General features: G+C 51.5%; 1 protein-coding gene across 2 annotated transcripts; it reads right to left on the bottom strand.

Moving 5' to 3' along the window:
- Nucleotides 1-66,959: 66,959 nt before the first annotated feature.
- SMAD6 (SMAD family member 6) lies at nucleotides 66,960-142,755 on the bottom strand. Of its 2 annotated transcripts, XM_004421730.3 has the most exons (4): nucleotides 140,062-142,753; nucleotides 132,312-132,368; nucleotides 128,530-128,607; nucleotides 66,960-67,932 (listed from the first exon to the last, which is right to left on the bottom strand). In XM_004421730.3, exons 1-4 carry the CDS (start codon nucleotides 140,882-140,884, stop codon nucleotides 67,391-67,393), a joined length of 1,500 nt encoding a protein of 499 aa, XP_004421787.1. In that variant the 5' UTR covers nucleotides 140,885-142,753; the 3' UTR covers nucleotides 66,960-67,390. The 2 variants fall into 2 exon arrangements, with proteins under 2 accessions (XP_004421787.1, XP_087284712.1); XM_087428586.1 differs by lacking the exon at nucleotides 128,530-128,607 and having other exon boundaries at nucleotides 140,062-142,755.
- Between the last annotated feature and the right edge of the window lie 238 nt (nucleotides 142,756-142,993).

Genomic DNA, 142,993 nt, shown 5'->3' with positions numbered 1-142,993 from the left:
TTAAGATCCAGCCCCAGGCAGAAGGGGCCTTAGAGACCAGCAAGCCCACCTGCCTCATTTTACACGTGGAGAATCTGAGGCTCACAGAGTGGAATAACTAGTCAAAGTGAGGGAGGAGAGCGTGGCCATCCCACCAGCTGGACGTGAGCAGATGGCTCTTAAACTGCGGTTTACAAGTCAACAGAATTAAGACTGAGAAAGAGACAGCCCCGCATCAGCAGACCCCGCGTTCCCACCACTGCTCCAGGAAGGACTCCCCTCACCATCTGTCACAAGCCTGCCTTCCACCACGAGAGGGTCATTCTTTCAGATTAAAACACACCGTGTCCCACCAATCTCTGTATTCATGCACATGCCCCATAAGGGTTGCAGATTGCATCCTTGGGCCCTGAGGAGGGAGGTCTGCCCTGGACACCAGGGGTCCTGGTTACAGCCTCCTGGGAGCCCACTCATCCCAGGAGCGGGAGAAATCCGCTTCCTTCTCCCATGAGGCAGCCCCTGCTCTTCCCCATTCCTGGGAGGCCCTTCTCTCCGTCCCCTGGTAACGAGATCCTGTTCATCCTTCAGCCTCCTGTGTAACTCCCTCTGGAGACTTCCTGACGTCTCTCTCCACCCTGTTCTCCACAGCTCTCTGGACCCACCCCTGCCGGCCCTCCACCTACCCCGATTTAGATGAGTCTCTGTTCCCTTGTCCTCGTCCTCAGCCTCTGGGAGCCCCTCAAGGGTAGGGTCTGTGACCCCTGGGTTGGCTCAGAGCTTGGCCCCCTCCAGCTGCTGCTGAACGTGTCCTCACTGCTCTTTGATGGAGGGAGACAACACGGACCCAGAGCTGGGGCTGAAATCAGGAGACCTGTGTTCCAGCTCCTGCTCTGCCACTGCCCAGTGTGAGTCCTTCCCCCTCTCCAAGGTCTCCCCACACCTCCTCCGCCCTACGAGAAGAATGGCCTAGACACCCTGAGACCCCTTCCCACTCATACGTCCTGAATCTGAGGTTTAACTCACAACGGTCCTTCAGAAAAATGTCAGGTCCTGTGAGTAGAAAATTCCCCAGGCCTAGAGTGAGGAGCTTCCACCATTGTGGGACTGCTGTCTCCCCTTCCTGGACTATCTTCTAGAAACAGCAGGGGGCAGGAGCTCCTCAGGATGTGGAAGAGACAATTACACAGAAGTGTTTGGACTAGTGCAGCAATGAGGCTGCTATTGCATACAATGCTCTCAAATTCAGACCATAAAGGGTAGAAATGTTTTTTTTCCAAAACGATTAATTTGCATTTTTTTGATGCTTAGAAATCCTTCGAGATAGAATCAGTCTCACGGTGAATCTTGAGACAGGCAGTAGGGAGGGTTTTGGAGAATTTTCAGGAATCCTCCAACTCCGCTTCTCAGTGCCTGTGCCTCAGGCTGGGTTGGCCTTTAAGGCCCTAAACCCCCATGCTGCCCAAGCCCCCAACTCTTTCTGGGCCCTCTCAGGCTCCTCCCTCTTGGCAGAAGCACTGAGTGTCATGGTCACACTCTTTTTTAAAAATAAACACAGGGCAGCCCACAGCCTCACTATGTCCTCTGCACGGTAAATTGAAACAAGCCCCCAGCTTTCCAGCCTTCGTCTGCAGGGGGCTGCAATGAAGGGGTGGGAGGTGAGGGTGGGGCCTCTGAGACCTGCCAGCCTGAGGGCCTGCATGTGGGAGCCTAAGGGAGAACAGAGCTGAGTCTCCTCTTCTTCACTCCCTCCCCCTCCCATCTAGCACACATATGCTTTTCAAGAGGGTGGGACGGCCAGTGCGCCTGTGCGGAGCACTGGCCTGGGAGTCAGGGGGTGCAAAGCTGGTTCCCACTCATATGGTCAGACAAGTTGCTTCTCTTTCCCGGGCCTCAATCACCCCATTGGTAAAACAGGGACAAGAATCACTGCCCTACCAAGCACATCAGAGCCTCCCTGCTCCTTCAAGCCTCTGAGCCTTGACGGATGCTGTTCCCTGCCTAGACCACCGTCTCCCCAGGCTTCCAGGGGCAAACACCTGCCATCCTAACTTTCAGCCAAGGGGTCTCCCCAGCAAACCTTGCTCACTCCATCACTGTTGTGCTTAGTTTGGGGGTGGGAGTGGAACACCCTCTCTGATGCCCCCACAGAACTCCCACGAACAGAGAGGTTCAGTACAGCATTATTTGCAATAGAATAAAACTAGAATTTAAATGTCCACGGTTAGGAAATACAGTAATAATAATAATAATAATAATGACAATGTTAACACTCACTGAGTGCTCACCATGCACAGAATCACAGCTAACCCTCCCCAGGAACTCACAAGGAGGCCCTTCCTGTGTCCATTCTACAGAGGGGGACACTGAGGTGCAGAGAGGGTGAGGAGTGGGGCTGGCATATGATGCATTCATTTCATGGCACATTATACGTTCATTTAAAATTATGATGATGTGCTGACATTTAATGCCATGAGGAAATATGTATATTATAATGTTAAGGGTGTGTGTGTATGTATAAAACAGAATATATAAAAATAAAATATGTAAAAAAAAAAGAAAAGAAAATTGAGTGAAAATACACCAAAATGTCCACAGTGGTTTACTCTGGGTAATGGGTTTATTTCTGTTTTCTTCTTTGTAGCTCTCTGTATTTTCCACAATAAGTAGATAGTCCTTTAAATTATGAAATGAAGCTGTCATCATACATTGTCTGCCAGCAATTTGAGGGTAGGAATTCTGACTGAGTTAGGTCTGAAGAGATGCAAGAGGTGAAGAAACCTTGATCCTGAAGGTGCTTTTCCAAGCACCCCTCTGACTTGGCTTCCAGGGCTGAGAGGCTGTTTTATCTTCACAAGATTCATTCATTCATTCATTCATTCATTCACTCGCTCTTTCTTCTCTCCCTCACTCATCAGGTGCCAGGCTTGTGGGGGAGACAGAGAGACCCTCAGGCCCATTTCTGGCCCTCATTGAGCTCAGTCGGGGAGACGCTAAGGGTCTGAGCAGGGCAGGACTTGGGAAGGGGGGTCACTGGGCAGCAGGAGAGGGGTCAGGGGCAGAAAGGAGAGCCGGGGAGGGCTTGGGGCGGGGAGTGTCCAGCAGGGTCCAAGGCTCTGGCTTGGGCATTACATGGTGATGGAGCCCCGCAGGGCCACCCTGTGCACGGCTGTATCCCCAGCGTCCAGTGGCTTCAGACTGATGAATGAATGAATGAATGAACAAAGAAGGAAAGAAGACAAATGACCACGTGGGGAAAATACCTGAACTTTTATCATAGACAAGGGATTAATGTCTCTAATTTATAAAGAACTCTCCTAAAAGTCAAGAAGGAAAAAACCAACAACGTCCTAGAAAAATGGGCTAAAAATATTACCAGACAGTTTACAGAAAAAGAAAAGCAAATGGCCCATAACCATATGAAAAGAGGATCAACACTGCTCAAATAAAAGAAATGCAAATTGAAACTACTGAAGATGCCATTTCCTACCTATCAGATTGGCAAAAACCCAAAAGTTTGGCAACACGTTCTGCTGGGAGGCTGTGGGGAAGCGAGCGCTCTCCTATGCAGCTGATGGGAATGCAAAACGGTGCAATCCCTGTGCCGGGGAATTTGGCCGAAGCCAGCAAGACTACACGTGTATTCACCCCGTGACTCAGGAGTCCCCTTGCTGGGAGTCTACTCCAGCTGGTGTGTCAAAAGATGTAAGCACAGGCTCGTCATTGCAACTCTGTTTGTAATAGCAGAAGACTGGAAACAACAGGGAAAACGTCCATCAGCAGGGACTGTGGTCGTCGGCACGGTGGAGGACGCTCGCTCTAAAGAACAGAGAACAGGGAAGATCTTGAGGGACTGCTGGGGGCGAGATGGCGGGCGAGATGTCCCATGAACGGAGCGAGGTAGAGGGAAGTGTGATCGTGTGTTAACACTTATCTAAGAAAAGGAGGGAGGGATACGAATATATACATACATATGTCTGTCTGTAATATACATACACACGCTTATATATGTATACATATATATAAATCAATGTAAGGATAAAGCGTAATTTTTTTAAATTAATAGTCATGGGGTGGGGGAATTGGACGAGGAGGACCCAAATAAAAGTTAGACCTTTCTAAACATGCTTTATTTTGTATGATAGACTTCGGAACAATAAATAAAATTTTAAATTTTTAAATAAATTCATAAAACCCAAAAGCAAAATGAAGTAAATAGATCTCTGCCTTGAATTGGTGCTAGAACCACAAAGAGAAGAACTGTTCCAAATGACTTGCAGCGAAGTAACGTGAAGACACATAAACCAATGCACTGCGCGCACCTTATTTGCACCCTGATTCAAACAAACAAGTTGTAAAAAAAAATTACGACATCCATGACACAGTCGGGGAAATGTGAGTGCTGACATTGGTGATGTTATCTGTGACGATGGCACACATTTTAGGTGTGACAGACAAGGTAGTGTGGCTTTTTGGGGGAAAGAATCCTTACCTTTTAGAGATAATACTGAATATTTCTGAACGAAATTATATGACATCTGGGATTTGCTTCAAAAATAATTTGATGGTTGTGGAGGAGGGCGTGATGACACGAGACAAGGCTTGAGGCCGTAATTGCTGAGGCCTGCTCGTGGGGGGCAGAGCCGAGAGCCGCCTCTCCCCCACTCACTGCCAAGTCATTGCTCTGAAGGGCCTCGTCCCAGTGTGGGGGGGTCATGCGGGCACACAGTTCCTTCCCTGGAAGACCCTTAGTCTAATCTGGTGGGGGAACACAGACTTGACCCCAAAGGTCCCCAGCCTGGCAGAAATCCAGACTCATGCCTGTGGTTCCCCAGCTTGACAACCTCCCCAATTTGTTGAGCCTTTAAAATAGTATCCTAGTGTCTTGAAGACGAAGTTACAGAGGCAAACGTGTTGTAACTATTGCTATATATGTGGAACAAGGAGGGACAAGGTGGGTCCAAACTCGTGAGGGGAAGGCCCAGATGTGGCAACCGAGGGAGGGATTGGGTTAAAAAGGGAAAGAAAACTGTTCAAGAAAAACTTGCTGAATGACCCAGCAGAGTGATTCGACGTCGTTGAAGGGCTGTAGGGGGTGCTAGAAGAACATAAGCATCCGTGGGCCACTCAAGGGAGCAACTCAAACCTGGGGGAAGATTCAGGAAGTTTCCAAACACAGTCTCCCCAGGGGCATGTGTGGTCCTTCACCTGTAAAAGCCGAACAGTTGTGGGGCCGGCCCAGCGGCGTAGTGGTTAAGTTCCTGTGCTCCGCTCGGGCGGCCAGGGGTTCACAGGTTGGGATCCCGGGCGCAGACATACGCACCGCTTATCAAGCCATCCTGTGGCAGCGTCCCACATATAAAGTGGCAGAAGATGGGTGCATATGTTAGCCCAGGGCCAATCTTCCTCAGCAAAAAGAGGAGGATTGGCAACAGATGTTAGACCAGGGCTCATCTTCTTCACAAAAAAAAAAAAAAAAAAAACTGCCAAACAGTCGTCATACCTGCCTCCCATGGTTATTAGTAAGATCAAGTGTGATCACATAGGTAAAATAACACAGAGGAGTTATTTGCAAAGAAAGGATGCCTGAGCCCAGACAACCAAATGGCGTTGGGTCATTAGACATGTTACTGTTCTAAGCCAGTTCTTGCAATGTAGTGGGAGGAGCACCTGGAGTCAGAGATCTCTGGTTTCAACCCTGTCTTCACCGCTGCAGAGCTGTGTGGCCTTGGGCAGGTCAATGCACCTCTCTGAGCGTCAGTTTCCACATCTGTAAAATGGCTGCAGCACCTCACTCAGTTGCTGTGAGGATTAAATGAGGAGATGTGTTGGCGTGTCTGGTGTCCCCTGAGCCCAGTGACTGAAAGCGAACAGAGTAGGAAGGCGAGGAGGCTGCAAGAAGCCCCAGGCTTCAGGACGCTCTGAGGCGGCAGAGCAGCTGGAATCTGGACTGCACTGGCAGGACTGGGCCTGCTGAGGAGGACCCTGCCCGGGCCGGGGCCTCAAAAGCCAGGGAGGCACCTAGGCACCAACGCTAAGCATTTTGCCTGGGACTCAAGTCCTGGTTGTGCTGCCTACAAACCAGGGGACCTTAGTCAAGTGTCTTTACTTCTCCACACCTCGCCTTCCTCTTCTGTGAAGTGGGGTTACTATGCCTGCATCACGGGGTTCAGTGTGTGTGTGTGTGGCTGGGTCAGAATGTTCCCAGCTGCCCCCTCAAGTCCAGCTTTGCCCCTCAGCTCCTCCCACCCCACAGACTTTGGGGGTGCAGGATCTGGGGCGAGGAGAGACGGTGGAAGCCCCGCACGGCCAGGCCCAGAGAGGAGACGGCACCTATCCAAAGGCTCCCAGTACATTAGAAGCAGAGCCAGGCTGCTTCCTGGAGGGGGTGGCCTTCTGGAAAGCAAAGAGCCTCCCTGCATTTATTAGGGTTTTTATGTGTGAATCTGTGTCCTTATACGTCATTCTGTGACTTCCCACGTGCTTCCCTCACCCTCACCAGCGTCGCCTGAATTTCCTGAGATCCCAGGGAAAGATTGTCCTTAGGGCCTAAGGAGCCACTGCGGCTGGCCGACACACCGACAGTCCTGTTATCAGGAGACAGGACAGAGGAGAGGCTTCGGGACACTGTGAGGTCTGGGGAGAAGGCAGGTGCTTCCGACAGGGAGTCGATGCCAGTGTCCCCAGACCCCAGCCCGAGGAGCATCGTGCCAGGAGAGTGTGCAGATAGGAGGGTGTGGGAGGAGGCCTGAGGAGGAAGGTACCAGAAAGCTTCAGGAGGGATGGTCCTAAGACTGGAGAACTAACTGCACAGTGATGGGCTTTGCAGGGTCAGGGGCCCCCTCTCTCCTAATAGCTGCTCGAGGTCTTTGGGCAAACTCCTGGTGGCTCCTGCTTCAACATATATGCAGGGCTTATCTTTTAGTGATATACTCTGACATATTTATGGATGAAATAATATGATATCTGGGATTTGCTTCAAAATACTGCAGTTGCCAGGAGGGGTGAAAGATTTCCTTGAAACAAAATTGGCCATGAGCTGATGATTGTTGAAGTGGATGATGGGGACATGGGAGCTCCTTGTACTATTCTATTTTTGTACATGTTTGGCATTTTCCATAATACAAAGGTCATACGTCTGGAATCAGCTGTTTGTCTCCAGCTCCCTGCTCACTGCCCTGGTCCTCTGGCCTCCATGGCTGCAAAAAACCTCACAGGTCAGCCTGCTTGGGCTGTGTCCCTCCAGCCTATTCTCAACACGGCCACCAGAGGGAGCTTGTTACACCATGAGAGTCCCCTGCTCAAACCCTCCAGTGGCCCCAAATCACTCAGAGTACCCCGGCCCCCAAGTCCACATGCCATCTCACCCCTGTTACCTCTAGGGCTCCTCTCCAGCCATGCCGGCCTGCCTCTTCAGCCTCCTAAAGTCTCCTCCGTGACCCGTAGGCCCCTATTTGCTGGTATGGGGGGAAGGTCTGATTTGACCAGACTTATCCACCCCACGTGACACTCTGACATTGCAATATTGCAATATTGGGACATAATTATACTTTCAAAAAATTTTGTCGGGGCCGGCCCGGTGGCGTGGTGGTTAAGTCTGAGCGCTCTGCTTCACCTGCCCGGGGGTCACAGGTTCAGATCCCGGGCACAGACCTACACATCACTTATCAGGCCATGCTGTGGCAGGCGTCCCACATATAAAGTAGAAGAAAAGATGGGCGTGTATGTTAGCCCAGGCCCAATCTTCCTCGGCAAAAAGAGGATTGGCAACAGCTGTTAGCTTAGGGCTCATCTTCCTCACCAAAAAAAAAAAAAAAATTTTGTCATTGTTTATCTGAAGTCAAATTCAGCTGGGCATCCTGTATCATATCTGGCAACCTACCCTTTAAAGACTATGAGCTCCTATCAAAAGGACCATGTTGTCATCTTAATGTTCCTAGTGCCCAGCACACAAAAAGTTGCCCCCTCCTAGCAGAGAGTTGCAGAAATCATCCTTTGGGCTGATGCAGCTCCTTGCCCAGGTGCAAGGATTTCAGGCCCACTCACTTCGGGGGAAGGTGCCTTTTGTAGTGCATAACCTGCCCAACCGTTCATGGCAGCCCTGCAGGAAGCCAGAGAAGCAGGTGCTTCCAGAATGAGACCAAAACAGCCCTCCCAGCTCCTTCTCTCCCTAACAGTGGGCAGGGACTGGGAGAGAGTGACCATGCCAAGGCCTTGACTGGCAGTCCCCTCTGGGTGCTTTTGGATTTGGGCCCATCTGGGATGGGTCCGAATCCTTGCAGTGCCCGTGGTGGTGGGTGGAGGGGCCCCGTGCCAGGCGCCAGCTGCCCCCGTGGCCTGAGGGTGCCCACTCGAGCCATTCCAAGTAAACATTTGACCAGCCTGGCCCCAGCCCTCATCCCACACTGACACTTGGCCCTTGTTCCTGGACAGGCCCCTCTGTGTCCCGTCCCTTGTGGCTGACATTTCAGCCGGGCCCTGGAGGGGCTGGAGTGACCTCGTGCCTCGTCCCCATTCTGCAGACAGGCCTCAGGGAGGTGGTCCCTTCGGTGGCAGGCACTTGGCGGGGGAGTCCCAGCAGACGGGCCGTCGCCAGCCTGGGCCAGCCACCCCCCTGAACACTCCACGTGGGCTAGGGGCTGTGGAGCCTATGGGTCAGACGGTAGAGCCACGGGGCCGCCAGCTGACTCGGCTGCTTTGTTCCAGGCCTGGAGTGGTCTGAGCACGGCTGAGGACTGTGACTCCTTCTTTGCTGAGAAGCCACAGATAACGCCGGCGACAGGGCCTGATAAAGCGTCTGTCAGAGGCTCCCTCCCAGACAGGCCCCACTGTTCCCGCCGGCCCCAAGGGTCCCTGCAGCCCCAGCCTGTCTCCAGAGGTCAGCCCCTCCCTGGAGTCTCAGCCCTTCTCTGCCAGAGGCTGAGGACAGGCTGGCAGACCACCCCCACCCCGCCCCCCACCACCCATATCTTCTGTCTGACGCTCCAAAGTTCCTAAGGCCTCTGGGCCCGGGAGCGAAATAAACTAATCCTGTGATTTATTCCCATGAAGAGAATGTCAGGAAATGTGCCTCTCTCAATGGAATTCCAGACCACGGCTCCTGGAGAGTCGGGGGGATGGGGATTGGAGGGCCTGGAATCTTTTCCTAGAGCCCCTCCGATGACATCCCAAGTCACCTCTTTTGTGTCACAAGAGCTCACTCTGTGCCAGGCTCTATGATAGGTGAGGGGACCCAGGAACAAATAAGACACGGTCCACAATCACAGGAGCTTCCAGGAAGAGGGTGCTGGAAGATCCCCCCACCCTGACCTGACCCAGGCCTCTGTCCCAGGCCTTCCGAGGGGCCTGGCCTGGAGGAGGAGGTGTACGAGGCGACACCTGGCCAGCCTGGGGGCTCCTGGGGTGAGACTCAGCGCCCACGGACTGGAGAGCAGAGACCTGAGGCGCCCCCGAGCAAGGCGTCTGCAGTGTGAGGGAGGAGGCACAGCCCCGCCCCAGGAAGACCCAGTCTGCGGGGGGAGCTGGAAGACATCTCTGCCAAGGCCCGGGGAACAGGCATTTCTGGAGCCAGGCCTCGCAGGGTCCTGAGCAGTTCCGGTGAGCAGGTGTGGGCTGCAGGCATGGCCGGGGAAGATGCCCCCCACGGCAGTGGCCCTGCTCCCCGGAATGCATGGGGACACTGGGCTCCCAGTTTAACCGCAGGGAGAGTGTGGGACCCAGGGTGGGGGCTGCCTGCCCTGTGACAACCAACTTGTACGAGGCTCTTACCCTCCAGAGATGGTGGGAAGTGGAGGCCCCGGCCCGTGAGTCCCAGCTCTGCCTCTCCCCTGCTGTGTGACCCAGGGCAGGTCGCTGAGCTCTCTGAGGGCTGGGCTAGGGGCTCCCTAGGGCCTCCTAGGGATAGAAGCCCCAAGGGAGAGCCCAGTCCAGGGCCAGTGGGCCTGGAGAAGGCCTGGGCGGCCTCCCCCACCCACGGAGGGGGAAAGTCTCCCGGCTCCGCCTGGAGTCCTGTGGAGAGTGGGCCCAGGTTTCTTGCGTCTGTGGACCCCAGAGCTGCCTTTCCCCGAAGCAGGGACCCCACACAGTGTCACAGGCAAGCCTTCAGCTCATAGAGGAAGGGCTGAGTTCCCAGGTGTCCAGGCTTCAATAGAGGCCTCCTGCCCTCCCCCGTCCTCCAGCCAGCTCCCTCTGAAACTTCTGCAACCACACAGCCTCAGCCCAAGTGGTCCTCCCCAACACACACACGCATGCACACACACACACGCGCACACAAGGCACCAGAACTAACCCTTCCTTCTCTGGCCCTCTCACCTGGAGCCTACATCCCTGCCACAGCAGTTCTCACTCATTCGTTTGTTCTTGTTATGACCATGTGCCAGGCCCCAGGGGCCCAGTGGTGAATAAAACAGACACAGCTCCCGCCCTCAAGGAGCTTACAGTCTTGTGGGGAAAGGCAGACTGTAGCCAACGCCACCAACGGAAAGATAAGTGCGAGTGAGCCACAAGGGTGGAGAAGAGACAGAACAGGCTAGGAGAGAGGATCCCAGGGAGGGGACATAAGGTAAGCCAGGGGAGGTCTTTCTGGGGAGGTGACGTTGACACTGACACCTGCAGGCAGGTGAGAAGGGAGAGGCCAGCTCCTGTACTGGTCCTGGGCTGGGTCCCATTCACCTCTGGAATCTCACACCCAACACGGTGCCGGGCGGATTCAAACCAAGGTCACGCAGGTTGAAACAGAGACAGTCTGTGATATTTCTGTGGGAGCAAGAGAAGGATTGGCTCAAAGGGGAGGTGGGTCCTAGATTGTGACCCCGAGATAGGCAGTGATGAGGTTCACCCTGTACGTACCTGCCAGAGAAGCCCACCCCCCATGCTGAGTTGATAATAAAAGTACTTGCCCCATTGGTACTATAGCTGTCCCCCCTCTTAAGAGCAGGAGGGAACACACCCCCCGGCCTTTGCCCAGGAGGGGCCTTGCCCCCAAGGGCTTGAGGGGGAAGCTTGGCTGGTGGCCCAGGCAGACCAGGCCTTCAGCCTCTCACCCTCCCCTCTAACCACGGCCTTGCCCGGCTCTGTGGCAGACTTCCTGTGTGGCCTTAGGGAAGTCACTCCCCTCTCTGGGCTTGGGACAATGACTTCAGAAGAGGGTGGAAAGGTGGAAGTGGCACAGCTGTCCCCAGCCACTTGATCCCCGGGGCATTTTGGGTATGGACCAATGTTGGGGGGGCGGTCCTCAAGCATCTCTCTGGGGAATCTTGCCCATCTGTGAAGGGAAGGGGCTACTCTCAATGGGTGGCACTGGGGAAGCAGGGAATGTCCCCAAGTCCTATCCTGAGACAGGCACAACTACGTTCTCCATCTCATTTACTCTCCACCAGCTTTCAAGGCAGCACACGTTTTTTTCCTTTTTACCTTTTTTATTACGATATACATAGCATGACATGCACGAATCTCAAATTATCCATGGAACTCAAGTTCAATGAACTTTTACATGCATATAAACCTGTGTGACACCAACTAGATCAAGGCATACAACACTTCCAACGTGCCAGAAGTTTCCCTCAAGCCCCCTCCCAGTCAGCACCCCCCAAGGGTAAGTGCTATCCCAGCCTCTCTCACTGTAGATGAGCTTCACCTGTTCTCGCACTTCATTTTAAGGGGATAACATGTACCTGTTCTTCGTGCCTGGCTGCTTTCCCTCAACAGCACGTCAGAGTCACCCACGTTGGTGCGTCCATCCATCAGCATTCTTTAGTTATGTTGTGGTCGGTATCACTCCATGGCACCACGATGCCATACCTTATTCAGCCGTTCTTCTGCTGATGGACATCAGCGTTGATTCCGTCTGGGGGCTATTGTGACCAACCCCCAGGAGCACATTGTCAGTGCCTTTTGGACATGAGCATTCACTTCCCTTGGGTATGGACCTAGGAGGGCCCCTGCTGGGGCAGAGGGTGGACACTTAGCTTTCACAGCTATTTAGGCAGTAGGTATGTTTAGCCCATTGTACAGATATGGAGACTGAGGTTCAAAGAGTTTAAGTAGCTCAGCCAAGTAGCTGAGTTTAAGTTTAAGGAGTTTAAGTAGCTCCGTTACTATGTAGCGGAGCCTGGTCTGGAATCCAGAGATTTCCGACACCCAAGTCTTTTCAGGGAAGGCCAGCTTCCTCGTCCATCTTTTTTTTTTTTTTTTTTTCTTGAGGAAGATTAGCCCTGAGCTAACATCTATGCCAGTCTTCCTCTACTTTATATATGGGTCGCTGCCACAGTGTGGCTGACGAGTGGTGTAGGTCTGCGCCTGGGATTCAAACCCGTGAACCTGGGCTACTGAAGCAGAACGTGCTGAACTTAACCACTAAGCCACAGGGCTGGCCTCTTGTCCATCTTTTTAATCCTGCTTTTTAGAACAGATGAAGGGGGCGCAAGGGTGGGGGGAGCCTCTTCTTCCTTGAGAGGAGCAAAGGGGTAACCCTGACAGCCTGCTTTGTAATTGGCTCTTTGGAATGCCCAGGCCACCTTGGGAGGGCACAGCTCTACCCCGAGGCAGACGCAGAATAGGTGGGGCACTCAGAGTCACAGAGGGCACTCACGGCCCAGCCCCTCCACTCTCCAGTCTTATTTCCTCCTCTCTCCTCACTCACTCCAGTCCCATTGTCTCCCTTGCCATCCCCCAGAGATGCCAAGCATGTTCCTTGTCCCGGCCTTTCCACCTTCAGCTCCCTCTCTCAGAACTTCTCCTGCCCCAGACATCCACACGGCACATCCCCACTTTGCTGTGGCCTCTGCTCAATTACCCAATCTAAAAGAGCACCCGCATCATGCGCTGTCCCCTCACCTTTTTGTGTGTGTGTGTGTGAGGAAGATCAGCCCTGAGCTAACATCCGTGCTAATCCCCCTCTTTTTGCTGAGGAAGACCAGCGCTGAGCTAACATCTATTGCCAATCCTCCTCCTTTTTTCCCCCCCAAAGCCCCAGTAGATAGTTGTATGTCATAGCTGCACATCCTTCTAGTTGCTGTATGTAGGACGCGGCCTCAGCATGGCCGGAGAAGCGGTGCGTTGGTGCGCGCCCGGGATCTGAACCCGGGCCGCCAGTAGCAGAGCGCACGTGCTTAACCACTAAGCCACGGGGCCGGCCCCCCTCACCTTTTTTACCTCCATCTGACCTCATATTTTATGTGTATTTGTTTACTGCCTGTCCCCCACCTAGAATGTGAGCTCCAGAGGGCCAGGCCTCGCCTTCTTGTTTGCTGCTCCACCTTCAATGTGTGGAACAGTGCCTGGCAGCTGATAGGCTCTCCAGAAATACTCATTGAATGAATGAATGAATGAAAAGCAACGCCTTGGAGCAGCTAGTGGCAAAAGTCACAGGCCAGGAGGGGCTTTTGGTGCCAGACTGGCTGCTGATGTTCAAGTTCTGAGATAAAGCTCCCTCCAGGGCACTGGTCTAGAGCCTTGGGCAGGTGTGGCACTTCCCAGCCTGACCCTGGTGGCCTCCCGGCACTGCCACAGCTCAGCCATCACAGCCAGCTCTCAGGGGAGCCAGATGGATAAGGGCACCAGTGTGGATGCCCACTGGGCTGGCCCTTCAGGGTGGGGGGATTTAGGATTCCCGAGTGAGGAGGGGGAGCCAACGGCCACAGACCTCCCCAAATGCCTTTGCCCTTGTGGGGGCTTAGAGATCATCTTCGAAACAGGTAGGGCTGGGAACGATTTAAGGGGTCTAGGAAGTTTCCGCCTCCCCTCTACCCCTGCCTAGAATACATTCTTCATTCCCCACTGCTACTTGCTGGCCTGGGAAGCCTTTGCTGATTCACGTTACAGCTCTGGGCCTCAGTTTCTCCCTACTGTAAAATAGGTGGCACTCGGCTATGAAGTACATGAAGAAACAGCCCTAGTTCAAAGGTCTGCTGGCGTGAATTCTTATACCGCAGAACAACTGTGTGTTCTCTGAGAAAGTCCTGCCCTCTCTGGGCTTCAGATTCCCCAGATGCCAAATGAGGGAGAGTGGCAGAACCATCTCCAAGGACTGAGATCCTCCCTTGGGTGAAGTGACTGACCTCTTGTCCTTTCCCAAGGAAGAGCAAGTTTAGCAGGGGAGGCAGCAGAGGGAGCCCAAGGAAGAGGGTGGGGACGGGAGATACGAGCTCCGTCAATGTCACACCTTTGCCCTGACCTGGGCCTGCTGGAGGGTCCTCTCTGAACCCCACTGAGTGCCTGGCTGAGACTTGGACAGTCGGGGGGCAGGGGCGGGGGGCGGAGCGGGGGGTGGCTGTCTGTTCTACTGCTTCTCTCTCTTTCTGTAAGCAGAGCTCTGAGTTCCAGAGGGTGACCAACACCAGACCACAGCGGGGACCCGTCTCCCAGAGTTTGTCCAAGCTGCTCACAGTTCTACACTTGTCTCCCCACCACCACCAAGACGGGGGAATTAAGTCCGCTTTCCACTCCAAGTCAGAGAGAGACCCCATTTTCAGATGTGGAAACTGAGGTCATCCTAGGGATCGCACAGACCATTCATTTGAGCACATAAGTGTGCCCAAGTCTGGGCTTGCAACGTGTCAGCGTTACCTCATTGAAGCCTCACACAAACCTGTAAGGAACATACCATTATTCTCCCCATCTGACAGACGGAAGAACTACCACCCAGAGAGGTCAAGTGACTCGTGCAAGGTCACACAGCTAGTGAGTAGCTGGGCCAGGATCTGACTCCGGATCTGCTCTTCAGACTTCCTTCCTGTAGATTGGTGGAGAAAGGGGAGCAATCTTGTGCTTCCGCAACCCAGGAGCCTTGGAGAGTAATTCCGCCAGCAAGAGGTGGGGAGGGGGAGCCAGGGCCTTTGCACCTGCTGTTTGCTGCATCTGGAAGCCTTCCCCTAGTTAATTGCCCTGTTCACTCCCATGCTTCACTCAGGTCTCAGCTCACAGGGCACTTCACCATGAAGACTTTCCTTCCAGGACCACATGAGTCTAAAATAGAACTTCTCCCACTCCCCTTATCCCTTTATTTTTCTCTAGCACCTATCACCATCTAAAGCACCCTCCGAGCGTATTTATTAGTTTACGGTTTGCTTACTGTTTGTCTCCCCTGAGAATGTACGATTGGATCTGTCTTATTCATCACTGTAAGCCCAAGGCCTAACACAGTGCCTAACACAGTAGGTGTCCAATCACCATTTGCTGGGGGAAGGCAGGAATGACTGAGGGCCTTTTCCCCTAATAAGTGAAAGAAGACGGAGCATCTATTATCTGCTAGGCACGGAGGAGAGGGGTGACGCATGCACGCCTCATGTCCACAGCTGCTGTTAACCCATTTCACGGTCGGGGACCTGAGGCTCCTCTAGCATCAAGGCCCACGGACGGTCGTGGCCGATTCCACGGTCCATCAGGGTTGGGACCCGTGACCCCGGAGCGGTCTGGCTCCAGGCCCAGTGCTCCTTCTCGGAGCGGGCGCAGGGCCCAGAAAGGGGCAGGGATGCCCGGGCCCCGGCGCCCCCGCCGCGCTCGGCTGTGCGGCCGCACCCTGGGCCGAGCCGCCCGGACCCCCCCGCCCCGCCCGCGCCTGGCGCCTCCGGCCCCTCCGCCCGCGCGGCCTCCGCGGCCCACCGCTCCTTCCCCGGCCACGGGCGCGCGTGACCCCCCGGGCTCCCCCGGGCCCCGGCCCGCCCCCGGCCCCCAGACTCGGGGCGCCCGCAGGCCCGCGGGTCCGCGGGACCCGGCAATTTCCCGGCCGCCGGCCGCCGCCCGCCCTGTACTTAGCCTGGTGACGGGCCCGGGCCCCGCTGGCGGGCGGGCGCGGGGCAGGGCGGACGCAGCCGGCCCAGCCGGTCCCGTGCTCGGCTCTCAGGCGGCCGCCGGGCCTGTGTCATCCACCAGGAATTTCTGTTTTCCCCTCCGCGGGGCTGGAAGAAAAAACAATAATTAGGTCACTGGGCAGGCGGCAGAGAGGGTGTGGCACAGGCCAGTGGCGCCCTGTTGGGCAGGGAAAGGGTCTGGGAGGACGCTGGGGAAGGAGAGGCCCCCACGGCGCTCGCTGTCCCCCTCCTGCCCTCTCCGGGACGCCAGCCGACGGAAGCGAAGGCATCCCTGACCGTTCAGTCATGGTCCATTCTTTCCAGGCACTTACTGGTCACCTCTTCTGCTCCAGATTCTGTGCTAGGTGCTGGGGACTGAGCACTGAACAAAAGAGATGGAAGGACTCGGTAGAAAAGACAGACAAGCAGCCACAGATGATGCACAGCGGGAGGACTCTGCAGGGGGTGGAGGAGGCTCAGGGGACTATGCTGGCCCGCAGAAGGAAGGTGGGAGGTAGTGAGGGAAGGCTTCCTCCAGGAAGTGGCACCTGCACAGAAGCCTGAAAGATGAATGAGGGTTGGCCACGCCAAGTGGAGGGGGAGGCAGGAAGAGTATCCGAGGTGGAATGAACAACATGTGCAAAGGCTTGGAGATAAGAGGACAGCACGTGTTACCAGGACTGAAAGTACAGTAGAGAAGCATCGCATGAACTTTTAATTCTGAATGTGATTCCACCGATTAAAGACATATTTTTGGTTCCAGGAGGTCCCTAAACACAAGCCAGCTACTTTGGTGCTCAACTGAAGATATAGCCACCTGCTTCTACCCTGCAGGAAAACTGTCTTGGACTGACTGAGAGGTACTAGGTCTGGGTGCCGTACCTACGGGCAGTTTGGGGGATTTTCAAGGGTGTTTGGACTCAGAAGCACATATCTTACCTTTCACTCTGACCTCAGGACAACTCCCTGGGAAAGATGGGAGGGCAGAGCAACTCCATCTGGCTGCATTGTTCAAAGTATAAGAGATAAGATCAGGGATGGGCAGGATGGGGGCATAAACGGTCTTACGGGTCAAGGTAGGGAGTTTAGACTTTAGCTTAAGGGAACTAGGGAGCAGGGTTGGGAGGGGACAGGACCAGGTTTCCAAAAACTCAGAGCTGATAATAGGCACCATTTCTTTGGCGCCTGTTATGTGCCCGCACAGGGCTGGGGGTTTTACACACAACATCTCTAGGCTTGACAACTGTCTTATGAGAATGTTTCTTAGTCTCACTTTATAGAAAAGGAAATAGGCCGGGGAGGTCATTTGCCCCAGGTCACCTGCCAATAAAGGGCAGAACCAGATCTGAAACATGCTAGGTTTCTGGGTGGTCTGGTGAGAAAGAAGGTGGCTCTGTCCCTACCCTCAAGGAGCATGTTGTCTGCTGGGGGACATGTGTGTGATATATTAGATGCACGTCAGAGAGCAGTTTGCTTTTCTCTGCTGTGACGACCCGGGGTAGGTTGTCCAGGACGGGAACAGTGATCCTGCTCCACGAGGTTGTCCAGGCACCCAGGCCCCTTCCACCTTGTTGCTCTGGCATCCTGATGTGTCCATGTTGGTTCCCCTCCCCATCCACATGCTAGGCCCAGGGAAGGGGAGGGAGGAAGCATGTCCTTTTCCTCAGAGAACATCACTTCTACATCTCCATCTATGTCTGTATCTGCAGCTGTATCTCTATCTGAATCCACATCCACATATGAATCTGTGTCTATATCGATAGATCCACCAATTACCCAGTACCCAAAGCACCAGCTTTAAGGATAGAAGCTTTAGTGCCAAAAAGGTAAAATACAGTGATGGATGAAACCAGCCCCTAGTGGCGAAGCATGGAAACACAAAACATGACAGCAGGGAGAATCATTTCACTTCCCATTGATACCCTATTGGTGGTTTTCTTAACAAAAATATTCCTGCCTATAATACTTGATTTACCTGAACAAAAGAAAATACTTTGGATATGGTTATGATAAAAAGAAATTAATTTTTTTCAAAAATATTTCCTTATAAAATCGAGGTATGTCATTTATCTGTGGGTTTTGGGGGTCAGCAAATATGGAAGCTGCTTGGCAAATAGCTGAAAGATGAACGAGACAGGGCACTGCCCTTCGTGGTTCTTTCAACCGCACCCCACTCCCTCAAAGGAGACGATGCCTAGACAGGGACTCTGGGACTCTGCAAATTGCCCTTGGTCTGTGCTTTGGGGAACCATCAGGAGAGCGATTTGGGAGACAGATAGTCTAGACAGATAGAGTCTCAAGGTGTGGTCGTCCGCCAGCAGCATCAGCGCCTGGAACTGGTCAGCAATGCAGATTCTCAGGCCCTACCCAGGTCTACAGAATCAGAAACCCTGGGGGCGGGGCCCAGCTACCTGTGTTTCCACAAGCCCTCCAGATGATTCTGATACAAGCTGAAGCTTGAGAAGCACTGCACCCTGGGCTGAGTGCCAGAAAACCTTGGTTCTAGTCCTGGACCTGGCAGTCCAGGCTCTGTGACATTGGGCAAGTCAGGCGCTCTCCCCGGGGCCTCTGAGTCTTTAGGTGTATGCTGACAGGGCTGGCCCTGGGAGCTAGAGGTGAGCCAAATGGTCCTTAACGTCCTCCCTGGCTCGGACAGTCCATGATCTCCTGACATGACTGCTGGGAGTGGGGCCATCTCTGGAGGGAGTTGCTCTCACTTTAAGGCATTCTGGTGACAAGAATGTGAAAGTGGAGTCACATCAGACTCCCTCTAGTGTCCCAGCCGGGGGGTGAGGCCCCAGCAGGAACCGTGCAGTCCTGTCTGTACACAGGCTTTCTGAGAAGAAGGAGGAGGGTTCTCAGTGCACATCCGGGCCAGCCGTGCATCTGGATGTGGATCTGGTGAGTACTCTGTGAGGTCGTTTATGTTGCCCATCTTTCTGCCTGGGCCCAGACCCCCCACATCTGGCAGTCCCAGGTCCCAACTAGAAGTGGAAACAGCAGGGCACCAGACTTGCCCTGGCCACCACATGGGGGAGACCCTTTGCCCATCTTGTTCTGGCCGGGACTCCTGGCTCCTCCATGTGGGGTGTCTGAGAACATAAGGCTGTGGCCTCCTGGGGTCTGAGGATGAGCTCTCTCTTGACCCCAAGACCATTTAGGCTTCTGTAGGGGCTGGGCCTAGACTCAAGGTCTCAGGCCCCAAAGAATAGGCATTAGACGGCAAAGGTGCCCTCCCAGTGGGTGCGTCCACAGATCCGAGCCCTGAGGAACCCAGGCTGAGAATCACTAATGTCTGCCTGCTTTTGATCCCCATTCCACGGATTCTGCCTGAGCAGGAGTGGGTTGGGGGGGCAGCCTGGAGTGTGGTAAATGAAGATCTGGAGCCCAACTCAGGAGCTGGATTCCAACCGTGCCTTCGCAACTAACACTCTGTATGCCTTTAAACAAGTCAGTCTCCCCTCTGGGCCTCAGTTTCCTCATCTGGACAATGGAGTCATAATATCTACCCGACTTTGATGCTCATGGAGAATGAGGCAGGTGAAAATGCCTTGTCAAGTCTGAGGTAGGATGCCCCTGTCTTCCAAGGAGGTCGTGGTTAAAGAGCCTGGACTTGGACTTGCGTTCTGGCTTCACAGCTCTCCAGCTATACAACCTTACGCTAGTCACAGGACCTCCTGAGTCTCACCTTCCAAGTCTGTGAAATGGGCTGACCTCCCAGGCGCGGCAGGGGAGAGAATGATGGGAAAGGGGCCAGGCACACTGTAGGCCTTTTCGACATGTATTGAATTAGTTATCTGCAGCTGCATAACAAATTGTCCCCAAAGTTAGCGATTTAAAACAACACATATTCATTATCTTCCAGCTTCTGTGGGTCAGGAGTCTGGGTACGGCCTGGCTGGCCCTCTGCCTCTTGGGCTCTCACAGGCTGCAATCAAGCTGTCAGCCAGGACTGCAGTCATCTGAGCTCGACGGGGGATGGATCTGCGTCCAAGCTCACTCACGTGCTTGTTGGCAGGAGTTGGTGCCTCGTGGGTTGCTGGACGGCCGACCTCACTTCCTCACTGGCCTTGCTGGCCTTGCTGGCTGTTGGCCGGAGGCCTCCCTCAGGTCCTTGCCGCATGGGCCTCTCTACTGGGCAGCGCACAGCATGGCAGCTGGCTTCGCTCAGAGAGCAAAAGCGTGCCCGAGATGAAATCTGTGGTGTTTTTGTAACCTAGTGTCAGAAGTGACATTCCGTCACTTTTGCTGTCTTCTCTTTGTTAGAAGCAGTCTCTAAATCTAGCCCACGCTGAAGGAGAGGGCATTGCACAAGGGCATTCATACCAGGAGGCAGAGATAACTGGGGGTCGTCTTAGGAGCTCCCAACCACACCGGCAAAGCCTTGTTCCAGCAAAGCCCTAAGATTCAGGGAGCTCTAAACGGAGAGGCAGATCCCGGGAGAGGCCAGAGAAACGTGTTGCCTGGTAGGGGGGCTCCTGAGACAGGGTCCTCAGAGCCTGCCCACCCTGATTTTTATCTTCACTGCAGGGCCTGTCTGATGGTGGGGGGTGACTTGCAGCCAGCAGGAGCTGCATTCCAGGGCTGGGTACTTAACATTCCATTGGAGCTCTCAGCTAATTATTGCCTTGCCATCCCAGGCCTGGACCACCCAGCTCCCCTGAGCCCCCATGGCTTTGTTCCTGGGTCATGTCAAGAGGCCCAGAGATGGGCTAGACTTAACCAGGGTCACACAGCCATGAGTTAGTGGCAACGTTGGGGCTGGAGCCTAGGTCCTTTCACCCATACTTGTGGGCAAGGGGCAGAGAGATGTAGCAGGAGCCTTGGGCCTGAGCCTCCTGGGGGAGAGGTGGACTAAAGCAGACCTCAGGCAAATGACTACTTCTCTGAGCCTCCATCTCCTTACTTGTAAAAAGGGGAATTTTCCCAAGATCCGGTAACATGTAACAAAGACTCTCTCCTTGACCAAACTTCAGATGGGCCCCTCTGAGCCCTCTTTTCGACTAGGCTTCGTCCTTGGGCCTTGTCTCGGGGCTGCCTTGCCCAGTTTTAGCGGGAATCCTGCTAAGTCAGTTTAGCAAGAATCCCCTACCCTTGATGTCTGACCACCCTGGCCTGCCCTCAGCAAGAATCCGGTTAAGTCGGTTTAGTAAGAATCTCCCCTACCCTTGATGTCTCCTCGTAGTTATTTTCCATCCGCTGAGCCCTCCTTCTGCTTGTTGGCTGTAAATCCCCAGCTGTCTTTGCTGTGTCCAGAGCCCAGCCCCATCTCTCCCCCTATGGCAACAGTCTTGACACCTATCGCAATAGTCCTGAATCAAGTCTTCCTTAGTTACCGTTTTAACCGTTTTAACAAGTGTCAGGATAATTTTTTCTTTAACACATGCATCCTATTATATATGTTCCAGTCCCTTCCCCATGCAGAGGGGTCCCAAGGTACACAACATTCTCACAGGTCCTTGGGTGGTGGGAAGGGAGTGGCTTGGGGCAGCAGCCCTCTGTCCCAACACCAGGAACAGGCAAAGGACTTGGGCAGCAGGAGGCCTTGGGCCTGAGAAAGGCTAGTGGGGCCAGAATTCTCTGGATGACCTTCCTGCCTTTTCCTGCTCTCACAGTTGGGCCCGCTCAGCTCTGAGGCTTTGGGAGCAAACGCTGAGGGCTGAGGGAGCAATATGGTGTGATGGGGTCAGGGGAACACCGGGGCAGAGGCAGGAGCTGAGTGGGGCCTTGAAAACCGAGTAGGACTCAGCACATGAAAATGGAGGCGGGGCATTTCCAGTGAAGGCACAAGCCTGGCAGAGGCATGGAAGTGGGTGGTATGAGGAGCTGCCGGGCCCAGAGGATGGGCCATCACATGAGTGGCGCTGAGGATTCTGGGAGGCTGCTGCCCCCTCCACTGCCAGGAGCTCCATGTCAGGGTCCTGCAGCGAGAGCCGCGGGCAGGCAGCCCAGGCTTCTCCTCCACCCAGGGTGATACCCGCCCGCTTTGTCCCTCTTCCATCGGCACCCAACTCCTGGGGTTCCCTCAACCTCCCCCAAAGAGCGGGTGCTCTACTATCAATATAAATCACGTAATTTGTTAAATAGGTTCACATACACAGGGCACAAACTCAAAAAGTCTCACTTCCTCTCCGTCCCCTCAGCCCCTCCATTCTACTCCCGAGGCAACCTTCACCAGTAAGAGTATATATACTTTTTTTCTTACACAAATAGTAGTTTACTGCATTCACAGTAGTGCACTTTTGTTTCTTTCAGTTATTATGTCTTAGATTATTCCATACCAATCCATGTCATTCTTTTGACACCTGCATAGTATTCCATTATATAAATATACCAACATGTATTTAACTCGTCTCCAAAATAGCAGCAAATTGGTACTGGCACCTAAACTTTTGTCAATAAACACGTGTAGAGTATCTACTACAGCTTAGGCACTCAGCGCATCCTAGAGATACAGGGGTGGTTGCACCCTGGTCCATGCAAATTGGAGCTTCCAGGCTCATGGAAGCAGCAGAATGACTAGGGCACTGCAGAGTGGAATAACAGCACAGGGTCATTCAAGGAGAGGATGCTTCTTCCTTGGGCTGGGAAAGAGGTAGGTCTTTGAGCACTTAAGTGGGCTTTCTTTGAAGGGTAAGTTAGATTTTCCTGACAGGAAAGGGAAGCGTGGCATTCTAGGCCAAGGGAACTGTGTGAGCAAATTGGAGGAGCGGGGACAGCCCGTGGCATGTTTGTGTAACGAATGAGGATCCAGGGCGTGTGGATGGAGGTGGGAATGAGGCTGTTTGGAGCGTGAGTCTGGGGAAGCCTTGAATTTCAGGGAGGTGGCTGTCGCCTGATTCCTGCTGTTCTTCCAGAGCCTTCCCTGCAGCCATCTCCTCTGGGAAAGGGGGCTCGGGGAGAGTTTGGAAGGAAAAGGGGCCCTCTGGGGAGGAGGCAGGGCAGAGGCAGCTCTAGCCTGGATGGAGCAGTGGCTCGCGATTATTGAGGTCTGCCCTGTGCTGGGCATTTAATTTAATTCAATTTAATTTAGCTATATTTACTTTACCTCTGAACCACTGGAGAGTTAGCTGCAGACATAATGATATTTTCCCCTAAGTATTTCAGCAACTATCTCTTAAGAATGAGGACATTTTCCTACACAATCCCTCTACAGTGATGACACTCAGGAAATTTAACATCGCCATACTATTATCTAATGTACTGTCCATATGCAAATTTGCCCAGTGTCTCAATAATGTCCTTTATAGCTTCCCCATCCTACCAGGAGCCGATCAAGGATCACCCTTTGCATCTCCTTTAATCTAGAAACATTCTCTAGACTTTCTCTTTCTCTATTCCTTTCATACCGTTGACATTTTTGACAAGTCCAGCCGGTTGCTTTGCAGAATGTCACTCTATTGATTTCTCTGACGTTTCCTCATGAATAGATGCAGGTTCAATGTTTTCAGCAGGAACCTTGGGGCTGGGTGCTTCTCCAGTGGGTTTGCCCCGTTACTAGTGATATTAAATGCAATCAATGGGTGGGGTCCACCAGGTTTTTCCGTTTTAATCTGTTAGGCTTTTAATGTTCCCCTCCTCTTCATTTTGTAGAGGAATAGCCTGAAGCTCAGAGAGGTCAAGTGATCTGCCCCACTACACACACACACACACACACACACACACACACACGCACACACGCACGCGCACACACACGCACACACGCACACAGGCACAGAGCTAGAATGAGGGATGGCTAGGATGCTAACCCCATCCTGACTCTTAAACACTGCACTGTGCTGCCTCTCCACAAGTAATACATAATAATTATAGAAAAATTAGAAAATACAGCCAAGCTAAAAGAAAAAAAAAAGAAATCCACCAGGATTCCATCACCTAGAGATCACTTTTGTTAACTTTTTTAGTGTATATCTTTCTAGATTTTCCCCCACGTGAACACACACATATAAATACGTATTTATTTTTACAAAAATGGGATCACCTTGTGGTCCAAGCTGCTGTTTTCATTGAGTACGATACAGCCCGAGTGGGGAGGGCACAGGGCCATGTTTATCACCTGTTGTCCTTGTCACTCCCCCCTCAAGCCTGCCCCAAAGTGTCAGAAACTCAACATGCGCTCGAAGGATCCAGGGAGGGAGAGGACTGGAGCGAGTGGGCCTGTCTCTGGGGTGGCTCCCAGGCCACTTGGCTACAGGGACCCTAGGGGTCAGCAGGTGGAGGCTCAGGAACACAAGCTCTGCCTCCACCGCCTCTACGCCTCCACGGCCCTGAGGCCCCATGCACTGGGCCGCCTGGGTATCCTCCCTCATTGGGCTCTCTCTCCAGTTACCCAAGGTCACAACTCAACCTACTTCATGCTTCCAGAACCTGCTGGAAGTCATGAGGGCAAAACCCAGGCCAAGCTGTGGCCTGAGGAGTTGGGCAGGGCCTCACACAAAGTGGATAGAGACCCGGGCTCTGGTCTCAGCTCTGCCACCGACCACAGAGTGACCTTGAACAAGTCACAGTCCTCTGCTTTCCTCATTCCTCCACTCCACAATCTGTTCTGCACACCTGGCCAGGCCCAGGCTGGTGCTGGGGCTTCAAGGTGGTGCAGGGATTAAAATCCAGGGTATCAGGGCTGGCCCAGTGGCATAGTGGTTAAGTTCACACGCTCCACTTTGGTGGTCTGGGGTTCACAGGTTTGGATCCCAGGCATGGACTTATGCACGGCTCATCAAGCCATGCTGTGGCGGCGTCCCACATACAAAATAGAGGAAGATTGGCATGGAGGTTAGCTCAGAGACCATCTTCCTCACCCAAAAAATAAATAAATAAAATAAAATAAAATCCAGGGGGAAAGTGCTGAGCTGGAGTCAGGGGAGGGCCCAGGTACAGGGGCCCAAATCTTATACAACTCAAGGGCTGTTTGTAAGAAAAAGAATACCAAATTATGGACATAGAATTGGTTACAGAGTCTTAGAGGAAGCTGCTGCAAGTGAGGGGCCCTGAGGTTTAAACTTCTTCAGCTTCAGGGTAAAGTCACCTCTGGCGGGAGGGACTCCAGAGAGAGGAAAGACTTTCTGCAGAGGCCGCTGGGCACCAGCTCCTCCCCACCACTGCCTGTGACCCCCGCCACACCTTCACTCTGCCCGGGCCTCTAGTTGGGACAACATGGAATAATCCTCATGGTGCTGCACCCTGGAGCCTTGTCTGCTCTGGACGTGAACGAGACGCCTTTAATCTCTCTCCCCCTCTGTTTGTTGTTGGAGTTTGGTAAATACTTCTGACCATGTTTAGGATTCCTTCTTACGACTTTATCAGGAAGGGCTGCCAATCAGCCTGCAACTCTTCTATATCTATTGAGAGAATTACATGCTTTGCCTCCTCTAGCTGCCAGAGTAATGAGCACTGTTGGTGGAGTTCCCAATATGGACCACCCCTGCATTCCTGAAATAAACTCCTATTGGGTCATGAGGTATTATTCTTTTAATTTGGTGTAATGTTAGATTTCTTTTGCTAATATTTTACTTAGAATTCTTGTATCTTCACTCACAATGAAACCAGTCCTGAGTTTTCTTTGAGCTGTCTGTTCTGCAGACTATTAGGCAACTATTAACAAGAATGACCTAGATCTGTCTGTTCATTTGGAAGGATGTCCATAATCTATTTAGTGGAAAAACAAGTTATATATATTATATCATATAGTATGATTCCATTTCTTTTGAAAACTGTATATTCATAGAACTCAAATGAGCGAATTTTATAGATTTTCAAAGGGTGGGGGCAGCTGGTCTCTGTCTCTGGAGAGCCCACCTATGTGCACACAGCTACGCCTATACCTGAGCATCTTCCCTGAGCCTCCTGGAGCTGCCAGGTCCCCTGCTATTTCCTCTGGGACCCCACGGCTTCCCATGGCCCAGCCAGTGTCGGGTCTCTCCATCTGACCCTCCAAGGACAATCGCCCAGCCCTCAGGGGTCAGGGGACAAGCTTATCCCAGGTGTCAGCTTTGTCCTGCATGGCTATTCAGCAGGAGAACCCAGCCAAGGGCTCCCGAGTCCTGAGATGGGGCATGGCAAAGTGAGTGTCAGGGAGCAGAGGAAAGAAGGTCACAGCCACCTGGGCCCTGAAAGGCCTCCTGCAGCGGGTGGCTTAGGTTTCGGGTTTGGGGGAGGACCCCAGGCTCTCCATGACTCACAGGCAGGTCTCAAAGCTTCCACAGGATGTGATGTCAGCCTCCTCGGCCATCCGGCAGGCCTGGTCTGGGGGCTCGGCCAGGCCCTGCCTGGGCTCCCCAAAGAGATCACCTCCAGCCCAGTACTGAAAACTTAAAGCCCAACCAGCTTGGCTCTTTCTCAAGATGTATAAACTTATTTAATAGAACAGAATCAAACAAGCCCAGACAGTCACAGGCTCTGCAGGAGGCCCAACAGGACCCCCAGGCCAGTGACTTGCACATGCAGCCGCCTCCAGCAGGTGGGTAAGTGCACAGGAAGACTTCTACTCGGTCTCCAATCTGCCAACCCAGACTCAAGTTCCCGTCAGCTGGGCGGCTCTGGGCAAGGTGCTTAGCCTCTCTGGGCCTCCATTTTCTCATCTGTCAAATGGGAATAATAATAATAGCTTCCTCACAGAGTCAGCGTAAGGGTTTAATGAAATAATGCAGGTGAAGCAGCTGGCTCAGTGAGCGGCAGTCATACAAAAATAGATCTCACTGAGCGTCTCTTTATGTTAGGTGGGATTGTTTTAGCTGCAACAGAAACTCACCTAAACTAGCTCTAGCAAGAAAAAGAAAATGTTGGGGGAGGGGCGTGGAAGTTATTGAAAGGAGCCTGAGCTGTGTCCCAAAATCCCAGACCAGGACCCAGGTGGCCTTAGGAAAGGGTGCAGGCAGGGCTGAGGCTCCGTGGGTGCCCAGTGGGCCCCCCCTTCTCTCACCTCACTGCTCCCTGCTGTCCCTTCATCCTGCTCTCACAGCCCCCGCTCTGTCCCCTCTCCTGTCAGCAGTGGAAAGCATGGCTGTCAACAGCTCCTGGGTTGACGTGGCCTCTAGATGTGCAGACAGCCAGCTATGGCTGAAGTCTTGTGGTTCTAATTCCAGGTTCCCTGCAGAAGACACCGACTGGCTCAGCTGGGGTCAGGCGCTCACCACTTGGGGAGAGTAAACGTGGCAAATCCCACTGGACACCTGGGGCTGGTGGTGGTGGGGAGCAGTTCCCACAAAGGGGCAACACTAAGCAAAGGAAACAATGGGCGTCTCTTGTGTGCTCCGGGTCTACCCACCCACTCAGACCCTGGACTCCCACCCCACCTCCCATCACAGAAGCAAAGCAGACAGGCACCTCTCTCTTCCAGGCCGGCTGATGTTACTGGTTTATAAAAAAGCATACCCTTCCTCCCCTCTAACACATAGAGAGCAGGCATTCGTGATTGGAAAACCAAATTACAAAGCCCCTGACTTGCAGTTGCACGGGTGCTTTGACTACAGTGTCTGAAAACACTTCGTCTGTATTGGGTGGGCACATACTTTCCGGTTAGGCACAGGCTGCCTGCCCAGAAGCTGTCACCCCCTGAGCCACTTTCCACATCAGTTGCCTGCCTAGTCCCTGTGGGCGTGTGAGCAGCGAGTCCTACCTGGGGAGTATTCACTCCAGCACTTGGGATTTCTGCCACCCAGGCCACCTCGGCCCAAGTCTCCCAGCTCATGGAACACTGGCCTGGTAGCAGGGGCCGGCCTGCTGGCTGGGGTCTGCCTCAGGAGCTCTGACCTGATGGCTGCACCTACTGAGGCCCACTTTCCAGACCCAGGGGACATAAAAGTCTGGGAGGTGCGGGAGGGGGTGCACTGGTGGTCAAGGCCAGCCCTCTGAGAAGTTGAGGCCCCAGCAGGGCCGTGTAGGCCAGGCAATACTGCCCTTGTTGAAAGCCAGGCCTATGAGGATTCTGAAGAGATGTCACCCCATAGGAGGCCCTTCTTCTAGAAGTCTCTACAGCAACAGGCATGTGCACATTGCACCTGAGCTCTTGCAAAGGCCTTTCCCATCCCTCGTCTGGAACCTCATTATGCCCTTGAGAAGCAGGCCACCACTTTCCAGGAGGGAAAACTGGGGTTTCAAGTCGCCCAGCATGCCCAAGGCAGAACTGGAGTTCCACGCCAAGACTTTGTGCCAGGCGAATCCCACTCTTCCGCCTCCAAGCCCAGAGTAGGGGCTCAGAGTGCGGTCTGTGCTTCCCATTGCTCACTCCAAGAGCCCATCTTCCCAGGGCTTTCATTCTTCTCAAACAGTATTGACTCCACGGTTCCAGCCCGCCACAACCAGTGTATCCGTGTGATGCGATCTGTAGGTAGGTGGGCTCTTGTCCCTCAAGCGTCCGGCCTGTCAGGACAGCCTCCTCAAGGGCCTGCTAAGGGCCTTAGGAGCCACCTTCTAGCTTTCGTTTACAGCATGCTCCCAGCCGGGGGATCCTCTCAGCCACCGGCTCCAGCTGTCCAGGCCAGGTCAGAAGCCTGGTGAGAGCTCTGGCCTGTCTCTCTGCGGCCCCCACTCAGCAGCTCCATCTCGCCAGTGACCACAAGCCCCTCAAGGCATCTCAGTTTCTCCCATGGGGGCGCTGGGCAGGAGGGAGCCTCCAGGGCAATGGGAGAGCTGGGAATGGGATATGTCTGCCCAGCAAGAGGCTGGCCTACCAGCGAGTCTGTGGAAGTAGCCACACTGGACCAGTGAGTGCCTCAGAAGAGAAGGCGTGGAGAGCCTTGGAGGCCCTGTGGAGACAGAACCCGCCACGTGCTTCAAGTACTCAGGCCTCTGTACATGCTGTTCCTTCTGGTGGGAATACCTTCCCTATCATCTGTCGTCAGCATGGCAAACTTGGCCAGTTACGACCTCCAGTCTCTGTTCCCCAAGTCCTCCTCAGTAATGGAACCCCCACTTCTTAGCTAGCTGGGCACACGGCCACCCAGAATAAAGAATAGGTTTCTCAGTCTCCCTTGCAGTTAGATTGGCCATGGGATGAAGCCTTGACAGTGGCTTATAAGAGCAGTATACGACTTCCAGGAGTGTCCTTAAAGAGACAGAGTTGCTGGAGCTCTGGCAGCCACCTTGTGCCAGGAGGAGAGTGTGGCATGGAGACCATGCATGGTGGAGCAACAAGATAGGAAGAGCCTGGGTATCTCTCACTGTCAAGCACCCTACAAGCCCCAGGTCTCCCACCACCAGATTTCCACTTGAGTCAGACAAAAGCTTCTCTCTTGTTTAAGCTGCTGGTATTTTTGTGTTTACGTTTTTTGCTTTGTGGTGGTGGTGGTTGTTGCTTTTACTCAGAGCCAAGAGTAAACCTAACTGTTAAAGCCAGCAGACTCCTTATCAGTCTTCAAAACCCAGCTCAATTGTCACCTCCCTCAGGAAGCCTTCCTAATTCCCAGGTAGAATAAGCTACTCCCAGACTTGGCCATTCTCCTATTTTTATTTTTATCCCCTGTATTGCAACTGACCTGTTTAGGTGTCAGCTATACTTCTAGTTTGTGAGACTATGAGCTCCTTCAGCTCAAAAACACTGAAATATCCAGCTCAGAATCCCTGGAACCTGGTAAGAGGAGCAGCAGCAGCAGTAGTGAAACAATAGATAATATTTATTGAGGGCTTCCAGTGAGTCAGGCACTATTTTAAGAGTTTGTGTATATTATCTCATTTAATCCTCATAAGAACTCTATCAGATAGGCACGAACATTAACCTCATTTTGCAGATGAGAAAACTGCAGCACAGAAAGATTAAGTAAATTGCCCAAGGTCACACAGCTAGAAATTGGCAGAGCTGGGACTTAAATCCCAGGAGTCTGACCCCAGAGTCCAAGCTCTTAGTTTGTCATTCTCGTCATAGGAGCTCCATTAGCTTGTCACAGAAGTGCCTTCAAAATGGGGTATTGGGGAACCACACAACTCCCCTCGCCCTCCCTAGCAAGAATAAAACAGGAGCAAAGCCCCTGCTATTTGTCTGGGAACCATGGGAACCAGGCTCAGGGCTCTGGAGGAAGTTAGAGGTCCCAGGGACTCAGAGAACCTGCGCATCTGCCAGGCCACATCTGTGCTGTGTAACAAACCACCCCACAACGGAGTGGCTTGAAATAACAGTGATTTACTACTTCTCACAGTTCTGGGGGTCAGCTGGGTGGATCACGTGGCTGTGTCCAGCTGAGAGCTCAGCTGGGCTGAAAGGTCCAAGAGGCCTCCCTCACGTGCCCGTGCTGGGGCTCCCAGCTCTCCTCCACGTGGCCTTTCCTTCCACACAGTTCCTCATCACTCTCCAGTCTGCCCAAGCTTCTTTCATGGCAGCTGGCTTCTGAGAAAGAGAGAAAGCGGCCATTTAAGGCTAGAGCTGGAACCAGCACAGTCACTTCCACCATATTCTCTTTGTCAAAGAAAGTCACAAGGCCAGGCGAGATGCAGGGGAGAGCAAAAAGGCTCTCCTCTTGCTGGGAGGAGCACCATATGTGTTCAGGTCAGGAGAAATTGTTGGCAACCACATTTGGAGAAAACTTACCACCCTACCTCACAGGATTTTAGGAAGGGTCCCAGAAGGACGTGGCGCCTGGACAGGTTGGGTGTAGGACAGACAAGACCACCCCGTGTCAGACAGGCTGGGTCCCATCCCACCTGGGCCACACTCTGGCTGTGTGACCCTGGGGGGTCGCCCCACCTCTCTGAGCCGAGGACCAAGGTGTCCCTGCCTCACAGGGCAGAGTGAGGTTCAAGGCCGTGAGGGATAGAGAGCTCTGGGAGGGGCTGTGGCTCCCCGAGGTCACACCCTCAGTACACGGTGACACGGCTTTGGAACCTGGGTAGTCTTGGGCTCCAAAGGTCCCGGCCTCCCCTGCAAAGCTGTGTCCTGAAGGAGCTTCAGAAACGGGTTCCTTGACCTTGATGCCAGGAAAGGCTCCGGTGAGACACGAGTTCTAATCATCCTTATTCTAGGGGAGGGCTGTTGGGGTTGGTGTGGGGTTCCACGTGGAAGATGAGCCAGAGCCCCACTGAGAGGGTGAGAACAGGCCAGGGAGGTGGGGCTGTGGCACAAAGCATGCTCCAAACGTGCAGGGTTTGGCACCTGAGTAGACGGGCAGAATAAAAGAACAAGGTCAACCCTCCTGTCTCGGTAGGTCCGAGCTGCTATAACAAAGTGTCATAGCCTGGGTGAGTTGAACAACAGCAATTTATTTCTCACAGTTCTGGAGGCTGGAAGTCTGAGATCAGGGTGCCAGCACGGTCGGGCTCTGCTGAGAACCTTCTTCAAAGTTGCAGTCAGCCAACTTCTCACTGTGTCCTCACACGGTGGAAAGAGAGTGAGAGAGCTCTCTGGGGCCCCTTTTATAAGGGCACTAATCTCATTCATGAGGGCTCCACCCTTGTAACCTAATCACCTCCCAAAGACCCCACCCCTAATACTACCATATTGGGGGTTAGGATTTCAACATAGGAATTTTGAGGGGACACAAATATTCTGTCCATTGCACTCCCTCACAGCTTATCAACCTTCAATGGCTCCCTATTGCCCACTCGGAGACCCCAAGCTCCTGAGCCTGGTATTCAGGGCTCGCGATGATCAGGCTCCTTGATGGAGCAGTCTAGTCTCATTTCCCACATTGCCCTCCATGTACCGGCCATACTGGGTGACTTGCCATTCCCCAAAGACGCCTTGTGGTTGTATACCTCCGTGCCTGTGTCTGCAACACCTTCTTCTCCTTCAAGACTCAGCTCTGGGTTACTGTTCTATGACACATTCCATGACGTCTCAGATCAGAAGTCACAGCTCCCCCCTGCTTTATGCAGACCTCCAGCAGAGCCCTGCAATCTACAGTCACATTGGCTGCAGACACATCTGTATCTGTCATCTATGGCCATGGTAATGCTGCATAACAACAACCCAAAACCTCAGTGGCAAACACTCATTTAGCTCAGGGGTTTGTGCTGTTCTGCTGACCTGGGCTGGGGTCCCTCACATGTAGGTAGCTAGCTGACCTACGATGGCCTCAGCTAGGATGACAGGGGTGACTTTGCTCAGGGCCACACATCTAGTCCTCCAGCAAGCTGGCCAGCATGTTCTCATGACAGTGGCAGAAGAGAAAAAGCAAAAAGGGAAATGTGTGAGTGTTTCGCGAAGCCTCTGCTTGCACCAAGTCTGCTGACAGCCCATCAGCCAAAGCAAATCATGCTGCTGAGCCCAGAGACAAGGACCGGGCAGAACATTCTACCCCGGGTATGAGGGCATTGCATAGTTATTGGGCAAAGGATGTGGATATAGGGAGGGGTGAAGAATTGTGGAGCCGTGAATGCAACTGATCTTCCACAATGTTCTCCACTGGACCATGTGTTCCTTCCTCAGGGCCGATTTATCTCTACTGGGCTGAAAATTCTGTCCTAGGTTGGTTGGAGTTTGGAAGGAGAAGAACCAGAGAGCTCGGCCATTCCTATCTCTATGCCCTTGAGAAAAACACTTGACTTCCACTCAAAGTCTCCGTTTCCTCATTTATGAAAAAACGAAGAGGGAAGTCTGCCCTCCTATGGCGCAGAATGAGGGGTAACAATCGAGATCCGGGTTTTGCCCAGTTTCCTCATCTGTAAAATGGAGATGACAACGGCTCCCAGCCCATAGGGATGTGGCGAGGATCCAACATCAGGCTTAGGACACCGCTGGGCACAAAGCAAGTACTGGGCTTTGGGAGGAGCTGCCCTTGTTGTGGACTCATGATACCCCGTTCTCTCCCTTCCCAGCACTATTAAATGTTGTCATTTTGTGCTGATGTGCGGCTATTTGTTTAGAGTCTTTCTCCCCGCCGTGGAGCATAAGCTCTGCCAGGGCAGGCACCAGGCTCCGCACCGTGTCCCTAGTGCCAAACACAAAGACGGTGCTGGTAAAGCATTTGTGGCATGAGTGGCTGCATGGATGAGAGGAAGGATGAGGGAGGGAGTGGATGGAGACCCAGCTGGGGGTCTGGAAGGGGTAGAAAGGCTTCATTATCTTTGCCATGATGCCCTGACTACTTCAAGGTCCGTTACCCAGTCCAATCTCTTTCCATCCACAAATCTTAAATTTACAGGGAACCTGCCTCACCCACTCCCAGACCCTGTGCCAGAGCATGGACCCTGCTCCTGGGGGTTGGTCACTGAGGGCTGCAACCGCTCTGCACCCCATTCCTTGGTGCCCCGAAGCCTGAGGTCTTTTCCCCCACAGTGGGAAGGCTCGCATAACCAAACCCACTAGCCACCCTCCCTACCCTTCACAACACCCCGCCAGGGAACTAATGTGGCTGCTGTTCCTATTTCACAGAGGAGGAAACTGAGGTTGCTGGTGATTCAGCCAAGCAACCAGCCAAGAGCACCCCAGGTGAATGGACGCCGAGCAGAACCAAAGCTTGGGGATCCACCGCCCTGCCTGAGCCTTCGCCTCAGGCTGGAAGGCCGGCAGAGGTGGTCTCGGCCCAGGTTCCTGCCCTTAGCAGTCATGACAGGGCCCGAGTATCAGTTAAAGTGCCCGCCCCGACCGTCACTCAAGCCTGGAGTTGCTAGACTCACAAAGCTGGTGGACTGGCCGCCTTAGCCCGGACCGCCACCGCCCCCATTTTTGCCGACCACAGTGCTGATGGGCAGTTGTGATGGTCTTGGATTATTCAGAAATGGGAAATGAGGATTTAATCAATGTCATTTGGGAGCAACAGTGACTTGCCTCTACTGAGCCTCTGCTAGGCCTTTTATGCACATCTTATAGCCCCCTGAGGTGAGGCTCATTACTTCCACTGGAGTGGAATTCCAAGTGGGAATTGGAGGCTAGAGATATTAAATTATTGGCCCAAAGTTACCCAACCAGGCAGTGATAGAAGCTGGAGTATCTTAACTGGCAGTGACTTTGGAATCCTTTCCCAATCGTTTGTGCAAACTTAGTTGCTTGGTCTGCCCTGGGGAGGGAGAGGGGGACAGGGGTCATTGTCTTTCAATGGAATTTTTCTTCTTCAATGATTTGTCTGGCAAACATAAAGCTTTCAAAATCTGTGATTTCGTTGGGGCGGGGGGTAGAATGGTTTCTTGGTGGATGTCCAGCTCTTATATGGGGCTCAAGTCTCCTCTCTCAAGGCCCTGACATTTGCTCCCATCTTCTGGTCTTAGAGAGCCCACCATCTCTAAGGTCACTCCCTCCATTCTGACCGAGCACACAGGACTTGCCTCCTTGGGGCTCCCAGAACCCCTCCTAAGTGGGGAGGCAAAAGTCTTCTCCACAGAGCCAGCGGCCTCCAACTCCCCTCTCATTTTCTGAGGCCTGTGGCCTCTCTCCTCCCGGGGAGAGCATATGTGCTCATGTAATGGAGCTGTGGTTTCCACTCTGGGCTCTGAAGGCAAACTCCATGGAGTTTCAAGTATCCCCAAGGCCTCGGAGGAGGAAGGCCGCTGAGCATGTCCAGGGAAAGGACTGCGTCTGGTCTGCGTTAACCAGTAGCTGCCACTGCCTCAAACCCTGTCGGAGAGCAGGGCCAGATCCAGGGGCAACCTCAAAGGAGAGGCTCAGCTCCCTGCGAGCCTTCCTCCAGCCATCCCAGCCCGTCTTAGGACCACGAAGCTCACAAGGCCCTTCGTGACATCTAGGCCAGATGTTCCATTTCTTAGGGTGGGAGCTGAAGTCTGAGGTGGCACAGGCAGTTTCACGGCAGGACCACCAGGCATTCAGGTCTTCTGATATCAACCAAGACTTCTTTCCGCTGCCCCGTGCCAGATGCTTAAAACCTGGGGAATCCAGGGCAGAGCCTTCTCCCAGGATGGGCGTCGCTCCCCCGCAGCCTCCTTGTCTGTCCCTCCGTCTGCTTGAAGACGCACAGACGGGCAGCTGCTGGCGGCCAGCCCAGCAGGAAGCAGAAACGGGCACTAGGGGTTCACATGACTTCAAGATGAGGTAGAGAAAACACCAGTGCTGCAAGAAGTGATTCACAGAAGGAGTGAGATTCCCAAGCCAAGAGCAGGAGGAGGGTTTCTCAAAACACATGCTTTTTGACCTGCAAAAGCTTCCCCACTCCAGGCCCATCTTCACAGATTGGGTTCAGCCCACACTGACTGGGCCCCTGGCCCGAGCTTGGTCCTCCCTCCCACTGGGCCCATGTGTCATCCCAGTGGGCTCTCACAACAGCCGCATTTCACAGAGGAGGGAACGGGGCCTCCCCTCTCTGAGCACAGGCCCTATGCTGCGTTGGAGGGGGGGTCTGGCTGCTCCCTCCTATCGCTTCTCTCCACTTCTGAGCCAGAGCCAGGCACGCGGAGCCTCCCTCCTGGGGTGCGCTGGCCCTGCTTCCTTGTGCCCCCAGCCCTTGTCCTGGGCTCCACCCAGGGTCCAGCTGGGCGAGGGGCAGAGACCAGAATGGTTACGACCTGACTTTGTTTGCCTGCTTGTTCTGAGCCCCTGAGGAGCCTTGGAAACAACGTCTTACATAAACAAGAAAGAAGGGGGGTGTATTTTGGGAGCTGAGTCTTCTCCCACCTCCCCAACCACACCCCAACAACCTCATGATTTATCCTTTTTTAAGTACAAAAAATCTAAGCAGTGCTGAAAAAATTTAAACAATGCTCATTCTTTATCCTCACTTTTTGGCAAAAAGAAAGCGAGTAAGAGGGAGGAAGAAAGAAAAAGAGAGAATAAGAGAAAGGAAGAAAAGAAGGAAGGGAGGAAAAAACAAATGAAAACTTCCCAGACTCGTGAGATCACAGAATAGTGAAGAAGGGGACCAGGAAACCTCTACGTCACGCCGTGCAGACTGCATCCCGGGAGTTCAGAGGTCGTGGGCTCCCTGCCCCACTGCAGGATCCGTAAAGAAAATGAAGTCCTCAGGGCACATGAGGACACAGCCTAACGTTCATTCTCTAAACCTTTGGCTATGTACATTTTATTTTTCCCCATTATGCTTCTAGAACAAAATTAGAAATATTGAGAAAATTGGAAAAGTAATTTGCCAATAATCCTACCATCAGGTTGCAAACACATACACGCATGTGTGCATGCACACACACACACACACGACCATATATATGTACAATTTAGTATATTTCTTTTTTTACTTTGCAACAGACCAACAGACCTGCGTTTAAATCCCAGCTCTGAGCAAGTCGCTTCATCCCTCTGTGCCTCAGTTTCCTCACCTCTAAAATGAGGAGACTAGTCATAGCGTGGAAAGAGTGGGAGATAGTGTGTGGGGAGCGTCTGGCCACAGTGAGGGGGTGGTGCATTAATGTTTGCTGTCATCATTGCGGACGTCCTGGATGCTGCCTCCCCAGTCCTCCTTGTGAGCCCCAGGGACCCAGAGGGCTCCCACACCTTTATTCATCCCACAACCACTTAGGGGGTATGTGCTCTGTGCTGGGTGACAAGGGCATAGGCCCGAATGTGACCAGGTGTCGCCCTCAGTCCAGAACTCAGTCCAGGGAAGAAGGCAGATGTATAAACTGACAAGTGAGAATTTGGGTCACGAGAGCGATGGTGGCCACACAGACAGTGCCACAGACTCTGCAGAGAAGGTGATGGAGCAGCCGGCTCAGGTAATACCTGGACACACGGGAGGGCACTTCAGGCAGAGGAAACAGCAAGTGCGGAGGCCAGGAGGCCCCAGAGAACACGGCCCATCCTGGGATCAGCAAGTCGTGGACTCTGGCTGGAGCAGACGAGAAGCAGGGCTGTGGGGATCTGGCTTTGAATGACATGTGGAGAGGTTTGGGGTTCATCCTGACACCAACAAGAATGCTTTCATCTGCAAGGAGCAGAACACTCGGATGCAATTGGCTTAACAAATAAGAGACGTAAGATCTCATGTGTCGAGGAGACCAGAGGAAGGGCATCCTGGGTTGGTTATTCAGCAGCTCAACCACATCTACGAGGACCCCGTTAATTCCTGCCTCCACTCTGCCACCTTCAGTGTGGCAGGCTACTCGCAGATTTGCCCCCTCATGGACCTAAGGTGGCTGCCATAGTTCCAACATCACATACAGACAACACAATGTCTAGAGGTTGGGGAGGGTCTGTTCTATGGTTCTCTCTCTCTCTTTTACATTCAAGGAACTCCTTCCAGAATTCCCCTAACTTCCCTCCCCTTTGACAGGCCAGGAGGCATCACATGTCTGTCCCTGAAGCAGTCTCTGGCAAGAGGAGTGGACCATGATGATGGGCTGAGACAGTGAAGAGCGTCCCTGGAGCTGGCCTCTCCGAAAGCTCCCCTGTGGGATAAGGGGGATGGAGGAACAGCATCGCTGTTCTTGCAGCAAGGAAGGACAGGAGTGGGTGTGGAAGAGGCAGTGAGCAGTGTCTGCTAAAATCCTCAAAGCACTGGGGAATCATTGCTTAACCTCCCTGTACCTCAGTTTCCTCAACTCTAAAATGGGAATAATCGTTTCAACCTCATAGGGCTACTTTTGAGGATAAAATCACAAATCCCCCATAGAGCCCTTGGAGTAGTGCCTAACACATATTAATCAGTCAATAAATATCAGTCATTATCACCCTCATCACTGACTTACCCTTCTCTCTAGTCAAAACTCCCATCCTGCAAGTTCAATTAGGTCCCAGGATGAAAACAAATCTGGCAGTGTGACAATTAGGAGGTTTTTTCTTCCCTCTCTGGGCCTCAGTTTCCTCCTCTGTAAAGCCAGATGATGGGACCAGGTGACCTCCACACCCTGACCCTTTCAGCCGTGAACCTCTCTGGGGTCCATGATCCACACGAGTCTGCTCACCAGTCCTGGAACGCATCGTGCTTTGGCCCCCCTCCCAGCTGTGCTCAGGCTGTGTTCTCAGCTTGAAATGGACCCATGTCTTTTGGGATCTATCTCAAATGCCCCATCTCGGGCATCCTTCACCCCGGAAATCAGCTGAGCTCAGCCTGCCTCACGTTACACTCCCACCTGCCCCAGCCAGTGGCACCTTCTTCCCAAAGTTGGTAAGTGTGACACATCTTCTGGACGGTGAGCCCTGAAGGGGAACCTGTGTTTGAGCAGCTGAGTCTCCCATGACCAGCATGGGGGTGGGGCACAGCAGGGGCTCAGTATTTTGTTCCTTCTTTCTTACTAACAACAGGAGCAGGGAATGTTTATTGACACCTTACCTTGAGCAAGGAAGAATTTAAATCACTTTCCATGGAATGTCTTATTTCATCCTTGTAACATCCTACCCATGAGGTAGTTACTATTAATGTCCCCACTCTACAGATGAAGGACCTGGGGCTCAGAGAGGTTAAGTGACTGGCCTAAGGTCACACAGCAGGTAGGTGATGGAGTGAAGATTTTACCCCATGTCTGTCAGGCTCCAGAGGCCCTGTTCCCTAAACAATGACTTGATCTCTTGGGAAACAGACACCAAATTCCCATCCCCCCAGATGTGGCCCAGATGCCAAGTGTGGCACCGTCTAAGGCTGCTGAGCTCTGAAGAGCTGCCCTGCTGTTAGTTGTTGTTTTTTTTTTAATTAATAGACTTTATTCTTTTAAAACAGGTTTAGATTTAGAGAAAAATTGAGTAAATAATACAGAGAGTTCCCACATACGCCATCCCCGAGTTTCCCTGATATTGACATCTTGCGTTAGTGTGGTACATTAGTTACAATTAATAAACCAACGTTGATACATTATTGTTAACTGAAGTCCACAGGTTACATTAGGGCTCCCTCCGCATTGTTCGGTTCTATGGGTTTTGACAAATGTGTGATGACATGTATCCACTATTACAGTATCATACAGAACAGTGTCACCACCCTAAACACCCCTGTGCTTTACCTTTTGTCCTCCCTCCCTCCCCCTAAGCCCCTGGCAGCCACCAATCTTGCTATCTCCATAGTTTTGCCTTTTCCAGAATATCATGTAGTTGGAATCATGCAGGGCATAGCCTTTTGGGCCTGGCCTCTTTCACTTAGCAATATGCATTTAAGCCTCCTGTGTGTTTGTCCGTGGTTTGATAGCTGATTTCTTTTTATCACTGAATAATATTCCATTGTCTGGGTGTACCACAGTTTGTTTATCCATTCACCTATAGGAGGGCATCTTGACTGCTTCCACTTTGTGGCAATTATGGACAAAGCCGCTGTAAACATTCGTGTGTGAAGGTTTTTGTGTGGATGTAAGTTTTCAACTCAACTGGGTAAATACCTAGGAGTATGATTGCTGGATTGAATGGTAAGACTGTGTTTAGTTTTGTAAGAAACTGCCAGCCTGTCTTCCAAAGCGGCTGTACCATTTTACATTCCTAACAGCAATGAAGAGAGTTCCTGTTGCTCCACATCCTCGCCAGCATTTGTGGTGACAGTTGTTTGGATCTCAGCCATTCTAACAGGTGTGGAGTGGTATCTCATTGCTGTTTTAATTTGCAATTCCCTAATGAGAAATTATATTGAGCAACTTTTCATATGTATATTTGCCATCTATATATCTTCTTTGGTGAGGCGTCTGCTCAGATCTTTTGCCCATTTTTAAATTGGGTAGTTCGTTTGCTTATTGCTGAGTTTAAAGACCTCTTGGTATAGTTGAATACAAGTCTTTTATCAGATATGCCTCATGCAAATATTTTCTCCCAGTCTGTGACTTGTCTTTTCAATCTCTTAACAGTGTGTTTTGCAGAGCAGAAGTTTTTAATTTTAATGAAGTCCAACTTATCGGTTTTTTTTTTTTTTTTCATGGATTGTGCTTTTGGTGTTGTATTTAAAAGCTCATTGCCAAACCCAAGACTACCTACATTTTCTCCTATGTTACCTTCTGGAAATGTTATAGTTGTGTGTTTTACATTTAGATCTATGATCTATTTTAAGTTAATCTTTGTGAAAAGTAAAGGTCTGTGTCTAGATTCATTTTCTTTGCACATGGATGTCCAGTTGTTCCAGCACCGTTTGTTGAAAGGACCGTCCTTTCTCCATTGAATTGCTTTTGCTCCTTTGTCAAAGATCGGTTAACTATATTTGTGTGGGTCTATTTCTGGGCTCTCTATTCAGTTCCATTTGTATGTTTGTCTATTCTTTCACCAATACCACACTGTCTTGATTATTGTAGCTTTATTGTAAGTCTTCAAGTTGAGTAGCATCAGTACGACTTTGTTCTTTTCCAGTAATTGTGTTGGTATTCTGTCAATATTCCACAAATAACTTGCTGAGATTTTAATTGGGATTGTGTTGACTCCATAGATCAAATTGGGAAGAAATGACATCTTAACAATATTGAACCTTCCTATCCTTGAACATGGAATATCTCTCCATTTCTTTAGATCTTCTTTGATATCTTTCATCACAGTTTTATGGTTTCCCCATACAGATCCTGTATATATTTTGTTAGATTTATACCTAAATATTTCTTTCCTTTTCTTTCTTTCTTTTTGATAAATGGCATTACATTTTTAATTTCAAATTTTAATTGTTCATTGCTGGTATATTGAAAGCATTTAACTTTTGTATATTAATCTTGTATCCTGCAACCATGCTATAATTTCTTATTCTTTCCAGGAGCATTTTGTCCATTCTTTGGGATTTTCTCTATATACAATCACGTTATCTGTGAACAAAGACAGTTTCATGTCTTCCTTCCCAATCTATATACCTTCTCTTTTCTTATCTTATTATATTAGTTAGGACTTCCAGCACAGTGTTGAATAGGAGTGGCAAGAGGGGATATCCTTGTTTTGTTTCTGCCCTTAGCAGGAGAGTATCTAGTTTCTCACTATTAATTATGATGTTAGCTGTAAGTTTTTGTAGATACTCTTTACCAAGTTATGGAAACTCCTCTCTGTTCGTACTTTGCTGAGAGTTTTTATTACGAATGGGTGTTAGATTTTGTCAAATCCTTTTTTCTATATCTATTGATATGATCATATGATTTTTCTTCTTTAGCCTGTTGGTGTGGATTACATTGATTGATTTTGGTATGTTGAACCAGTCTTGAATATCTAGAATAAATCCTGTTTGGTTGTGTTGTATAATTTATTTTATACATTGCTTGATTTGACTTGCTAAATTTTGTGAGGATTTTTGCATCTATGTTCATGAATGATATTGATCTGTAGTTTTCCTTTCTTGTAATGCCTTTATCTGATTTTTGTATTAGGGTAATGCTGGCCTCATAGAACAAATTAGGAGGTGTTCCCTCTGCTCTGATTTTCTGGAAAGAATTGTAGAGAATTGGTATCAGTTTTTCCTTGAATGTGTGGTAAAATTCATCAAGGAAATCATCTGGGCCTGGTGTTTTCTTTTTTGGAAGGTTTTTAATTATTAATTCAATTTCTTTAATGAATATAGGCCTACTCATATTATCTATTTCTTCTTTTGTGAATTTTGGTAGTTTGCATATTTTAAGAATTAGTCCATTTCATCTAAGCTATCAAATTTGTGAACATAGAGTTGTTCATAATATTCCATTATTATCCTTTTAATGTCCATGGGATTAGTGGTGATGACCCCTCTTTTGTTTCTGATATTAGTAATTTATATCTTCTCTTTTTTTTTCTTGATTAGCTTGGCTACAGCTTTATCAATTTTATTGATCTTTTCAAAGAATAAGCTTTTGATTTTGTTGATTTTCTCTATTGATTTCCTATTATCAATTTCATTGATTTTTGCTCTAATTTTATTTCTTCTCTTCTGCTTGCTTTAGTCTTACATTGCTCTGCTTTCTCTAGTTTTCCAAAGTAAAAGCCTAGATTATTGATTTTAGATGTTTCTTCTTTTCTAATATATGCATTCCTTGCTATAACTTTCCCTCTAAGCACTATTTTTGCTGTATCCCACAATTTTTGATAAGTTCTACTTTCATTTTCATTTAGTTCAAAGTACTTAAAAATTTCTCTTGAGATTTCTTCTTTGACTCATGTGTTATTTAGAAGTATATCATTTAGTGTCCAAATATTTTGGTATTTTCCAGCTATCTTTCTGTTATTGATTTCTAGTTTTATTTTATTGTGATCTGAGAGCATACTCTGTATGACTTCTGTTCTTTTCAATTGTTAAGGTGTATGGGCCAGTATGCGGTCTATTTTGGTGAATGTTCCATGTGAACTTGAGAAGAATGTGTATTTTGCTGTTGTTGGACGATGTATTCTATAAATTAGATCCAGTTGATTGATAGTACTGTTTAGTTCAACTATGTCCTTACTGATTTTCTGCCGGCTAGATCTGTCAATTACTGGTAGATAGGTGCTGAAGTCTCCAAATATAATACAATCATGCACTGCATAATAACGTTTCGGTCAGCAACAGACCACGTATACATTGGTGGTCCCATAAGATTAGTTACTATATAGCCTAGGTGTGTAGTATGCTATGCCATCTAGGTTTGTGTAAGCACACTCTATGATGTTTGCACAATATGAAATTGCCTAGTGGCGCATTTCTCAGAACATAACCCCATCATTAAGCAACATGTGACAATAGTGGTTTTGTCTATTTCTCCTTGCATTTCTATCAGTGTTTGGCCCCATGTGCTTTGATGTTCTCTTGTTAGGTGCATACACATTAAGGATTGTTAGGTCTTCTTGGAGTATTCATCCCTTTATCATTATGTAATGTCCCACTTTATCCCTGAGAATTTTCCTTGTTTTGAAGTCTGCTTTGTCTGAAATTAGTGTAGCTACTCCAGCTTTCTCTGATTACTGTTAGCATTATATCTTTTTGTATTCCTTTACTTTTAGTCTATCTGTATCTTTGTTTTTAAAATGGGCTTCTTGTAGATAACAGATAGTTGAGTCTTGTTTTTTTAGCCCTCTGATAGTCTCTGTTTTTTAACTGGTGTATTTACACCATTCATAGATAAGGTGATACTAACATAGTCGGATTAATATCTACCATGTTTGTAACTGTTTTCTATTCATTGCAATTATTTCTTTTTTTAATCTTCCCTCTTTTCCTGTCTTATTTGGTTTTATATGATTCCATGTCTTCCCTCTCTTAGCATATCAATTAAACTTCTCTAAAAATTTTTTTTTAGCTGTTGCCCTAGAGTTTGCAATATACACTTACAGCTAATCTACGTCCACTTTCAATAACACTATATCACTTCATGGCACCTTATAGCTGAGTAGTCCCTATTCCTCCCTCCCATCCCTGATAATATTGCTGGTATTCATTACACTTATCCATATGCTATAATCACCCAATACATTTTTTGCTATTATTTTTGCTATTATTACTATGAACAAAAAGACTTCTGTTAGATCAATTAAGAATAAAAAAATAAAAGATTTTATTTTATCTTCATTATTCCTTCTCTGAGACTCTTCCTTTCTTTATAAAGATCTGAGTTTCTGACTTATACCATTTTTCTTCTGTCCAAAGAACTTCTTTTAACATTTCTTGGGAGGCAGGCTTACTGGTGACAAATTCCCTAAATTTTTGTTTGAGAAAGTCTTTGTTCCTCTTTCACTTTGAAGCATAATTTTTCTGGATTCAGAATTCTAGGTTGATGGGTTTTTTTCTTTCAATACAATTCTCTTATTGATTGCATGGTTTCTGATGAGAAGTCGAACATAATTCTTATTCTTCTGTAGGTAAAGTGTATTTTTCCTCTGGCTTCTTTTGAGATTTTCTCTGTCTTTGATTTTCTGCAGTTTGAACATGATACACTTAGGTGTAGATATTTTGGTATTTATCCTGCTCAGTTGATTCTGAGTTTACTAGATCTATAGTTTAGCATCCATTCTGGAAAATTCGTAGCCATCATTAATGCAAATATTTCTTCTGTTGCTTCCTCTCTTTCTTCTTCTTCTGGTAGTCCCGTTACACTTATGTTACACTTTTGTAATTGTCCCACAGTTCTTGGATATTCTGTCTCTTTCTCTTTTTTTCTCTTTGCATTTCAGTTTGGAGAGTTTCTATTGACATATCTCCACGCTCACTGATTGTTTCCTTGGCCATGTCCAGTCTACTGATGAGGCCTTCAAAGACATTCTTCATTTTTGTCACAGTGATTTTGATTTCTCACATTTCCTTTTATTTTTTTTCTTAGATTTTCCATCTCTCTGCTGCTATTACCCCTGTGTTATTGCATGTTATCTACTTTTTCCATTCTAGCCCCCAGAATATTAATCATAGTTATTTTAAATCCCCTATCTGTTTAATTCCAAAAATCTTTGTGATATCTGAGTCTGGTTCTAATACTTGCTTTGTCTCTTCGGACTGTTTTTTTCTTATCTTTTAGCATTGCTTTTAATTTTTTATTGAAAGCTGGACGTGATATATTGAGTTATAGGAACTGAGGTAAACAGGCTTTTAGTGTGAGATTTTATGTTGATCTGGCTAGGAGCTGGCCTGTGTTTAAGGTTTACTGTAGCTGTAGATGCCAGAGGCTTCAGTTTCCTAGAATTTCCTTGCTTGTCTGTCCTCCTCTGTTATCTTTGGGTTTCCCTAAGAACTCCTTCTTAAAAAGAGCCCGTGTGGGGGCCAGCCTGGTGGTGCAGTGGTTAAGTGCGCACCCTCCGCTTCAGTGGCCTGGGGTTCACAGGTTCGGATCCCAGGCACACACCAACGCACTGCTTGTCAAGCCATGCTGTGGTGGCGTCCCATATAAAGTAGAGGAGGATGGGTATGGATGTTAGCCCAGGGCCAGTCTTCCTCAGCGAAAAAAAAGGAGCCTGTGTCTCGTAACTCTTCCAGCTGTAATCCACTGTTATTATACTGAAGAACTGCTGTGTTTGGCAGTAAGATGTTGGGGAGGGGATGTATTCTATACTCTTATCATTAAATCTCAGATTTTTCGTTGGCCCGAGTCCCTGGGCTGTGACCTTCAGAGGTATATGTTAGCTTTTTTTTTTTTTTTAACTCCCCTTAAATGAGACAGGAAGGCTTGAGAGGGCTGGAGTTGTCTAATTGCATTTCCTCAGGTTAGACAAATCTCTGGTAAAGTAGTTTCTCCTGAATGATAGGCCTTTGTTATGGAGAAAGCTCTGGGCATGTTTCAAAATGGATTTTTCCCCTCTTCCTGCTCAAATCAGAGGGAGTTTTTCTCTGATCTTTACCACGTGAACCTGGTGGAGTTCCTAGGGTAAAACCCACACAAGTATGGGGGCGCCTAATACTGGGCCCCCAATTTTTAACTTTCAAGCTAGTCCACCCTAAACTTCCAATAGTTCATCAAAATTACCATTTAATAATAATAATAAATAAAGAGGGAGGGAGGAAATTTTGGAGGTGATGGATATGTTTATGGCATAGATTGCAGTGATCGTTTCACAGATGTATACTTATGTCCAAACTCATCAAGTTGTATACATTAAAAATGCACAGTTTTTTGTCTGTCAATTATACCTCAATAACATCGTTTTAAAAATTACCATCTAGGTGTTGGGAAAACCGGACAGCCTCATGCAAAGGAATGAAAGTAGACCATTATCTTACACCATACACAAAAATTAACTCAAATGGATTAAAGACTTGAACGTAACACCTGAAACCATAAAACTTCTAGAAGAAAACATAGGCAGTATGATTTTCGACATCGATCTTAGCAGTATCTTTTTGAATATCATGTCTAACCAGGCAAGGAAAACAAAAGAAAAAACAAAAAAATGGGACTACATCAAACTAAAAAGCTTCTGCACGGTGAAGGAAACCATCAACAAAACAAAAAGACAACTTAACGATTGGGGGAAGATATTTGAAAATCATATATCCAATAAGGGGTTAATATCCAAAATATATAAAGAAGTCATACAACTCAACAACAAAAACAAACACCCCAATTAAAAAATGGGCAAAGGATCTGAACAGACATTTTTCCAAAGAAGATACACAGATGTCCAATAGGCACATGAAAAGATGTTCAACATCACTAATATTAGGGAAATGCAAATAAAAACTACAATAAGATACCACCTCACACCTGTCAGAATGGCTATAATTAACAAGACAAGAAATAATAAGTGTTGGAGAGGATGTAGAGAAAAGGGAACCCTCATACACTGCTGGTGGGAATGCAAAATGGTGCAGCCACTATGGAAAACAGTATGGAGATTCCTCAAAAAATTAAGAATAGAACTACCATATGATCCAGCTATTCCACTACTGGGTATTTATCCAAAGAACACAAAACATAAATGCAAAAAGATATTTGCACCCCTATGTTCATTGCTGCATAATTCACAATAGCCAAGACTTGGGAACAACCTAAGTGCCCATCAATGGATGAATGAATAAAGAAGATGTGGTATAGGGGCTGGCCCAGTGGCGTAGTGGTTAAGTTCACATCCTCTGCTTTGGCGGCCCAGGGTTCGCAGGTTCGAATCCCAGACGTGGACCGATGCACCGCTCATCAAGCCATGCTGTGGCGGTGTTCCACATACAAAGTGGAGGAAGAAGGGCACAGATGTTAGCTCAGGGCCAATCTTCCTCAGCAAAAAGAGGAGGATTGGCAAGAGATGTTAGCTCAGGGCCAGTCTTCCTTGCCAAAAAAAAAAGAAGATGTGGTGTATATATATACAGTGGAATACTACTCAGCCATAAAAAAGATGAAATCTTGCCATTTGTGACAACATGGATGGACCTTGAGGGTATTATGCTAAACGAAATAAGTTAGACAGAGAAAGTCAAATACAGTATGATTTCACTCATAAGTGGAAGATAAAAACAACAACAACAACAAACAAACACATAGATACAGAGATTAGTTTGGTGGTTACCAGAGGGGAAGGGGGAGGAGGGAAGGCAAAAGGAGTAAAAGGGCACATGTGTACAGTGGTGGGTGGCAATGAGTCTTTGGGTGGTGAACATGATATAGTCTACACAGAAATTGAAACATAATGATGTACACCTGAAATTTATATAATGTTATGAGCCAATGTTACCTCAACAAAATAAATAAAAGAAACAAATGACCATTTAAGTGTTCTTAACAGTTACTGGCTCCGGTGGCTCCTGCTTCAGGTAAGCTGATCTTGGCTCTGACTCTGTATTCACCCATCTCTCCAGATTTCGGAGTGGCAGTTTGCCCTGTGACCTTAATTCTCTGATAGATCTAAGAAAAGTTGTTGACTTTCAGTTTGTTCAGCTGTGTCTTGTTGTGAGGATAGGAGTGACAACTTCCAAGCTCTTTATGCATCAGAGCTGAAACCAGAAATCCCCGCTGGCTGGGGTTTGAACACACCTGCCAAAGGCCTGCCTTCCAGTCTTCAGACAGAGGGACGGACAAACCGTGTTGGATAAGCAAAGCCAGGAGCAGCTAAACCCACTACAGGTCCATTCAGAGGACTTGCATTGCAACCTACTAGGAGGAGGCATCACTCAGGGGAAACTGAGGCCCTAGGAAAAGAGCAATGCACCGTATCTCCGGGACCTATCAGCATCCCCACTCCTCTGCAGCTCTGGCCTTCTGAATCCTCCTAACTCCTCAAGGAACCACGCTGGGCTATAGTGCAGGCTGGGGTCATGTGAAGTGGGTGTGGGACTAAAATCAGGCTGGCCAGGCAGACCCACCACACTCCACTAGATCCACCCTTCACTCACTGTGACCTTGGGCTGGTCACTGCATTTTCTGGAGCCTCAGTCCTCATCTGCAAGCTTGGAAAATAATAGCACTTTCCTGGTATGACTGTGGAGAGGAGGAAAATGCCTGGCCCTGAGCCTGGCGTATCACAGGTATCATACAAACATGTTTCCTTCTTTCCCCACCGGAGCCTCCATCACCTCCGGAATCCAGTCCAGTAGCCCCGCCTTGGCACTGACTCTCACAGGGTAGTGTGGCCTTTCCTCCATCCCACCCCAGCCCCGGGGCCACCCGGAGGAGGGGAGGAAGGAAGGCCGAAAGCAAGTAGCTAATGTTCATGGAGTTACGTGCCAAGCACTGTTCTAAGTACTTTCTGTGTACTTTTTCGCTGATTTCATCTGCACAAAAAAATGTATGATCTAGGAAATATTGTTACCCCTATCTTACAGAAAAGGAAAATCGAGGCACTGAGACGTTGACAACAAGAATCACAGTCAGTAAGTGCAAGAGCCTGTGTTTGAACCCAGAGCCCACATTCTAAGAAGAGAGGGTAAAGGAAGTAAAGATCTTCAACTTTGGGAAGAGAAGACCGGGCAGAGGGAGAGTCCCATTCCACTATGGTTGTTTGGCTGTGGGTTTTAAGGGCTGCAGGGTTTGCTGAGGGGATGTTTGTGTTAGCATGGGAGTTGGAGCCCCAAGGGAGCCGGGCTGAGGCTGCTGCAGATCCCAAATCCCCTGATCCTGTCCCCTCTGCAGCAGGAAGGGGCTCGGGGATGTGCCCCTGGGGCTCGCCCCTTGCTTCTCACCTTGAATGTGCGTACAAACCACTAGGGATCTTGTTCAAACGCAGATTCGAATGCAGTAGGTCTGGGGTGGCGCCCAAGATTCTGAATTTCTCCAGACTCCTGGGTAATGTTGATGCTGCTGGTCCAGGGACCACATTTGGAGAAACAAGACTCTATAGGACCCTGCATCTCTCAGGCCCAGCTTCTTCCAGCCTCTTGTCATTTCTCTCACCCCATCTGCCTGATTCCGTCTATACTCCCCAGTTCTGGAGAAAGAGTTCTCTCTACCGCCACCTTTTAGGAGGCCGGGCAGTCTCTGAAGGGCATTTAAGAAAAGCTACCCTGGGGGAAGTCAGACATTAACCAGTTAACCAGCACAGGCCAAATCTATGAGTTGGGCCCAGCATCTCCCTTCCCCTCCAAGGTCCCAGAAGGCTGGCTTCTGGCCAAAAAGCAGCATTTATGCCCCCTGTAAAATGGAGAGATGGTCACAGAACCTGGACGCCCGGGGTTGAGGTAAAGATTAAATGAGTTAGCATGTGTAGAGCAGTTAGCCTGGGATCTGGCACACCGTAAGCACTACTTAAGCATTATCTCTTAATTTTTAATTTTTTTTTTTTTTTTGCTGAGGAAGATTAGCCCTGAGCTAACATCTATGCCAATCTTCCTCTACATTTTTTTTTAATATGTGGGTCACCGCCACGGCCTGGCTGCCAAGTGGTGTAGGTCCACGCCCAGGATCTGAAACCCAGGGCAAACCCCGGGCCACAGAAGCAGAATGCACCGAACTTATCCGCTACACCACGGGCCAGCCCCTATCTCTTAACTTTGTGAATGAATAACCAGCAGATGTGGGTTTGAAGTTGAGTTACAGATCATTAAGTGCAGTGGTCCTTGAATTTGAGTGTGCATCAGAATCACCTGAAAGGCTTGTTAAGACCCAGGTCTCCGGACTCTACCCACAGCTTCTGATTCAGGAGGTCTGGGGTGGAGCCTGAGAATCTGCATTTCTGACCAGTTCCAGGTAGTGCTGATGCAGCTCATCCAGGGACCAATTTTGAGACTCTCTGATCTAGGGAATCTCCTGCCTCTGCCCCACAAGGAGGAGCCTAGAGGCCAGGCCAGTGCTGGCAGTGCTAGACCAGGTCACACCGGGAGGTAGGAGCCTTCCCAGCAGCCTGCGCTCCCAAGCACCAGAGAGGGGCTCGTCTGAGGCCTGAGGCCCCTCCACAGGCCTCTCCTTCAGGCCTGCTCCCTCCTGCTTGGCACGGTGCCCAGCCCTCAGAAGGCCCCTCCACCCAGCTTTGTTTGCATTCCTGGAGCCTGCGTCAGCCTGGGCAGCAGGCGTGTCTATGCGGGCAGGCCTGGCGCAGTCCTGATGGCTGGCCCTGTGCTCCAGGCCTCCTGGGCCAGGGCTCTGCAGTGGCCATGCAGGGCTCCCTGAGCAGGCCCGGTGACTCACACTTCCTCCCGGATTCCGGGAACTGCTTTCCTCCTGCTGCTCTCTTCTTGTTTAATAAGAAGTTCTCTGCAGACTTCCACGGCAACCTCAGGATGGGGAGGCAGGGGGAGAAGATGGACAAATCCATTCCCAGGAGGAGCCCCAAGAATTCCCATCTCACACACACACACACACACTCACTCTCACCCTCTTGCCAGCCCCGGCCTGAGCCCCAAGCCCACCACGGAGCTTGGTCCACGAGGGCCAGCCCCAGAAATGCTTGCTTTTATTAAAAAGGAATGGCCTCACAAAGGCACGACTGTAGGAAAGGTTGTAATTTGCCCAAATAAAACTTAATTTGATCCATGAAATAGCTGTGGTTTATTGTGTAATAGATGTGCTATGTGTTTCAATTTAATAGAAGCCAATATAATAGGGGGCCAGCTGGGGCCTCCAGAGGCCGGCCTCTTTCCCACCACGCACAGTAGGGCCACACAGCCCGCCCTGATGGCGAGACCCTCCACCAGGAGAGGACGGAGAAGGGCTGGCCACAGACTCCCGGCCCAGACCATGGAGGCCCGTGGGAGAGACAGCCCAGGGACAGGCAAGTAAGAGTGCTTAAAGGAATAAAAAAAGAAAAAAAAAAGGAAAGAAATGAAAACCACCCTTTTTCCAAAGCAAGGCTGTGAGTGTGTGAGTCTGAGGAGGGGGTTGTGGGGGCTGAGTCACTTTCCTGTCCCCTGCTGGAGTGGGAGGGCCCGCTCCAGGGGCTGTGGGAGAAAGAAGGATGGGTCTGTCACCTGGAATGTGTTGGTGGGGGACCCTCTGGAGAAGCCTCAGGGATGGTCCCCGGGGCAGTGGGCAGCCGCCTCGGCCCCCAGAGCCTTGGCGTGCAAGGCTCAGCATGAAGGTGGTACAGGACGGGGGAGAGAGAGCCCAGAGCAGGGGCTCACTCGGCTATGGCGAGGCCCTCAGAGATGGTCCAGTCAGCACCCCCTGCCCTCAGCCCGCCCTGGCAGTCCAGACTGAGGCCCAGAGAGGGTATGTGAGCTGCATAAGGTCCAACAGCCAGGGAGCAGTTCAGCTGGCTCTCATTCCATAAACCCTTACCACACACTGATGCCGGGTCAGGGATGGGGAGGGCAAGGGTGGGATGCCAGGCTGGTTTTACAGACCCCCCAGGAGTGCTGACTGACCGACAGAGACCAGTAGGGAAGGGAAAGTGGGCCGGAGTAGAGGGACCTCACATTTGTCAGGGTATCCCGTGAGCTTGGTATTGCTCAAAGTGTATCATGTGCATGATCTCATTTAATCCTCATGACAACTCTGCACAGTAGGTATTGGTGGCCCCATCTTTCAGATGAGGACATTGAGGCTGGGGTGGTGGCTTGTCTGAAATCCTAGTTACCCCTGGACCCTCTGCTGCCTCCTGTGGGTGGAGACAGTATCCACTCAGCAGCTCCACCCTTTCCCTAGGCCTGTCTGCCTCTGGGGCTCTGATCCTGGGTCCGGGTTGCTCCTGATTCATTCTCCCCATTAATGCTTCCCTACAAAGGCCTTTAATTGGCCCAGTGTGACCTTGGACATACCTCTGAGCCTCAGTTCTCTCATTTGCATAGGGAGAATCATCACACATACACTACCAAGGCTATGCTGAGGATGAAATGAGATGCCATATGGAAAGCACCTCCGCCAGGCTTGCCGTTCAGGAGGTCCTCATTAAATCCATCTATTCCAAACCACCCACACTGAGAATACTAGGCCAGGAGAGTTCTGGACATTAGTTTGGGAGGGAGAACCACCTGTTTTTTTTTTTTTTTTAAAGAATGGTCAGTGAACACTGGAATAGTCTTTTTTTTTTTTTTAACTTTATTTATTTATTTTTCCCCCAAAGCCCCAGTAGATAGTTGTATGTAATAGTTGCACATCCTTCTAGTTGCTGTATGTGGGACTTGGCCTCAGCATGGCCGGAGAAGCGGTGCGTCGGTGCGCACCCGGGATCCGAACCCGGGCCGCCAGTAGCGGAGCACGCACACTTAACCGCTAAGCCACGGGGCCGGCCCGAACCACCTGGTTTTGAATTCCAGCTGCCATTTCATTGCCGAGTGTCTGGACAGCTTATTTCCTCTCTGAGTCTCAGTTTTCTCATCTGTAAAATGGCCATCACGTTACCTAGTTCACAGGGATGATGGGATAATTAAATGAGATAATAGATGGCACATAACAGGTGCTCACTAAATGATAGTTATTTCATTATTATTAATTCTCTTTCTAAACTCTCCTCTACGGCCTGTCCTCCATATGTATGAGGACATATCTAGTGCAGTGCTGTCCCTCCTTCCCCCTAAGGACTTCTTAGTCTGGGAACTGGGGTTTCTGCACTGAGGCTCAGAGAACCTGCTGGAAACAAATTGCACATGAACCCAGTGACTAAAAGAGCAGAGAGCAGTTACCCTGCAGGCACTTGCAGGGCATGGTCTTCTCTTCTGTTCTTCCAAGATAATGTCGCCTCTCTGCAAAACCCACTGTTGGGCTTGGAAGGGCAGGTCTGTGGGGTGTCAGGAGAGGCAGGAGCCTCACTGGTCAGGGCGGGGGCTTCTAGAGACAGCAGCCGGGAGGTCTGCTCTGAAAGCCAAACGAGAGATGAGACGCACGCCATCACCTCATGGGGACTGGGGCGTGCTCCTCTCCCCCATCCTGCCTGGCCGACTCCCACCTGTGCCTGCTGGACCATGGCAAGGCCAGAAGCCCAGTTAGAGAGCCATGCCGCGGCCGGGTCATCTAAAGCCACAACGTGCGGCTTATATGAGATTGGAGCCGTCTAGGACTGAGACTCGCCCAACGTCACAGCAGGTGTGTGTGTGTGTACATTTTTTCCATTATGTCTTCTTAATCTTAATCTCAGCGTCTCGAAGGCGTGCTACAGGGGTCAAGGGAGGCCATCAAGCGTGGAAGTGCACTATTAAATGATACAAACGTGAGGATTCATTTACTGTCATTTAATACAGCCAAACTTCAGTTAAGCGGAACACTGGCAGTTATAAATGTTTAATTGAGATTTAACGCCAAATCCCTTTTGGTTCAACATTTATTGTGGAGAATCTGTTTCTATAATTATAATTTATAACAAAGTTTAATATAATATAATAAAGATAATCCATGCTCGTTGTAGAAAATTTGAAAAATGTGGAGAAGGATAAAAAAAGAATGCAAAAATCATCCCTAACTCCACAACCCAGAAATACTCACTGGTTATATTTTACATCCATATATATGCATTCATATCATAATATCATATGTATGTATAAATTCAGCTCTTTATATGTGCCAGGGACTGAATTCAGTGCTTACTGCATTATATATGTATATATGTAAACGAAGTATCCTCTTATGTATATGGAAGTTTATCACCTGTTTTTTCCATTCGGCATTATATCATAACTTTTTCATATAATTAAAAATATTCTAAACATATTTCTCTTTATGAGAATCTCACATGCTTAGGTAAGGTAAGGTAAATAGTCCAGAAAAATAAAAAAAAACAGTTGCACCTTGGTCTCCTCTCCCACTCTCCCAGGCCCAATTGCCATTCACAATTAAAGATGATTTTTAAAGACTGCATAGTATTTTGTCACATAGATGTGCCATCATTTCTGTAATTCCCTATTATTGGACATTTAGACTGTTTCAGAATTTTGACGTTGGAAAAAAAAATGACTGTTTCTCAGAAAAGATCCCCAGAGGCAGAATTGCTGGAACAAAGGGCATAAACATTTTTAAGGTTTTGATCCATATTTTGAGAAACCGATTTCCTGAAAGCTGTCCCAATTTATAGAACCATCCACATAGAAGGAGAACATTATCCTGCTCATCTCACTCCATCTCAGCCCCATTGTGCACTACTTTTTTTTTTTTAATAGTTTGGCCAAAGTGACAAGTGAAAAATAACATCTCACTATTTTATTTTTTATTTTTTTTAAGATTTTATTTATTCATTTTTTTCCCCCCAAAGCCCCAGCAGATAGTTGTATGTCATAGGTTCACATCCTTCTAGTTGCTGTACGTGGGACTCGGCCTCGCGCTGGACGGAGAAGTGGTGCCTTGGGGCGCGCCCGGGATCCGAACCCAGGCCGCCAGCATCAGAGCGCGCGCACTTAACCGCTAAGCCACAGAGCCGGCCCACATCTCACTATTTTAATTGAATCTTTTGTTTTCTAATGAGGTTAAACATATTTTCATATACTTAGTCACTTACATTTTCTCTTTAGTTCATTTTCTCTTCATGTCCACTGCCCATTTTTTTCTATTGAGGTTTTTAGATTTTTTTTCTTTTTGATTTGTAAGTGCTCTTTACATATTTGTTTTTATTTTAATTCTACTTCTGGTATGTTTTGATGTACAGAAATTTCCAATTTTAAGTATACAAATATATACATATTTTCCTTTATAATTTCTTCCATTACTGCAGTGCTTAGAGAGGCCCTTCCCACCCAGAGATCAAAATCATGAACATTTTATTCGAGTTATTTCATGGTTTCATTGTTTTTACATTTTGCAGTCTCATCCATCTGGAATTTATTCTGCTCCATAGTGGGAGGTGAAGATGTAGCTATTCTCTCCCCTCCCCACCCCCTCCACCATCTCCTCCAGTTCACCACACCATTTATGAAGCAAACCTCCCTTTCTAGCAGATTTTGTGAACGCAGCAGCCCCAGGCACTGTGCCGTCTCCATGTGAAGACACCCCTGGTCCTCCAGCGATAACTTTAACTCCAATTCACATGCTCCGAGGCCCCCGCCTCCCAATGCGGACACAGAAACAAACACGACACAGTTACCACCCTCAAGCAGCTCCTAAGCTAGAGAGAAAATAGGCCAGTCAAGAGACAATTGCAGTAAAATGTGCCGAGGGCTTGAACAAGGAAAGTCGTCTGGGTGCTGTGTGGGACTCAGTGGGCAGGGTTTCCCTGGGCCAGGTGAGGGGCTAGCCGTCAGGGGATGGGTCCTGGAGGAGAGGACAGGTGAGCTGGAACATTGAGAAGTAAACATATTAAAAGATACAAAGGCATCCAACAAACAGGTAACCCAGGGGGTCTGCGTGGCTGGGGCATGGATGGCAGGAGACGACTCTCACTGTATGCCATTTTGTGCCACGTGCATCTCCTAATAGTGTGTATCTCCTAATAGGAAATTTTCATAAGGATTACTACTTTGAATGAATAGAAAGGAGTTTGATAATTAAGCAATGGAAGGCATCTAGGAAGAGAGAACGGCATAAGAAGAGGCTTGGTGGAGTCACAAATCAGCTCAGCCTATTTAGGGAACACTGCTGGTTCCGCCTAGGGAGGGTGAGGTGCTGCAGACTAAGGAGGCCATGTATGTCCCAAAGGGGCTTGGACTTCCATGGCAGCCAACAGGTGGCTGTATACAGGGGAATAACTTGGCCAGGGCTGCATTTTAGGAAGATCCACCTGGCTGCAGCACAGAGCGGGGAACCAAGGAGCTCCTGGAGGCAGGTGAAGGGACCTATTAGGAGGCAGCTGTGGCAAAGTCACAGAAAGATTATGATGTACCCAGAGCCATGGTGGTCTGGGGCTGCCCCTTCCAGTCCAGAAGCCCCTCCTTGAAGGTCAGCCTGTGGACACCTGACCTTCAGTCAGTTTGGGATCCCACCCACGGGGGAAGATTCCGGGCCCCCTCTGGCCAGGCCCCTCAGCATGCTCATCCTCTCTGGGGGTGAAAGGCAAGGGTGTAAAAAGCCAAGGAGCCTGAAGGCAGCCAGACTCTGAAGCAAGACCAATCTCATCCCAAACCCTGGCTCTGCCCCTTACCTCCCATGGGAACTTGGGCAAATTACTGAGCTCCTCTGAGCCTCATTTTCCCTTATCTGTAAAATGGGACCAAAAGGATTAGTGTGAGTGTCCATGGGAGTATTCCATTAGACAATGTATGTCAGGTTCCTGGCAAGCGGGAAGGCCTCAGTATATGTAAAGTGCAATACCACTGCTCTGAAGAGGAGCAGTGTTTTAAAAGAAGAGTCTAGAAAAGGTACTCCTTAACCCAAAGGAATGTCCAGGATTTCAGGAAGGCAGGTAACATCACAGCTGACAAAGAGCTCATAAGGGAACCCTGGCCCGGCCCGGGCTCTGTGTCCATTGGCCCTTTCCACTCTGCTGTCTTTCCACCCCAGGCCCTCTCTCAAGCCCTTCGTTCTTGCCTCCTGGGCCATTTCTCAGACCACGTCAATGTTCACGTCAGTACCTCTAGTTTTCCAAAGCACTTTCCTGCTCCTGAGTTCATTTCTTCCTTGTAACCGCTCTGTTGAAGTAGGTCTTAGACCCATTTTACAGATGAAGAAACTGAGACCCCCCTCCCCTGCATACAGGGAGAAGGTGGTAGGGAGCCCACTGGTTGCTCCATGCTCCTCCAGCCTTCTAAGCCTCCCACCCACAGTGAGACCCAGGGCACAGGCTGAGAGGCATGAAACGCTACGGGTCAGCATCTGTGAGGCACAGGAAGGAATTCCAGCCCCTCGGGTGAGGGAAAGCTAGGGAGACGGGACTTAGAGAGCACTGGGACAAGGGTCAGGCAGGCCTGATTGCAACTCAGCACCACCCCTGGCCTGTGTGACCTTGGGCAATACCCCTGGCCTGTGTGACCTTGGGCAATACCCCTGGCCTGTGTGACCTTGGGCAATTGCTTGACTTCTCTGAGCTTTTGCTTCTCACCTGTAAAGCAGGCATCACTCACAGATGCTGAAGCATTGCAGTGAGCATGAAACGAGAGCACTGATGGTGTATGTTATCTATCACTGCACAACAAATGAGGCCAATCTGTCTTGTTTGTCGACACCACCAGTCAGGTGGCATTTGTCAGCCCCATGGGATGCCTGAGCGATGGGAGTGGGGTGGGGCAGACGTCCAGCGGTGCTGACAGCAGTTTTGCACTGGAGGTGCAGGAGTTGGGGCTATCCCATGCTGTTTCTCATAACTTCTCAGTTTGGGGGAAGGTTAAGGGAAACGGCGATCAAATCATGATCAGAGCTGTCTGGCAGGGGAGGCTAAGCCGGCAGTCGGCTCTCTGTAAGGCGCTCACACCAGGGAGGGAGAGCTGCATGGGGCACTGGCCGGTGCCAGGAAGGCCTGCCGTCTGAGGCATTCCCTTCCCAGGCGTGAGTTGTCGCTCTTCCTCCACCACCACAAAAGCCATGGATTCTGTTCCAGTGGCTGTCTCTTCGTCTTTTTCCCAGTCACCTCCTACTTGCACCCAGACCTTTCTTCCAGAAGGGCTGGGTACAAGAGTGACAGAGCATTTTTATAAAATTTAACCAGAATTCAGTTTGAACCCCCTTTTGGCCAGACTACCAAACATAGGTTGCAGGAATGAGGCTGGCTGTACAGGGAAAGTAAGAAGTAGCATGTCCAGCAATGGTTAGGGCAGAATCTCAAATTTTCAAAATAGGTCTATAGAGCCCCACATCCCTTTCATCCTGCATGACCCAGGAGGCGACGCAGAGGAGATGATGCCTTCCTGGGGACAGCCACAACCAATGACCAAACCGCCTTACTCAGGTACATGGACCAAGAGGAGGTGAGGGAGATGGAGGTGGGAACTGACTCGACAAGACCATCCCTGTGGATGGCAGGGAGCAGGGAAGGTCATCGAACACCTTGCCTCTCAGTCCTTTGTGGAGTGCCTTCTGTGATAAAAGGCACACCGTTGTCAGACTGTAAATGGTCCAGAAGGCTGAAAACATGACTCAGATTAGTTTCAAGGGCCAGAATGTTGTGGCTGGAATTGGCCGATCAGATTGGAACAGCAGTAGCATAACCTGAAAATGTGTCAACAGCAGTGAGGCACCCACCCATAGCCACAAGACGGGGTCAAAGGTCTGAGGCAGTCATTCTGCCATAAGGAGGCAGAGACCATGCCCACTGTGACAGTCAGGTCAACTTTTGGTAGGAGTCACAAGCCTGGCATGCAGTGTGGAGACATGGAGTCCTTTATTTGCACAGGTCTCTGAGGGTAGGGGTATGGCCACACCTACTAGGACCATAGGTCCAGGCAGCAATGGGGGCAGTCCGGGCAACGCAGGCATGCCAGCCAGTCTGATCAGAGAACAGACTCTTACCATGTGTCATCCACAGCCTGACCCACACTGTTCAATCAGCAGCCTCAACTTGTTCCCACACTTTGTGACCCTATAGAAGGGTGTCTTTAATCTGCCAGTCTGTAGTTTTCCAAGTGGCAGATGAAACAGGCAGGTCATTGGCTATACTCAAGAGACAGTAAAAATATAACGAGCTTCATCAAGGAGCGTCCGCTGGAGCTGTGAGAACGGTCTTGAGTTCTGCCCACTGAGCACAGTGACCATGCCCATTTCTGGTTGTGCAGAGCTGGCCCTGGGGTGGAACAGCCACAGCAGCCCAGTGCACACCATCGGGACAGACCCAACCTGGAGCAGTTAGAGCCCTAACACTAGTCAATTCTTCACTTATGTTTTCCTCTGGGAGTTTGACGTTCTCAGGGAAATTTCCAAGAAATTTTGACCCAAGAAGGTCAAAATTCCCTCATAGCAGCCAGGTCCCTTTTATAGTCTTTGTACTGTTGTCTCTGAATGGATCTAAAGTTGGTATGATAGACTGCAAGAGCGGCTGAGTCATCATTCTTCCTTAACGAGCGTGATGTGCCCCACCCTCTTGTCTCCAAGTGAACTAGCCAAAGTTCTAAGGATTTCTCTGGTTTCTGCCCATAGCAGTCATGAGTTTCCCTCCTTTCACTCTCAGTGCAAGTGCCTATCTCTGTAACCGCTGTCTGAAAGGCAGCAGCACCTTCTGCCCACCCAGGACAAATCCCAGTGTTAGTTTGTTTCAATGGGGAGGAATTAAGGCTGGGCGCTAGATCAGCAAGGAAGACTCCCCACCTGGAGGAGAGTTAGCCACAACCAGGGCACCATTTTGGCAGCTGTCTTTGAACCTACTTCCTGGTACTCAGCCTGCAACCACCTCCCCAGTTCCTTCTCATGAAAAGACAATAAAATAGAGGACCATTTACTGCCCACTTGGCCATATAATTTGGTCAATGTATTTGCTACTGATTTCCATGGACCTCCCTCAAAATCCCATTAATTGGCTTGTGAATCGCTCATCTTGCCTCTTCCAGAAAGCCAGGTCTTTTTCAGCATCTTATCCTCATCGCCAAAACTGTCAAGAACTGTGAAGGATCTGAGATTTTACCCTATTTGCAACACAACAAGTTAGCTTGCCCCATTTCCTGGATGCTGGCAGAAGACACAAGACTCCTGGGTCAGAGACAACAGATTTCTATTACTCACGGCACAACCAGCAGCATGAGGATCATGTTTGCATTGGCTTCCTTGTGGTGCAAAGAGAGACAGGTGACACCAGCACACTCAGTGGGGTGCCCTATAGGAGAGGAACCCTGAGCTTAGGGAACCCAAATCTTTTATAATGGGCAGTAAACATGCCTGCCTTATGCACCAAAGGGAGACACTGTCTCCATCTTCTAAGGCTGTTGGCTATCATATATTCTTGAAGAGGTAGTCTAGAACAAAGGTAGTCAGTGCCTTTGTTTGCAAGATTTGCAGAGAGACCCACAGAGAATTGTCTTCCAACACCACACATGCTTTCTCAGTTGGTCCCTACACAGTGGATCCAGAAGAAAGGCCCAGAAGAAACACATGAAATGCCCAAGTTCACAGAGATTGGAAAATGATGGAGTCAGAATTCAAACCTATGTCCACAGGCTTTCACTCCTCTCCAAAGCTGGCGCCTCCATCCTCATCAGCACAACTCAGGCATAAGGCTTGATAGAGAAGGTGGCAAAGTCTCTCTGTTCAGGGATGGTTTTCAGTGGCTCTGTGGACTTCTGTTCCCCAGTGTCTCCTCTCTGCCCAACTATGGCAAGTTCAAGAACTTTGGCTTCTCCTGGTCACTTAGGAGCCCACCCCCGAAGCCTAGAAACTGTCCCAGAATATGTCTGATGACATCACCTCCTGGGGTGAGGGCCAGGCCAGCCAGAGCCCTCCCCTCGCGGAGCACCCCTGCTGATCTCCAGCCTCAGACTCAGACAGAACGAGATCCCAAGTATGTGCACTGATAACGCCTCAACTGAAAACTCAGCGCCACTCAAGCTGGTTCTTCTTCCCTGCAAGCTGTGGCAGGGACACCCTGGGAGGGCATGGCGGGGATCCTGGCTGTGGGCCTGGATGGGGCCAAGTGGCCCCTGGGGTCAGACCTCAGCCCCCCAGAGCCCTCGTGTGAGGAGAGCCCAGCTGCCAGTTGAGGCCTGTCACCAAGGCAGATCCGGCGCCACTTGGCTTCCTGGAGATCTGATGTGGTTTTTGACATTATATTTTAGGCAGCACAAAGCAGGGGATTCTTAAAGAGTCAAAAAGGTTGTTGTCAGGGCCAGGAATGGCAACCATCCTCACTCCATGGGCAGAAGAGGAAAGGAAGGAAGGAGCAGGGGGTGGAGGCGGGGTCACCATTTCTAAAGGGTCTGCTTCCAATACATGTATTTAGAAAGCACCAAAATGCCACCCATTTTAGACAACTTGAGGAACTCGGCCAACATTGAACGGCCTATTAAGAGATTTTTTTCTCTCCTCTACAAAAACTCATGAATAGATGTGTTTCTGTTAAAATGTTAAGGAAAGCGCACCTTGGACCGTACACACGAAGAGTGTTATTTATGCGTGTGTTTTTCCAGGCATTCCTAAAGCTCCATTTCGTTCATTGCCCAATGATAGGAAATAGAAAGCGAAACTATTAAAAATAAAGATTTCCAATTAATTTGCTGGTTCAAACAAAACTGAAAAGAAAATAAAGCTGGCAACAAAAGTAATATTTTTAAAATTCAACAAATTTTAAAATGTTTTAAGTGTTGCTCACTACGAGCCAGACCCTGTTCTAACTGCTTCACAAATATAACCTCATTTAATTTAATCTTCCTAACCACTCTGTGAGGTAGGTACTAGTCTTATGCCCATTCTAACCGACGAGGAAACTGAGGCTCAAAGACCTTAAGTAACTTGCCAAAGGTCACTCAGCTGGAGGCCAAGCTGGGCCTGGAGCCCAGGAGTTGCCTCCAAAGCTTGTGTGCTCAGCAGCCGTGGAAAGTCAAGTTCAGAAGTGCTGCCGCCAGCAGGGTGGGGGGTAGGAACACCAGCTCTGGAGCCAGAGAGATCCGGGTGGGAATCCTAGCGCTGATACTTGCTAGCTGTGTGACCTTGGGCAACTTGCTTAACTTCTCCGAGCTTCATCCATAAAACAGGGATAAAGATTAAACGAGATGATACAAAGTGCCTAGTACATAACAAGTCCCTCAGTAAATGATGATTGTTATTATGATTGCTAAAAAAAGTGAGAGTTCTATTACTAGTGACCATCTCGGCTCCTCTCAGTAGTCCAATATGAAAGTGCAACCTAGCTGCCTCTCTTGGGACATAAGATTTTTGGGTGAGTGGCCAGGGCTCTCTAGAGGCACTATCAAGCCTCATTTTTAAAGGGGAAGTGAGGCCCAGAAAGGGAGGGACCTCTCCCAGCACCGTGTCCCCGGTGCCCCTAGGGAGTCCAAGGAGGTCACAGTAAAAACCATCTGTCTCCTCTGCTCAGCCCATGGGCTCCGGTCTCACGTTCAGAAATTCTAGGCATTTTATCTACACTCCACCAGCCTCACTGTGACCCGCTGTGAAAACAGTCGGCGAGGCTGCGAGGCTGTTCCAGCCTATGTCCCTGGTGATGGGCAGCCTGGACTAGACACCCCCTTCCCAGCATCCTCCGCCAACACCCCCACAGGGCCAAGGGGACACACACAGGTCCCTCTCTGCTATCCAGGCTGCCTGAACTGAGCAAGGCCTCAAAATCCCAGGGTGAAGAATTTTAAAACTTTGTCTTCATTTGCCCTTTATTAAAAAGCATAGGGAACCCCACAATGAGAATGTACATAATGGCACAGAACTGTACACTTAAAAATGGTTAAAATTGTATGTTATGTATATTTTACCCCCATAACATAAAAAAAAAAAAAAGCATAGGGAAGATGAAGAAGTCCTAGAGCTGGATGGTGTTGATGCTTATACAACACAAATGTACTTAATGCCACTGAACTGTACACCTGAAAAGGGTTAAACTAGTCAGTTTTATGCTATATATATTTTACCACAATTAAAAACAAACAAAACCAAAAAATGACCTGCACCCCTACCCTTCTTGCCTCTTAACTGCTCGCTCAGGCTGATGCTGGCTTACAGAAGCCTTTGCAGCATCGCCGACAGGCTGGCTCAGGAAGAAGCCCTGTCATAGGTTTAGCCCCCATTGGCCCCTGCTTTGCTGTGTGACCCTGGTTAGTGCCTGCCCTCTCTGAGCCTCAGTTCTGTGATAGTGAGGAAACTGGATGCACTCTAATGGCCTTCTCTGCTTAGACGTTCTTGCTACCACACCCCTGAGAGGGCAGAATAAGGCTTCAGGACATGAGCCTCCAGAACTTGGGGACCGAGGATAGAGGAGGGGGTGAGGTTTCTTAGGGGCCTGTAAGGAGAAGCCGGCTGAGGTTGTCGTGGAGACACACAATGCTAATCAACACCCTCCCACCCCCTCAAGCCCGCTTGGTCCTTCAGAGTTTATAAAACGTGCCCACATCCATTACCTCCATGACCTATTCATTCCACAAACATCTGGGGAGCCCATCTCTGCCCAGCACTGGGCTGGCCCAGGGCCATGGGGGCGAATGAGACATGAGACATCTCTGGCTTCCAGGAGACCCCCCAGGAGGAGAGAGGGGGCAGCAGTGTGGTCAGAGCTTAGATTGGGCAGGCTGGGGCATGGTCAGGAGGAGGGAACAGCTTGGGCAAAGGCCTGGGAGAGCGAGAGAGAGGTCTGGAGTGTGGCGCTCAAAGGGGGTGGCCAGGTAGAGATGGGGCAGGGGCAAATTCCCTCAGCGCCTCCCAGGCCACTCTGAGAGGTAGTTCTTTATCCTGAGGGCACAGGGAGTCATCAGAGAGGTTTTGGGTGCAGACTATCACTCTGGGTGGAGAGTGGATAGGAGGGGGCAGGACAGGAGCAGGAGGCTTGGTTAAGAGGCCACAGCAGCTGCCCGGGGTGCGGGGGGGCCCTGGCGTCTCTGACGGTGGATGGCCAGTGGATCACGGACTCTGCTTTCCCGCTGAAGAAACTGGGGTTCACACAGGTGAGGTGATTGCCCAAGTCAACAGCGAGTGCAGAGATCCAAATTTGAGTCCTCATACTTGCTAAATCCCCAACCAAAGCTTTCCTCACCCACCTGATCTACCTTCCAGGCCCCAAAACACTAGTGAGCACTTACTGAGAGCTTAATAGGAGCCAGCTCTGAGTGCTCAACATGCATTCCTTCATTCAATTTTCCCAGCAACTCTAGGGCGTAAAGAGTCTTATTATTATTCAGATGAGGAAACTGAGACTCAGAGAGGTTAACTTGCCTCAGATCATGCACTAACTGGTAAGTGGCAGAGTCAGGATCAGAACAAGGCAGCTGCAGGCAGAGGCAGCTGGAATGGAAATGTGTGTGTGGGATGGGAGCTTCCAGGGTAGGAGGATGAGGGGAGTGTTCCCAGAGGTGAACAGAGGTGGGTGCATGCCCTCCAGAGCACTGAGGTGGAATCTGCGCCCGTGATACAGAGGAAGCAGCTAGACAGGGGTCCTGCGACCTGAGTTTTTAGGCTCAGCTTTGCCCTGAACATGCTGTGTGACCTCAGGCTACTGAAACCCCTCTCTGAGCCTCTAGTTTCTCACCTGATGCATGAACACAAGATCTCCAGGCCCCCCTCTCTCCCAGTTCTGCTTCTTTCACTGCTAGATCAACCCTTCCATCCCCACCCCACCAGACATTCCCAGAGACTAGGCAGAGGAGAGATTACAGATGGGGGTGGGCTGTGGAATGGAGAAGAGGGGGCCTGGAGAGACTAACCCTTCTCCAAAAACCTAGTCAACTGCAGGAAATCCCCCCCACGTCTCCGGGACTGAGCTTGGGTTTGGGGGGCAGTAAGCCCCACCCACCTCGCTTCTCAGGGCCAGCAGGGACCAGGCTCCCACCACACTCTCCAGAGACGGGACCTTGTTTAGAAAGTGTCTCCTTTGGAGCCTGAGTCACCAGATCCCTGGGTGGTCTGGGGGAAACCACAGAGTTACTGCAGCACCACGACTGGGGGCGGGGGGGAGGACGACGAGTCCTGCCACTGCTTGTGACCTCAGCAACTCAGCCTATTCTGTCTGGGACTCGGTTTCCCCATCTGTAAACTGAGGGGCTGGAACTGGGGTCTCAGACTCCCATGAAGATAGGCAGTCACAGGGCCTCTCCCTGACACTCAAGGCCACCCAAGGACCTCTGGGGGGTCCTCAGTCTCAGGACAGGCAGGCCTGGGAGCAAGATAGCCATGAGGTTGATGTCCCTGGGCCCCCAGAATTCAGCCCTTCAGGCTGGCAGACTGTCCACGAGGGACAGGCCCACTCCAGCAAGCCCATCGCCACCAGCACACAGGAGGAGCCCCAGCCAGCATCTGAGACTGATGGCTTGTTCCTTCCCCCAGGGAGTTTGGGCTAATGACAGCATTCAAGTGAGCGTCAGTTTCTCCATCTGAAAGAGAGAAGTAACTGAGAACACCACTGCAGAGGTTCTCTCGAAGATTAGATGCAGGAAAGTCGCTAAGCACGTGGTAAGGGCTCACAAATGGTATGTTAGTGCTATCAGATGAAAAGAAGAAAAACGCAGTAACTCAGAGCCCAGTCTCACACAAAATAGCCCAGCTCTGCTCAGTGCTCGAGAGGAGGCCCAAGGCCTGGACGGTGCAGGGCAGCCGAGGGAGATGGGCCTCCCGGGAGGCTCCGGCCCAAGGGAGCTGGGGCAGAGTGGAGTAAAAGGGTCTGGGCTGGCAGAGAACCAGGAGAAAGATTTCCTTGAAGGGCAGTGTGGCCCATGGGGCTTAACTCTATAGAGAACGATGCCAGCTGCCTGAGTGGGCACCCTCTGAGAATCTGGGAGACGGGGAAAGATGTCACTGTTTGATCTGCACAGAGTAGACCCTGTGGTGGGAGGCAGGAAACCTGGGTCATATCTGAGCATCCATGATGACAGGCTTGAGGTGAGCACTTCCCTGCTCTGGGCCTCAGCGTTCTCATCTATAAAAGAGGAGTGTCAAGCCCTGTCCCTCTTGCTCCCTGATGGAGGGAAATTATGAGCATCACTCCCACATCTAGGCATTGTTGGGGGCTGGCTGCTTCCTCTATGGGCAAGGAGTCACTCTCAGGAGACCGGCATCAATGGGCACTATGCTCTGGGGAGCCAGGGTGGGTTCAGGGCTCAGCTGACCCATTCCTGCCTGCCACCTGGCCCTCCTCCTGGGAAGCCCCTACAAGGAGCTTCTTAAAGCCCAGCTCTGATCACCTCCTTGGCCCATTCAGAAACCAGCCCACTCCACTGCCTCCCGAATGTCACCCCAGCTCCTCACCTTGACAGTTGAGGGCCCCCAGCCTCCCTTTCCAGCCGTGCCACTGTATTAGTAACAGCTGATACACACTGATGATGGACCAGGTACTGTGTGATGTGCTCAGTTCTCCCCATGTGCACCTACTTCTGAGGCGGGAAGAATTTTATCCCCATCTTATACACGGTAACACTGAGGCACATTGAGAAGTCTCTGGTCACTCTATAAGTGGCAGAACCAGGATTTGAACTCAGGCAACCTGGCTCCAGAGCCCAAGTGTCTGAAGCCTCCCCTGTCCCCACCTCCCAGGTGTTCCACAACATGGATGCCTCCTGGTTTCAGCCACTCCCATGGCATTGCCCCTTTGCTCCTGCCCCTCCGCCACCCCTAGCCCATCACCTTGCCACTCATCTGTCCTGTGAGGACCAGAGCTGAAGCCCTGAGCCCTCCTGGGATCCTCTCCGCAGTTCCCACGGAACTGGCTCCTTCTTCCATTTTATTCCAACTTGTACTCTGCTGCCTGAGCCCAAGATGCCTCCCACACTGACCCCCCACCAAGAATACACCAGTGAGGCAGGCACCCCCAATCAGCATCTTCAGAGCAGGGCCTCAGTGCAGGGTGCCCTGGTGTGTCCCAGCAGTCAGCAATGACCAGCCCTCAGGCACCAGCCTGCCTTGGTATAGGGACAGGATCAGCAGGGGTGGGGAAAGAGGCCATCGGCAAATAACTTCGGGAAACAAGTGAAATGGTGTATTTCTTGGGGGACGTGGTGGCCATGATACCCACCTCCTGGCATTCGTTCTTGCGTAGCCCCTCCCACATCATTGCAGGAACGGTTTGTGTGATCAGTAGGCTATGGCAGAAGGGATGGCACGTAGCTTCTGAGATAAGGTTATAAAAGATGGCAGCTTCCCCTTGGTCTCCCTCTTGGATCAGTTGCTCTGGGGGAAACCACATCACGTGTAGGACAATGGAGAAGCCTTTGTGATGAGGAACTGAGGCCTCCAGTGAACAGCCACACGAGCCTGGAAGTGGGTCCTCCAGCCCCACTGAAGTCTCAGCTGACTGCAGGCCTGGCCGACAGCTTGAGTGCAACCTCATGGGACCCTGAACCAGAATCCCCCAGCTAAGCTGCTCCTGCATTCCTGAACGCAGAAACTGAGATAATAAATGGTAGTTGTTTCAAGCTGCTAAGTTTTAGGATAATTTATTACGGAGCAATAGATAACACACAGGACTTCTCAGAGCATTTAATATGCTAATGTAAATCTCCAGGAAAGAAGATATACAATGTAACATTCCCCTTAGTTACTTGGCCAAGGAGGCCTTCTTTTTTGAGTTTTCTCAAGCAAGAAAACTGATTTAATATGGCTCTGGTCCTACAACTGGATGTAACTTCTAACCTTGATCTGCCTCATGAGCTTGTCATTTACCCTTCCAGAACTCAATTTTTCCCTTTTATAGAGTAGAAAGAAACTACTTGCTTTTGCATAAATCATGGATACAGCCCCAGATGGGCAGGTTCTGAGCTATTTGGTGGTGGGCGGGGGGAGGTTGGGGGGGAGGGTAGCTTGTCTTGGTCCTAACAGGAGCTTCACCCTGGGGCTCAGGTGGGTTCTACAAGATGGTCTTTCCTCCTCGGTCTTTCTTCCTCAGGCCATTTCCCCAGAGCAGTGAGAATTAGTGTCTTCTTCTAGCTGGTGCACAGCTCAGAGAGGGAGGCACGAACCTGAGTCTTCACCATCATGGAGTTCCTCCAGGCCAGAGCATGCGCCTCCTCCATCAGACTGGGACAGCTTATCCAGGATTGATGGCCCATGTACGCTCCTCCTCCCCCCATCCTGTGGACACACCACAGCTGTGGGCAGGAAAGAACAACAGAAACTTCTCTGGCCTTAAGCGTAAACATATGTCCATCCTCCCTTTTCAATTTATTCCCTCTACTCTTTATCCCATTAAAGACTGAAATCAAATTTTAGGATGCCTGATGGATCAGAAACCACCGAAGCCCTGCATGTCCCTCTTCATTAAAAAGAAGACAGTTAAAAAAAAAAAAAAACTATAATGCGAATACTTTATTATTCAATGGGTGACTGGTATTAGCTTTTTGTCTGGGCGTTAATATTTCAAAAACCATACACCAAACCCAGGCTTTTCCACCTAGCTCTGCTGTATCATTTTCTTAAAAAAAAAACATAAAGAAGAGGAAGGAGGAAAAGAAGGAAAATATATCTGTATTGAAAGAATTATAAGCCAAAGTGCGTCTTTCTTGTTTTGTCCATATACACACATTGCACCATACATAAATAATTACATTGTAAAAATGACTCCATAATTACAAGTATAATATATATTTCCATATAATATATAAAACTTTATATTAAATCTAGGTAGATGATATTTGGGGGGTTCGTCCGTGGGGCTGTGTCTCTGGGCACTGGCCCCCTGGCGGCGGGCACATGGTGGGGCCGCTGCCCCTCCGCGGCGGCCGCTATCTGTGGTTGTTGAGGAGGATCTCGAGCCAGCAGGGACAGGAGGTGATGAACTGCCTGGAGTAGCAGGGCCCCCAGCCCTTGGCGAAGCTGATGCGGACGCTGTTGGGGTCGTAGGGGCCGTCGGCGGCGTCGGGCTCGGGCCCGTGCTGGAGCAGGCCCGAGCGCTCGAAGTCGAACACCTTGATGGAGTAGCCAGGAGGCACCTTGCGCACGACGAGGGCGCGGCCGCCGGGCGCGTCCAGCGTGGGGGAGTTGACGAAGATGGGGTGCTCGCCGCGGTTGTAGGCCCACACGCCGTCGGGCTCCTTGCTGAGCAGGATGCCGAAGCCGATCTTGCTGCGCGTGCGCCGCACCGACTCGCTGCGCTGCTCCAGGTTGAGCTGGCCCAGGCAGAAGCCGCTGCCCTGAGGTAGGTCGTAGAAGATGCTCACGGCCTGGTCGTACACCGCGTAGAGGCGGCCCACACGGGTCCGGTGCTCCCAGTATGCCACGCTGCACCAGTGGCTCGGCTTGGTGGCATCCGGAGACATGCTGGCGTCTGCGGGGCAAGCACAGGGCACCGGGGTGTTACTCGGGGTGGGGAAGCAGGTGGCAGAGGGGAGCCGAGGTGGCACTGCTGCTTGGACGGTGGGGGCTGGGTGGGGTTTCTAGCATTCAACACACATGCGAGCACCTACTGTGTGCCAGGCTGTCCTCAAGAAATTTAACACACAGCAGGACATTCCCCCCACCCTCCCACACACACAAAGAAGAAAACAAAGGCTATGAGCCTAGGAGAAGGCAAGGCACCTACTGCGTGCTGTGTGCTCTGGAGACACAGACACGAACCACACGTGGCTCCTGCCCACAGCATCTTACAAGCTAGCAGAGATGACAAACCCACACACCCAAAGGAAGGCCTGAACGCTGAGCACCTACAACATCCCAGGGGCTGTGCACGGCACTTCTTACTCTACACCTGCCCTCACTGCATCCTCCAATCACTGGGAGGAGGCCACCTTCTCCTATTCTACAGATGAGGATCCAAGACTTGGCTGACACCAGCAGCCTGCCCAAGGCCACACAGCCAGGGAGTGGCACGGTCAGGATTTGAACCTGGTCAGGCCAGCCTCAACCTGAACAGAGCGGAGTGAAGCCATTAGGGGGCATAAATCACCACTTGGAGGGGACTCAGGCAGAGGAAGGCGGGATGGGGTGGGGGCATTGGCCCCAGGATCCCTCCCAGCCGGAACTGTGGCCTTGAGCGTTATGCCAAGCCTCCTGGGACCCGCCCCTCGAGTGGGCTCTCGGGCAGGAAGTGCAGGCTTTCACCAGAACTGCAGCCACCTCCATGAGACAGAGAAGCTGAGGGTCTCCAAATGCTAAAGGGAAACGTCCCTCAAGGGCTCCAGAGTTTGCCAGCTCTTGCAGGTGTGTGCTGCTCCTCTCTGAGCCTCAGTTTCCCCACGGACAGCAAAGCGGTGGCCTGGATGATGGCTGGAATCCCTTCTCACTCCAGCTTGGGGCATCTCTGCGTGTCTGGATGAATTTAACAATTTTCTGAGACCAAACCTAAGACCACACACAGGCTGGGGTGTGTCATGAAGAGCAGCCCCATCCTCGCTGCTCTCGCGTGTGACGAGCTTCTCAGATTCTGAAGCCTGTTGACATCTGGTCTTTCCTTTGAGCTCACAGCTCTGAGAAGCAGTAGGCACCCGTGACTGCCCAGCGAGGTGACATGTTCCCACACAGGCCCCCGGCTGGGGCTCTGCATGGAGGGCCGAGTTCTGCTGGAGGCCTGGTGAGAACACAGCCAGGCACTTTGTGGCTCGGCTTCTCCAAGAGAAACTGACCAAAGTCCAGCCAAACCTGAGGGAGAAAACATGGCTAACAACTCCATTCATGTGCCGGGTGAGGTCAGCCCTGTCTGCCTGCAGCCCAGGCCCACCCAGATGCCTCAGAGCAGCAGGGTGACAGGGCTCCTGACATCCTCTTAGGCACTGGGAGGCCCGCCTAGCCACCAGGCAGGAAACTGTCTGCCTGAGGGGCCTCCTGTAGGCTCCTGTCGCCTTGGGCTGGGCACAGCCTCAAAGGGCATGCCCCTCACCCTCTGCCGGGCATTAAGGTCCCAGCCACAGGTCCCCAGGCCAGCTGCCGAGGACATATCATTTTGCCTCACAGTCTCTGTCCAGGCCCCTCATGGTTCCTGCTGATGGTCAGCGAGACAGAGAAGAGGCCCTGCTCCCTGCCCTCTACTGACTTGCCCTTAGCCAGTAGGCAGACAGACAGCTCTAGCCTGTGGGGGGTGACCAAGCTGGCCAGTCCCAGCAGGTGGGCAGCCAGGAACACCCCAAGCCATTGGCTCTCTCTCCATCTGTCCATCTGGCACCAGTCTAGGAGTTCCCAAGATCCGGGAAAGCAGCACCATCCCAGCCTGGCCATGAAACTCCAGCACCAACCTTCCCACCAAGCAACAAGAGTTCCTTTAGTGCACTAGGCACAGAGGGGCGAAGCAAAGAAGCTGTGCCTGGAGAACAGTGGGCGACAGGACAGGCCACAGGCATCCCTGAGTGCCTCCACGAGCTAGGCGCCTTCCTCACCACATTCACCTCTATTATCACCCATTTCACAGGTGAGGAAACCGAGGCCCAGGGAGGCGCCATAACCGATGGTGAGGATACACACTAGTGAGCACTGGAGCTGGCATCAGGGCCAGGCCACACTCTGGAGGGGAGCTCCTCTCCACACTCCCGGCAGACTCCACCATGAAACCCATGCACTGAGCAAGTCCCTGCCCTTCTCTGAGCCTCAGTTTCCCTCTCTGTAACCATTTCTGCTCTTATGGTCTCTGAGTCCTACAGGTGCTTAACCACAAGCTGGTGAGTCACTCCCCACCCCACAAATGAAAGGCCTTCACTCCCTGAGGCCTTGTGGCACAGTCTCACTGGTGAGGGATTCCTGCTGTCCCCCTCTTACAGATAAGGCTCAGAGAGGGCCACCCAGTCGTAAAGTGGCAGCTCTGCCCCAGGGTGTAGCCACTCCACTGTAAAAGGCAGAGAAGCAGTTGAGCAGTCCGAGAGTGTAGGGGTGAGGGTAATGGGGTTGGGGGATGGGCACTTCCTCTCTCCCAGCCCCCAAAAGGCTTTCAATTAAAAGCCAAGTGGGACTTCCTGTCCCCCTCCTCTCAGCTCCTCCCACCTCAGCCAAGCCAAATGCCTCCTCATCACCTACCCCCACCTCGTCAAGACCTGTGTCTCCTGCCTTGCCCCAGTGCCCCTCAGGGGGATGGTATCCCGGGCTTAGGGACGAACCCCACAGAGCTGCCCTGGGGCCCAGCCTGCCCCAACTGTCTGGCTCAGGGGCACTGCCTGGGCCAGGCCTCACCTGCGGCCTCTTTGGTGGGGCAGCCTGGGTAACACCTCATCAGGCCCGGGCCCCTGGCCAAGTCTTCCAAATTCCAGGAGATGGACTGCCGCCTCTGAGGAGCCCTCTCTGACCTCTCCCTCCTGTGTGCCTCCAGCCTTAAGTGCAGCCCCTCCCTTGGCCTGAGCAGGTGTCATTGCCCCTGGTTGGTCTAGACTGTCAGGTAGGAAGGGTGGGTCTCGGGTCCCTGTGTGTCTGTGCCAAGGCTGCATGTATCCCTAGAGTGCTCTTGGAACACTAAAAGGGAAGGAGGAAGGAAATAAAATACATCCCAAGTGTCAGCACACTGCCCTCACCCCCACCCCCATGGGAATGCTGCCCAGCAGGTGGGGTCGATGGCCTCAGGCCCGAGGGGATGGTGGGCAAGGACTTAGGTCTCAGGTCCGATCCCGAGAGCAAGCCACAGATGAGCCCATCCCCATGCTTGGGGCCTCCCTGTCCCTAGCCAGCTCTCAGGGCTCCAGAGCTTTAGGGGGCCTCCGACATGATCTGGTCCAGGGAGCCCCAACACTTTGGCTTTCACAAACCAATACGGTGTTTAACAGAGGGGTTGGGAATGTCCCAGGGTTATCACTATTTTATTCTGTCACGTATGGACTTATCAAATACCCCAAGACCATCTACTATCACTGGCACAAAAGAAAGTCATTTGATACTAACAAAATACATAGGACCTAAATCAGAAATTTAGAAGTTAATACACTGAGATTATAAGAAATTTTCTTATTTCTTTCACTGTGGACCAATGAAACTTAGTCCTGAGACTGGCCTGTGCGAACCACTAGTTGAGTCCAATGTCCTTGTGCCCCAACAATGGCACCCCGGTGGCACAGGGTGACTCGCCCAAGAACACATGGCAGTGGGTGGCAGAACTGGGACCACAGCTTGAGACCCCAGAATTCTAATCTAATCCTTGTCACATGATCCACAAGGTTTCAGAGTGAGATAGATCTAAGCCTGTCCCCATTGACTGGATATGTGACCACAGACAAGATGCTGAATGTCCCCAAGCCTCAGTCTCTCCATCTGTAAAATGGACTTATTCACAACCGAGTCCCTCACCTACACAGTCCATCTTTGGGTTTTCTGGAAACCCAGGCAGCAGATCCATCGGGTGCAGAAAGAAGCAGCCATCTATTTAGTGGTCCAAGCACTGGCCTGACCCTTCAAAGGCCAGGGGTTCTTAGGGGTGTCCGGGGTCATGACCCAGAGTCACCACCGTGGGAGGTTACAACATGGCAGTGGACAGCAATGCCCTTTGCAGACTGCAGAGCACTTTGCAAACTAGCCTGGTACCTGAGGTGACAGAGGTGCTCAGTAAGCAAAGGAATGAAGACTGAAGACAGGGATAACTCAGTGTCTAGAACCAAGTGCTGTGTGGCTCTGTTTCCACACTCGTACGTATATGTATTCAGATCTCATGCAGGGTGTCCCACACAAGCTGACATGCTCTCTGCGAGTGAGAAGGCAGGCACCCCCAAACCCTGGTTCCCACTGCACTTCCCAGCTACAGAGCCCCAGCCACCCACCATGCCTCTTGTCTGCAGCCTGGGCTGCCACTCAGGGTGCCAGGGGACAGTCTCTTGCAGAAGATCTTTTTCTCCTTGTGGCTCCAAGGCTGTGGTCCCGCCATCAGCCTAATTAGGAACCAGCTCCTTAATTGCAAATAAATACCGGGGAGTCAGACCCGAGTGAACAACATCAAAGATGACTGCGCTCTGACCGAAACTCCTGCTCAGGGTCTGGCCTAGTTCCCAGCCAGAATCTGGGTCCCGGCTGGGAGGGTTCCGGGGGGAGGAGGAGAGAACAGGCGCAGTCTGGCACTATGTCTGGGGTCGATCTGGCAGAGCAGCACCAGGCCAGGGGTCCGAAGTCCTGCAGTCAGGTGCCTGGCCTCCTGGCTCTGATTAGGCAGGCTATCCTCCTTCTCGGGGACTCAGTCTTCCTGCCTGAACAATGAGCTCTAAACTTCTGTGATTTAGTGAATGTTCACAGCAGCTCTACTCATAATCACCCAAGCTTGGAAAACAGCTCAGAAGTGATGGACTGAATGTCTGTGTCCCCCAAAATTCACATGTTGTAACCCCCAATGTGATTGTATTAGAAGGTGGGGTCTTTGGGAGGTGATTAGGTCATGAGGGTAGAGGCCTCATGAATGGAATTAGTGCCCCTAAAAGAGACTCCAGAGAGCTCTCTCAACCCTTGAACATGTGAGGACACAGCAAGAATACAGCCAACTATGAACCAGGAAATGGGCTCTTACTAGACACCAAATCTTGATCTTGGCCTTCCTAGTCTCAAGAACTGTGAGAAATAAGTATGTGTTGCTTAAGCCACCCAGTCTATGGTATTTTTGTTACATCAGCCCAAACAGACTAAGATAATGGATAAACAAAAATAAGGTACATCCATACACTGGGGCATGGCTCACCAATAAAAAGGAACGAACTACTGAAACACACACCAATGAGGGGGAATGACCATGCTGAGTGGAAGCGGCCAGACACAGAAGATAGGCTGTTTGTTTCCATTTATATGGAATTCTTGAGCAGACAAAACTAACCTACGGTGACAGCAATCAGAACAGGGATTACCGCTGGGGAGCGGGGATGCCTGGGAAGTGGTGTGAGGGAACTCTCTGGGGTGATGGAGATCTTGATTGGTACAATGGGAACTCAGGCATACACACTGTGAAAATTCACAACCTAGATACTTAAGAGCTGTGGCTTTTCAGAGCCCTGAAAGAATTAAACTGAAAAAAGTGGGAATGTGCTGCTAGGCCAGCTCCCTGGGGCTGTCCTGGAGTGGCCTCAGCAGGGCTCCGCAGTGGCCCAGGGGACAGCCCCTGTGTTTCCAGGCCAGGCAGGGGTGGCCCGGCCTCCAGGTGGCGCCCACATTCCTGCCACGAGAGGGTGGTGGATGCCTGCGGTGGGCAGGAGGAGCCAGCCCCTCCAATGGCTGGCATTCCTTCCTCCTGGCCTCTCCGCCCAGTGAGGGTGCTGCGAGCCGAACGTGTAATTTTGTGGGGGTGCTGGGGCACTGAGGGGGCCAACTGCAGTCTGGGGGAGGCGGGAGAGCTGAAATCCCAAGAAAAGCCTTTAACTTCTTCGAATCAGCAGTTTTCTGTCAAAACAAAGGGCGGGAACGTTCCTGTGTGCTCCCCCGTGGGCTGCACGCTCCAAAAGCCTGAGCACACGCAATGCAGCTCGTTTTCCTCGTGATTCCCCCCTTTCCATTTGGCCAAACTGCATTGGACTTGGCCATCCTGTGAAAGGAACCCGAAAAGTGCCCAGATTAAAGTCTCCAGTCCCTTAGACTCGAAGGCAGCTGGACGTGAAAGCTCAGGGCATTTGCAGGAGGCCGGGCCCCGAGCCCTTCTGGTCTCCAGGGGCCTGGCCGGGCTGCCCATGCTCCTCCATGTTCAAAGCCTTTGCTGCCGCTTCATACCCCCTTGGACCACAGCAGCCTCCCTGCCTCTCCAGGGGGTAAGTCGAAAGGGCCAGCCCAGCCACACTTCAGTGAGCACGAAGCAAGGGCAGACAGACCCAGGCCCCACCAACAGCTGGGAGGGGAGACTCGGAGACCCAGAGGCCCAGAGACGTTAAGCGACTTGCCCAGGGTGACCCAGCAAGTTGGCGGCAGAGCCAGAGAGGAGCCCAGGGCTGGCTTTTCCAATGCCCTTTTCACAAGGCCACGCTGGGGCCTCCTGCTCTCCTGGAAAACTCCTTTCTTCTGTCCCATGTCATGCCTGTGGCTTCAAGTTCCCGTCCAACGTCCAACCGGCAGCTTTTCATCTGCGGCTCTCAGGCCTGGGAGTAATTATGTGGCCCTGCATCTGGTTAACCTAACACCCCCTTAAAAGCCTTGTTTGCCCATTAGATAAGTAGTTTTTGTTATCAAACTTAAGGGGAAAAAAGGAGTTTCCACTTAACCTTCCTTTGTCATTTTAAGCTGCAGAAATGGCTTCAGGTTTTACAGCAAGTCCAGAGATGCAGCATTAATTAGAGGCTCTTTTTTTTTTTTTTTTACTTCGTTAAGGGAGGGGGAGACCAGTCCTTTATCCACTGGGCTCCGGCAGTAAAAGCAGAGGAGGAATGTGCACGGGGCCATGTTAATGGTCAACAGCTTAGAACGAGGCTCTCTGCTGAACTCTTTCCAAAAGCTCGGCCCAGCTGACAGGAGTTTCCTCTTACTCGCTCCCACCCGGCCCTCCCCACCCCCCACCTCAGCTCCAGCACCTTTGGCTCCTAGAGGAAGCCAGGCTTCCAAGAGGAAGTTCCTAATCGGTCATTACATCACGGGCGGTCTGGCCACCGCCGCCGCCTGCACAGGGTCCACCTCGGGCGCTCTTTCGGCCGCTGGTCTCTGGGGCCAAGGACTGTGCTTGCCACCACCCTCCGGACAGTCCACCAGCTACTCTGCTAAGGGGGCTTTTCCCCCAAGACAGGGAGTGAGATGGGTGTGCAAAGGGAGAATGATAGCGAGGGGAGGACGGAGGCCAGGAAACGCGCAGTCCACATGGCCAAAATTCATGATTTTGCAGATGCAAAAACTGAGGCCCAAAGAGGTAAAGTAACTTGCCAAGGTCACAGCGGAAATTAGCGATACGGCTGGGACCGGTCAGGCGTCTCCTGCACAGGGCTGGATTAAGAGCCTGGGCCAGGGAGCAAAGCTGTCCACATGTGAATCTCAGCCCTGCCACTCACCAGCTGTGAAATCTTGGGTAAGTGACCTCACCCCTCCCCCAGGGCCTCAGTTTCCTAATCTGTAAAATGAGGATGCCTCAGTGGGATCAATTTCAAGTGCGTCAAATAATGCCTGGTTCAAACAGGCACTCCCTAAGTAACAGCTATTATTATTTTTACTAATAGTATTACCACGTACAGTCTTATCTCTATATATTATTTGTATAAATTATTTAATAGATTGACTCAGCCTGTATAGTTCAGAAGGGTATTCGTATTAGGTAATAATACCTGCAAAGATAAGATGTGCCAATGGAGTTGAGAATCAAGGGGAAATCATAATAGTAGCAATCATAATAATTAAAAAAAGTCAATAATGATGATGATGATGATGATGATGATAATAATAATAATATACCAGCCAACATTTAATGAACCTTTACCAAATCAAATGCCAGGCAGAGTATGAAGCACTTTAAATGTACTATCTTGACATATTGTTCATCCCCGCGGTCATTCCCATTTTAAGGTGAAGGAGCTGAGGCCTGACAGGTGACGTGTCCACAGTCCTCACCTAGGAAGCTGCCAAGTTGGGATTCGAGCTCACGTCTATCTAGGCTTACAGACAGGAGACTCTGCATTACTCTCGTGGTTGCAACCTGTGGGCTGCAAAACCCCAGGGGACTGCAGAGTCACGGTACAGGGACTGTGATATAATAATCCAGCCATGTCCACTCCAAGCCGGCACGTAGAGGCTCTATAAAGACTGGACCTTAAAAGGGGTTCTTGAATGTGGCAATGTGAGGGCCACTGTCCACCACACACTGCCCACTTCCCGGGAGGGCAGTGGGGTTTTCAAATAGCTTGCCTTATAACAGCCATCTATGGCCCCCGTGCAGCCCTGTAAGCACATACTTTTTTTGCTTTTCAGGTATAGTTTCTCCCACACAATCCCACCACCCTCCACAACACAGTGAGCATGTTCTAGATGTGCTGCAATAACGGAGGGCTGCTAACCCTGGCTGAGTCCCTGGAGGGTGGGAGGAGCCAGGTGTTCTGTGCTCTTCATCCATTCTCCCTCTCAAACTTCCCAAGTCCAGGAGGTAGAATGGTCTCCATTCTCAGAGGACAGACCCCCAAGTCGGAGAGGCCACAGAGCAGTGCAGCGCAGGAATCCCGACTGGCTGGCCTGACTCTGAGCCCACCCTCTCTCTCTGCCAGGCCCTTCATGCTGCCCCATCTGCTCGCTCTGCTCTTTGGGGTAGTCCTCAGAGCCCCCACCCCGGAGGGATGGGGGTATCAGGATAGTCAGTGACCGCCTGGCAGGGCTGTAACTGGCCTTCTCTAGGGAGAGGGCTGCAGGGCCCTGCAGGAAGGCCTTTCTTTCAGTCTTGGCGCCCTGACCTGGCCTGCTCGGCCCCATGTCTCCGGTGGAACAAAGTGGCGGCCTGGGCTGAGGTGGGTAAGGTTTCCATCCTTTTATCTCGTGCAGTATTCAAACAAATCCTGAAAAGATGAACTCACATTGCAACCCTGACATAAAACAAGCTTTCACCCAGGCCCTAATATAGAGGGCTGCTCGGCGTCTCCTCCACAGTTTTCCCAGGACCTACTGCTCTGGTGGGCAGGGGGACCACGAGAGGAGGAACCTGGGGCCCTGCTTCCGTCAGCATCCATCTTACCTGCCGCCCGGCAAGATTGTTCCAGGCTCCCTGGGCCCGGGGAGCAGAGTGGTCTGTGGTCCAAGCTCCCTTCTTAACACTGCAGGCAGCTACAGCTTCTGAGAGCCACACTGAGGCTGCCATCAGATTGATCTCCTCCCTCAGAGCTGATTGATCACACTCCACATCAGCAACACTGGCGTGCCTGCGTAGCCCCTCCCAGCCAGGCCCTCCTAAAGGAAACCCAACAACCTTTAAGCCAGAAAAGACAAGACGCCAAGGAAGCAGGGCAGGGAAACCACTCAGACCTCTGGCAAGGACCCAAGCATGGGGGGGCTTCTGGTTCCCCGTGCCCTGGGAGGGAATGACAGTGAAAAGTGTCTGCAAGCAGAGAGACAGCGATAAGCAGCTTATAATTTTGAGAAGGAACCAGTTCCTGCAACAAAAGGCTCTGAACTTTGCTCCCATTCCAAGTCCTCTTTTGTTTTATCACAAAGTCACACTCTGAGTAGGTTTGTTTGTTTTCTTACCCAGAGACCCCTGGGGTGGAAAAGTCTTGCTTTCCATATTGCCCCTGGAAAGATTCTAAAATAACGCTATTTGTGCAAGATAATGAAGCTGGGTACCTCAGTCCCCAGGAAAGAAGCGGGAGTCGTGAGAAGGGATGGGCCCCCTAAATCCTCCTGCCTGCGGGTCTGCACTACTGATGGCCCCATTCCTGAGTTCACACACAAACCCGGCCCCTTGCTGGTCTTCAGGATTCTTTTCTTAGTCAGCTGAGTCTGGGTTTTCATCGTAGGCTTTAAGTGCCAAAGTTCGCTGATTCAACCCAACCTTGACAGCCCTGCTGAATCCGAGATCACGGAAAACAAAATCGGCCCTTTGGGGGTTCAGATGGGGACAGCCCGGGCAGCAGAGGTGCAGGGATGCTGGTCTGTGGCAGATGGCATCGTGCTTCAAGGAGGCCCATCTCTGGGCACAGTCCTGCCCTGCAGGCTCCCAAAGCCGGGAGAATTCGGGGCACCTCTGTTTTTATTTCTCAAATACAATTTGAGTTTTATTAGCAAACCTCCTGCCTCAGACTTCTACTTGGACCCATTGTAAAGCTATCAAAGCAAAGTACCTCAGCATTGCCTCAATCAGCCTATCTCAGCCCCCAGGGGCTGGAACCCACACTGCTGCAGAACCATTCCAGGGGATAACCAGGTGAGGCCTCCCCAGTCCGGGCTCCTCAAGTCCCTGGCCTCACCGTCTCCTGCCATGGGATCCCTTAGCTCCCTGTGCCTTGAATACCCCCCTCTGTGTGTACTCCGTCCCTCCCACTCTCTCTTCATCCGGAAGGCTGCCTGAGACCACAGGCAGCAGAGAGGTGAACTGGTGCAAATCCTAAGGGCTCTGTCACTGTGGGCAGGTGCCTACATCTCTGAGTGCCAGGACCAGCTACATAACTTTTGGGGCCCAGTGCAAAGTGAAAATGCAGAGCTCCTTGTTCAAAAATTACTCAGAATTTCAATGATGAAAGCAGAGCATTAAATTGAGCAGAGGCCCCTTCTGAGCACAGGCCCTGAGTGAGGCACATGCTGTACCCGTGAAGGCCGCCATGCTGAGCCCTGGTTTCTTCTTCCATAATACCTCACTCAGAGGGGTCCAGGGGGTGAGTGAAGGGCCCAACAACAGTAACTGGCACTCGATGAGTGTGAGTTTCCTCCCCCATTCCCCAGTGTTTGTCAGACTCTTGATCAACCGTCAAGACCCCATGTCACCTCCTCTGACAAGCCTTCCTCAGTCTCTGGATCTGAACCTCCTCTGTGACACTCGATGTTGTCAGCAGGAGGGCATGTGTCTCCACCCCACCCACCTATGAGCAGGCTGGCCGGGGATTAGGCTGCACTCATCTCTGCCCCTCCTCCCCTTGGACCTGGCACGATACCACCAAGGGTGCTCTCAACCATGGGGTGCTGAATGGAATTTTACATTTGATTGCTAGGAGGGCAGCTGGAAAATCATCGGGTTTTCCTGAGTTTGAAAAAGGCGCAGCAGCTGTATTGTTCCCATTAAACAGATGACACTACTGATGCTCAGAGGCCAGGACATATCGGCGGAGGTGGGGGGAGCATCGTCCCTACTTGCTGATCCAATGATGCAGCCAATGGAATGCCACATGAAATCATTATGTGCAAGGATTGTTTCAGTGGCTCAAAAACAAATTTTTTTTTCCTTTTTTTTTTTTTTTTTTTGTGAGGAGATCAGCCCTGTGCTAACATCTGCCAATCCTCCTCTTTTTTTGCTGAGGAAGCCTGGCCCTGGGCTAACATCCGTGCCCATCTTCCTCTACTTTATATGGGATGCTGCCACAGCATGGCTCGCCAAGTGGTGCGTCGGTGCGCGCCCAGGATCCGAACTGGCGAACCCCGGGCCACCGCAGCAGAGCGCACGCACTTAACCGCTTGCACCACCGGGCCGGCCCCAACAATTTTTTTTTTTTTATTTTAATTGCCTAAAGGCTACAGTCATCTCGTCTGGCAATGGGGGTAGATTTAATTTCTCTGGCTGGCTAAGTCTATGAGGGTGAAGGGACCAGGGAGCACGGCTCTGAAAGGAAGAGCCAAAGAACAGGGTGGGGGGCTGGTTTTCTTATTTGCAAAGCTCTCGAAGATAAGCCTCATCTAACACTGGCCTGTTGTTATTTACCAATGAGAGAGTATCATGTAAACTTTGCACGTCAAATATACCCGCCTTGATTTACACTAAAGATGCACTTTGGGATAAACATCCCAAAATTAAAATTCCCAGAGACGAGGGCATTCAATTTTAAAATAATCCTTGCATTAAATCCTTTCCTTTAAAATATCCTTTTATAACACAAAGGTAAATAATCCACACCTCTTTAGTGAATACAGAGACTTACATACTGGATTTTCTTCAAGTGAGGGTTGCCTGGACCATTCTTATACATTTCTGGAACAAACAGCAGTGCTTTATCATAGGCAAAAAGCTAATATTGACTGGAGAGATCATTAAGCCACAATTAAATACTAGTATTTGCTGTAAAGAACACCGTAACATGAGATTTAAATTTTCCCTGCGAAAATGTTGCAAAATGACCCACCCGCTGGCAGAAGCTCACCCCTGCAACCCAGTCTCCTGTTTGCGGCTGTGCTACTGTGCGCAGCTGAAGCAGCTAAAGTTGCGTGGCGCCGTCCATGCCCAAGCTCCAAGCCGCCTGGAAAGGGATGACTTGTTTGATCTGGAGCAGGAGGTGCAGAGAAGGGAGGGAGCCAGTCTGTCTATCCCATCAGGCTAGCAGGTGGACATAGCCCCACAGACCTGGGTCCCATGCCTCAACCTCAAGTCCAAGACTGGTTTACAAAGCAGAAGGAGGCCACAGTTGGTTCCCATAGCCCCTGTAGCCCAAGCCAAGAAGGTGGCTCCATCCCCATCAGTGGTGATGGTGGGATGCTATTTTTAACTATGGAGGGTTTTCTAGTTCTCCAAGCCCATTCATAAATGACCCCGTTTTAGGTTATGGAATATAAAGATCAGAGAGGTTGGGTGACGGCCCTGCAGTCCACAGAGACAAGGAAGCAGGAGCAGGGCTCATCCGTGTCTTCTGAGGCTGCAAGTGCTCCTTCCACTTGCCTCCCCCCAGCATCTGGGGAAGTCACTGCCTCCCCCCAAGCATCTGGGGAAGGTGAGCCATCACCTCAGCAACAGTTTCATATTTCTCCAAGTAATTCTTTACCCTGTGTCTGGATACACATGGGCACACACTGCATGACTCAAGTCAATGCAGCAATAATGCGAGAGCAATGGTCACACCTGTCAACTGTACTTCCATTTGGTCCTCTATTCCCAAGGCTAACTTCTCAGCTAAGAGGGGCAATATGGGTTGTTTTCCATGATTCAGTTCATAATACCTGATTTCTTCCAGAAAAGACAAGGGACCCAGGGAGACAACTGGGCTGAACCCAACTGATAGCAATGCCCAATGCCTTCTGGAACCATGGGGAAGCCTGAAGAGGCTCTTGGGGAAGGGGCTTGAATAACTGTTTCTACCCTAGCAAGCAGCACACACCCAGCATGCATAAGCCCAGAAAACATTAGCAGAGATTCGCCAAGTCATGACCCTGCTTAGAGTTGCTGCAGGTGCCCTGTGCCATCGCCAGGTTGTTGCTGAGACCTCGTCTCCAGTCATCCTGTGGGAATCCAGCTGCTTCTGAGCACTGACTGTCCACACACTACATCTCATTCAACCCTGAGAACAATCCTAAATCCTAGGAGGCAGATATAATCTTACAGAGGAGGAAACAGACGCTCAGGGAGGTTAAGCGCCCTGTCCAAGGACACACAGCCAATTAGCCAGAATTTGAAACCAGGGTAGCCAGACTCCACACCCCCTCTTCCTTCCATTGCTCCTTACAGAGTGAGTCCCGGTGGCCACTCAACTTCTAGCCTACACCTCATTCCAAGAGGAGGTCAGTGCAGTCCCTCTCCCTGCCAGCTCCCTCGGGTGTGACTTGCACCTCCTCCACCGAGGCTGGCGCCTGTCATGCTGTCCCCCACCCCTTCCTCCTCCCTTCCCCGTGGGCACAAATGACCCTGCAGGCCGCCAGCGCCTGCATTCCTGGAGCACTTGCCCAAGTTGGGCCCACTAAGGAGGATCCCGAGTAATTCAGCCCATAAATCATGGCCATTGTGAATTTCCCTTTTAGCCACAGACAAAGTCAAACTTCTCCTTCCCCCACCTAGTTAACCAGTCTTTGTTCACTGTATCTCTCGTGGCTCCGCTGGGCTGGGGGCCAGATCTCAATTATTCATTAATCTGGGAGGCGCAGGTTGCATTCCTGGCCACCTAACCACTTCCTCCTCGGTGGGGAACTCGCAGGCCAGGCCCTTTTAGTTACATCAAGCGTCTCACAACATCCCAGCCCTATCTTGCGGCCGTAGCTTCAAGAAAGGACAGCTTAAAACCAGAGTTAAAAATAACAGCAGAAAACCCAACACCCAGGAATCTCCTTTCCCAACTCCATCCCACAGCACCAACCCACCCTGTGTGCTACCATCATCATAAAACTATGACATACCTCAGTGTCTCATCTGTGAAATGGGGATACGTTCCTCCGACACACAAGGCTGCTGTGTGTGTGTCTGTGTAGGAAGCAGGTAACTGGTGAGCCCTCTCCTCTGATAATTCTCACTGGCCAGAAAGGGAGACACCAAGACTTAAACAAAGCTAGGAGGCAATCCAGAGGCTGGGATGGGGACGTGCTGCCTCTCAAGTCATCTGCTGGCTTTATCCTTTTTTTTTTTTTTTTTTTTTTTTAAAGATTTTATTTATTCAGTTTTTTCCCCCCAAAGCCCCAGTAGATAGTTGTATGTCATAGGTTCACATCCTCCTAGTTGCTGTACGTGGGACTCGGCCTCACGTTGGACGGAGAAGTGGTGCCTCGGGGCGCTCCCGGGATCCGAACCCGGGCCGCCAGCATCAGAGCGCACACACTTAACCGCTAAGCCACGGAGCCGGCCCTGCTGGCTTTATCCTTACTGGATGAAGAAAAATGACAGGCGGCCGGGTGAGCGAGGCCAGGAGATGCTAGAGTTGACTTCAGGTTTATTATAGTCGTTCAGGCGTCTTCAGGGGTGGTGAGAAGAGGATGGAAGTGTGAGCCCCTCTTTGTCTGGGTCAAGTCTTTGGGAGGCCTTTGCACAGATAAACACCCCAAGAAACTAGGGGATCAACAGAACAAAGTGACTAACCTTGGTGTGAAAGGTAGCCCCTGTGACAGTGAGATCTAATTGTGAAATCAGAGCACAGTTCTCCTAAGATCAGAATCTTTAATTCCTAAATGTAATAAAGGTTTTTCCCTCTTTTAAGCTACAAATTAGAATAGGCACCTCATGTCAGCAGTAATGGTTGATGCCAGTGCTGGCTGGATGAATGTCAAAAGGCATAAGACCAGTGAGGGACAAAAATGATAGAGGGAACATATTGAGTCATAAACCAGGATAAGCATTGTTGTTGCTGGAAACTGTCATCAAGTATCCGTTGGTCATCTTCCTCCTCTCCTCCTTCCTCTCCTATCCACCCCCCTCCTCCCCAGCATCTCAACCTCTCCCATGTGTCCGCTGAGCTAGTCAAGCTCCAGGGACTCAAAGAGTCCCTTAGGGGACACTCTAAGAAAGATCTTTGAAATCTTATGCTTTATCTACTCCGTAACATGTCTGCTTTTGATCTGATAAGACAAATCATTTGTCCCCCAAGTCTTCATATATATTGACCTTCTGAGGAGGAAAGGACACTTTTAGCTTTCCTCACCCTAAGCAGTGAGGCTTTCGGATAAAGCATTCATACTGCCAAGATAAATTACTGTGCACATACAATAAAGTACCATTAATTAGGACTCATAAATCCAGAGTTTGTAATAATTCCGAAAGCAGCTGGGTTGAAGTTAAAAAAAAAAAAGTTCTGATAAACAAATGCAAAATATAAATAAGGTTCAGGAGAACTGTTTATCCTACTAGCACTGTATAAACAACTGGCATACCAATTACAAATCACTCTTATCTGTTCACTAAAGCAAATCTCAGAATGACTGCTAACAGGAAACATTATCCGGTTAGCATCACAGTCTATGGGATTCGAAAATCACAAAACTTGGTTTCTTAGACAGTATCGTTTCCAATCACCCACCACCCAATCTGCCTGAATTGGTGCCAGTCCCTGAGTTGTCAGTGTCCCTTTTCTGTGTATCTGGAAAGGAAGCCACTTGGACGGTCGGACCTCCAGCACCCCCAGACCCTTCAGCAGCCACCCAGGAAGGAGTGGTAGCCCTTGGCTGCGGCATGCCAACATGCCATCCGGTTATCTTCATGCCCATCTTAAAGAAGCAGCGCTTCCTAGGGCGTTAGGCCAGGGGACCCAGCCAACTGGGGTGTTTCCACGTGAGAGCAGGCAGGGAGGGGCCCCACCCTGTGTCAAATGCAGGAGGTGAACCGAGGACGTTTATGGCCTCCTTCGAGATTTACAAATTAGCCAGGCCCCATGGTTTCTCTCTGGGAGCAAGAGGCATTTTCAACTCTGGGGGGTCAATGATGTTTTCAGAGGAGCAGGCGAGGTGAGGGGCCCACAGATAAGCAGAGGGAGCATGGGGCGGCAGGAAGAGGCCCTGGGCAAGGAGGCTGGGAAGCTGTCAAGCTGAGAGGGTGTGTTGGTCCTGGCCCGGGAGGGACAGACTGCAAGGCCCCAGAGAGGCAGGCAGCAGGCCAAGCTGGAAATACCGAGGGCTGCTCCAGCTCGAGGAGTCGGCCCTGCCAAGTCGGGGAGGCGGCACTGACAGGGGAATGGCAGGTTCCGGCCGGGCGGGTCCCCAAGGCCACCGAGTCAGGAGCAACCGCCTGTGTCTCTGGGCACGTGGGCGCTGGAGCCATGCCAGGGAGACCCAGAGCCGCCAGTCTCCCTGGGGTGCCTCTGCCCTGGCGCTACCCCACAGTCTGCCAGCCTGAGGACCCCTGAGGAATGCAGAGCCCCTCCCAGTGCATGACCGTGGCAGGGAGTGAGACCCAGGCTCCAGGCCAGAAGACTGTTCTTCCACCTTCCACCTCCTAATTCCTGAGGTGCTCAGCAGGGCCTCCTGAGACCCCTGCCCATGCAGAGCCTGCTCTCATGGGCATTTCAGACATCTTCTGGATCACTAAGATCCTGACAGCACCCACTGGGAGATGGAACCTCAGAGGTGCTCCCAAGGCCAGCAGAGTCCTCTCTGCTGTGTCCCTCAGGGAGAAGGCATCTTATGGGGCAGGGAAGCCAGGTGTCCTGGTGGATGATGCTTCTCTCGCCCACTACGAACTCCTTTGCACCTCCCTGGTGGGCTTCAGAAATTGCTATCAGGTAAGATCAACAACAACACTGAAGCTGGGGCTGGCCACATACATCATCCTGCCACCAGATGGACATTCTGACCCAGACAAGATGGGTTCCATAGTCGAGCCACAGTTTGATCAGAAGGATCCTCATCCATACGTTTGGAATCTGAGCAGCCACTTGGTTCAACCCTCTCCCTCCTCGTGGCCTTTACCGACCTACTTATTTATAAAGACCTACCAAGAAACACATCCTAGCCGGTCATTCACGCCAGAGTCTGACCATCTCTACCTTCCCAAAGCACCCCCTCTTGACCGCTCCCACCCAGCCAAGAGGGCTGCCCTGCCTAGGCTTCACGTGGAGCTCCACCCTGAAACCCTGAAAGCAAATTCCCTGAGGGTAAAGAGTGGGTAGGATGTCTTCAAGAACCACTCATTGTGGGTTTGGGGTCCAGCCAACAGAAGCGCCACTGAGATACAAGAAGAGCATTTACTTAGGAGCCTGGGCTCCTCTCCCACGCTCACTAAACGCCTACTGTGTGCAGGGATGCCCTGACACAGGCTCCCCAGAGGAACTGATCATTCTGAGGGAAGTGCTGGAGGCTGAACTGCGGAGAAAATGACGGAGATGTCAAAGGGAATCAGAGAGACTCTTGTTTTGTAAACATCATTCCTTCGGGTCAGTTCCAAGTTCTCTAGTGGGCTATACACACATATTTTTTCCCTCAAACCAAAATAGCCCTCCCTAAGACTTCTAGTCTGAGAGGAATAAAGGAAACAGCATAAACATTCCTTGCAGCTGGCCTATAGGAGGTGATCACTGGCCCGGGCCTGTAGCTAACTGCAAGCCTGTAGAAAGCCCCACTCCCTGTGAGTTCTGAGGGTCATTTCCCTGCTCCCAATTCAAAATGGACTCTGTCACCTTGGGAATCCACCCCCCGCCCCAGTGGGTCATGTGAATGTCTCAAAGTTGAGGGCGCGGGGCATGCCACTCTTGGACTGGTGGAAATTCTGAAAATTATAGGGTGCTGTGGAACATACTGTCTAACAGCAACCATCAAGCTTATTTCAAAGAGAAACTTGGGGGAAGTTAGGGGTACCTAAAGGATTCTTGGGGAATTGCTAAATGTCAGGGCTAGAGATTATTCAGCCCAACCTTTACAGAAGAAGAAACTGAGGCTCAGAGAACAGGAATCACTTGCCAAAGGTTAGGCAGCAGAGCCAGGCCTCACAGCGAGGGCTCTTGCCTCTGAAGAATGACTTGGTCCTCAACACCACTGGGCTCAAGGAACAAATAATCCTGATGAGTCTGGCCAACATGAATTATTTTTGCAAAAGGGTCTGTTTGTTTGTTCTGGTGCGTAGCAGGGAGAGAGTCCTTCCTCGCATCGCTGTCAGAACGGCTCCCCGCCTCTGCCTGAGAAGTGACCCGCCCCGGCTGGGCTGGCCGGCACCACCACAGACTCTCAGGCAAAGGATGTGCGTTGCAAAAATGGGGCAAAGTTTCCTATTCTGAAGATAACATTGTAAGACACAGGAAGTCTGCGAGCGGAGCCTGCGTTTCCAGAAGGTCTCTGCACACCCATTCGCAGCCACTTCCATTGTACAGGGTTTCTAGCGATTCGAGGCTGGGGGTTGGGGGTGGAGAGGCAGGGACGGTGCTGGGAAGGAGCAGCAGCCACAGCCCAGATAAGAGTCCCAACGGGGCTTCCAGTCCCCCAGGCTCACTGGGCCTCCTGGCCACACAGACCCCTCCCCCAGGCCGGCCTTCCTCAACCAAAAGATAAAAGGTTAAGAGCCAGTGTTTCCCCCACTTTGGGCTCTTGCGTCCAGATTCCCAGGCCCCGCCCCTGGAGATTCTGATTCATGGGTCCTGGGTGGAGCCCAGGAATCTATGTTTTTAACAAGATTTATGAGGCCCCTTTTCTGGCTCTGATATGTCACAATCCCACGAGTGGAGGGTTCAACAGCCTGGCACGGCAGTGAGCAAGCTGGCTTCCTTGAGGGAGGAATGACAGGGGCAGGAAGGAGATCAAACCAAATCGACTTCCTAGCATTAGACAGACGTGGCCAGTCCCAGCGCCAGGCCGGGAGACCGGCAGGGAAGGCGACACTCTGGAGCCACCTCGGATGGCCCTGACTCAGTGTGTCTGGGCGTATCTGAGGACAGGCCCTTGGGACAGTGTGCACCTCCGCGTGGGATTTGGAATCAAGGACCTCAGTTCAAATCCTAGCTCTGCTACTTCCTAGCTGTGGGTCTGAGATGAATGGCCTTAGCCTCTCTGGGCCTCGGTTTGCCATCTGTGAAATGGGATCAAGAGCACCCACGACAAAGAATCGCTGGACGGTGACTATCAGACTAATAGCTGACATGTCCTACAAGCTCACCATGTGCCAGGCACACCTAATTTCCACAACCACTCTAGGAGGTAGATGTTACTAATTGCCCCATTTTACATACGAGGAGGAAACTGACGCCTCCTGACCAATCCAAGGGCACCCACTGGGAAGGGGTGGTGCCGTGATTCACAAACATTCAGTGGGACCTCTCTGCTCCCAGTGGGTGTGCAGCAGGCAGAGAGGCTCTCTGAAGATGCTGCCTTCCTTCCACAGGCACCGCCTAGAGCCTACGCCACACACAACACCGTTTTCCTGGGGTGCCAGGGGACCAGGCACACCTCTGCCCTCAGAGCTCCAAGTCCGGGGTAAGAGAGGACATGACTACGAAAGAGCATTATAAATGAGGGGCAGCAGGCAAAGAAGGGTGGACCACCAAATCTATGTAGGGGAGGACAGCTCAGTGTGATTACGGAGGGGGTGGAAGGGATGAGGAAGGAAAAGGGCACTCCAGGGGCGAGGAACGGCCTGGGCAAAGACACACATGGGCAGAAGAAGACGAGGCAAAAACAATCTCCTGTGACCAGATCACAGAACACAGAAGGGCTCCTGGAGAAAGAACAGTCTACACAGGTTGGCTGGGGCTACACCATGCAAGACTTTGAATATCCGACTGGGGTTGGGCTGTTGTGTTGTGGGCACAGGGAGCCATGGCAAGGTGGTGAGCAAGGAGGGTAAGGGCCTGACCAGTTCTCTACTGTTTCATGGGTGCACACCCCACACCCCAACAGACCAGTGGCAAGGGTGGGGACCTGCCTACAACTGGGTGTGATTAATACTAGAAGACAGGTGGATTTTATAAGCGGGAACTCTAGGACTGTACAAAGCATCCAATGCTGAAGATAAAGATCAGGAAAAAAAGCTCTGTATTTGTCAAGCCCATTTAGAGATAAGACAGACTACTCCTGTTAAAAAAATCCAAGGGGTGAATGAAGACCTGGCATAGTACAGTGGGAAAAGCATCTGTAAGTATATATATATATCAACAAGCGTACAGTGTTGTTCATAATTCTCTGTCTACTGGATCTGTCAACCTCTGAAAGCACTGTGTTATAAAGTCCCTTCTTCTGGGAGTTTGTCAAATTCTCTTTCTATTCATCTCTGATTTAGATATTTCAAAGCTACGTTGTTGACTGTATAAAGGTTCATGATTATTATATCTTACTGATCATTTTAGCTTTGATTTACGTCAGGGGCCAGCAAAAGCCACATTTGGCCCCCCACTTGTTCTTGTAAATAAAGTTTTATTGGAACACAGTCATGCTCATTGCTTTATGTATTGTCTGTGGATGTCACAAGGGCAGAGTTGAGCAGTTGGGGCAGAGACTGCACAGCCTGCAAAACCGAAAATATTTACTATCTGGCCCTTTACAGAAAAGTCTGCTACCCCTTGATCTATGTGAAATTTGCCTCTTTGTTCCTTTTAATGCTCTTTTGCCTGGAATTATATTGCCTAATATTAACATTGCTATATTTGCTTTCTTGTTGTTTAGCATCAACTAGTATTTCTTTTTTTCCCATTCTCTTTAGTTTCAACCTTCCTATATAATTTTATTTAGGTGTGTTTCTTCTGAAATCCAGCACGTACTTAGATTTATAAAAACACAGTCTGAGAGCTTTTGTCACATTTATTGTCACTAGTGTTTAGACTTGCCATATTGTTAGTGTTTTTTTTTTAATCTACCACGTTTTGTTGTTGTTTTCATCCTTGAGCTTTCAGAGTAGGTGACCCTCAGGAGGAAAGCAGGATGGGGGAGACTCCTGCTTCATCAGTATCTATTGAATTTTATATAAAGAGAATATAACTCTATTACTTGTTAATGACATATTATTTTATATTTAATAATAAAAACGAGAGTTTTAAAGAACCAAGAGTCGGGAATATACGAGGATGCATATCACGCATTCTTCAGTCAAGAAAAGTGCCAGTCACACTTTCCTTCCCACCACCTCCACTCGCAGACACACACACAGACAACAGCAACTTCATCTAAACGGAGATTATATAATGTGGAGTTGGCTTCGAGGGGGGTCCTGGCCCTCTCAGTCAGACTAACCAGAAACTAACCAGTCAGACGAAGCCCCCTCTGGGCGCCGGGACCCTGCTCCCTGAGGTCTCCAAGCGAGCCGAGGCGGCCGTGCCATCTCCCCATTTACAGAGGGCCGTGTCCCCGGTGCCTAGGCCCACCGCGCTCCGCCGTCCCACCAGCACTTCCTTCGCATCCAGGGCGGGCCCAGCCCGGGCCTCCAGCACTCAATTGCTGCCCCCACTCTCCCTGCTGCCCCACTTCCAGAACTTCCTTTAGCCCTCTCCAGAACAGAGCCAGGCAAGACCTCCAAGAGACTGGGGCCAAGGCCCTGACAGGGGACGGAACCAAGACGGACCAGCCCCCAGCCTGGGGAGTCAGGGAGAGACCCATCCTGAGGGGGCTGGACCCGCCTCAGGAGCCATCAGGAGTGACACTCTGGGTTCAGGCTCTGCCCCTGGCGTGTCCTGTGCCGTCTCTGGGCCTCTGCCCCGATAAGCTAAATCATTTGTCCACGCCCTCCTGACTCTACGTGAGTCCCTGTCATTCTGGATGACTCCTCATTAAGGGAAGGACGGCTGGAGGAGGTCCCCAATTGAAAGGGAAGGGGCATTTCCTGCTATGTCTGACACGGATCCTGGGCACCCACAGACACCAGATTCACACACGTCACACCCCTCCTCCCGTGTCCTACCCTGCATATGAGAGTAGGCAGTTTGTGAGGATTTTATGAAAGCATTCCCTGGATACCCGTTGTGCTTCATGCTAGACCTCACACCATCCTCCTGCACTGGATCCTTACAACAGTATAGGAGACAACGATTGTCACCTGCACTGTACAAATGGGGAAACTGAGGCTTGGGGAGATTAAGCAATTTACCCAGGTCCTTCCCCACAACCCCAAGTCTCAGGACTCTTGAGGGGTTTTTTCCCACTATGCCATAGCTGCCTCAAGTAGACATGAAGTAGAACTTCCCCCCCCAACACATGAGGGTCAAGCCCCAAGCTCCCTGCGGGGAGGAGAAAGGTCTCTTCCTAGGGAGAAGAAACAGCCAAAATAGCCATAAGGCAAGAACCCCCGCCCCAAACTCTCACCTCTGTCCAGAGGACCCAGCTTATGCCTCAAGTCGTTCTGCTCCTAATTTGCTGTGTGACTTCAGGCAAGTCACTTCCCCACTCTGAGTCTCCAATTCCTCAAAACGAGGGGGTTGGACTCTAAGAAACTGGTGTCCCTTCCAGCTCCATCCATCCAATTCCACCCGTGACTAAACCTGACTGAGTCTGCGCTGGAAGATTCTGCTGTGCATGGGACCCTCCCCTTTGTGGGTATGTGGGACGAAGGGGAGGGCAGACAGAGCAATGGAAAACAAATATTTTCAAGGGACGGGAGTAAACACTGCTGTTGGCATGGCAGAGCCGGCAGAGTTGCTGAACTAGAATCCTGAAACCGTTAAAAATAGGAAAAGAAATGGTACAGTTCACATATTTTGCAAAGCTAAGTTAAATCAACATCTGCAAAAAATATCCCCGTTAAACGGAATAGCAGGATTTCATTAAGTAAATTGCAAGTTGGCAAAAATTCTGAAAGAAAGGGGAAAAGCCACGGGCTGGCCTGTAATTTAAACCTTATTTTAACTGTGACAGCATGACTGCAAAGGGCTCCATTTCCAAACGAGAGGAAAAAAATAAAATAAAACCTAAAAAAAAATTTTTTTTTTTCCAAAAGGGCCTCCTGCACTCCCAGGCACATCCCTCTCCCTAGCTTCCACGGACCCACAATATTTTCAGTAATTATAACGTTACCTAGTTTTCCCATGGATATAACAAATGAGGGACAGAGAGAAGGGGGAGGTGTGGGGAAGAGGGAGGAAAAAGTGAGCATACAGACAAAGTCACCATTGTCACCTCTAATTAGGTTTTTTTACCAAAATGGCTTGAAGCACAGAACTCTGGGAATCTTTTCCTTCCTCCAGGCCTTTCTGTTTAACCCCACTGTGGGTTTCCCTGGCTTGAAGCCCCATACAGAGGTGAGGGCCAAGCCCAGCCCTGCCCAGATTACCTCCTCCCTTACCCCCCATGCTCCCCATCCCACCCCTGCTTTGACGGCCCCACCACTCACCCAGCCCCTCACTTCGGGCAGGACTCCTCCTTCCCTGAGCCTCCATTCTCCATCCCTACAATGGGGTGGTAATAGCGGCTGCCCTGCCCAGGCCAGTGCTGTGGTACCAGTGGTGGGCACCTTGTAAAACAGAGAGCACCCGCAAAGTCCAGGGCCGCACTGGGGGCTCTGCCACCTGGAGCCCAGTAGGGCCGTTTCTGCAGGTAAGCAGAGGGCCGTGGTGGCGACTGCAGGGACGGGTAAGCAATCAAGGACACCGCCTTTAATACTCAGGACCCCGCCCTACATCCTCTACCCAGCACCCCATCCTCCCATCTGGGATTCCCTGGGGCGTCATCCAAGGAGGACCTTAACATAACAACGTCCTCATCATAAAAGAGACTAGAGCAGGAAGGGATCATCTACTTGGTTCTTAAAACTTTTCTTATTTAGCAGTGGAACACCACGCCCCTCTCTCCTCCATACAGAATCTTACTGTTAATCCCAGGATCTAAAATAGGTAGAAGAACAGCTACTCCAGCCCTCATGCTTTGGAGCAGCACCTGAGAGTTTGAAAACCACAGACCCAAGTTGTCTCCTCTCATCTCCTTGTACAAGAGGGGAAACTGAGGCCTAGCAATGGGGAGTGACTGTGGTTTGTTGGTTTCAGGGGGGTGGGGACTCTGGAAGTGTGGCCCTGCGCTCACGGACGGGGTCTGTGAATCCATCAGGGCCTGCCTGGCACCTTCCTGTAAGCAAAAAGGAATCTCCGTCAGATCCGCAGCCTGGTGGCGACCGCTCAACATGAAGGTGACCCTCAGAGCCAGGCCATGAGCCCCACACCCCTGAGCAGCTTTTGAAGAGCAAGGACAGCACTGGAACCAAGAGACAGCTCCTCTCTGCACACCATTGATCTGCTGCCAGAGTTTCCAGAAAATCCAAAGATAGATTGAATGAGTGTGTGGTCCTTCTAGGCCCAGAGAGGGAAAAGGGCTTGCCTAAGGTCACATAGCAAGCGAGTAGCAGAGCACGGGCTAAGGAGAAGGATAAAGCAGCCGATCCCTAGCCCCAACTGAAGTCTTACCTCCTTGGTGAGGGGAGACACACTGCACCCCCAAACCAAAGAGCCCCCTTCCGCCCCACCGCCCCTCAGTGCTGCCTCTGCAGGGAGCCACGAGGCTTCATCTTGTCCCTTGAACTGTTGTCTTAAATGGACTCTGAAGCCCTGCACTGTTACCTTAAGTTGACTTGTGCCTTTTCTCTGAGCCTCAGGGAACCACTGGTAAAATAGGGATTATGATCAATTCTACTCCTCCCCCAGTCCTGGACAGTAATAAGGCTGATAGGAGTAAAATGCCCAACTCTGTGCTGAACAGCTGGTAGGCACTTAGTCTGCACGACCCTACAATGCCCAGCACAGAAGGCCCCCCCACCCCGGTGACATCATGACTGATGGACAGAAAATAAAATGGGTGCGTGCATTTGTTGAGCTCCTACCAAATACCACCAGTCACACTTCACACAAGGGATCTGGGTGAGCTTTGTGTGTCCGTGTGCAAGGGAAGAAGGGAGTGTGAACCTCTGCATACCTCACACTGCAGCCACGTCTTTCTGCAGCGCAGTGAGAGCCTGCCCGCTCCCCAGGCACCGCCACCTGGAGCCTGGCTCACTCGGACCTTTCTGTGAGTATGAGTTTGAGCTGGACGCTGCCTTTAATTTAAGAGCACATGCACAAGGCCAGACCACTTAGCAGGAGTGGCAGTGGCTAAGGGAGTCTCGAGAAGACAACAGAGTCTGATGGAGAGAGAGGAGGGGTGAGAAACACCCCCTTGTCTCTGAGGACCAGGTAACAATAGCGCCCATTTATGGAGCATTTACTCGATGTGTGTTATTAACTCATTCCCCTGAGGTGGGGCTACCATTATCCTGCTTTTACAGAGGAAGACAGAGCCCGTGACCACCCATGGAGAGTGTGGCGGGGCTGACATCTGACCCCAGAGCTTAAGCTCCCAGCACCCCACATGCTGCCTTTCGGGGCCTCTGACAGTGAAGGCGGGCAGTGCCAGGAAGCCAGGTGAGGAAATGAAGCCTCAGCCTCACGCAGCAGGGGCTCTTTTCCTCAGTAAGACCCCGTCCCCACAGACCTCCAAAAGCGTGATGAAGCCCTGGCAGGAGGAGAAAGAAATTTTTGTTGTTTCCTCTTCAAGTTCCTGAGGAGCTTTGGGGTGGGGAGGCCCCAGCTGTGCAAGGTGAGGAGCAAGGACTGGATCCCATTAACCACCCCACCATGGTGGAGGGCTAGAGGATCCACCACGGGCACTCCTAGCCAGGGGTCACCAGGAGTTCTGGCCCAGTCACTAAAACAGCATGACTCTGGGCAGGTCGCTTCCCTTGTGAGCCTCTCACCCCATCTGTGGAATGAAATCTTGAGCTGAGTGACCCCCAATGTCCCAGGCTCATGAAGCAGGACGCTTAAAAAAGGCCACCCAGAGATTTGGGAAGAGGAGCAGGCTTGCCGAGGCCAGCCTGGCCACCCCCGCCCGCCCCTGATGCCTGGGGGTAGGCCTCCCAAGGGAGCTGAGGAGGGGAGAGGTAGAGGGATGGTGCCCTAGGGGCAGTGCTGAAGGTTCTGGGAGCAAGAAGGAGCCCCTGGGGCTCCTTGGAGATACTCAACTCACAGAAGGCCCAACTCTGCCACGATCCTGGGATGACACGAGGGCAGGCTCGGGGATGAGGCCACTGGCACTGAGCTGGGCACTGGGACACCAAATCCCACCCTGGGCACACTCTCTTACAGGACCACTCAGCCTCATCACCTTTTGCAGAGCTCAGATCCTAAAAGTGCCAGGAAGGCCTGATCAGGCCTCTGGGCCTTTGTGGCAGTGGCATGGGAGGCTGCGGAGAGGTGGAAGGAAGACAAGGGGCTTTAAAACCTGATCCAGGAGACCCCAAAAGAAATATCTCCCCTCTCTGGAACTCAGTGACCTCATCTGCAAAATGGCAATAATTAAACAACCTTCCCAGGGTTGCCTGTCATGAGAATTCAGTAAGACAACATCCGTGAGGCATGGTGTACGTGGTATGTGTTTGGCAAATGCTACTGTTGTCCCCCTGCACCTTCACCCTGGAGTGTCCCTCCCTGTCCCCTTCCCAGGGCTAAATGTCACCTCCTCCATGAAGCCTTCCCACACTCGCCTAGGCAACCCCTGCTGGGATCCCCTGTCAATCTGTTCAGATCTTTATTCTAGATTTCTGTATGTAATTTTTAATTAGGTACCTGCTTCCTTTAACCTGTGAGCATTTTGAGAAGAGGCTAGAGCTGGCTGGGTGATGTGAGGCCATCTATCCCAGTGAATGAAAAAGCACAGAGGTGACGTGACTCCCTGTAGTGATGCAGCAAGCCAGGGCCAGAGGTGGCCTTGAACCGCAGTCTTCTGAGCTCCAGCCCAGGGCTCTCTCCCCAGAAGCCCTCCCGCAACAATGTCTGTGGTCTATCAGAAAGCAGTGCAGGGACCCCACAGCCAAGGCTTCTGGCACTGGGCCTGGCCGTCCTGACCCACTAGAGTCCCGTGTACGGCAGAAAGATCAGTGCCCTGGGAGGCCCAAGACCCAGGTGAGCTTCCTGGACCTCCATTACTCCAGCTTGAAATTGGGCGATGCCCCTTTGCCCCTCAGTGGTTTTCCAGAGGAGCAAGTGAAAAGCTGGGTTGTAAACTGCTTTCTAAAAAAGGCCCCATTAAACATAAGGGATTTTTATTATGCTTATAAGCAACTATAATAAAACGTACTTCACATAGTAGCTTCCTACGGAAGGAGTAGAAGAAAAGCGAGCTGGCCATCCGGGTCCTGGCTGCAGTTCTGGTGGTCAATAAGTCACTGTGTGACTTGGGGAAGTCACTGGTGTCTCTGGGACTGTTTCCTCTTCCCAACAAAACAAAGGTTTGGGCTGGCTGGCCGCCAAAGCCCCTCCAGGCCTGACATCCCGCTCCATGCCCAGCACTGTCTGGGCGCCAAGGATATAGTGTGCATGAATTGGGGGCTCTAGTTCTAGGGTGTCTGAACATCTTGATGCCACAACCTGCTCGAGACAGGTGAGTGCCACAGCCAGAGAACATGGCTGGTCCATCTCCACCCTGGAAGGGCTTCCCCTCCTCGCTACCCTCAAGCTGGCTCTGCAATTTGGTTTGACCTTGACAGGTCATGTCAGGAAAGCAGAGTGGCCCAGGGGCTCAGGAGACCCGGGTTTCAGTCTTAGTTCCTACGAGCCTCAGTTTCCCGAAAGAAGCAGTGACTGGTTCTGACTGGCGGGACTGGTTCTGGAGTGAGACGGTCAAAGTCTCCAGAGCTGAGCCCTCTCTGCAGAGCTGTGATCATCACCCTCATCCTCCAACCACCCGCAGAACAGAACTCAGCAATTCCCAAAGCACTTTCACCCAGAGAACCTCAAACACAGGCTTGTCTCAACTCTTGTTCTCCAAAGGGCAGGGGCTTTTCAGGCTTTCCTCTGCTTAGAACAAACTACTGCTCTAGGAGGCCAGTGGTGGGGTCTCTGGGCCACCGTGGCCTGGCACATGGAGGGTGCTCCATAAACACTGGTTGAATGAACTGAACCAACACCTCTGTTGGTGCTCTGCCTTCACCAACTCAGTGCACAGCCCACCCTCTAAATGCCAACACCTGCTCTTGTCCAAGGACATGCCCTGTTGCTGCGGGCTTGCTCTGCCTGAGAGCTGGGAAGTACCAGGAACGAATGCCCCAGGAGAGGTGGATTAATACCCCAGCTCCCTCGCCCCTCGGGCAGGATAACTCTGAAGTGAGCTGGATATTGTTTCCCAAAATTCCCAGCAAGATCAGCCACAAGTGCCCACGGAAGTAACTGGCTTCATAGTGCTCCCTGCACTTGCCTCCCCTTCCCTTCCCCACTCTCCCACTGCTGTTTCCTGGGTCAGCTCCTTGCCCCAGTCAACTGTGCACTGGGTGTCTCAGGGTCTGCTTCCAGGAACACCCAAACTAAGAAAACCTTGCCTTGGCACCAAACAAATCGTGGCTTATGTAGCTGATCCCAAGCCCAAGCTCCGAGAGAGACGGGAGACCCACTTGAACAGGGGTGGGTCTCCTCTGCTCTGCACCCCTGCACCAAGCACAGGCTGGGCTCCCAGGAGATGCCTGTAAATGGAGCAAAATGAACAGAGGATGGCTCATTCACCGAGTAGTCACCGACCACATGGAATATTCGTCCTTGTCCTGAGGAGTCCTCAGTCTAGCTGGGAAATAAGACGTAAAACAGTCCATGAAGATACTCACAAAAAAAGAGATATATGGCGCCACTGGTTTTTCCTAGGCACCTAGACAAAAGTCATGAGTCTTCTGAGAGAGGATTCACCCAAGGGCACAGGGCTCTTCTGTCTCACATGTGAAAACAGATTACAAGTCCCTAACAGCAGGGTTGAGCACAGCCCCTCTGCTGCGCCCATGGCAGCTCTTAGTGTGCCCTGGATGAGGCAGGAAGTCAATAAAGGGCCACTGGTTAATCTTTGAGGAAAGACCTGGAGCCCTGGCCGCGGTGAACACTCGAGGGAGTGCCTGTGTGTGCTTCCCATGTGTACATATTAACCTCGAAGGAGAGCACCTGGCCAAGTCTGGAAAACGTGCTGCAGACCCATGATCTTCTTTTTCTCTCTCAGACGCCAAACCCAATCTGTCAGCAGGCCCTTCCTGGTTCTGCTGTCCCAGCAACTTGGAACCACCGTCCACACACGCTGAGTCAACTCCAGGACGCCATGTGGGGCTGGGCCTCCCTCAGCAGGTGTCAGCCCTGTCCGCCCCCCAGGATTAGAATTGCAAAGTCCCTAGACCCAAGAGGATGCAATGAGGCAACCTGCAGCGAGCACCAAGCACAGGGCCCAGCCCCAGGAGGTGACTCGTGGTCACCGTGTCCCTGCCTTTGAGTCTCCTAAACCCAGAGGGGCCCTCAGGAGCTCTGACTCCAGTAATTTTTAACCAGGAAGGCAGCACATTAGCACCTGGGGAACCCGCTGACTCATACTGGGCTCCAGGCACTTGCACTGTGACAAAGGTCTCCAGAGGCTCTAATCCAAGCCCCCCATTTAACAGAGGAGAAACTGAGTCCCAGAGAGGGGCCATGCCGGACCCAGGAGTCCCAGCAAATAAAGTATCTGGGAAAGCACCTTGCATAGAGGCCTCTCTCTACAGCTTTACAAGGAAACTTCTGTCCAGGCTCCTTTTCATGATGATCTCGGGCAGAAGTGAGTTGCAAAGTGAATTAGGGCGCAGCAGGGAAAACCCGGGGAGGGGCAGGAGCGGGACCCCCTCCCCCAAGGAGGCTTGCCATCTAATGAAGCGAAGAGAAAGATTCAGGTGGCAGTTCAAACGCTCACGTTTTAAAGATGAAAGTATGCAATTCAATTAAGTGTTTAAGTACTGTTTTCTCATACTAAATCACTGAAACGCTGGTGCATTCCTTGAATTTCTCAGGGCACTGTTCATTTTTATTTATTGTTGTAACCCAATGCCCTTAGCAGCGTGAATGGTGCTATTCGAAGGAAACTTGTTTTGCAACGGGGAAAGTTGTCCCAGGTCTCTTAAAAGGTTCATTATGTGCGTGGTAACTCAGTTCTATTAATAATCCGGGACTATATAGGCAGGGCTTACTTTCCATTTAGCATTATATTTTCCACAATTCTGTAAACAGCTCCTCCACACAAACCCTTTTGATATTCAATTCCTCCTGTTTTTTTTCCTAACCACTCTACTCTCTGGGCCTACTCCTTGTAAAAAAAAGAAAAAAAAAAAAAGGAAAGCAAGAAATCACCAAGCACACATATTTTTTCAATTAAGCCATGCTTGGTGCCAAAATATATGGATCCCACTAATAGCCATAAGTAATCTTAAGGTCTTTTCCCCAAATATTTTGATTATTTTACAAATCCCCCAAGGAATGTGCTCTTAGGGTGATTTATGGATCCCAGGCAAGATTTGTGATTCAGGGAGGGGTCTGGCTGCAGTGGGGCGAGTTAGGATATTGGGGTGGTCATGTGTGCCCCCCAAACACTGCCTCATGCTAGGGCAGAGGGGAGGGGGATCCAAAAGGCTCTAGGGGAAAATTCTAGTCTATCTCTGCAGGGACGAGAAGGGTGAGTTAGTGGTTCCTACACAGGACAGATGCTGCAGTCGGCCCTCAGAGGAAACGGCGGCTGGAGCAGAAGGGGCCACCACAGACAATCCGACATCTGATAATCCCCAAGTCACCTGCATTTGCCTTACATTCTAAGGCATGTGTGTTGTTCAACCTCTATCAAGTTTGCACTGATCACTTTGCAACTGCTAATAAGTATATGTGACTAAGAGGAAACCACAGGGTCAGGGGAAAGCTAACCCGAAATTAAGACCTATCTGTGAATAATCTTCAGCTGAAGAAGCAATGCTAGTGGACAGACGAGGAGGTGCCGATGGCCCGCGTGGGCTCTGTAAACAGCATCTCCAGACCCCTGACCATGAAGTCCTCCAACCCCCCAGGGAACACCCAAGGGGACGGGGGTCAGGGACCCTCAAAGACCAGCTGGGACAGGCAGGCTGGGTTCCCCATGGGCGAGCTGAGGAGTCTGGCCAGAGCTTCCTGCTGACCAAGGGGGCCCAAATCAAGGACGGGCTTGCTAGCAGGGACAGAGGAGGCTCTCAGGTGAAGGGCAGGTGTGGTGGCAAGGGCCAGGCCTTGGCAGCCCAAGGCCCAAGTCCAATCCACACCCCACTGGCCAGCTGCATGACCTCAGCAAACCGTGCAACATCCGCCAAGCCATAGTCTCCCCACTTGCCAAGTGGAGCTAAGAATTTCTGTCTTCCTGGCTGGATCCTCTCGTGGCAGATCAATTGGATCTACTGGATTGCTCTTTATAAATTGAAAATCAGGCCAGAAGGAATTTTGGGTATTAGTATCGTTATACCGACAGCTGACATACTAAATGTCCAAATGCATAGCATCTCCCAGAAAGTAGCTTAAATATACCCTTCCCTCATTTATGCTTTAAAACAAGATTAACCCTTCAGAGCTAGTGTCTTTGCATTCCAGGATCATTCTTCCAACTCTGGGGGATTCAATTCTTCACAGCTAACTCTGACTTGAATGTCCCGTGAATCCACACTGGGGGGACTTGCGGAACTCACTAGTGGGTCACCATAACCGTTCACATCTAGAAGCGAGCCCTCTCTACACTACCTCATCAGCTACAGTCAAACTGAACCACATCTTCGACTGGCCACCTGAGCAGTTTAATTATCACACCCACCAAGGGCATGAAATCAGCCACAGCCAGAAGTGGCCAAGCCTCAGTGTGACAAAACGCAAGCTATAAGCCTGGGCAGTCACCTTCTCAGCCTCTCACACAGCAAGACAGTGTCCCAAAATGACATTTTCCCTGAACGAGCAAATGACTTTTCATAAGCAGGTATGCACAGATCCCAACCCCCAGGCCCCCCCTGCCAACACCAGGAACCCCCCAGCCCAGTGCAGATCCAGAGAGGAACTCCGAGCCTCTGTGTCAGCAGCAGGAACAATAGGCTGAAGTCAGGATCCTTGAGGATGTGGAACAAAGAGCTGGCTCGCCAGGAGGGAGACCTTTAACTTCCAGAAACCACACGCGTCCCATCCCACATGTCCCACAGGCCAGGAGAGAGCCCCAGGGTCACGTGGCCTTTTGAAGGTCCCAGGTTTGTTGGGGCCAGAAAACCGCCTGCCTTGCAAACACATGACAGACAGGAGTCAACACAGTCACACAGCTGCTGCGTCCCTTTCTGTCTGCAAGTCTAGCATGCGTCATTAAACCTCTCACCTGTACGAGAGGGCTTGGGGAGGCCCCAGAGGGGGCCGGCAGAGGCTGGTGAGACCGGTGCCAGCCGGCCCTGTCTTCCCCTGCCCCCAGCACCTCCAGCTGATTCACAGGGAGCCTCGGCCTCTTATCTGGGCCCGCCAGCCAGGCACCAGCACACATCCCCACTGGCCGCTCCTTCCGCCCCAAGCAGGCCTTTGTCTCTGGCTCCAAACTGGCTGCGGGAAGTGGGCGCTAGGGAGAGGTGGGGGTGCCACAGGGCCCTGGAGGCACTGCAAGGGGCCTCCCCACCTGATGTCACATGATCCTCACCTAGAGACAGAGAAGCAGAGGTGGAAAGGAACTCAAGAGATCATCCAAAACCCCACCTACTCACTCAGTGGATGAGCAAGCTGAGGCCCAGAGAGGGAATGGGACTTATCCAAGGTCACACAGCAAGCTAGAGACAGAGGCTGGGCTGGAGCCCCTGGCTTTCCTGGCCTGACTCTCCTTCCTATGCTAGGCCGCTGCTGCGCCATGTGCCGCAAGTAGCTTCACTTTTCTGGTGCTTAGCGTCCTCATCACAAAATGGATTCAGCACTCAGATTTGAGGATACAAGGACGAGATGGGAAAGTGTTTTGCCAAAGTACAAGTGCACTCCTTGAGTAGAAAGCGCTTCTTTTAGCCTAACAGAGGGGAAGTTTAGGGAAACAAGTGGGAGAGAACAGGACAGGAGGGAGAAAAGAGCCAAGAACTGTTTTATTGTGGGGTTCAGGAGGTGGGTGCGGTGGGGGAGTCAAGCTGAGGGGCAGAAGGCATGCCAGCCTTGGGGGCTATAAAAGAGGGGCCTCCGCAGTGGGGGGTGGGGATGGAGGGCCTGGGGCTGGAGCCCGGATTTTAAAAGCAGGATGTTTGGCTGGGGCCTCTCCTCTCTCAAATAAACAATCCACAACCTTATTCAAAACAGAGGGGCACCACTCAGGAAGGGCTGGATCACCTTATTTCCATATCCCCTCCCCAAAGGAGTACCACCAGCCACCTCCGAGAACCCAGCTGAGGGGTGGGGTGTGGGGCAATGGCAGGGACAAGGGCTGGGCAGCAGCTGCCCTTGGTCCAGAGATCACCTGCAGTGGGGGCATCTTGCTGGACGTGTGGGACCTGGAGTCTTGCCAACTGACACCCTCCCCGCCCCCATCCTGACCACAGGCCCCCAGATTCTTGGCCTGAGAGCCAGAAGAGGGCCCTGAGAACAAAGTCTAGTCCCTTAAGAAAAGTGAAGCTCAGACAGTGAGGCGACTAGGAGGTCACACAGGAGCGGGGGCTCGAAATTGGCACTCAGACTCCGTGTCCAGTGCTTTCTAGCACCTACGAGGAGGGTGGCTGTCTGAGAAGCACAATGGCTCGGCCCATTTTCTTGTGGAAACTGGACCACTCCTTATCCACTTTCTTGGATTCCTTTGTCCCATGGAGCCTTCATCTACCCAGCCAGTATTTATGAAGAACAGACACTGTTCTAGGCTCGGAGTGTAGCCTGCTGTGAACTAGACTCAAACCCTACTTTGAAGACTCACGTTGGCTTCTGATGGTAACAAGTTGCTTTCTGTTATCCAACAAATACGCACCATATGTCTAGTCCCCACTAGTGCTGAGTCAGATGCCAGGGACAGAGGTGGCTGCAGCAGCCGGGGCCCCACCTTTAGCGGGAACCTGCCGCACATCCTGGGCTCACGCTCCTGTCGCCTTTCAGGTGTTCATCACCTTCCCCGTCCAGGAGGATGGGAAGCTGCCTGAGACATGGACCAGGTCTCTGCTCTGCTGTACATTCCCAAATGGCCTGGCTGAGGCAGGCCGCAGAGCATCCACGCAGAAACTGGGAGTGGACTATTTACCAAATGCCTCCCTTCCTCTGGCAGGAAGTTGCTCGCAGCGCGGTGGTTTTTATTTTATTTTTTTTCAACTCTTTCTGGACTCGTGGTTTGGAAATAGCAAAGGGTTGTGAGTTACAAGATCCGGGCCCTCTGCTCCACGGCTGCTGGGAGAGAAAACAGATGCAGCCTTTCTGGAGCGCACTCTGACCTTAAGAGTGCATGGCCTTTGACCTAGCAGTCCCACTTCTAGGAATTTATCCTAAGGAACCAACCGGTGATGCGCCCAAAGACGTATGCACAAGGACACTTGCCAAGCGGCAACGTTTATGACAGGAAAAAAAAAAATCGCTGTAACAACCTAAATGTCCAGGCCCAGGGGGTAAGTAAATATGGCACATCCCTGAGACAGAATACTGAGCAGCCATTAAAAACCACACAGAATATTTGTTGAATTAAGGAAATGTTCTCAACATTGCTAAGATTTAAAAAAAAGGAGCTACAAACAGCTATATGTACTTTTTCTAGCTCCTTCTTTTTATTTGGCTATATATATATATATATAGGAGATTTCTACTTGCTATTTTTTGCTAAGAAAGAGGATAACAAGAAAAATAATATTCCAAGCTAGTTAAGAAATTATAATGATTTTCTTTCAAGGTGGTGAAGTTAAGGGTAATTTGTTTTTCCTTTGTGCTTTTTTGTTTTCTAAATGTTCTGCATTAATCATGCATTACTTTAAAAAAAGAAAGAAAGGGCCGACCCCGTGGCTTAGTGGTTAAGTGCGTGCGCTCCGCTACTGGCGGCCCAGGTTCGGATCCTGGGCGTGCACCGATGCACCGCTTCTCCGGCCATGCTGCGGCCGCATCCCACACACAGCAACTAGAAGGATGTGCAACTATGACATACAACTGTCTACTGGGGCTTTGGGGAGAAAAAGGGAAAAAAAGGAGGAGGATTAGCAATAGATGTTAGCCCAGGGCCAGTCTTCCTCAGCAAAAAAGAGGAGGATTGGCACGGATGTTAGCTCAGGGCTGATCTTCCTCACAAAAAAAAAAAGAAAGAAAGAGGAAATGCTATCAGGCAGGGCTTGCCCGGCTCTTTCACTAACGGCTGTACGAACAAGCCATTTAATGTCTCTGGGTGCCTCCTTGACTCATCTGTACCACAAGGACAGCGGTGACACTGATGGCCAGGAAGGTAATACCTGCACAGGTGTTAGCGCATGTCATCTCATTTTACACTCACAAAAGCCCTTTCAGGTAGATACCCATTTTACAGATGCAGAAATGGACTCCATGCCAGCCCGGAGGCCTCTGCTCAGCATCCAAGCCCCACCACCAGCCACCTCAAGAGAACGCAGCCCAAGTCAACCTTGTGGGATTGGTTGGAAGTGGGAGAGGTCGAGTGGGATCCTGGGAGAAAACTGCCCCCCACACACACAGAGCTACCAACCCTTCTAAGAAAGCCACCTCACAGCTGCTACATGCTCACTGCAAACTGCAGGGGGCACTCTCAGAACCCCCCGGCATAAGGCACTGCAGTGTCTCTGGCTGGTGGGTGCACCCATCCATTCACCCAGCCTTCCCTGTGCAGCTGCCATGTCCAGGGCAGGGGTGACTCACAGAAGGGCAGGACTAGAAAGAACCTGTTATGTCCTGATGTGGAAACTGAGGCACACACGTCACTCAGTGAAGGCATGGCCTACCACATGCTGACTGTGGAGGGGCAGCCACTTTGGAATGCCAGACCTCCAGGTTGAGGGGCTCCAAGGAAAAGAATTTCAGGGCCGAAGATTCAGGCAAGAACTCAGTAAAAGCACCTAAGCCCAGAAGCAAAGCCAGGTCTCGGGCCAGGGAGCCCCATCGGCAGTCCGAGGCAAAGCCCATGTCTGCCGACCCACTAGGCTTCCTTCAATAAGGCTGGGGGCCTGGGAAGGGGTGCTGACTGTGGATAGGGTCAGAATTGCCAGTGGTGACCCTGAGAGCCACGAGCTGCATCAGGAGGGGGCATAGAGCCAACCAGCCACCCCTTCCCTGGGGGAAAGGGTCAACCAGCAAGAGTGCTTTGGCCATGTCCCATTCTTGGGACTATGAATCACTGTCCAGGGGGCTGCCTGGACACCCCGTTGGGCCCAAGACCACAAATATTGGGGCTGCAGAGGACCATGTACAGCGTCTGACTGCCTGGGAGACTCGAGGGGAAGTGGCCTGCCCAAGACCACCAGACACACACTCAGCCAGGGCAGAGTCTCCCGTGCCATCTGCAAGGAGCTGAAGGCACACAGGGAAAGAATTTGTCCCTTTCATTGACAAAGTGGGAACGAAAGTAACTTGCCCCTCCCCCCAGACTCTGTGACCCTCACAAAGGCCTGTCTGCCAGGGTGTGAAGTTTCCAGGTGCCCCAAGTTGCTTGGAGGGGAATTCTCAGAGGGTGTGACATCAGTGGGATTACAAGGACCAATGCCTCTGCCCCTAGGACCTGGAGCAGTGGTGCTTGATCAGGACAGCGAGAGGACACCGACACTCACCAGGGGTGGGCTGAGAAAGGGACACGTGCATCCCTGGGGGCGGAAGGAGCCCCAGGGGCCATCACCGTGCATGTCCTGGCTGTGAGCCCAAAGCTGCTCAAGCTGCCCCCAGAAGCCCAGGCTGGGCTTAAAGGGTCACTAGATCCGAATACGTGACCACTCACTGGCTTGCAGGGTGTGGGGTGCACTGGACAGGGATAGGGGAGGGCCTCTGTTCTCCTGGAAAGTTGTGGGGAAACAGAACCACCTCTCTCGGATCTGGCCTCCGCCTCTCAGAGACCCCTCATCTTAACTCACGGAGGTCTCAAGCCCCTGGTTCTCTCAGCAGGGCAGTCAGGCAAGGAGGAGCCCCACTGCCTAGTACCCAAGGGTCCAAATCAACGCCCCAGGGACACTCACTTGCAGAGGTCCCCAGAAGGACAGGCGGCACTTGTTCAAAATGTACATTCTTTCCAGGATTCCATGGTGGTGATGGGTGCACAACACTGAGAATATACCAAGAACCACTGAATTGTACATTTTAAAACGGTGAATTTAATCTCAATTTTAAAAATTGCCCCCAAAATGTACACTGCTAAGCCCTACCCTGGAGATTCTGATTCAGTAGGCCTGGGAATCTGCATTTAACATGTGCTGCGGGTGACGATGCTTCCAGGCCAGGACTGGAAACCCTCCACCCCGGGACCCTAGTTTCCATATAATGCCGAGCCTGAAAGTTAGACATCCTCCCCTCCATCTGCTCCCTCATTTTACAGATGGGGAAACTGAGGCTCAGAGCAGGAAAAAGACCCAAAGCTCTTGCAGGATCCTACTGAAATTCCAACAGTCCTTCCCTATCTAAGAGCGGGGTCTGCTACAGAGGGTCCCTGCCAGGCGAAGCCCCTTGGCAATCCTGCTCAAACAGGTGGTGTGTCCCAACCTTCTGGCAGATGAAGGAGGGAAGGGGGCTGTCTGGCCTCCCCGTTCAGAGTTCACAGGGCAAAGACATCCACCCTCTCCCCACCTGGGCCCGAAGGAACCAGAAGGCCAGAGGAGATGGAGAGTTTTTTTTTATTATTGTTGTTTTTTAAATACGAATTATTTCCAGCCGGAAGGCAGAGGGATGAGGGCCATTGGAGGCCTCCGGCCGCCGGCACCCAGCCAGCCTCGTAAATGTCTGGCAGCTGGAGGGAGACTCAGCTCATTGCTATCGAAACGAGCTCGTTACTGCTAATTTCCCTGGCTCACCAACTGATGGATCCAGTGTGTTCCTGAATCTCCAAAGACATTTCCTACGCCATCCTCAAGGGATCTGCCAAGAGTCACAGAGCGTAGGTGGAACTTCAGGGTGGCCTCAGTTTCCCCAACCAAAGTGTGGGCAGAAGAAAAGGGAGCAAAGAAAGCTCACTGAACTGTAGCTGAGTCAACTACAGTTCAGGTCAACCATTCCCCACTGGGCTGCTCATTCCTGTGGGTGAAAGGGGAGACGACAGGACAGTACAACCTCGCCGTTGACACTCAGAATAAACCTCACCACTTATTAAGCACCCACCATGTCCCTGGATGTACTAGGCACCTGGCATATATTATCTCTTCTCATTTACATGACAACCAGGCAAACAGGGCATTACATCACTCTCATTTTACAGATGAAGAAAATAAGATTCAGAGTTAAGCAACTTGCCCAAAGTCACACAGCTAGTGAATGGCACAGGACGTCCTCTAAAGCCAGAACTCTGTGAAGCAAGCAAAAGAGGCCAAACACGGCAGGGAGGATGCCCACCCTGTAAGCTCACACAATCTAGGCAGGAGGTGTGAAGGCTCCCCCTCACTGGGAGTTCAGAGAGGAGGGCAAACACCCACTTGCCATGCCAAGCTGGGGTGACCAGAGAAGGCTTCCTGGAGGAGCCATACCATTCATGCCCAGGGCTGCCAAAGCTGAAACGAGGGAGTGGTTAACGCACCCACGCTGGGTGTCCACCTCCTTGGGGCCAGGACTGGGTAGGGAGCAACATAGTCCAGAGGAGCAAGAGCCACCGCCTGCCCCGCGGGCAGGGCCCTCCTCACGGCTGGGGCTCCTCTTCCCACCTGGGAGGCCAGGCGTCCAACTTACAAACTCGTAAGTGAGCCTGGTAGATCCACAGGCTGGAATAGAGCGGAGCCATCAAAAACAATGTTTATGAAGACTGTTAATGATGAGTGAAAATATTTATGTAATGCTGAGGGGGAAAGGCAGGATACAAAATTGTATTTTTTAACAGAAAAAACAAAATTTAAACAGAAAAGCCAAAATGTTAACAGTGGTTATCTCTGGAGGGTTAGGATTATGGGAATTCCCTCCCTGCATCTCTTTTTCTATGCTTTCCAAATTTTCCACAATGAGCCATATGCTTCTTTGAAAAACAAAAGCAAAAAGGTGTGTTCGAAGCTAACCAAAATGATGCCACTGGTGTCCCCTCTCCCCAGCCCCCCATCCCTTACTAAAGGCCCTCAGCACTGCACACCTGCATCCCTGAGCATCTCCCCTCCTGCTTGCCCCACCCTCTGTGCAGAGGACAAGGGAGCTCCCCAGGGAGACACACAGCCTGGGTAAGGGTCTCTCTCCAGGACGCCCTGGGAGTGGCAATCCAAGGCCCCAGGAAGATGCACACATAATGCCAGACGTTCACCGGCCACCTCTAGTGTCTGGAAGGCTGCTGGTTTGACCAATCCACACCTGGGTTCCATTGGCAGCCAGGTGAGGGCCTTGGCTCCCCACAGGTGATAGAGGACCAAGAGAGGGATGCCTGTGAATGCACTGCATGGACTCAAAGATGCACATAAATCTTCCCACCATCCACCGTGCATGACGTTGCTCAAGAAAGAAGGTGGTTCACAAGCTACCAAAGCGTCCAGCCTCCTCCTAATTTCAGCCCGTCCATCTGAACATGTTCTCTGGCCCCCAACGCAGCCAGCACCCCCACACCCTCCCCGCCCCTTGGAGGGGGTTAATGGAAGAACTGCTCCCTGGACAAAGCAGGGTTGCTTGTAAACATTTGGAAGCCTGGGGGTACAACATGGAAAAGTGGTTCTAACAGGACAGTAGGTGAGGAGGGCAGAAAGGAAAATGCTCTCTTCTTTGCCCCTGCATCGCATCAGCGTGAAAATACGTGCATGAAACAAGATACTGAAGGAAAGGAAAGTGAGCACGGTGGTCATGTAACGGCATTTTTTTTTCTATTTCTGCACTTCCTGGATTATTGTGACACTCATTTCATGCACCACCACCCCCAATTTTCATGGCGATGACATGAACAGATATATTTATAAGAGTGGCCCACATGTGCCATCACTCAGTGTCCCATTTGAAGCCTGAAACCAGAATGTCCCCCCTGCCACACACATTCAGCGGCACCCTCATCATCCTCTCGCGCCCAACCTTCCTTGGCTCCTTGGTCCTATGCCCCACAAGAATGAGAGCTCCAGAAGGGCAGGGGGCTGTTTTATTTATCTATGTCCCCTGCGAGTGATGTAAAAATGGCCTCTCAGTGTATATTTTCAAGAGGATTTAATATGAGGCTTTAAAAAGCCATTCTTCTTTTGCAAGATGAAGAGAGTTCTGTGGATGGATGGTGGTGATGGTAGCACAAAAACGCAAACGTACTTGATGCCACTGAACTGGACACTTAAAAATGGTTAAAATGGTAAATTTTATGTTATGTGTTTTGACCACAATTTTTTTTAAAAGCAATTCTTCTCTTACCAAAAGAGCAAGTGCCTTAGGGCTCCCATTCCCAAGTGGGGTCCTGGTTGCCCCTCCTCGTTCAAGCCCCTCAGCCTCCTTCTGGGCCACTTCAGAAAGGGGGAGGCTGCGTGCCTCACTTCCGTGTTTATCCAGAGTGGAGTTCTGGGAAGCGGAGGCTCAGCCCAGGCAGGCTGGGGCCCGGCTCCAAGGCTCCGGGTTTGCCATAGGGGCCTTTTTCCACCTACCCAGGCCCAGAGCTGGCACTGCCCGACTTCCTGGCTCACTTGCTTTTTTTCCCCTCAAGTCATTAGAAACCTGTTTACCTTTGGGCTGCACAGGGCCTAGGCTCCAGGAAAACCAACTTAAGTGCCAGCCAAGAACAGGAGTGGCGGGCGAGGGAGACCCTTCTGGGGACAATGGGGTGAGAAGGAAAGACGGGACCCCACTGCCTCAACAAAGTCCTTCCTTCTCCCTCCAATTTAATACCCATTTACCAAGGGCCTCACCATGCCAGGCACCATCGGACATGGAGAAGTACCGAGCCAGCAGTGAAAGGGACACGCAGACCCCTTGTTCATTCCTGCTGAGAGGTCACTGCTACCGCCGAGTCTGTGCCGTAGTTGATGGAGGATGGGGTGACCAGCTCTGCTGGGGGGGTCAGGGCAGGCTCCAGAGAGGAGGTGACATGAGTTGGACCTCCAGAAGGAATAGGAGGAGTTGGCCAGGTGGACAAAAACAGCCTGGCAGGGCATTCCAAGTAGAGGGAACAGCAAAGGCTTGGAGGCTGAGAAAGAGCCTGGCATGCTGGCAGTTTGGGGCAGGGCCCATGTGCCAGGCTGAACTTCTGCGTGATGGTAGCAGGGAGCCGTGGGAGGATGCTGAATTGGGGAGGGTGACGAATGGGGCCAAGGCTCCCTGCTTCTCCCCAGCACATTCCTGGGCCTGAGCCAGGCAGGGGCTCTGGGTACTTTCCAGGTGCCAGAGGGTTCCCTCTTGGTCTCTGGTGTATTCTTTTCCACATTCACGAACAATGAGACTGGGGGCCCAGGCCAGTGATTCGTGGCCCTGGTTGCACGTTAGATTCACCTGCGGAGCTTTAAAACAGTACTGGTAGGGGGTGGGGATGTCCAAGAGAGACTCTGATTTCATTGGTCTGGGGTGGGGCCCAGGCATCAGTATTTTCAAAGCTGCCCAGATGATTCTAATGGGTTCTGCTGTCAGGCAACACCCTTATGAGGCCCTGGCAAGAGGCCTCCAAAAACCTTGTTAGTGCTGTAGCCACCAAGGTTGAAAAACACAGGCTTTGGGGTCAGCCCTACTTGAGCATGAATCTTAGCCTCACCACTATAAGATATGTGCCTTATAAGATATGTAAGATATATAAGATATGTACTTATAAGATATGTAAAACACAAGATGCCCAGTTAACATTTAAATTTCAGATAAACAGCAAATAACTTTTCAGTATAAGTATGTCCCAAATACTGTGTGGGACATACTTATACTAAAATTTCTTGCTATTGCTTATCTGAAATTCAAATATAACTGGACAGCCGGTATTTGTATCTGCTAAACCTGGCAACCCTAGACCTAGGGCTAGTTATTTAACTTCTCTGAGTCTCAACATCCCCATTTGTACCAGGGAAATAATCCAGGTGAAAGAAGGCAGTGAGAGGCTTGACATAAAGCCAGCACTCGGTGGGTGGGAGTTACCTTTTTCTTCCTTCCGTCTCAGAACCTTGTTTCAGTAGAGATTTTTTTTTCCATTACGAAAAATTTCAAGCTTCCACCAAAGGTAGAAAGAATGTAACAATAAACTCCCATATACCCATGCAGTAGATGCTGTTACATCCCCCACCCAGGTCCCCATTATCCCCAGCTACCAGGAGGTTTGGGCTGCTAATGGTTCACAGATGCCCCTTACTGGGAGAATTGTCCTGGGTCAGGTGATTACAGCCCCGCCTCCACCAACATGGGTGTGTGTGTGTGTGTGTGTGTGTGTGTGTGTGTGTGTGTGTACCGACAGCCAATGACTAATTGACATGAGTGAGTGTGTGTGTGTGTGTGTGTGTACCGACAGCCAATGACTAATTGACATGAGTGTGTGTGTGTGTGTGTGTGTGTACCGACAGCCAATGACTAATTGACATGGGAACAAAAGCTGACCCTTTGCCTCAAGGTGTGACCAACCCTGTGGTGCAGTTCCGGCCCCAGAGCTCCCCGTGGGATCAGGCTGAGGCTGGACTCCAGCTGAGACCACATCCTTGCTGCCCCATCCCGCTTCCTTCACTCGCTTCTCCCACGAACACGCCCCTAATAAGCTGCGTGCGTTCACATCCCCGTCTCAGGCTCTGCTTCTAAGAACCCGACCTAAGCTAACTCTCCCTCAGATTCAACAATTATCAAGATTGCTTCATTTAGCCCCTTTGATTTAGTTATTTGCTTGTTTGTTTTGGCTCAAGTACCTCATATAATTTCCCCCTACATCCTTCATTATGCATCTCTAAAAAATATGGGCAGTTAGGTTTTGACTTCCTTCCCTGATTTCCCTCCAGAAGGGGAAGGCTCTGATGGGGGAAAGAGTCATCACTCCCAGCAGTGCCAAAGGACAGAGACCAGAGGCCAACCAGGCGGGCACCAAGCCATCGGCCCTGGCTCCAGACCAGTCCTGGACTATGGTGGGGCTTTGGTGGCCAGCAGGCGATGGTCACCCCAGGTCCCATCTCTTTTGTGTGGATCAAGAGCTCTGGGACAGTGTCCCAGCATCCTCTTGGGGATGCTGCCAGGGTCTGAGTTGCTCTCCATCCTTAGAGAGAAGGATGACATGGAAAGGCCAACCCAGCCATGGCTATATGCTGGCCAAAGCCCCTCCCCACCCTTCTGTCTGGACCCTGGGCAGTCCCACCAACCAGGAGGCACAGCCACAAGGGCCCACGCTCTCCCATGCCAAGGAGCCTGCTATGGCGGGAGGTAGCATGGATGGGGGAAAGGGCACACCATTTTCTTAACAATTGTGGTAAAATACACATAACATAAAATTAACCATTTTTAAATGCACAGTTCAGTGGCATTAAGTACACTCACAATGTTGTGTAGCCATCATCACTATCTAGTTCCAGAACTTTTTCATCACCCCAACAGAAACCCCATGCCCATTAGCAGCTCTTCCCTGTCACACCAGCTTTTGAGTTCAGAGAAAACTTGAGTTCGAGTCATAGCTCCTTTACTTGCTCCCGGTGTGACTCTAGTAGGTAAATAAAACCTCTCTGAGCCTCAGTTTCTTTATTTGTAAAACGGGATGATAACTCAGAGGGGTGCTATGAAAATCAAAGCTAAGGGGTAGTACATGCTGACCTGCTCCTGGCACTATTAAATAAAGGCCAGGTTAGGGCCCCTGTGGCCAAGGAGGCTCCTCCCCCCCACCCCACCCCCACCCCCACCCCGCCTGTACCCTTCAGGTTCCTGGGCTGTCTGCAGTGACTAAGGGGAGAGGAGGCTGCTTCCCTCTCCCAGAGGCGGAGCAATTGGAACAAGCACTAATGGGTTCCAGTGTTTTCCCCTAGCCAGGCCCAGACCCGGTTCCAAACCAAAGAGTTACAAAGGCCTTTAAACTCCACACTCAAGGAGAGGTCAGCCAAAACCCGCATTTCCAAGCACGGTGCTTTCATACTTTGAAAACAGCCAAACGTGAACTGGCCACTTCTGAGGGTCACAGCTCCCAGCGGCCTCTTGGCTGCTGGCACTGATGGCTGCCTCTCAGCCTCTCCCTCCCTCCTGGCTGTGGAGTCATCTCTCAGTCACCAGGCTGGGCTGTCTTTCCCTCGTCCACATCAGGGGTGAGGGCCTAGGTTTGGGGATAGGAGACCTGTCCTCTCAGCTACCGGTCAACCCCAGGCATGTACCCTTCCCTCTCAGGTCTGTGAAATAAGGGTTCCCTAAAATGAGGACTCAGCTCTCTTTCAAATCCCTCATCCTGTAGTTTATGGGAACATCAGGCTCAGAGCTAGAAGGACTCTCACTAGGTCATCTGATCCAGTTCTCTCCATTGCCTTCCATTTTATGGACAGGATACTGACACCCAAAGGCTGAGGCAACTCGCCCGAGATGTCATATTTGTGTCAGGAGGTAAATTCACATTTGACTATCTTAGGGAATGTCACGGGGCAGAAATGATGCTCCTAAGAGTCCAGGAGAAAAAAATTCTCCACTTTGCAACTCTTCCCCTGAAACATGGCACCCAACACCAATGCCATTAAAATCATATGCATACAAAGTCAATAAATAAAAATTAATTGTATTTCTATATACTAGTAATAAATAATGGAAAATGTTTTACAATCTATAATAGTACCAAGAAACATGAACTATGTAGGTATAAATTTAACAATAATGTGCAAGACTTGCATTTTGAAAACTATAAAACATTGAAGAGAGAAATCAAAGACCTAGCTACATGGAGAGAGACACCATATTCATCGATTGGAAGACTCAATATTGTCAAGATGTCAATTCTGTCCAAACTGATCTACAGATTCAACGCAATTGCAACCAAAATCCCAGAAGGACTTTTTGTAGAAATCAACAGCTGATTCTAAAATTAATATGGAAATGCAAATGCCTAGAATAACCAAAACAACTTTGAAAAAGAACCAAATCAGAAGACTCAACGCTACTCTATTTCAAAACTTACTATGAAGCTACAGTAACCAAGACCGTGCGGTATGGGTAAAAGGATAGACACACAGACCATGAAACAGAATATAGTCCAGAAAGAGAGCACGCATATGTGATCAACTGATTTTTGACAAGGGAGCCAACATAATTCAAGGGAGAAAGGGTGGTCTTTACAACAAATGGTACTAGAACAAATGGACCTCCATATGCAATAAATACATAAACCTAGACCCTTATCTCACACCTTATACAAAAATTCACTCAACATGGATTATAAACCTAAATGTAAAACCTAACACTAAAAACTTCTAGAAAAAAACATAGGAGAAAATTTCTGTGACCTTAGGTTTGGCAGAGACTTCATACGACACAAAAAGCATGAAAAGAAACTACTGATAAATTGAACTTCAGTAAAATTAAAAACTTCTGTTCTTCAAAAGACTCTGTTATGAAAATGAAAAGACAAGCCACATATTGGGAGAAAATATTTACAAAACACATATCTCTTAAAGGACTGATAACCAGAATACATAAAGAACTCTCAAAATTCAATAGGAAAGCAATCAACCCAATATAAAAAAGGTGCAAAGATCTGAACAAACACTTCACCAAAGATATACAGATGGCAAAAAAGCACATGAAAAGATGTTCGTCATTAGTCATTAGGAAAATGCGAATTAAAATTCGCATGTGATTTCACTACACATCTATTAGAATAACTCAAATAAAAATCAACAGACCATACAAGTGCTAGTGAGGATGTGGAGTAACTGGAACTCTCACACACTGCTGGTGAGATTGCAAAACGGTACAACCACTTCGGAAAACCGTCTGGCAGTTTTTTATAAAGTTAATCATACCTTTAACCACATACCCAACAATCCGACTCCTAGGTATTTAGCCAAATGAAGTGAAAACTTATGTTTACACAAAAAGCTGAACACCAATGTTTATACCCAAAAACACTGAAAATAACCCAAATGTCCATCCATACAACAACACGAATGAATCTCAAAGCATTATTCTGAGTTAAAGAAAAAGGCACAAAAGGCTGCTTGCCGTATGATTACATGTGTAGGATATTCTGGAAAAGGCACCACTATAGAGATAGAAATTAGATCAGTGGTTGCCAGCAGCTGGGGGTTGGGGTAAGGGCTGATGGGCACCAAGGAACTTTTAAGGCAATGTAAATGTTCCATATCTTGATTGTGTGGTAATGTTACATAGCTGTCAAAATTCATAGAACAGTACAGTTTCAAAAAATTTTACCATACATAGATTGCATCTTAATAAACCAAAACAAACAATAAACCCTATGCAGCCTTATAAGGGTTTGTCTTGTTTCTCCAACCAGTCTGTGAACTCAGTGATAGAATGTGGGGGTGATTCTGGCTCAGAGAGGTAAAGTGACCTGTCTGAGGACACAGGCTCCAGAGTCAGGTAGATTCGAGTTCAAACCCCAGCTCTACCATTTATCAGCTTGTTGCCCCTGGGCAAATTACTTCTCCCCTCTGAGCCTCAGTTTTCCCGTCTGTAAAATGGGGATAAGTAGTAACACCTTATTGGGACTGAATACGCTGAAGGAATAAGAAACACAGTACAGTGTCTTCCACAGGTTTTGTACTCAAATTTTAGCCATTATTATTACTTCTTCTACCGCTATTGTCATTATTACCGTGAAAGAGCGAGGACTGAGTTGCCGGGAACGACTCCAATTCACATCTTTCTGCACGAGGTGGGCAATACCAGGCACTAGGGCCACCAGTTTCCCTAAGGGGCAGAGGCAGACCTGGGCCCTGCCCAGAAAGTATTCATAGTGTGGTTGGGGACAGTTGATAATCTCAGTGCAAAGTTAACCCACTGTAAGGGAGCAGTAGAGGGATGAAAACTACTGAGAGTTCAGAAAAGAGAGAAGCCACTGTGGGCTGCATGATCCCTGAAGGCTTCCTGGAAAAGGACAGCTTTTAGTGAACCTCAGAGGACAAATCAGATGTACTTAAATCCAAGGAAAGGAGCTATCAGGAGGGGGAGGACCGGAAAATCCCTCTACCCCTATCTTCTCCCCCACTCATCCCTGGCAAAAAGCAGCTGGCAGCCCGCAGCCTTGGCATTTCCTTCCAAGGAACAGCCCAGGGCCAAGGAGAGGTGCAGGCATGACAGCAGCGAGTGCAGGCACCACACGTCAGCCGGGCACCCACATATGTCCCCACATCTGGGCAGGAGGGTCCAACGGAGGGCTGGCCAGGGAAGCTGCGCTTTCGCTTTCCCCACTTTTTTTCCATGGACTTGAATTTGAGTTTGTCTGGGAAGTGTTTTCTTAAGCCCAAGTGTTTTTCCTGCAGCCCAGGCCCGCCCCCTCCCTGCCCCTCCTGGCCCACGTCGGGAGCACGGGGCCCGTGAAACGCTGCCTGGCTCGGCTGCGGCCGCCTTTGATGCGCGCCCCTCTCCAGACTTCAATGTCGCTGTGTGCACGGCCCCTTTAATAAGTTATTTCCGTGGAAAACCCTGGTAACTTGGTCGTGAATCAAGCCTATAAACACCTCAAACCCATCAAAGCACCCAAGAAAGGGAGGAGGTGGGCAGGCGAAGAAAATCTCTTACGGTAACTCACACACTGCTCCTTCAGAGGGGCCGAGGCTGCCCCGCTGTCAGAGGCCCCGTCGGGGCCAAGCCAGCCCGCTGGAGAAAGGACATGTCACCCAACATCCAGGGATCCAAAGCCCCGAGGACACTGCCCATCTGTGTGTCGTGGGGACGCTGCGAGAGTCCCGACCCAACACCCGGCAAAATTTACAGCCCAGAGAGGCAAACCCGACCGGCTGCTCCCGGGGTACAGGAATGTAATGTTTTGGCTACCGGTGAAAGGCCCAGTTTATTGGAAACACACTTCTTTTCCAATGTTTGGTTTCCTTTCACTCTTTTCTCCTTTTTGTTTTTCCCAGAGTGCACTGCCCAGGGCATTCGGAAAGGAGATGGAGCTAAAATCCTGCCCGGGGTGAAGGGGGGAGGTGGGGTATGGGACTTAAATTCATCTGAGTGGCAGGCAGGACACCACCTCCGTGTGGGCAGAGAGCCCTGGACACAGAGCAGGGAGACCCCAGGTCTAGATCGAGCTCTGCCACTTGGGGGCTTTGGGGCCAAGGATGGGCACTGCCTCTCTCTGGTCTCATCTGTAAAATGGGTGGGATGAACAAAAACCCCCCTAGAAGGGTTTCTGACTGAATGCCTTGGTCTTGGAGAACAGTCTGGAAGAGCATGGAACAAAGCTGACCACACATTTGAAGTACAACATAGTGATTCTACTGCCAGGTATACACCCAAGAGAAGTGTGTCCTCATGTCCACAGAAAGGCTTGTCCAAGGATATTTATTGTGACATCATGGGTAGGAGCCAGAAACTGGGAACTGCCCAAGTGCCCATCAGTAGTGGAATGGATCCATTAGACTAGGAGAACCATGGGACATGCCCATAGACTACTATCCAGCAATGAATGAGCGAGCGCAGCGTTCACAGCAACATGGATTGTGAACACTAACTCACAGACATTCTGTCAAGTTAAAGAGCCACAGGATTGGTGGGGGCGGGGGGAATGGGTGAAGGGGGTCAAAAGGTAAAAACTTCCAGTTATAAGATATGTTAAGTCCTGGGGATGTAAGGTACAGCATGGTGACTACAGTTGATAATACCGTATTGTATATTTGAAAGTTGCTAAGAGAGTAGATCTTAAAAGTTCTCATCACAAGAAACAAATGTGTAACTATGTGTGGTGATGGATGTTAACTAAACTTATTGTGGTAATCATTTCACAATATATTCATATTCAAACCATATATCCCATTTATCAAATCGTGATTTGTACACCTAAAACTAATACAATTTTATACATCAATTATATCTCAATTATAAAAAAAAAAGAAAAAAGTGTAGAGCCCATAGTGTACACTTCCACTTGCACCAGATTCAAAAAGAGGAAAACTAGCCTATGGTGTTTCAAGTTTGGAAGAGCTTAGTTCCCCGTGGCGGGTGGGAAGTGACTGGAAGGGACCAGGGAGGGGGCTTTTGAGGTCACGCTCTGTTTCTTGACCTGGACAGCAGTTACGTGAATACGTCTGGTTCGGGAAAACTGTCCACTTGTGAGGACAAGGCTGTAGTCAATCCATCTATCAGTCAAAAGTATTTCTGGGACGCGCAGCCGTGGCCCACAACAGAGGAAAGTTGACCCCTCCCTGAAGTGGCATTCAAGGCCCTCCCTGTGAGCCTCATTTCTGATCCTGCCAAGATGGCTCCTCTTCCTAGAACAAGCATCTTCACATCGTCGTGCCTTTGCCCAGCAGTTCCCTAGGCCTGGGGTGCCCTTTCCCCCTCAGCCTGGTGAAACCCTCCACCTCCTTCACCCCAGCTCTGCTCCCAGCATCCCTTGCAGCCGGCCTGAGCAGCGCTGTCTCCCAGCCCACACTGTTCACTCAGCAAACAGCACTTACCCTGCCTCTCGAGGAAGTGATTTTTTCCCAATCTTTCCAATTAGAGTCTACGTTTCCTGAGAAGGCCCTACCTTGGGTGTCTTCTCCTTCACACAATCCTATCCCTCATGCTGCTACTTGGTTACCAATCCACTTAATTACCATTTATGGAAAATTCTATCTGTACCAGGCACTGTGCTACCTGTGGTACATATGGGATCTCCAGGAGTCCATGAGGTGTTGCCAAGCCCATCTGTCAGAACTGGAGTGAAACAAGGCTGCAAAGGAAGGCTAAGAGAGTTAGACCGCAGGTCTGTCTGGCCCCAAAGTCTGGGGTTCTCACCCCTGCCCTCTTGGGTCCCCGAGCAACGCCGTCATCTACACCCCTCACTCCGCGCCCTACTCCAAGGTCTAGAAGCAGGCCTGGGCAGAGCTGAGTGGCTCATTTTATTTTTTACTAAAGCTGTTCAGACCCAAGGGAGCATCAAGGCTCGGGCGGGGCTGCCCCCAGCTTTCTGGAGCAATCACAGAGAACCTGCCCTCCTGCAGAGGATGAGAACTACAACATCGTCGTGGAGGAGCTGGTCAGAGCTGGCCTTTAGCTGAGTGTCTGAGCAGGTCACTTTAACCACCTCCCAGACTCAGTTTTCCCATCTGAAAACTGGAAGTTACGACACCCACTTCACCAGGTTGTGGTGAGAATCCAACGCGTAGGCACCTGGTGACCCTCAGAGGGACAGTCAGATGTGACCTCACTGGAGCTCTCACACAGCTAACTCCCAGAGTGCACATCACAGTTGAAGGGACGAGAGCCGAGGCAGCTCACAAACAGAATGGGCTGTTTCAGCACACCATGTGTGCCGTCCCCAGAAGTAACCAAGTACAGGCTGGTGGCCCAGACATCGAAAAGGCTCCTGCCTTGAGGGGAAGATAGCCTGGATGCTCTAGGTCCACCTACATCTGGGTTCTTATCCCTGGCTGCATATCAGAATCACCTGGGAAATTTTTTAAAATCCTGATGCCCAGTCCCACCCCAAGCATTTCTAGAACGGGGACTGAGCTTTTTAAAACTCTTTCGGGGACTTTAATGTGCAAAGAGAGTTAAGAACCAATGAGTTAGACCAACTGACCCATTTTACAGATGGAGAAGCCGAGTGGAAGCAATTTGAGATGTGGGACAGAGCCAGGACTGGAATCTGGGTCTCCTGGCCCCCAGGCCAGGTGTGGCACTACCTTTAGACTCAGAGGAAGCCCCTGGGGCCGTCTCTGGCCTTTGCCCTGTGAAGGAGAGGCCAGGCAGCTAAGACACAGCAGAGCAGCCAGGTAGGAGGAGACGGGGTCTGTCTCCCCAGGTGCCTGGGCCCTCTCCACCCTGGGAGAGCTCCTCTCTCAGGTCAAACAGCAGCATAGGCCCAGCTCCCCCAACCCAAATCAGGGTTTCCTTGGGCCTGAGATAGACAACATGAGCTGAGAGAGTCTGGGAGTAAAGAGAAGCCGCGGCCTCTTTGTGAAATCTGTTGTTTTAAACCCTCTGGGGGTCCCTTCCGTGAATCACAAACACAGTCCCACATCCACTGCATGCCAGGCTGAGCTGGGTGCTAGGTGGGGGAGACCCAGGCCCTGCCCAGAGTCAAGGCCCCCAAACCCCATTCCCAACATCAGCCCTCTGAGAGCAGCCTGGAGTCTTTGCTTTGAAAACAAAGTCACCTCTTCTCTTGTGACCCTGGGAGTAGGCCTGGGAGTGACCCTCCACATCCCTCAGCCCATCAGGGCAGAACCTGAGGCCCAGAGGGGACATGTGGTTAGCAGAAGACCACACAGCCCGAGTGGAAGGCTGGGACCCAATACAGGGGGCTGGGGAGTGTGTCGCCTCAGTGCCCGACAAAAGGCAGTGGACGGGAGGACAGAGGAAGGTGAAGAGAGACTCAGTCTGTGGCTTCCTGGCGCACACACACCCTGATGGGCTGACACGGACAGCCTGTCTACAGAGGTGCCTGCCGGGCGCCCCACTCACCCCATTCAGCCCAAGAGGCAGGAGCCAGAACAGCTACACTCTGCCCCCGACCCTCTCCCAACACCCCCCACTGACCACATCTGCCCAGCAGAGCCCCTGCCCTGAGCTGCTTCCCAGGGCTGCTGAGGAGCCATAGGGCCCCAGCCCTGCCCTGCCCTCCCGATCTCAGGCTGTGTGACGGAGCCCACCTCTCCACCTTCTCCCCCACCTGGCACCGAAGGCCCGACAGCCAAGCTTCTCCCAGCTCTGCCCGGACGACCTGGAGAGACTAAAATGGCTTCCAGGCTTCGATCTCTGAGCTCCCACCTCTCCTTTTAAAGATCAATTAAAGTCTTGGCGATGATTCACCTTGCAGTCTGGGACGGTGGCTTTGATGTCCACTCCAGACACGAGACCTCTGTTTTTCCAAACCCAGGAACTTCTACCACAGGGTGAGGGTTAACGTCCCTCCCTCAGGCCAGGGCAGCCCCTGCTTTGCAGGGGTGCCAGCCCCCAAGGCCCTACCCTCTGGCTGGGGATGCCAGGCCCTGACAGGGGGGTGGGGGGAGGCATGGGAAAAGGGCCCGTGAACCCCAGGAATTCTTTCCACGAAGGGCAACTGGAAAAGCGATGCATCTCCGCCTCCCTTGGCGGCCAAGGGCCCTGGAGGGAGAATGTTTAATATAAAAACATCTGACAAAGTACCTTCAGGATATATTTTCTGCATCAAAGAAGGAGCTCTTGGCAACAGCAGCTCTAGCCTGACAAGGAAACTTTCGAGCGCAGCTCCCGATTGCTACAGACGCCGGGGAAAGCGAGCCAGCGGGGACAGGAGGAGGGTGAGCCGTGGGGCCGGCAGACAGATGGTTATGATTAGGCTGGATGCAACCAAGTGCATTTTCTGGAATTTCAGGTCTGCTCAGAAAACCTGCTGGTTCCCCCGGTGATGTAGGTCACCTGAGGCACAGTGAGTGGCAGGGTCTGTCTGCCTCCGGCTTCGAGTCAAACAGCCCTGGACAGCCCCAGACTTCCCCTCAGCCCAGTAGCCTCCTCTCAGACGCCCACCCACTTGCCATCTCACTGGTCACTCACTTATTCATCCAGCAACCATCCAGTGAGCAGAGCTGCTCTGGGGCCCGGTGACAGTGTCCATGCTGAATCTCGGGTACCCAGGGACACAGGAGCCCCAGAGGAGCAAGAATCATGTGAGTCCTGCATCTTCCAGGGGTCAAAGAGGGCACTGCACCAGACAATGGAGAACCCAAAAGGGGCCAGACTGCCTGGGTTCTGATGCCAGGTCTACTGCTTTCTAGCTGGGTGACCTTAGGCAAGTTACTTTACCTCTCTGAGCCTAAGTTACTTCTCCTTTAATTTGGCTAATCAAAGTGGCTACCTCATGGAGTTGTTGGGAGGACTCCATGAATGAAAACATGCACAGCACTCAGAGAGTGCCTGGCACCGAGCTCTGTGCCAGCTGTGAGTCTTAAATATGTGTTATCATCCTTCTGTCTTTATTTTTACATGTTCTCTATCTCTCTGGAGCTCTTTGTCCCAGGCAAAAATTCATTCATTCATTCATTTATTCCACAGTGACCTCCGGCTATGGGCTAGGCCGTGTGCTGGATGCCAGACAAGGCCCAGAGCCCCTTCAGGACCAAATATATCCCAGAGTTCCCCTGGCCCCAGTGACCACAATCCCTCTGTTCCAGCCCATTCCTCCAGATTCAGGACAACCTCTCTGGACTCCTCTTTCCCTATCCCCCCCTCTATCACACATTAACCTTCTAGCCACAAACAACCTCAGAACACATAGTGCGATTGCACACTTCCCTGCTTCTGCACAAGCCATTCCTTCTGACAGGCTGTTGATATCCTGTTGTCTTCTTGGTGAACTCCTAGTCAACCTACAAAACCCAACTCAGAATCACTCTCTCCTCAAAGCTTTCCCTGAACACACCATTCTACCCCAACAGAGTCCCCTCCTCTTGTTTCTGTGCTGGTGCTAAACCTTGCCCACATCTCCACAGATGTGGAGCACAATCATCCACCATTCTTTGCTTGCTGTCTGCCTCTCCTTCTAGACCATCAGCTCCTAAAGGGGAAGGTCCAGACCTTCTTCACTTTGTATCATCTGCACTGGCATGCAGTAGGTTCTTAATAAATGTTCGATACATTGACTTGTCACCCCAAAGCCTAGTCAGCAAACACACCAGCCCTGGGGTCTCTTGTCAGGGATCCTGGAGAGTGTAAAAGCTGTGTGATCTCTGGCAAGTCAGTGGCCCTCTCTGGGCCTTGGATTCTTCATCAGTCGAGTGTACCCTCATTCCAGTCCCCAAGCTTTAGTGCTCTGGGATGGGGGTCCAGGACACCCATCTCCTCCTTCCGCACAGCCTCAGCCCAGGCTGTAGATTTGCTTTGGAACAGTGATGAGAAGCTAAGGTGCTGCGGGCCAGAAGCCCCAGCTCTCTGCATAACCCCTCAAGGCCCAGGAGCTGGTACCGTCCGCCTGGAGCACATCAGCATCAAAGGGCCCTCAGATCAGCGGCCCGTTGGCCCTAGTGGACAGCTGAGCAAACTGAGACGAGAGAGGTGAGGCACTTCGCTGAGGTCACACTGCAGGGTGAGGGCAAAGCCGAGCCTGGAGCCCACTCCAGCGCGCTGCTCACCACCCGGCACTGCTTCTTGGCAAACTAGGTTGGCCAGACCCTCCCCACCCCCAACTGCCTGGTCCTCCCGGGACTGCTGGTGTCACCTGTCACTCCTGCCCTTCATCCCTCACCTCCTCTACTCCAGCCTCAAACAACCAGCCCAGGGAGAATGGGTCCCTCTGGGAGACACCGGGAGGTTTCAAGGAGGGAAGGTGGCTTTTTTTTCTTTGGTTGGTCAAAGCTAAAAAAACGGATGGCAGAGGCTTGAGGTAAGTTCCAAATGCTGCCGATCTGGGAACTGGAGGGGAGTGCTCCTTCTCCCCCACCCCGCCCCGGGAGGCAAGGAGTCTGGGGCCGTTTCTGAATTGGAAATGGCAAGCTGGTCCTGGCCCTGGAGCTCAGCATCAGTCCCACAACCCAGCCACCACTTCCAGGCTGAAGCCTGACCGGTGGGGTAGGCAGAGCGGCTGTGGGCCACCCCCAAGGGCCACCTCTTAACCCACGGGGACTGATCGAGGGTCAAGTCTGATGGTTTCAGGGCACCATATGCCCCAAACTCCAGGTAGAACGTCCTTCCTGCTCCCCAAAGCCAACTGAAACCCTCTTTTCAGCTAACACTTTACCCCCTGCCCTCCCACCCTCTATTCTGAACCACTCACTCAGCACGCAGCACCTCTACACCCACAGGCAATGAGCACTATGGTGTGTCAGGACTGAGCACCATCATGTGACAGCAATGTTACCTAGGCCACGCCTGTCGCCCAGGTGTGAGCAGTCTGTAAAAATTCACTGAGTTGGACACTTACCTGTGCACTCTGTACAGTACAGTAAAAAGTTTTTAAAAAATATTAGCCAGCCTTGGCCTCTCCCCGCCTCGTCTCCCACTAACGCCGGTGCTTGGCTTTCTACTCCTCTCAACGCCTCTGGTTTCTCAGCATCTGGCTGTTTGCACACCCCCAGGCCTTTGCACCTGCTATCCCTTCTACCTGGAACATGTCTCCCACCCCCAAATCTTTTCTCTTTGGTAGACGCCTATTCATCCTGTAAAACCCAACTTGGATATCACCTCTTCCACGGAGTCTTCCTGGGCCACCTCCCCACCACACTAAGAGGCGATCACTAATCCCTTCTTTCTCTGGATTGCCGCCTCTACCACTTCTCATTATTACTGCTTGTGTCTTTACCTGTCTGAGTACCTGGAGGGCAGAGATGATGTAATTTTTATCTCTGTGCCCCAGCCCTAAGCACAGTGCCTGGCACACTGCAATGGCCACACCTACCAAGCCTTGGCTGATTCATAGGCATCATCTCATTTAACTCTCACCATACAGGTATGTCATTAGTATCACCCCCATTTTACAGGTGAGAAAACTGAGGGGCAGAGGGCTTAGGTGTCTGGCCCAAAGTCCCACGACTAGGAAATGGGACAGCCGGGACTTGAACCCAGGGTGCCCTGGTGCGCATCCCATGCTCTTCAGCCCACCTTGCTAGAAGAAGCTCGGCACACGCTAACTGAACTGACCTGAGCACCTCAGAGAACAAGGAGCTCTAGGGTCTGTGTTAGATGCGGGCATCTGAGGAGAGCATGCCTGTACCCTAGAATCAGGAAGCAGCAGGAAACAATACTGCACCCACACGCTCCTCTCCCGGCTTCTGTAGGTACCAACAATGAACATCAGACAACATCGACCCCAAAGGGCACCTCTTCAGGGACCACTGAGAGGAAACGTGACAAGTAGGTGGGCAGCGTGGACCCACCTGGGTTGTGACCTGGCTCTACTTGCTTAAACTTGATGTGTGGCCCTAAGCCACTCTCCTAACCTCTCTGAGCCTCTGTTCCAAACTCTGTCAATCTACAAAAAGCAAGAATCCTAGAGAATGATCTGTGCCTTCAAGGAGCTTACAGTCTGGTTGGTGGAGGAAAGACACCCACATCCAGCTGAGCCCCCAACTCTCCACGTGGTCCTGCATAGCTCCCTTCCTTCCCCGGGCCATCTCCTCTTTAAAATGAGGGGCTTGCCCTCACTGACACAGCTCTAAAGAAACCAGTATGCCCCGAGGACTGAGATATCGGTACACATATCCAAGATCAGCAAAAGGGACTGCCCAGTCCCCATGACAGGCAGCTTACACCATGCCTTGCATACAGTCGGTGCTTAATATAGCACTTGAGCAATTATCCAATAGGCACTAGAATAGGATACCAGAGGGGAGCCACTAGGTCCTGCAGAAGCCTGCCCAGTGCTGTACCCCACTGGCCCCATAGCATTGGAGTGGGCAGGACTGGCTTCGAAAGCAGCCCCCCCACTTCAGGCTCTATTCAACGGCCCAGAGCTCATTCAGCACCAAGCCTCTCTCACCCAGGGCATAAAGATTGTGTCATGCTCACTCTGTTCTTCTAGCCTCAAGTAGCCCAGAGCCGAGACAATTCTGCCCTCCTCCCTCAACCCTTCTCAGAATGGCCATTCCCATGTGGCCCTTCATTCTGAAATTCTTTGGATTATGGCATATTCTGCCTTTAAATTGCCAAGGTTTGCCTACCAGCCACTCACACCTTAGTATGAATTTAACTAGCTAATCTTGCTTTCTTCCCCAAACTAAACTGAAATCAAGGGAATGGGAGAGGGGTGGAGATGCTGCAGAGAGGAAGAGGATGGCCTTAAGGGGCTTTAGACAGTCAGGGGGCAGCGCCCTAGGCCCTGAGTTAGGCAAGGAACCCAGAGTATCAAGGTTCTGAAAGCACCCCAAAAGGGACTTCTAGGTTTTCAATTTTATCCAAACCCCACTGGAGACTCCAGGTGTAAGGGTCCCTTTAGATTTAGTGGAGTCTCAGCATCCTGCCCCTTGCTGAGTGATCTTGGCGAAGTCACTTGCCCCCTCTGAGCTTCAGTTTTCTCATTTGTTTAGCAGAGATCACATATCTAAATTTGGAGCAAAGGTAGAGATCGGATGGACGAGAGTGTTCTGTCAACCATTCAGCAGGGAGCTAAAACAAGAGTCTCTTGCCCTGCTGCCCCCCGCCCTGCCCACTAATGCGTCCTCGCCTGCGTGGCTGTGACTGAGCCTCAAAATTCCCACCATTCCCCCTAATGTGGCCTCAACAACAGGACAGGAAAGTGGAGCAGAGACCTTGGAGCTGGATAAAAATAGACAGCCCAGGCCGGGCTCTGGGATTGTCATTGTGTGAGACAAACAAGGGCGGTCTCCGTCCTGGGGCTGCAGACACGCTGCTCAAGCGTGATGCCTGTCCTAAGACACTGTGAGGGGGCAGGCTCTCAGGGACGGCAGCCCCTCATGACCCAGGGAGACGGGGGTGCTGGGGCAGCTGGCCGATGTGGTCTCTGGGTGGCCTGCAAGGTTTGCCTGGTGGTGACACAGATGAAGCCAGAGCTTTGTGCCTCTTGCCAGCTCCCTACCTCTATCCTTGGTGCTTAAATCAGGACAGGCTGTCCCCAGGCTGCTATAGATCACTCTACCTTGCCCCTGTCCCCCACCGGGGTTTGTCTCGGGGAGGGGACAGGAAGCCTTGCTGCAATGCTAGGCAGGGCCCTCAGGGTGGGAGAGCTGGGCTGCTCAGGCTGCCATCCACTTACGATTTGGGATTGTGGACAGGTGGCCCAGCCACAAGCCTCCATTTCCTCACCTATGAAATGGAGGGCATCACCTCTGTCTCCCTGGGTTGTGGTAAGGAGTCAGTGAGACGGAGAATGACCAGCACTTAGCAAAGTGCCAAGTGGTAAGTGTTAACAAACGTCACTGTGGTCGGCAACAGCAGCAGCATTACCTGTCCTTGAACCTTAAACGCCCTGGCCTGGCCCAACGCATCCTGCCCCTTACCCTTCTGACCTCACCTCCTGCCCTGCCCTTGGCACAACCCTGCATTCCATCTTTGCAGGATGACTCCTGCCTTCATCATCTGCCCGTCACCACTCAGGGCCTTTTCCTCCCTGAGCCTGTCCTCCAGTGTGACAGGAGGCAGGGGCAGTGCCAACCCATTGGTCCTCAGATCCCCACAGCACGAGTGAGCTGCAAAAGCTGAACCGTGAGCCCCCGGAGTGGGAGGAGACGCATGTCGCCCCCGGAAGGAGCCTGGATGACCACAATGGGGAACGTTCCACTCGCCTATCAAGACCACCTGGAACTCAGATCAAAGCCCACCAGACCCCATTCAATCTCCCTCCCACTGGAAATCCCAAACTTCCTTCCCAGTTCCTTTAGCCCCTTAGAATTCCAAGCCACTGCAGGAGAAGTTTTCTCATGAGAATCACACAGTCCTCGTCCACAATAAAGAGCAGCAGGGGCCTTCCACCAGGCAGCATCAAAGACTGCTCTGGGATAACCGGGCAGGAATCCCAAACACAGGTCCACTGGGCCCCAAGGCGGCCAAATCTAATGGCCCCAGGGTCTCTGGAGACCTCCCAGCCTCCAGAGGGCGCTCTCTGTTGGGAACCAGATCAGAGTAGGGGCCTCCTGGAGGTGCTCTGGGGTCTGCTCCTTCCTGCCTGAGCCACACACCAGGCATGCTTTGAGATGACAGAGATCAAAAGACTATGTGTGTGAGCACATGGTGAAACTGTCAGGCACCTCCACACAGGGGAGTTTCCACCATTAACAATGCGGAGAATGGGATGTAGAAAAATCACCCATCCGTCCAGACAACTAATGCTGATGTAATCCATCTAAATACACTGAGGGTGGGCGGGGACACAAAACCATGCATTCAGAAATACTTTTATGCCTCTTGCTTCAAAATTATATGTGGCTTCCATCCACACAGGTACAGAGGAAAAAGAATGGATTAAAATGTTAACTTCTTGTGTTCATCTGGTTAGGTCTTTCAGAGAAAGACATAACAAAGTAGAGCCAAAAGGCAGAGAAGAAAACACAGTGGCCCAGTGAGAGGGGTCACCAGACACCAAAAGGCAAGTAGGACGCCGAAGACCTAGACCCCAGTACCAGCTGTGCCATGAGCCCCACTATCTGACCCTGGGCAAGTCACTTCCTGCTCTGGATTCTGGTTTCTCATCTTTAAAACAGACATGCCCTTGTGATCTCCGGTGGTTGTGGTGGAATACGGAACGGATGGGGAAGGGCTCTGAACACGGGAAGCAGCCAGGCAGCTGTGAGGAGCCAGCATCATGACACCCTTAGAGTCATGGGGCAAGCACGGCAAGAAGATAGACAAAACTTCAGGCGAAATAAGTTTATCAGAGGTCCATTCGGCGCTTGCAGAAAAGTGGGAGACAGAACAGTGGCTAGGAGCACAGTAGCATAGTGGCAAATGGCTCTGCTACTATGTGACCCTGAGCAAGTTACTTTACTGCTGTTCTGATGATGCATATAAAGGGGCCCAACTACAGGACGTGGCCCAAAGTCAACATTCAATAAATAGTTGTGATCACTGTTGTTGCTATTATGACATGGGCGTGGGGTAGGGGAAGGACAGCTCAGACGCAGACAGAGGCCTTCACGCGGAGATCCAGCCAGGACCACCTGGGAAGCAGCTCCAGCCCGAGGGGCTGTCACCCCACATGGCACAGAGCTAGACCACAAGCCCCAGCTGTCCTCATAGCGCATCCCACCTGCCATGCTCCCAAAGGGCCGCGCGGACCTCAGCACCCAAATCCCTCCTGGCCCTTGATGCCCCCAGGCCTCTACCAACCTCTCATTTCTTAAGGGAAGCTGGATTTAGGTATTCCCTGGATTGGGAGAGTCCCTACAGCCAACTCTTAATTGCAGGGGGTGGGGGGCTCCAACCAGGTTCTCTCTGCTTCCTAGCCCAGCATCCACTGCTCAGGCAGAGGCATGGAAACACCAGCCAACTCCTCACTTGCCAGACCCTCCCTCAAGCTCCTTCCACCCACTTCATTTCCCCCGCTTCTGACCCTTCCCATCGATCCTTCCTTAGAGTGGGGACAGGAGGAGAAACCTACGAAGATAAATATATACAAACACATCCATTTTGCTGCCTCTTGGCAGCTGGTAGAAGAGGATCCCTTGCTAAAATGAGGGATGGAGAGCTGTGCTGGGCTTTAATCATTTCCACGAGAAACAAGGTAGAGACAACTGGTTAAAACGTGGAACAACAGGCACTTTAAAAGTTATCATCTTTAGGTTTCATCCACACAGACGGTTCTTAACCCCAAAAACACCAGTGACAAAGACATTTGCAGTCTTCCTATCCAAGGGGTGGGAGGAAAAGGGAAAAGAACAGGAGGGGGTAGCCAAAGAGGCCTCCATCAGGCCCCCCAACTTGTCCCCTCCTGTAAAGTTCAACATGACAGCAACGTGCAAGAAAAAAAAGCCAACCTGAGAATTCACCCGGAGCAGTGATGAGGGAGTTGGTGGCCTCCGTTTCAGTGTAAGACAATGTGGAATCTGATAGATCTACGGAAGGAAAGAGAAAGAGAACTTAGTTCACTGTGGGGCGCTCCTCCCTTTTCTTCTTTCTCATGCATCTCTATGTGTGCATGCACGTGTATGTGTGCACATGTGGGCGCATGCAAGTGCTTGCAAAGGGCAGCACGCCCCTCACAACTTTCTGATGCTACTCTGTAACCCCGTCCCATGATGGCACGAGACCAGGCCAGCCAGCCCTGGGACTCTTCTGGAAAATGCTGACTGCAGCAGCCCTGGCACCTGAAAAAGTTTCAATGGCTCTGACCACAGAAATAACCCAAGTTCAGGGGACCGAGCAAGTAGCAACTTGGAGCCTCCTTGGGTAAGGTTAAAATAAGCCCCTAAACAATTCATAGTTGCTGTACTTAATTACAACCATTAAAATTCTTGAAGCTGTTCCTTCTTGCTTCCTTCCTTCCTTCCTTCCTTCCTTCCTCCCGCTGGAGCTGGGGAAACTCTGTTTTAACAAGTTACCAGCCATCCTCACTCCGTCCCGCTTACACCCCTCTAATTAAGGGCTCAAGCATTTGCTCCCAGATTAACTTTTTCTCTCTCCCCTCCTCCACTCCCTAACATCCAAACCTGCTCACAGAGCAACTTTCAATGCCTGGACTGGTTTTTTTTTTAAGGCGTTCATTGTTGTGTAAGTGGTTTTAAGTACTTCATATGGCGTGCATTATTCCTTGTCCCCCATCTGCAGTGCAGTTAGGCGGCGCAGGGAAATCCTTTCGCACGTTTTCTCCTGAAGGCTGAGCTGCTGGCTTGACAAGCCGATGGCTTTTGAAGCAGGCAGACGTGGAAAATTTTTCCTGGGCCTGTGCCTCTGCTACCAGCAATGGGGTGTTGTCCCTGTTAAGGGACAGGCCTGTCCAGGAGTCGGAAGGCACGTTCTGTGAGGCCTGCCGAACTTGCTTCATCTTCCCACCAGCACAACCCAGGTCTGGCTTGGCTGGTCCCACCTGGCTCAGGAGAGCCACTCGAAGCCGGGGATTCCTGGGACGAAACCGTTAGCCTCAGCCCTAGCTAGCTAGAATTCTGCAGGAATTTTTTCCTTTTACCACATGGGTTGGGGAGGGGGAAGATGAAACATTAACCAATTTGGCCTTTATTTTTTTTATTTTTTTTTTTTTTTGTCATTTCCCACTTGCCAGATGCTGACTGGGTGTTCTGGGTTTTATTTTGTTTTTGGGTCTCATGTGATCACAGAGGCTTAGAAGTGAACTGACTTTTTGTTTATGAAAAAGCAACAATGCAAGGAAAGGAAAATAATCCAAACAATAACTCGGACTATTTATCAGGGCACAGAAAAGTTATCTGCTGGTAAAACGTGTTAGGAGGAAAGTAAGGACAGTTGGAAAATCTCTTTTAAAAATATAATAACCTCAATACCTTAGTGGGAACTTCTTAAGAGTTTTGCTTTTAATACCTAATGTTCCCAAAGTGTTCGGCTCCCTGAGTCTTGCGGACCACTTCTCATTTGAAGTAGCAACCTTGCAGGCTGAACCTCATTTCTTAGTGAACCGCTGTGGAACCAGCACAGACAGCTTTGTGAGGTTCCCAGGAGTGGGGACAGGCGGTTTCCACCCTTCCCAGCTACTAAGACCCTGTCACACACCCGCCATCATCTAGAGCTTCCAGTGAGGTCCCTGAAGTCTGAAGTGCCGTTGTAGAAGTGGCTGTTGTAGAAGAACACTCCCACCCTTGGTCACTGCCCCAGCCCCAAGGAGGGACCCCAACTGAAGCTGGGGCCCCAGGTTCGAGTCCCACCTCCACTATTAGTCAGCAAAACCAGAGGTCACCAACTTTTTCTGCAGAGGCCCCAATAATAAATACTTTCAGCTTTGTGAGCCATACATTCGCCATCGCAACTACCTCAACCCTGCCGGTGTCCTGTGGAAGCAGCCACAGACAATATGGAAACAGGTGAGCATGGCTGTGTTCCAGCAGAACTTTATTACAGACACTGAAATTTGAATTTCATATAATTTTCCCATGTCAGGAAATATTACCCTTCTTTTGATTTTTTTTTTAACCATCTAAAAAAGTGAAACCCATTCTTAGCTCGTGAGCCATACTGAAACAGATGGTGGGCTGGAGCCTGCACACCCCTGAGTTATATGACCACCAACAAGGGTTATTTCCTCTTTCTAGGCCTCGGTTGGCCCATTTGTAAAATAACTGGGACACCTGTTGATTTCCGAATGGTCACTCTGCAGGGCTGGACGGTGTCCTGAATTTTGCTGCTTTACCACAGGCTGACCCACAATTCCTCGGGGCAATGATCCTTGACATACAAACTGAGGTGCTACAATTACTAAGAACGTTTGAGGGTTTTCTTCTCTAACGGAACGAGGGATCTAAGTGACTAGTGCAATTATGTTGACTTAGGAAATGCTGAGACAGGCCTGTGAGGAAAGGATGGGGAACCCCCAGCTGAACAGGGGGCTGCTCTGGCTTCCGCCTCAGCTCTGCTGCTCATTAGCTGGGTGGCCCTCCCTGTCCCTCAGCCTGATTCCTCATGTACGAAGTGACAGGGTCCCACCAAATGACCTCTCCAGCTCCTCGGAGAACTAAATAAAGCTCCTCCATCCACAGGATGACTATACTTCAGGAAAAACAATGAGGAAGTTGCCATCGTTAAGCCACTGACTCACACACCGTCATGGGACAGCCTCTGTCCTCCTAGACTGAGGAGGTCAGACTCTGAAGGGATCCGGTGGGCACTTCGGACTCCACAAGGGGCCTGAAAGAAAAACTGGACTGGACGCCTGAGAGTCGATGACACTTGGAAGTGACCTCCCCAGTGATGCTGACACACGCTACTGGGAAGAGGCCTTTACCAAAAACCAAACAAAACCCACTTTCTGTGGTCACTTGGTGGAACGTGTGAGCATCACTGCCACGCCATCTGACTTTTAAAGCTTGAGTCCCACGGGAACTGCCGGGTCACAAAGTTGCTCTCTTGGTATAGGAAAGCCAACTGAACTCGCCCCACCATTGGGATTCTCCACTGGGGGACACAGGATGGCCAGGAAACAAGCCATCACGACTTTTAAAATCACATATATGAGCTGCTCATCCAGCCCCAAGGATTTACAGAAAACACGTTCTACCTCTGAATGGGACCTGTCTAAGAAACATGACCAACTCCACTGAGCACACCTAGGGGACCATCCATGCTAGGGGCTCTATGGACCAATATACATGCTTTCTAGATGTTCCAGTTGTTGTTTCTGCCCAGGTGAACTTTTTGGCTTAAAATGGGAGAAAACATATAGCTCCCCTAACCATGACTTCATGCTCAACCTATTTGTCACAGTACTAATTAACACACACTATAAGAGGACAACCTAAGGCTGAGGGAGGGAGAGAAGAGACAGAAATACCAACCCACCTCCAATGAGATGCGTTAAGTCGAAACCCATTCATCTCCCACAGGCCCATGTTTAAAGGTCACAGAGAGGTTAATGATGAGCTGAGGAATTTCAAGATGTAAATAGCCTGCTGCAGAGGCTGGGTCTGCTTTGGCCCAACTGCGGGTGTGTTTGTAAAACTTCACCCCATTTCAAAGGCAACCAGGCCGGCTTTCCCTCCCTCCCTGCTCCAGCCCTTCAGCACTGAGGTGGCGCTGGACTGAAGGGGAGCCCAGGATGGACGCAGCTCCCCAAGGGTCGGAAGGAGGACACACTTACCCAGTGGCTTGTACTCGTCGCGAGGAGACAGCCGAGAGTAGGGGGGTGGCGGTGATTCTGGAAGACAGGAGACAACGTGTCACTGTGGTGGTGGGAGAGTTCACACCTGCGGGTTCTACATGCTTTTGATTATTGCTGTCCTCAAATAAACCCAGCCCCCAGGAAATTCTCCTTTTCTCCCACCACCTCTGCTGCCGAAATCCACTGTAACAGCATTGCCCAACAGAAAGGCCGCAGGCTTGGGGTACAGACCTGGGCTCAATCTCTGCTCTGCCACCTTTGGCTGTGTGACCTCAGGCAAGTTACTTCACCTCTCTGAGCCTACTTCCTCAGCTCTAAAATGGGGACAGTAATTATACAGACCGCCCAGGTTTGCCAGGAGGGCAAGTGAAGATAAAGTATGTAAAATGCTTAGTACAACTCTTGCTTCCACAAACAGTAACTATTACCATTATAACAAGAGAAACGCAGGTGCAGGGAAAGTCAGAGCCAGGGTTGCCCAATAAAATACAGGATGCTCAGTTAAATTTGAATTTCGGATATATATGACATAATGTTTTAGTATAAGTATGTTCCTTGTAATGTTTGGGACATACTTATACTAAAAAATTATGTGTTGTTTATCTGAAATTCAAATTTAATGGCCATTCTGTAGTTTTATTTGCTAAATTTGGCAACTCTAGTCAGAACCGAGTGTGAGTGCAGAGGCCCAGACACAGAAGCTCGTTTCCAAACAAGCTGTATGATAACTAACATTCTTTGGGGCACAGAGGAGGGCATGATCGGTTGGGACCCAGGAAGCCAAACCCAGCTACCCAGATGGGAGACCTTAAACCAGTCCCTTCCTGATCTCGTCCTCCATCTCCGCTTTGATAAGAGAAGGGATGGAACACAGCTCTCTACGGCCTTCCAGCTCAGACCCTCTGTGATTCCTTACTGTCGATGGTATTTTTCTTCTGGTTTCCTTTCATTTGCCTAAAATACTCCTCCTTAAAAACATATACTTTGTCTTCAGAAGAATTCCTTAGCCTCTTGCTTTACGGGAAGTAACAATTTGCTAAACTAAGTAACAATTTGCATGAATGAAATGACCCTTCATTTTCCATAAATGAAACTAAACACCATCAAATCGCAAACCAAAACAAACTCTCAGTGGTAGTAAAGTGGTAATAACTATTATTAGGCAGGTATCAGTAATGACACAGGGGTAATAAGTGTTTTTCGCAATGATAATAAGGCACAATTAGTCACAGGAGCGTTTGTGTTGCTCTGTACACCCAATGCAGCTTCTCTTCTTCCCCACCCTGGCTTTTCCAGCCAGAAATTACTTCAACAAAGCAAAGGCTCTGAGGTCTAGGAACAGGGAATCTTTTGTGGACAGGAGTTAGGGAGAAGGAAAAGTGAATCACGGAGTAGCCACTGAGAGAGAAGCAAACATTTGCTGAACGCCGACCCTGTGTCTCTCTCCACGCCATTTCATTCATTGTATTCTATTCTTTTGGATCTCAGGTACAGAGTGGTTAATCACGCTCATGGGGCACCTATTTTTATTTCATCCTTTCTCAAAAATAAATAAGATGGCCATTATTATTCCCATTTTACAGATGAGAAAACTGACTTGCCCAGTGTCCCCCAGCCCAATCATGGTGGAGCTGGGATTTGAGCCCAGGCCTAACTCTGCTCTACACGCCAATGAGACCAGCAATCAAGAGGCACCCCGTCTTGCCCCCTTCACCCCAGGTGGGTCCAGTACATCACGTGCACAGAAAGTGCTCAGTAAACGTTTGTGGACCAAGACAACGGTGATGAGGATAAAGGTAAAGATGCGGGTATCTGTGGACAAAGGTGTGGAGAGAGAGGACCAAGGGGGCCACAGGGGTGACCCAACGGAGACCTCAAACAGGACTCAAGACTTCAGTAGGAGCCACCTTATCCACCGGTCCTCAGGCCTTGAAGGGGCTAGAGACCAGACTTGAGTGAGGACCAGCCTCTCAGGACAAGAGGCAAAAACACAGGTAGGGCTAGAGCTCCATGGAGAAAGAGAATTGCGGCCGGCACTCCCACTTACAGAGGAGAAGACTGAGGCCTGGACAGTGGAAGTGACTCCCTCAGGGCCAGACAGGGAACTGGCTGTAGAGCCAGAACCGGAAGCCAGGTCTCCTGAGCCCAGCCTCATGCCCTTTCTACTACCCCACTAACTCATCAGAAGGCCCGCAATTCCCAGGTTAGGGTTCCTTTTGCAAAAATCCGGCTGGCTGAGGCCCAGGCTATGCATAGTGGGGAGCTGTGCCCTCCGGATCGTCCCCAAAAGTGAAACTTGGCAGCAATGGGCAGTGGTGGCTGCAGTCAAGCCACTGTAACCAACTCTAGCATCTCTTCCAGGCTCTGCTGACCTGGGACCCAAAAGGTGGAGGGGGAAGGGCTCGCAGGAGCCTCCCGGGGCCTTGAGTTGTGACACCCACTACCCATGCCCACGCCGGGCTGGGGGTTCTAATGTGAGTGACAGAAAGCAAATCTACAAACTTGAAATGTCAGACACACCAGCTAGTGAGGAACCGCAAAGCCTCCAGGAGGGACTCGACCAGGTCTCCATTTGCTCCAGCAAAACGGTTTGCACAGAACTGTTTCACAACTGTAGAGACTGGAAGCTAAGCACGAAATTCCACTCCGGGCAAGTACAAGTATGAGGGCCTCCAGACTCCACCCCAAGACCCAGGGGTTTAGAAGGTCAGCGGTTCACCCAACTCAACTTGTTCTTTTAACTGATGGGGCAACTGAGGTCCAGCCAGGTAAAGAACCCACCCAAGGCCACACAGGCAGGTAGGAGATGTTATTCTACTTCAGCTAAACAAAGGGGGCCGGGGTAGTTGGGGACCAATACCAAGTTACCTTTTTTCAAAAAACTAAGTTATCCTTCACACACCCTAAGATTCACTCTTAACATGTACAATTCAGTAGTTTTTAGTATATTCAGAGTTGTGACACCAACATCACCATCTAATTACAGGACATTTTCATCACCCCAAAAGAAACCCTGTCCCCATTAACAGTCAGTCCCTATTCCCCCAACCCCCAAACCCTAGGCAACCACAAATCTACTTCCCGGCCCTATGGATTTGCCTATTCTGGACGTTTCACACAAATGGATTCCTATAATCTGTGGCCTTTTGTGTCTGGCTTCTTTCACTTTGCATAATGTTTTTGAGGCTCATTCATGCTGTAGCAGCTATCATACTTCATTCTTTTCTATGGCTGAAGGCTATTCCTTTGTATAGATATACCACATTTTGTTTATCCATTCATCAGCTAATGGACACTCGGGTTGTTTCCACTTTTTGGCTATTAGGAATAATGCTGCTATGAACAATACTGGGTAATCTTTACCTGGCACCTCCACTCCACTCCCACACATCCAGGCCCCACGGATCTGGGAGAATGGAGCCCCATTAACTCAGGTGGGCAAGGTGGGCACTCAGGTGGAACTCGGTGTGAGACAAAAGGTCAGAAGAGAAAGCATGAGCTGCCAGCCTCCAGGCCTTCTGTCCACTGCCCTCTTGGAAGCTATCTCAATTCTTGCAAAAGTTGTGCTGCTTTAAACTTGAAGGGGAGAACTCCTAGAGCCCTGCAGACCCCTCTGAAAGAAATGAACATGAGAGAGAGACATCAGACACTCCAGCCCCTCAGACATCCAGACTCAGGCATCAACTCCAGGAGTCTCCTCCAACTTCCTCAGAAGTGAGAGCAGTCAGCCAGGGGCCGAGTGCACCAGAAGGCTAGTGCTCAGCCCAGCTCAGGCCAGACAGGCCTCGGGTTAGCCCTCAGGGGCTACTTAGCCTTTCGGGATCTAGACCCCGATTCTAAAGCCAGAAGAGTTCACAGCCTCTCCCAGTGCCTGGTAAAGTTTCAGTTTGGGATGTTCGCTTCCACCCCATCTTTGCAGCCCAGCATCTTCCTTAGGAAAGGCTCCACACGCCTCCCTGGGCCTCCCAGTTTCCACCCCGTGGCTCTGGGTAGAGAGGGGGCCTCCCCGGCACCTGTCCCCTCCATCCCCAGAACCTGAAGGCTCAACCCCCAGCTCCGGGGTGGGAGACGCCGAAAAGGAGCTCCTGGCGCTTTAAGGCCGGCTGAGCCTAATTGCCCAGATTCCCCCGGCAGCCAGATAAACAGCGCGGCCGGCTGGCGCCAGTAAGAGGCAAACTGCACATTATCACCCCTTCCTCACCTCCAAGGAGGAGCTCTGAGGAGCAGGGCGGGCAGGCCGAGGGGCCGCCAGAGGGGCAGGGCGGGGGCTTGGAAGCCCTACTTGAAATTGATCTCATTTCAAAGGGATAATGCCAGGCCAAATAAAAGGAAAACTTTCTAGCCCATTCTAATTCCTATAGTCCTGGCCTGGGAACCCTGTGTTTTCCTAGGCGGCCTCCTCCAGTCGTTCAGAAGCTCTCTCTCTTGCTCTGTCTCTCTTTCCCTGGCGCAATTTGGATAATAGTAATTTACTGAATATAATTACAGCAAAAAAAAAGTGGTGAAGCAAAGAGCAGGAGATTTATTCCAAAGTTAATGGATACTTTCAGGAGAAAGGAGCCCTATAAACACAGGTTAGAACTGTGATTCAAGTATTTCTCCACATTTCCGTCCACATAGGCACCAAGTTCAGCGAATGGGCTTTTCCCGGGACAGAAAGACACACAAGAGGGAGGGAGAGCTAGGGCCCGACTCCCACGGGGGCGGGAGGGCCTGGGCAGAGCCGGGCACAGAGGGAGGACCCCACTTTCTGAGACAAGCCTGGGAGAGAGGGCAGGGCAGGAGGCCAGGCCTGTGTCACCTGGAATCTGCCCGTCAGACGTCAGGGGTTCTGTCCAGCCCCTCACTTTATAGATGGGAAGAGGCCCAAAGAGGGGAACTGGCCCCAATGCCCCAAAGCAAGGTGATGGATGGAGCAGGGTTTGCTCTGAGCAGCACAGGTCCACACTGCCCAGAAAGGGGCCTCCTGGCACTGGGGCTCCCTATGTGGGTCAGGGGGGCACTGGGGTGACTGGTGCCAGGTGGGTGTCCCTCAGTTGGCCTGCTGGGTGTTCCAGTGTACTTTCTAGCTGGGTGCCTGCTCCGTGTGTGTGTCCATCTGTCTGTCTGTCCCAGCGGCCCAGCCTCTCCCCCGGAACCCTGGAAGGAGCAGTCTCCTTATCAGGACGCGCACGGCTGAGCTCCAGCTATGCACCCACCCAGCTCCTGGGAGCCAGGCTGGCAGTCAGGCGGCAGGGGTGGGGTGGGCAGCAAAGGGCTCCCCCAGTTCTCAGTCCCAGCGGCCCAAGCCATCAGGCAGGGGATGAAGCAAGAGGGTCAACCTGGCACCTATTAGAAACTCTTCCTAGACCATCAGTCCTCCCAGCTGCCCCTAAAGTGGCTTGAATGGGGGGCCCCCTGGGCTGGCAAAGAGGCAGGAGAACAGACACAGCTCCTGCAATAGCGCCTCCTTCTGGGAAGAGGAACCGAGTTAAGTGCCAATGCTCAGCCTAGAATTAGATGCAGAGAATGTTCCTAGAGCCATCCCCACTGATCAGTAGGGAGATGTAGAGGGGAAGTTATTAGTCCAAGGTCAAGTTGTCATTACTGACCAGGCAGAGCCCAAGACCAGGTCTGTGGTTAGGAATGGTTCCACTGCAGTGTGCCCCTCAACCCGTAACTGCCCAAGTCCACCAAACTCAAACCAACCCCCAAGCTGACTTCTAACCCAAGGGGTAGGGGCAGGGGTGGGTCCTGTCCCTTGTCTCCAACTTTTTCACTCCACCCCCTCCCACCCACACACCTCAGCTTGCCTGGCACTTGGACTTTCAGCTGGCCCTCTCCTCCTCCTCCTCAACTGCCACCTCCTCTTACCTATCCTCCGAGGCCCCGCTCCAGGTTAGAGCTACGGACCTCCTGGAGGAGATCCTGTTACATATGTACACACCCCACCACCTCTGATGTTCAGACCCACTGACCTGGCCCATCTCCCCCATCTCCCATGCAAGATTATGTTTCTTGAGGGCATGGATCCTACCCATATTCCACCTCACTCTGCAGCACCCAGCACGCTGCCTGACAGAGTAAGCGCTCAACAAACATTTGCTGGCAGACTGAACTGGTGAGAGAGAAAATACCTGCCAGGGCCTTTGAAACAGCAGAGTGGGCCCCACCTGTTATCTCTCATTAAACAAAAATTACCAGAGACAGGGCAACCACAATAGGGCCCCCTTCCCCAGAGGCAGGGAGGAGACTGGGTGGCAGAGGGGAAGAAGGCACTTCCAGGGGAAGCTGTCAGGAAGAGGAATAAGGGGCACAAAATGCCCACCGTGGGCCACAGGTCAGGGATTGCCAAAAGCCCCTGAAAGGGGTCTGGAGCGACCATGTGGGGAACAGGGCGGCCAGATCAGCGCTGCGTCTCCCCACACACCATCAGGAACCACCACTGAGCACTGAGGCATCCTCCTTTCCCCTCCAGCCACTACCCCACACACAAACAAGACACCTGAGACAAACCCACGCTCCTAGGCCCACCCTCCCCTTGCACACCGGGAGTCACAAGACCTGTGATCTGACCCGCTAGGTGCCGCCCCGCTGAGAGCTGACTCTCCAGAGGGGCCAGACAGGAGGAACTCAGGGACCTCCCAGGCCCCACAGCCTGTAACTCTCTGACAGTCCCACCCCTGCATAACCCCCAATGCCACCTAAGATGCATACAACCCCTAAGGTGCTACGAACTAAAAAGTGTGCTTCCCTGCAGCGCAGAAGTCAGAGCAGGGGGCACTGCAAGCTTCTGGCCTGCCAGGAGCCCCCGCCTGTCCTCACGTCTGCTCCAGCACCCAGGGCCTGTTTAGGTAAGATCTGGAGGTGGGGTGTGTGCAGGAAATCCCAGCAAGAGAACAAAGAAGGAGGGCAGTTCTCAGAGGTAATAAAATACCTGGCTTCCTCGCCTACTCACAGACGCCTCCAGGACCCTCACCCTATACAAAACCTGGACGTAGAATTGAGAATGATGATGATGGAGGGCCCTGGCACTGGACACCCAAGGGATGTTGGGTGCAATCAGAGCAAGAGAGAGGTCTCCACTCTGAGAAGGGATACCCTGCAAAAGCTTTGCTGCGAAATGTACAAAGGAACAAGTGGGACAACGAACACTACTGACTCTAGCCATGAACTGTCTACGTCCAATTTTACAATGTACATCTCCTTGGGTACAAGAAAGTATAGCGAAGCTATAGGCATATGCACACGAATGGTATAGACATATGCACACGAATGGTATACACATATGCACACGAATGGTATAGGCATATGCACACGAATGGTATAGGCATATGCACACGAATGGTATAGGCATATGCACACGAATGGTATAGGCATATGCACACGAATGATACAGGCCTGGGCACAGACTAGGGGTAAATGCGAGGGGGTGGATGGGGCACTCCGGTCTTTGGCTTCTCCTAGGCCTGCCCTCCCCTTTCACTGTCTATGAATTTGGAACTTACATTACGTCCCCGAAGCTGCGCAGACAAAACTCCAACGCGTACCTTTTTAAGTTTGCGGGAGCCCTATGATGAAGTTGCCATTTGATGTGTGTGCCCAGATACCCACTCCCTGGCTTTCCTCTCAGGGTGAGGCGCCTTCACTGGGAGCTCCCACGCTCCAGGGGCACCCGGGGGAGCACCCGCAGCTCCGCCCGCCCGAGGTGTCACGGACAGAAAGGCAGCCACGCAGGGGGCGCGCTCACCTGGCCCGCAGAGCCGGCTGAAGTGGTAGGGGTTGCAGCACACGGTGGGGCCGTCGGCGGCGGCGGCGAAGCTGTGGCAGCCGCACAGGGGCTTCAGCTCCACGGCGTGCTGCAGGTCGGGCCAGCGGAAGAGGCGGCCGAGCAGCAGCTGCGGCGGCGCGGGCTGGCCGCCCAGGCGGAGGTCGGCGCGCGGCACCAGCACGCAGCCGCCCGGCACGCCGCCGCGGGACTCCACCGCCTCCAGCAGCGTGTCCAGCGAGCGCTCCTTGAGCCGCTTCAGCAGCGAGTACGTGACCGTCTTGAGTTCCTGCTCGAGCAGCAGCAGCCGCGAGCGGGCTTCGCGACTCCGCGCGCCGCCCGCCGGCTCCAGGGCAGCCCGAGCCAGGGGGTCGCCGGCGTCCCGGGGCGCGCCAGGGGCGTCCCGCTCGGAGAAGAGGCAGCAAGTCACCGTCTCACAGTCACTTTCGGGCAGCCAGCCCGGGCCTCCCGGCTCCGCCACGTCCAGCGGGGAGCACCCAGCGCCGGCCCCAGGCTCCGACATGGGCCTCGGGGGACCCCCTGCGCGCCGGCGCCTCCCTGCGCCCTGGGCGCCTCGCTGTCCCACCGCGTCCCGGGGCCGCCGCGGGGCTACCGGGCGGACTTCGGAGCGGCCGCAGCCTCCGCCTTCTCGTGCCCGCGGGGCCGGCTCAGCTCGGCTGCCCAAGCTCCCATCCTCGTCGCCGACGCCGCCGCCGCCGCCGCTGCCGCCACCTTCCTCCCGGTCGGGGACCACACGACTTCGCCAAAGTCGCCGCACCAGCCCCGAGCGTTTGGACCTGAACATACGATATCCTTTGGCGCCGGGGGTGGGGGGGAGGCGGTCTCCGGTTACCGAGGGTCCGTTCCCTCAGCGAGGCGCCGGCTACGCGGGCCGCAGCCCCACATGAAGCTCCTTTGCCGGGCGCCGTGCAGACCGCGCACAGCCTGTCGTCGAAGGGGCGCCGCGGGGCTGCAACATGAGGGAGCTCGCCGCGGCGGGCCGGCGGGGAACACGCGCACGCCGAGCCGCAGTCCGCGCCGGGCCAGCGGCTACATGGACCCCGGCGGCCGGGCTGCTCAGCAACTCCAGCACCGGCGCTGTAGGGAGACTGCAAGCGGCGCGCCGCCAGAAAGACCCCGCATGGGCCGGCGAGCCTTCAAAAGTTGCGCGGCTGGTCCATGAGCACAAAGCGCTCGCGCTGAACCCCCTGTGTCTGGGAAGCCCTGCCTTTAAAACCCAGGCGCTTAACTACATGGGCTTTTCCTGCAGGATCCGAGAGGCAGGCTTGTTGATACCCTCAGCTTCCTTCTTACTCCCTGCAAAAAGAAAAATAAAAAAGGAAAGAAAGAAAAAGAAACCCCAAACAAAACCAAAATCCCTGGAATTGCATGCATGAAAAGCCAACTCCGTCTCAGGTCCCAGGCGCTAGATGCTCTTGGAGCGAGTTTCTCCTGAACGCGAGTGTCAACACATGAGTGGAAACTGTAAAAATCCCAAAGAGCTGCTAGGAATCCTTAATTAAAAATGCAATCCAACGAAGCAGAGGTCGCAGCCCGCCCCACGCTGCGCTCGGACGCCCCGGGCGCCGCGGCTGCAGAGGTCGTCCCCCTCCCCCCTCCACAAAAAGTGCCTCCCGGTGGCCCCGCGGTCCCGGCGAGGTCTGGCGAAGCAGCGCCCGGCGGCTCTTTCTCTCGGCTCGGCTCCCTCGCTCGCTCCCCTGCTCGGCTCTCTCTCTCTTTTTTGTTCTCCTCAAACGCACACTGAGGGCCCCCGGAGGAGCGCCGCGGAGTCATTGGCTGCCTCCCATCATATGCCAGTCTAGACACTTTGGCGGCTCCGCGGCGCTGATTGTTGCGCAAACAAGGTTTCAAGTTTCTTAACTCTTAAAGGAGAACACGTCCCATTGCAGGGCCCGAGGCTCCGAGGGGCCGGCTCCTGGGGCGGGCGGAGCCCGGGCCCCCGCCCCACGCTCGCCCCGGCACCCCCGCCCCGGGCCTGACAGCGCCCACAGCCTGCTCTCTGGCGCGCGTTGCGCCGCGGGCACGGATACGAGCTAGCACACGCACACGCGCGCACACACAAACAGTTACACAAACCCTGGGCAGGCGGCGCAAGGGCTCGGTGGACCCACTGAGACTCGGACGCGAACGGGGCGCTTTGCCTCTCTGGCTTGTGCACAAACTTACAAACACACGTTGCACTTTAGAGTTGGTCCAAACCCCCATCCCAGGGAAGGCTAATAAAAATCGGTGTGCGTGTTGTGCCTTCCTGGCTTGCGTCTCTTGGAAGCAGGGAGCAACTGATTTGTTGGGGTAGCAGGATCTTCCGTGATGACACGAGGTCTCCACACCCCCTGCGCATAGTCAGGGGTCGCTCTGCTGCCCAGACGGGGGCGCCTGGGACGCTTCGCGCACAGGGGCTCCAGGCTGGCGCGAGGTAGGGACCTGCAGAGGGTGGGGTAGAGGCGGGGAGTGTCTCCTTCTCTCGAGGTCCTCACGGTCGCCACGGCCCTCCCTGGGAGCTAGGCGGTCCTCTAGCCGTCCCGGGCCCCCTCGAGGCCGGGTGCTCCCTCCTCCCCCTTCCCCATTTTATTCTGTGCATCGTGGAGAGAGATGTGGGGAGCGGTAGTGCTTCCCCCAGCGACGTTTCACCACGGAAATGGGGGTGGATTGGGAGGCGGGGCCCTGGCCCGCCGGGTCGGGGGCTGGCTCGGGGACCCGGCGGCGGCAGCTGGCCGCCCGGCGCGGAAAGGGTTAAGGCCGCTCCTGCCCCTGGAGCCGGCGCGGCGGGGTACCTCCTCGGGCGCGCTCGCTCGTCCGAGGGTGGCAAAAGTTCAAGCTTGTAAAGTCGGGATTGGTCCCGCGCGGAGGGAAAAAAGGCTTGGTCCCCCCTCCCCCCCCGGGCGCGGCGCCG

The sequence above is a fragment of the Ceratotherium simum genome, chromosome 3, assembly GCF_057802395.1.
Source record: "Ceratotherium simum simum isolate JZ-2026a chromosome 3, ASM5780239v1, whole genome shotgun sequence".
NCBI lineage: Eukaryota > Metazoa > Chordata > Mammalia > Perissodactyla > Rhinocerotidae > Ceratotherium > Ceratotherium simum.
The sequence above is the reverse complement of the archived record's forward strand: the minus strand, read 5'-3'. Positions and strand labels throughout refer to the sequence as shown.

Bases quoted from the DNA above. Each gene is read 5' to 3' on its own strand.
- SMAD6 (XM_004421730.3), bottom strand. From the start codon at position 140,884: ATGTTCAGGTCCAAACGCTCGGGGCTGGTGCGGCGACTTTGGCGAAGT. The intron at 128,608-132,311 runs GTAAGTGTGTCC...TTCCTTCCGTAG, and splicing joins CGACGAGTACAAGCCACTGG to ATCTATCAGATTCCACATTG. The intron at 67,933-128,529 runs GTTGGCTTTTTT...CTTGCCCCGCAG, and splicing joins TGCTCCGGGTGAATTCTCAG to ACGCCAGCATGTCTCCGGAT.